General features: G+C 42.1%; 1 protein-coding gene across 3 annotated transcripts; it reads left to right on the top strand.

Annotated features, from left to right (window-relative positions):
* Positions 1-34,416: 34,416 nt before the first annotated feature.
* LOC117408451 (clathrin light chain A-like) lies at positions 34,417-85,233 on the top strand. Of its 3 annotated transcripts, XM_034013443.3 has the most exons (7): positions 34,417-34,792; positions 51,866-51,903; positions 52,606-52,723; positions 53,087-53,198; positions 56,073-56,126; positions 83,191-83,226; positions 84,706-85,233. In XM_034013443.3, exons 1-7 carry the CDS (start codon positions 34,588-34,590, stop codon positions 84,875-84,877), a joined length of 735 nt encoding a protein of 244 aa, XP_033869334.3. In that variant the 5' UTR covers positions 34,417-34,587; the 3' UTR covers positions 84,878-85,233. The 3 variants fall into 3 exon arrangements, with proteins under 3 accessions (XP_033869334.3, XP_033869335.3, XP_033869336.3); XM_034013444.3 differs by lacking the exon at positions 83,191-83,226 and having other exon boundaries at positions 34,419-34,792; XM_034013445.3 differs by lacking the exons at positions 56,073-56,126; positions 83,191-83,226 and having other exon boundaries at positions 34,425-34,792.
* The last annotated feature ends 58,946 nt before the right edge of the window (positions 85,234-144,179 follow it).

The raw sequence follows: 144,179 nt of genomic DNA, 5'->3' as shown, positions 1-144,179 counted from the left end.
ATGTTATCTACTTTTGTATGTATTTTAGTATGTACGATTGTAGGCTATTGTGGCAAAGTGGTGAGTGAATACAGGTGAGTGCAGTGCAGAGCGGATACAGAACAGACAGACAATGATTTCCAGGTGCAAGGGTGTTTATTAATTTAATTAACAATGTCCAGAGCCTTATGGCGAACACCTGTAAATAATAATGATGGAGTGATACAGCGGCGTGTATCACTCGGTATTTGTAATTCCCCGGGTTTGACCTGTAACCAAAAGTCCAGTTTTATACACCAACACTAAACACAAAACACAAACACAGTTCTTAGTGATAGTGAATACGTGTAATTGATGTAATACAGTTCTCCGTGAAATGCAGGGGTGAAAGTGATGTCCGGGTTTATGCTGGCTTTCGCTACAGCTCCGGATTGTGCAACTGGTAGTCTATTAAAAAACAGACGACAGTTAACAAACACTAACAAACACAAGACAAAACTCACGGTTCACGAAACAGCACACAGACTCCTTGTAGGTTTTCAACATTAACCATTTACCAAGGAACAGATCACGTACGCTATGTCCCCTATTTATATCCTCGCTCATGACCCCTAGGTTAACGAGCGCATCCGCTCTTCCAATCCTCAGATTCCACACCGTTTACTGTCTGGGTCATTAAGTTTGGATATCGTAGCTACACCCCTTTCCTAAATGACCAACTTCCACCTACCCTACGGGATAAATTGTTGTGCCATTTAGTTAAGGGTACTCTGTTCCTGTTACACAGTGCCCTCACAGGTCGAGAGAGAGATCTAACACCAAGCACCATTCGATCTCTGTCACAGCTATAAACAAATACGTTTGAAGTGCCATTTGTTTTTGTAGTTATTAGTTATTATACATGTACACTTCATTATATATTTATTAAGCTTTTAAAATTACGATAGAACTAACCAATACAATACACACTTTGTTTATAATTATATATTCTGTGAATTCCTCTAATCATGCATTTTTTCTGGCACTTTTTGCTCACCTCTGCTATAAATACACTCTACATCAGGGGTGCCCAATCCTGGTCCTGGAGGGCCAATGCCCTCCTGGTTTTTGTTCCAACTATACACTAAATTGCTTAATTGGACCAATTAAGCTTCTAATAAGTGCTTGATTGGTACAATTAAGTAATTTAGGGGACAGTTGGAACAAAAGCCAGGAGGACACCGGCCCTCCAGGACCAGGATTGGGCACCCCTGCTCTACATGATCAGAAGTAGCCACCACTTACAGTCTTATAAGAACATTTTATATGCATTCAAACGTGTGAAGGTCAAAGTGTACAAATACGTTTAGGCAAAATCCTTGTCAATGATCTTGATCCCATTTCTAGTGGATCTGTGTGTCCTTGACACCCGTTTTCTTCATTCTTGCATGGGTTAGACCAGGGGTGTCAAACTCAGTTCCTGGAGGGCCGCAGTGTCTTCTGGCTTTCGTTCCACCCAAGCTCTCAATTACTTAATTGGTCTAATTATTAGATTAACTGGGCACATTTAACACATCTCTTCAGGCCTCAAAATGTTTCATAGGTAGTGTACCTTGAATCAAGTACATTTTTAAAACCATCAACTGAAAAAGACCTTGAAAAATATTAAATATGTCAAATTCAACAAATAATTAGATCAATTATGTTAATTGAGAGCTTAAGTTGGAATGAAAACCAGAAGACCCTGTGGCCCTCGAGGACCGGAGTTTGACACCCCTGGGTTAGACACAGGTGTTAAAAGCCAAGGATGAATTGCAAATCCGCAATCACCTAAAACTTCATTGTAATATCTAGTATGCCGTTTTCTGTACCAAGATTTAATTATTTACTCTTAGGTTTTTATTTGTATAATTCAAATAAAATCTACAGTAGAGGTCAGCTGTCATATAACGTACATATCAAGCTACAGTTACATTGATAATTTCTTGGCAGTAACATCCTCCCGTATCTCTACCTGTCTCTCGGCCATCTCCTCCTGGATGCACTTGCGTCACCTTAAACTCAACCTTTCTAAATTAGACCACCTTTTCTTCCCCCCTCTTCCTCCCCCATTGCTAATCTCTATTCCTCTTGAATCCACCACCCTCTTTCCCTCCTCATCCACCACGAACCTCTGTGTCACCCTCGACCCTTCCCTCTCCTACTCTCATCTCTACTCTGGCATGCTCCTGTCGCTTCTTCCTCAGTAACATATGCAGAATTTGTCCCTTCCTCACCAACTACTCAGAGCAGCTCCTAGTTCAAGCCCTGGTACTGTCCTGCCTTGACTACTGCAACTCCTTCCTGACCGGCTTCCCTGCTTCTGCTATCCATCCGCTCCAGCACATCCAAAACTTGATTCAAAACTCTTGTACTCGCCTATCACTGCCTTGACCTTTCTGCTCCCTCCTACCTTCAGACTATTATTTCTTCCTACACCCCCTCTCGCCCCCTCCACCTCCACCACCGGCAGATAAGCTGTACCCCCCCCTCCGCTTCCAGATCCCTCTCCTCCTCCACCCTTGCCCCTCAGTGGTGGAAGGACCTACCCACGGATATCAGGACTGCTCAGTCCCTGACCATCTTCCGGCGGCTCCTCAAGAAACCTCAACTCTCAACTACAATGACTATATGTCACCCAACTGTACCAGTACTTGCATCATCTCGTACTTGCACTGAACTGCTCCATATTTTGCCATATTCTACTACTGCTCTTAATTAGAACTATTTTCTTTACTTGATTTTACTCTTAAAGGTATCTGTATTCATGTTTTTTGTAATTGCTTTTATTTGAAATCATTCTTATCCATTGATAGTACTTATTACGTGCTCTAAATGGAATTTACTCTTATAATAATAATAATAATAATAATAATAATAATAATAGTAATACACTGGGTGCAAATAACAGTATATCATTTTAGGTTACAAATGGTTAAAACAAGTGAATGAATCTCATTCATAACCAGTATAGAAAAGGTTAAAATATTTTCTACAAATATTGAATTATCTAGGTAGTCTGTAAGAACACACACACTCTCCCTCTCTCTCTGTATCATCGGCGTCACAGCCGCAGTGTGCTAACTTTCTGTTTCAAGGAATCATATACTCTTTTGTTAATTAAAACCCTCTTCAAAATGCAAATTAACTCCTGATAAATTATGACAACACAGATTTCTTTTTAAATTCCCACACAAACAAAATAGTCACAAGAAGCACTGCTTGTTAAGATATTATCATTATTTCGTAAATCATACATGTCAACCCTGTTCATACCCGTGAGACCCCTGCTGAAAAACCTTGGGATTGATGAAAAACCTTAACCTAGACCACTAGATTTTTTTTTTTTTTTTGGGGGGGGGGGGGGTTGTTGGTGACAGATCAAGATTTTTGCACATGGCTGACAGCTATGCCACTGACCTAGACTTAAGGCTTACATAAAAAAAACACAACTGTAGCTTGTCATGAAAAGAAAATACTGTTTGCTTTTGCACCTTTTTTGGAGGCGAAAGTAAAATAAATAAAACAAAGCAATACTCTGGATACACCACACACTAAAAAAAATAACATTGAATGTTTATATATGATCTGGTTTAACATGTAAATCATTAAAAAGAATACATCTACACATATTAATTTGTAAATACTGAGAAAATTAGTTTAATATACTTTTTTTTATTGATTTTCAGTTTTTATTGATTTTCCCCACACAACTGCCCCCTCCAAGAAGAGGAGTGGTGCAACAGCTGCCAGGAGGTCTATATGGATTGGGAGGAGCCGGAGCGTCCACAGCCCAGACAGGTGGAGCCTGAGCGTCCAGCGCCTGTGGGAGGAGCCGGAGCGTCCACATCCCAAGAGGGGGAGGCTGAGCATCCACAGCCCATGAGGGGAAGGCCGAGCATCCACAGCCCATGAGGGGGAGGCCGAGCATCCACAGCCCATGAGGGGGAAGTCAAGCATCCACAGCCCAAGAGGGGGAGGTCGAGCATCCACAGCCCAAGAGGGGGAGGCCGAGCATCTACAGCCCATGAGGGGGAAGTCGAGCATCCACAGCCCATGAGGGGGAGGTCGAGCATCCACAGCCCAAGAGGGGGAAGCCCACAGCTCCAGCGCAAGTATCCACCAGCAGAGGGAGATTTCCTGCTTTTCTCGCCGCCACCAGCAGGGGAAGATTACCTTCTGTGTCCGCCTCCATCGCAAGAGGGAGAAGCCACGCCGCTGTCTCCGGGGCAAGAAGGAGTACTGCCTGCCACTCCCAACTCCACCGCCATGGGAGGACTGCCTGCCACTCCCAACTCCACCGCCATGGGAGGACTGCCTGCCACTCCCAACTCCACCGCTAGAGGGAGACTGTTATGTATTAGGTGTGTATGTGGCTTGCCGTACTTGACAAGCTCAGGTTATTATGGTATTGCAGAGGCATCTGGTTGGTTGCCGTTATGTTCCATTTAATCAAAATAAAGAGATGCTGTCTGATCGTACCTCTGCCTCTGCCTGCTAATTAACATACTACAGTTAAATACAACAAATTGGCGACGAGGACCTACACCTGCACGGACAGTCAGAGAAAGAAGAAAAATAGCCATTAATGATAGCAGAGAGTCCACAAAAAGGAACCAGGAGGTAGGAGAAACAATCTCCCAGTTCATAGCAGTTCTTAAAAAGCTTGCTGAACACTGTGAATTCAATGGTGTGAGGCATTTCAGAAGCGCTTATTGACGGAGTCTAAGCTCACTCAGCAAAAGGCCATAGAAATCGCAGTTTCCATGGAACTGGCAGCGAAGGAAGCTCAACAGCTAAGCACATCAACCAGAGTATACAGGGTAGCAGCAGAGTTCAGAAACAAGACTGCAGGGGGTCGAGAATGTCACCGCCGTGGGAAGACTGGTCACCATGCATCACAATGCTGCTGTAAAGACCTGGTGTGTCGGCAGTGTGGCAAAAAGGGTCATATTGAGCAGGCCTGTAAAAGTAACAAAGAAGCAGCAAATAAAACTGGTAAACAAGAGAAAAAGAAGCATTTTGGAACAGCAAAAGAAGAAATCTGTACAGCAGGAGCAGGATGTACAGAGCAACACCCACTCTGAACAAGAGGCACCACTGCATATCATGGGGGCATCACATGGCTACTCGGTAACACTATTGTTGTAAGGAGAGCCACTGCGCATGGAACTAGATACCAGAGCAGCAGTATCAATGATGACAGATACTGTGTACCAGGAGCAACTTCTGCATCTTCTCCTACAGACAACAAAAACTGTGCTGAAAACATATACGGGAGAAGCAGTACCAATGATGGGCACCACCAAAGTTAAAGTAGAGCTTAATGGTCAGACTGCTAAATTACTGCAATTTGTGGTGAAATCCAGGTTTACTTGGCCGCTCATGGCTGTAGAAGATCCGACTGAACTGGCCAGGAGTGCACATGATGGCAAAAGCAGAAACAAGTCTGACAGCTGTATTAAAGAAACAGGTTGCTGTTTTGGAAGGTGCATTGGGAAGTATGAAATGAATCACTGTGAAACTGAACATCAAGCCTGACAGTAAACCAAAATATCTGAAGGCAAGACCTGCACCATACGCAATCAGACCGAAAGTTGAAGCTGACCTGGAGCGTCTGGTTAAAAAGTTCTAGTACCTGTTACCCATAGTGATTGGGCAACACCTATCGTCCCAGTACTAAAGAAAGATGGCTCCATTAGGATTTGTGGGGATTTTAAGGTCACCATTAACCCGGTGTTGTGTGCAGAACAGTACCCACTTCCCAAAGCTCCACCTTACATGGCAACGCAGGTGGTCTTTCTAGACTTCCCTTACCAGTCAACCATGCAAACATCGTTCCGAGGGACATTTTCTACTTTGGAGAAGCAGAGAATACAACTATACGTCTACCCAAATAAGGAACACATGTACACGTGTGGATCCACTACTGTCCCAAATGTTGGACTTAGTGATGCATGGGAAGTCTCCAAGAACCTCCCAATTTTCACCAGACCTAATCCCATATGTCTCAAGGAGGATGGAGTTATTTGTCCAATCAGGATGCTTGATGTGGGGCTTGAGAGTCATTATACCACCATCACTGAGACAAAAGATGTTGGAACAGCTACACTCCCTCTGGTCACTGTGGAATGGTTCGTATGAAGGAAATTGCACAATGGCTTGGACAATGATATTGAAGAGAAGGCAAGGGCTTGTTCTGCATGTCAGAGCGTAAGAAATATGCCTCAGTTGGCGCTTGCATCCTTGGGATTGGCCTGAGCATCCAAGGCAGTGCATCCACGTCGATTTCGCTCCTTACCATCCACCAATGGATTAGCCGAGAGGTTTGTCCAGACCATGAAACAGGCTTTAAGATCTACACTGGGACATTCATCTATTCAAAAGTGTCTAACTAACTTCTTGTTGTCCTACAGAATTATACCCCACACTACTACCAAAATGTCTCCAGCTTTTCTAATGATGGGACGGCAGCTGCGTACTTGCTTTGATCTTTTGAAACCACCTAAAATATGACGTGGTGTAACGTCAACAACAAGCACAAGTAAACAGATGAGAGAGCAGGGTGAAACAGAGAGCCTTTCAGTCTGGACAGTCAGTACTATTAATGTTGCTAGACAGAAATGGGTTCCAGCTGCAGTGATTGCACAGACAGGACCTGTTTCATACACTGTTAAGACTACAAAAGATCTCACCTAGTGGAGACATGCTGATCAGTTGTTGGCTGGAGCTACAGCAGCCCAGGATACACCACCTGTTGAAATTTCTGATTCGTCCATGGCAGGGAAGTTAGTTCCGAATGAAGAGTCACACACTCCAGACTCAGCTTAGTCTAGTTCCACAGAGGATACCTCTCCCTTACCTGTTCCAGTTGTGTGTCTAGAGCATGTTGAAAGATCGCCTAGACCTGCACCTACAGCAACTGCTGGTGAAAGTTCCAGTGATAGAACACCAGCAGTCCAATGTTACCCTACCAGAGAGAGACGACCTCTGCAATGTCTGAGTTTATAGTAGTGACAAACCCACATTACTGGGCAGAATATTCCCCAGGGTTCAGCCGGGAACTGAGGCAATCTACCCTCATTCCCTAGTTTAGAATATGTTATATTTAAAATGAACACTCCCAATAAGGAGGGAGGAATATGTTATGTATTAGGTGTGTTCTAAGTGGCTTGCCGTACTTGGCAAGCTCAGGTTATTATGGGATTGCAGAGGCATCTGGTTGGTTGCCGTTATGTTCTAGTTAATCAAAATAAAGAGATGCTGTCTGATCGTACCTCTGCCTGCTAATTAACATACTATAGTTAAATACAACAGACTACCTGTTGCTCCTGTCTCCAGGGCAAAAGCCAGGCATCCAGCGACCGGCACGGGTGAAGCTGGAGCTGCCATCGCCTCCTGAGGGTCCGCTACTGCCATCGCCTCCCAAGGGTCCGCTGCTGCTGTCGCCTTGGGAGGGACCACTCCTGCCCTGTACTGTACCACCTAGGGCTACAAAGCCTGTATCGCCTAAGGATGCAAAGCCTGTACCACCTAGGGCTGCCAAGCCGGCACCACCTGGGGCTGCACGTCCTGCACCGCCTGTGGCTGTACCTCCTGCATCGCCTGGGGATGCCTGTTCGCCATTGCCTGAGGATGCCGAAGCCGAATCGCCTGGGTAATGCTGGAGCTGCTCCGTCCAGGGATGCTGCCACATCCGCCGCTCTGCTCAGGGATGCCGCGCCCACTCCGCTCAGGGATGCCACACCCAGTCCGCTCAGGGGCGCCTAACCTGCATCACCTGCGTGGCTGCCTATCCTGCTTCGCCTGGGGTGGCTGCCTGTCCTGCTTCGCCAGGGGTTGCTACCTGTCCTGCTCCACCTGGGGTCGCCAGCTCTGCCTCGCCTGGGGTTGCCAGCTCTGCCTCGCTTGGGGTCGCCAACTCTGCTTCACCTGGGGTTGCTGTCTGTCCTACTTCACCTAAGATTGCTGCCTGTCCGACTTCACTAGGGGTTGCTGCCTGTCCTGCTTCACCTGGGGTCTCCAGCTCTGCCTCGCCTGGGGTTGCCAGCTCTGCCTCGCTTGGGGTCGCCAGCTCTGCTTCATCTGGGGTTGCTGCCTGTCCTACTTCACCTGGGGTTGCTGCCTGTCCTGCTTCACCTGGTGTTGCTGCCTGTCCTGCTTCACCTGGGGTTGCTGCCTGTCCTGCTTCACCTGGGGTCGCCAGCTCTGCTTCACCTGGGGTTGCTGCCTATCCTGCTTTGCCTGGGGTCGCCATTTCACCGTTGCCTGGACACATCTGTTTGCCGTCGCCTGGACACGTCTGCGTGCCACCGCCGGGGGATGCCGCCTCCCTACCGCTGGCATGGGTTGTTAGAGACATAATTTGTTTATGGTTTTGCTATTGTGTGTTTTGGATCGGCAGGGAGGGGGCTTTAAGATCTACATGGGGACATTCATCTATTCAAAAGTGTCTAACTAACTTCTTGTTGTCCTACAGAATTACACCCCACACTACTACCAAAATGTCTCCAGCTTATCTAATGATGGGACGGCAGCTGCGTACTTGCTTTGATCTGTTGAAATCACCTAAAATATGACATAAAGGTTGTCATGCTTTCATATATTTTTACTTTCAAATTAAAAAATATATTGATCCGGACAATTGCTTTGTTGCAGGACTTCTTGTCTGTTTAGTTTGTCTCATCTGTCTTTTATGCTACATGTAGGGGAGTGAGTGAATGAGTGGGGAGAATGCGTGTTGCTGTTTTCAGGGGTTGCACAGCATGGATGTGACTGGTTGATGAGCCGGACAGCCGCGGGAAACGACGGGAGGTTATATAATAAGGGGGTACAGGAGCCTGGGGACTGGAGACAGTCCAGCTCTGAACTTGAATGAGAAACTGTGGGTGCGACTGAGCGAGCGTGTGAGCTGTGACCGGAGAGAATACGCAGTGAAAGTGCCAAGACTAAAATGTAGGGTTATTATTTTGGTGCTGTCAATTCCGGCCCCTGATATGAATTCTTTGTAGTTTAAAATAAAACAAACATTTTGAGAATTCAACACCATCTCCCTGAGTACTACTTCCTAAACATGAAAATGTAACAATATACTAAATGAACGGATCAAGCTTATTATGATAGTTTGAAAAATCAGATGAAAGCTTTCAATACAATCTGGATAATACATAATCATTATTTACAAAATCTTGTTTATCTCGTTACTTGTTAAATACTACTTGCAAATGTTGTGAAATGGAAGTACAAACTTTGTGGCGTGAAAGCGAGGGTACCTGCATTGAAAGCATGTCTTGGGTTCGATTCCCACACAGGGTTTATATTGCAAACTTAAAAAAAAAAATGTAATGTATTTTATTTATGTGTAACAAACATATTTTTAATGTGAAAAAAATGTAGTTGAAATGAATGACATTTTCATTGAACATACATACTTTTGCACACATAACATTAAAAATGCTGGGAAACTGGCTCTTTGAGCTTATATATATATATATATATATATATACAGCGCCTTGCAAAAGTATTCAGACCCCTGACCAATTCTCTCATATTACTGAATTACAAATGGTACTTTGAAATTTCGTTCTGTTTGATATTTTATTTTAAAACACTGAAACTCAAAATCAATTATTGTAAGGTGACATTGGTTTTATGTTGGGAAATATTTTTAAGAAAAATAAAAACCGGAAATATCTTGCTTGCATAAGTATTCAATCCCTGTGCTGTGGAAGCTCCCAGTTTACACTGATGAAAGAAATTGCCCTAACGAGGACACAATTACCTTACCATTGGCCTCCACCTGTGAACCATTAAAGTTGCTGTCACATTTTCTGGATAAAAACCCCACTGTTGAAGGATCATTGGTCAGGCGGTGAATCTGAAGGAAAATGAAGTTAGAAATAAAGTAATACAAATGCATAGATTAGGGAAAGGGTACAAAATAATATCCAAGTGTTTGGATATCCCAGTGAGCACAGTTGGATCAATAATCAGGAAGTGGAAGCTGCATCACACTACCCAGGCACTGCCAAGAAAAGGCCGTCCCTCAAAACTCAGCGCTCAAACAAGAAGGAGACTTGTGAGAGAAGCCACAGAGAGGCCAACAATCACTTTGAAGGAGCTACTGAGTTCAGTGGTTGGGAGTGGAGTAATGGTGCACCAGTCAACCATATCAAGAGCTCTGCATAACACTGGCCTGTATGGGAGGGTGGCAAGAAAGAAGCCGTTACTCAAAAAGTACCATCTGAAAGTACGTCTGGAGTTTGCCAGAAAGCATGAGAGTGACCCAGCTGCGATGTGGGAAAAGGTTTTGTGGTCAGATGAGACCAAGATAGAGCTTTTTGGACAAAACTCAAAGTGCTATGTGTGGCGCAAACCTAACACTGTCCATGCCTCAAGACACACCATCCCTACAGTGAAATATGGTGGTGGCAGCATCATGCTGTGGGGATGCTTCTCATCAGCAGGGACTGGGCATCTTGTTAAAATTGAAGGAAGAATGGATGGAGCAAAATACAGGGAAATACTGCAAGAGAACCTGCTTCAGTCAGCTAAAAAACTGAAGCTTGGGAGGAAATTCACCTTTCAGCAGGACAATGATCCCAAGCACAAGGCCAAAGCAACATTGGAGTGGCTCAAGAACAAAAAGGTGAATGTCCTACAGTGGCCCAGTCAAATTCCTGATCTCAATCCCATTGAGAATCTGTGGCACTATTTGAAAATTGCGGTCCACAAGCGTCGTCCAACCAACCTGAACAACCTGGAGCAAATCTGCCAAGAAGAATGGGCCAAAATCACTCCGACACTGTGTGCAAAGCTGGTACATACTTACCCCAAAAGACTTAAAGATGTCTGCAAAAAAACGTGCTCCCATCTTTGCATTCTCATCTCCATCATCAGTGGGGAAACCCCACAGAAATTAAGCTAGTTCTATCGAAGGGCCATACATCTCTGCCACGTACATTTTTCACTCAAAAAGGTGTGAGCACCTTGCACAAGGGAGGAAAGGTTTTAGGGTCACTCGTGACAAAGGGGACTCTAACAGAATTGGTTCTCATTTTGGGTGGACACAAAATCAATGACCATTTCAGAAACAAAGTATATGCTTATTGAACTAAATCCCAGCCTGAAAGCAGAATGGAGATGCGATTTTGATAAAAACATATTGAGCAAAATGTCAGACCTACCTGTCAGTCTGGTTTTCCACACTGTGGTGGCCTGCAGATGATCTATATTCACAGTAGGGGGCAGCATAGCTACCAAAAAGTACATCTCTACCATCTACAAGTTTGATGAGGAAAAGGACAGCTGGGTGACTGTTGGCATATATATTAGCTTGGCTCGCGAGTGGCGCATCCAGTAAAGGCGCTCTATAGCCTAGATGTGGTCAGTTCGAGTCCAGGCTATTCCACAGCCGACCGTGGACAGTAGCGGTGAGCTGAGCCTAAAAAATAATTGCCCATTCTAAATTGGGAAAAAAATAATAATAAAAAAATAATAAATGGCAATGACTATCGAAACGTTGGGCAGCTGGCTCTTTGAAGTAAAATATATATATATATGACAACAACATGACAACTACTTGTTATTGTTTGTATTCAAATCCATGATTTATTTTTACATGATGTAATGGTGTTCTATATATCGTGACATAATTTTTACTTCTATCTTTAAATCTTTATTACTTATAATTAACATTATTTTATATAAACTTATATTTATATTATCATGCAGTGCTGGCTCTGAGGATCAGTCTTGATTTGGCCTCCCCAGCGCATCAGCATGCACTACTTTTGAATGAATTTTGTTTATTTATTTATTTAAATGTTATATATTTATTGGCATAATCGCATTCAGTCTGTTTATCCATTTACTTAATTTTATTCTTTTATATGTCGCATTGTCTAATTTTAGCTGTTCTTTTTAGCTTTGTGATTGCCCTTTTAGTGTATCGGATGTGCAGAGGACATGTGCAAATACTGGTGCATGTCAGTAGGTTCACAGAAGAGGTCAGTCTCAATTGAACCTTCTTCAAGTTTTACTATGGTATCTAAAAATTATATTTCTTTTCTTGTCCATTGAAGGTCCACCTTAATATTACTGTGTATTTAATTTGCCATTTTATGAAAAGAGATTCTTCTTCATGTGTCCAAACCCCAAAAATATAATCTACAAAACTGAATATATTCTAAAGGTTCTCTTTCTGATTTTATAAGTAATTGTTCTTCCCATTTCCCCACCCACGTCACCACCCACACGCCACACAAAGCCATCTGTGACATATGGTGTCTTCATGGGATACAGCGCCTTCAGAGGAGTCAGGTCAGGAGCAGTAGTACAGTATTTATTTTTTTTTTTTTGTAGTTTGCAGAGTTTGGTGGAAAAAAACGTATATAATGGGATGGAAGGAAGAGCAAGAGGTAAAGGACAGGGAGGAGGAGTGTTGCCTGATGGCCAGACATCCAGGGCGATACAGCCAGCCATCGCAGGTGTGCCCCCTCTGTGACCAAAAACATACATTTGCCAACTGTCCCTTCCGCCATTATGAAGAGGAGGAAATAGCGCCTGAGTGGGAGGAGCCCGAGTGTCCAGCGCCCAGACGGGGGGACCGCGAGCGTCCAGCGCCCAGACGGGGGGACCGTGGGAGTCCAAAGCCCGAGAGGAAGATGTTCCCAGTTCCACCAGCAGAGGAGGAATGCCTGCTGTCCCCATGTCAATCAGCAGAAGAGGAATGCCTGCTGTCCCCATCTCCACCAGCAGAGGTGCCTGCTGGTTGCGCCTTCAAGAGCTGCACCCGTCCCCGGCAAGAGAGGCAGAGCCGCACCCATCCCCTGCAAGAGAAGCAGAGCCACACCCGTCCCCTGCAAGAGAGGCAGAGCTGCACCAGTCCTCTGCAAGAGAGGCAGAGCTGCACCAGTCCCCTGCAACAGCAGGAGACTACACGCTGCTCCCACCTCCGCCGCCAGGAGACTACACGTTACTCCCACCTCCACCATCTCCACCAGGAGCAGAGCAGCAAGAGCTGCCTCTGCCTCCACCACCTCAACCTCTTCCACCACTTGGAGGAGAGCAGCAGGAGCTGCCTCTGCCTCCACCACTTCCACCAGGAGCAGAGCAGCAGGAGCTGCCTCTGCCTCCACCACCGCCAGGAGCAGAGCAGCAGGAGCTGCCTCTGCCTCCACCACCTTCACCGCCAGGAGCAGAGCAGCTGGAGCTGCCTCTGCCTCCACCACCTCCACTGCTTCCGCCACTAGGAGCAGAGCAGCAGGAGCTTGTTGTGGGCCAAAGGAAGCCTCCCCTCCCACCCCAGAATATGGACTGGGACTTTTGGGACTTTAAGGGGGGAGTTGGCCGTTGAGGCCATGTGTGCTGTGCACAAAGGGGGGGATATGTGACACAGTACACCCTGCCCCTGTATTATTATTTGTATATATATGTTTGTATTCTTCTTCTTCTTCTTCTTCTTCTTCTTCTTCTTCTTCTTCTTCTTCTTCTTCTTCTTATTGTTATTGTTATTGTATTTGTAGGCGTGCGGACGAAGCCGTCCGTCCTAATCATTATTGTGTTTATGTGCGGGCGGTTGAGCACCATCCGTCTTTTATTATTTACTGTTTGAGACCGGCGAGAGAGCCGGTCTTGTAATGTGTAGTAGGTGGGTATGGGTTTAAAACCCCTTCCCTATAACTCTCATGGGAATGTGGCTGGAGCCTCAATAAGGTAATTTATTAATAGGTAATTAAGGCTCCAGCCACGAATATAAAAGACCCACACTCGGCTCAGAGGGGTTATTGGATGTTCAGAGGTGGAACGAGAGCGGGAGCGAGCGCGAGAGAATTAAAATAAACGAAACATACAAAACATACGGACCAGTAAAGGCATTTGCCCAGCCTGACTTGAACTGGCTGATCGATTTTTGTGTTCCTGATTTTGTTTTGTTTAAATATTTATTTTGCTCTGTGAGCAGTGTTTTTGTGTTTAAACTTTTTATTTTATTTTTGTATTTAATTAAACAGTGCGCTGCGTCTTTTTGCCCTGCACCACACAAAGCCATCTGTGACATATACACATATGAATTTCATTTTTAAATTATTCTGTTTTTTTGGACAATATTTCAGGTGCTGTAAGATGAAACTCTTTAACATCAAAAGCATCAGAAGGAGAAATGGTTCCAACTGGCAGCAGACCGAGGGAGGACATAGAGCTCGAACTAAGCAAATCTAGAGGAGTGGGGGGGTGGGGGGTTGTCAGGTTGCTTGTGTTTTTTTATTTATTTATTTTTATTTACAAAAATACTGAATTTTATATATATATAGGGCGAGGGCGAGGTGTGGAGCTACCTCCACACCTCGCCCTCTCTCAATAGGAGTCCCCCAAGGGTTAGTCTTGGGTCCAATCCTGTTCTCTCTCTATACCCGCTCCCTGGGCCCCCTCATCGCATCCTATGGTTTCTCATACCATTTCTATGCTGATGATGCTCAATTTTCCTCTCCTTCCCCAGCTCCGACTCCACCATCCCCTCCCGTATCTCTACCTGTCTGTCTGCTATCTCCTCCTGGATGCACTCGCATCACCTCAAACTCAACCTCTCTAAATCTGACCTCCTTTTCTTTCCCTCCTCCTCCCCCTCTTCTGCTCTCTCTATCTCCATTCCTCTGGAATCTACCACACTCTCTCCCTCCTCCTCAGCTAAGAACCTCGGAGTCACCCTGGACCCCTGTCTCTTTTATTCCCAGCACATCTCCACTCTGGCACGCACTTGCCGATTCTTCCTGAGCAACATACGAAGAATCCGAACCTTCCTCACCAACTACGCAACCCAGCTCCTGGTCTAGGCCCTGGTACTCTCCCGCCTAGACTACTGCAACTCCCTCCTGGCTGGCCTCCCTGCGTCCGCCACCCGTCCACTCCAGCTCATCCAGAACTCCGCTGCCCGCCTGGTGTTCTCTCTGCCTCGCTTCTCCCACGCAACTCCACTGCTCCACTCACTCCACTGGCTCCTGATCACTGCTTGCATCCAGTTCAAGACTCTTGTACTAGCCTACAGATGCCTTGACCAGACTGCACCCAGCTACCTTCAGACCCTCATCTCTCCCTTCACCCCCACTTGACCTCTCTGCTCCTCCTGCACAAGAAGACTGGCTCTACATCCTCTACGCTCCCCTGCCTCCAGAGCCCGCTCCTTCTCCACCCTCGCACCGCAGTTGTGGAATGACCTTCCTACAGATGTCAGGACTGCCCAGTCCCTGACCACCTTCCGCGCCTCCTCAAGACTCACCTCTTCAGACAGCACCTGTAGAACTCCTCTTTTTTCCCTCTGGACACTTATCACTCTTTCTTAAATGCGCTTTACTTGCTCTTATCTTCCCCCTATTTTACTGCATTTAATCCTGTACGTTACAGTACTGTAATCTGTCAAGTGTTATTTAATCTGTAGTACTTTGTATTTAATTATATCCTGATGTAACTATCACTGACACTGTTATCTGCTCCGTTATTGAATCGTATTTTGTCATACTTGTACTTGCTAGAACCAAAGTCATTGTATTTATCTTGCTCTTAATTGTATTATTACTTGTACTGTGATTCTTGAAATGTATTTTTGTTTACGACTGTAAGTTGCCCTGGATAAGGGCGTCTGCTAAGAAATAAATAATAATAATAATAATAAATATATATCTATATATCTATATATATATATATATATATATATATATATATATATATATATATATAGTAACGTTCTCGGTTCCCACAGGAAGGGGTTTCTCAAGGGCAGAGGTGGGACGCGAACCCGGGATCTTCCGCTCTGAAGCACAGCGCTGATACTGCTGTATAATGATATAATGATATCAGCGATATCGGCGCTATAAGTTTGTAGAGTTTCAAAACAAATACTTTTTTAAATGTCCAATTGTACATTGAGATAAGTTTCACCAAACCCCTTGGTCACCATGACCTGGGCTATTTGGCAAGTATTTACATTTACTGCTTGTAGCAGTAGTCTTAAATTATACAAAACATACCGTAAAACTAATATTTGCCAGCAGACCTGGTAGATCTACCATTGATAGTAATAATAATAATAATAATAATAATAATAATACAAACTTCTAACATGTTCTTTTTTTTAATGAACAATAAAAGCAATAAGTATCATTATCAAAAATAATGTATTGTTTAATCTCAAGCTTACATTGTTAATACAACAAAACACGTTAAAATACACCAAGAGGTTTGTATCTGACCTACTTTCACCACGCTTAAAATTATCAAAACTTTTAATAACGTAATAACTGCATTAAACAGATATGCATTTCATGTAGGCTTACCTTAAATGAAGTTTTCTATTACTATTATTTATTAATCATGAGAATCACTTTCGTCGCTGTCATTTAGCAGTTCATTAAGCTCAAGTTCCTCATTTAGGATTCAGCTTCATGGCAATGACAGATAGTCCATGGGCCAGACCAGATATCGGTACCACCTGAGGTGGCAAAATCTCATTGTGATTTTTTTAAAGGTCTATGTCTATGGATTATATTTGGATATGATAACCATGGCAGAGTGGCAGCTTAGTGGTAGTTTACAGCATCTGAACATATCCACCCTCAGAGTGACTTTTTGTGTGAGTGACTGGATAGGTAATATGATGTATGAAAATGTATGAAATGATCAGTCTGGACTTTTCTGAATATCACTGCACATATGCTAGACCAAGGAAACACATGTGTTGACATGATCAAACTATGAAATGTCATAAAAATAGTCTTAGAACTGAGATGTGGTCATTTAAATATGAAATCGCACCCTGTTTTTTGACATTTTTCCAACACTGTTGGATTTATTTTGTTATAAATCAACCATATACATGGCTATCACACGTGTATCTCATTCCCCTGTTATTCAAGTCAATGTGGTGCAAAAATTGTACAGAAATTGAAAATTGAAGCTGTTATGGGCAATTCTAGTGTAACTCACGTGGCATTCAGAGAAAATGTTACAAACAAATGAGGATACAATGATCCCTTTAACAGTTTGAGAATGATACATGAAACAGTCTCCAAACATAAAGCTCACTAAATCAATCTTTTATTGTTATAAACTATAAACATGAACTTATTAATGTGTTTAGAATAATGTAACTGCTACCAACATGTTTTAATCTTAATAAATACAGCAGTAAAATAATAAAATATGTAAAATAATAAATTCAACTCACTTAGTGTTTTTGAATGTACCTCGCCGCCACAGCTACATCGAAGTCCTTTGTGTTTGTTGTTGCAGTTGCAATACGTAGACATGCATCAACACGACAGTTCTCAAGGCGATTCCTTGTGGATGTTTTAATTGAGTTCATGTGGCTGAAGCCTTGTTTGCAGCAACAGGTGTCAGGGCTCAGTGTCAGTAAAAGAAGTGACAGCCTTGCCAGTTCACTGTATTCATCCTCACTACTTGACATGAACAAAATACACCATCATTTGTTAACGTCACTGCCACAGCGGTCTGAGTTGAAAAGTGTATTCACAGCCTCATCCTCTCAGTACAATGTATATTGCATTTCAACTTTGCTGGAGTCAATGTGCTTTATAAATCTTGCAGCAAGTTTTTGAATTTCTGAGACTGGTGGCTTTTGGTTGCAGGGGTCCAAATAAAGCATGCATTTCACCAGCTCTTTTTCAGGAAACCTGGCCTTGAATGCCTGTTCAAGTTTTTTTGCATAATCAATGAACACTGCTTTTACCTTAGCAATCTCCGTTTCTGGCAAGTAGTGCTGCTCCTCACACTCCATCAGTATCTCTGTGACCTTGGCACTAGGGATAGACAGGTCGCTTGGAGTTACGAAAGATTCCAGTGTAGAATCCTCACTTGAAGGCTGTTTAAACGGCTTAAAAAGTACCTTGCAGCATTTCTCCAGAGAACAGTATGCGTTGTATAGATTAGAGTTCTCTTTCTGCAGCGCTAAATTCATTGATGCGAGAAGTGGCAAAACCCAATTCAAGAAACTTAGATATAGAATGAATTTAGGAGATTGTAGCATGTCATGGATATTCTGGAAACTTGTTCTATAACTCGGTGACCCATTCCCAAATGCCTCTCTCTCAAAGTATTGCACTAGAGAATCCTGCAGTAGCTCAAACCTCTCAACACAGGCAGCCAAACTTAACCAGCGAATTTTTTTGTAGTTAACCAGGTTTGAGTATTCCTCTTCATTCAGCTCACAGATCTGTCTAAACTCCTTTTTTCTTGCAGCCCCACTGAAATGTCTAAGTGTCGCTTTGATCGTGTGTTCCACAAAGTCAGGTATGACTGATTCATCGTCTTTAGCCATTAAGGTTTGGCGATGGGTCATACAGTGCTGGACGAATAAATCGCCATAGTGATCTTTCAGTCACCTTGAAACACTTTCCCGTTGGGCTAGCATTACAGATGCCCCGTCTGATGTAAATCCCACAATTTTCTCTACAGGGTACTTGTTTCGGTCATTTTCCAAACAACCAACGATGGTTTCACTCAGATTTTGTGCATTATGGTTATTTCAATTAAGCTAAAAAACTCAGAGCGAATTTCATCTGCGTCAACAGTCTCAAAACGATGGTAAATTATTATGATTTGCCTCTTGTCACTGTGGTCAGTGCTCTCGTCGCACATTAAGTTTACAAACGGATCATCTACTGCTGCTTGAACAGTTTAACTGTAAAGATAACCACCTAAATCCTCAGTGTTTCTTGACACAGTTTTTGCACTGCAGTGCAGTCTTTGACAAGGAGCAGAGTTTGGGTCAATTTTTTCAGCCATTTCTTTGAAGACGACGTCTGCTGTAATGGCAGTTTGGCTTTTGCTAAACTGTAGGCAAGGCAAAGATAATTCTGTGCATCTTTGAGATTGCGGTTAACAAAGTCGGTCATTGACTTTACCTGGCTTCCTCTGTTGGCTTTGGCCTCCTTGATGAATCTATCCTTCTCTACACTCGACATGTTTGAAGTCTTAGACATTTTTTTGCACCATTTTTCAGCATGGTCGCGAGCTACTGTTGACTTGAGCTGTTTCATTACTTGGCCTCATTTTGCATACGCCATAAAATAATCTGTGGGTCTTTCAAAAATGAAATATTCTCTTTCCCAATCTGGGTTGAACAATCTTTTTTTTATTTTGACGCCATGTTTTATTCACTGTTAAGAAAAAGAAAACTGTGCACAAAGTGAACGTAACTAACGCTTTGTCTGATTGGATAACAAGGTTTCAGTAGGCGGTTCAGTGTCATCAAGATTCTGCAGTAACCATAGTTACGGTAGAATTCATTGTCAGTTTACGGGGAGAAGCAGAGGCCAAATCTAGCCTGTTCGCATCGCAATTGCAATATGCACGTAGATAAATCATGTCTTTTTTCAACAGAGCTTGTAAATCGTACTTTTTTATAGTCAATTACCATGGACCTCAAACTTTTTACCACGGACACTGGTCCCAAGGGTTTTCAGCAGGAGTCTCACTGGTGTGAACACTTATGGGTTGACATGTATATTTTACAGTATAGTATATTGTGTTTTACGAACTCAAATAATTAATCACTTTGCACAATTGTTGGTTTGTGGAGTTTACTTTTAGACTGCATGTATTCGTGTGTGCCGGTGTCAGTTTTAACAGCTTTCATGGAATCAAATGTGGGTCTTCATGCCCTAACTGAGGGACAGGAATCATGCCAGATCTGGGTCGCCAGAATTGGGCTGGGTCTGGCCGCTGGGTCTAGCCCGTTTCCCTCGGCCCGATTAAGGGCCGTTCAACAAGTTTGACATCGGGTAGATTCTGGCAGCCGTCATTGCGCCAGAATCACAGCCGTAATCGGGCCAGTACTGGTCCAGGATCAGTGTGCTATCTGGGTATATATATATATTGTAGCGTTTTTGTCAGGTTTATGAAGAGGGACTCACGGAGACAGTGTGGAATTCTCTGTCTCGAATTTTTATTTGAATAAACAGAGAATTCCTGTCAGGGGCCGGAATTCACGCCACTAAAACAACAAACCCTTATTTATCCTCTATTGCTATCTCTCTCGCTTTCTCTCAAGTCGCTGTCGCTCTCTCTCACTCTCAGTCTCAGCCTTCCCTCTGTCACTCATCCACCACCTTATATAACCTCTCCTCATCTCCCGCTGCTGTCCGGCTCAACCAATTGACCCATGGTCTGCAGTCCCCCTTTTCTCGCTGCTAACTAACGGCGTGACCCGTTCCCCTTACAATACACATAACATAAAAGATAGACAAGACAAACGGGACAGACAACACGTCCTGTAACAATACAATTGTCCTGGTCATTACACAGCCCCCCCCCCCCCCTTAGTCCCTCGTCCTCGAGGGAGGGTAAAGTCTCGAAAACGGCCCGGAAGCCGACGATGTCGTTGCGGCCGAGGTCTCCTCACAGGCGTCGATCCCCCGTCAGCCACAGCAGATGGATTGACAGAGTCCAAGGGTGTGGAGCTCCCAGGCAAGAGGCTGTCAGGAACTGGGGTAGAAGGTGAGGGACTCGCAGGACAGGGTGAATCAGCAGGAGGCAAGAGGGGACTGTCAGGGGTCGCTGTGTCAGTCTGTGCTGGGTTCCGTCCCAAGTAGGGGGCCAGCCGGTCCCGGTGCAGGACCACTTTGCGCCCTCTAGGTGGAAGCTGCACCCGGTACACTACCTCCCTCATCCGCTCCAGGACCTGGCAGGTCCCGAGCCAGTGGCTGTCCAGCTTGGGGCAGCGGCCTCGCTTCCTCTTGGGGCTGAAGATCCAAACAAGCTCCCCGGCGATGAAGTGGCGGCCCCAAGCCCTGAGGTCGTAGTTCCGCTTCTGCCTGACACCAGCAGCCTGCAATTGGTCTCGGGCAAAGTGGTGGGCTACCTCCAGCCGGTCCTGCAGCCTCCGTACATACTTCAGACCTGGGGGCACACTGGGGGTGTCTGAGGGGTGGCCAAAGATCATCTCCGCTGGCGTGCGGAGCTCAAAACCCAGTATGAGCAGAGCTGGAGTGCAGGCACAGCTGAACGACAGGCCATCAACACAAGAGGCAGGTGGGTGTCCCAGTCTTTTTGGTGGCTTGCGGTGGTCACAGCTAGCTGTATGGCCAGCGTGCGGTTGAAACACTCAACCAATCCATCACTCTGCGGGTGAAAGGGGGTGGTCCGGGTCTTCCGGATCCCCAGGCGCCGACATATCTCCGCAAAGACCCGGGACTCGAACTTGCGCCCCTGGTCTGAATGGAGCTCCTGGGGGATCCCGAACCGGCTGAAGAATCCCTCCAACAGTGCTTCAGTGATTGTCTCTGCCTCCTGGTCTGGCAGAGCGTTCGCCTCCGGCCACTTCGTGAAGTAGTCAAGGGCCACCAGGACGAACCGGTTTCCCTTCTCTGAGCGTGGAAAGGGGCCTAAGACATCCACAGCGACCCTCTCCATGGGTCCACTGACCTGGTACTGCTGGAGGGGGGCGTGCGAACGGCCCAGGGGTCCTTTTCGAGCAGTGCAGGTGTCACAGCACCGGCAGTGGTCCTCAACGTCCCGTCTGCACTGCCCCCAGTAGAAGGACTGTCGCAGCGGCCGTAGCGTCTTCGTGACCCCGAAGTGGCCGGTGCCTGGGGTCCCATGGTGGGCCTTGAGCACCTCCAGGCGCAATGCTCGGGGGACGACCACCTGCCATCTCACCTCCCCTGTTACTGGCTCCTTCCACTGCTGTTGGAGGATGCCATCCTTCAAACCAAGCCCTGTCCACTGCGACCAGAGCCCCCGGGTGGCAGTAGAGTATCTTGCTACCTCTTCCCAGGGTGGTCTCCACTGGTCCTCCAGCCACTGCAGCACAGGACAGAGGTCTGGGTCAGCCTCCTGGTGCCTCCTCCACTCCGTCCTCTCCACTGGCACCAGCGTACAGCACTGCTCCATACTTCCGGAGGACAGCTCGGCCTCCTTCTATTCCCTCCGGTCGCAGTGTGCACAGCCCTCCTGGGCACAGGGTCGGCGGGACAGGGCGTTCCTCATTAGCGTGCTTCTCCCCTGCCCGATGCTGGATGGAATAGTTAAACGCTTGGAGTTGTTCTATCTAGCGGGCAACCTGTCCCTCCGGCTCCCTGAAGGTCAGGAGCCACTGCAGGGCTGCGTGGTCCATCCGCACTGTGAAGGGGAGCCCACAGAGGTAGTGGCGGAAGTGGTGGAGCTTGGTGGTCGGGCCCCAGCTGTGTGTGGTGCAGGTGGACGGTGGTAAGTATGGGAGACAGGATGGGGGGCCCACGTTGTCCCACTTACGCGGGCCCTTTGGTGTTTCCCGACGATGAGCGGGTGGGTGGGGCTGCAGTAGAGGGGCATCGCGGCTGTAGGTGCCCAGGTGTGCCACAGTTCCAGCATAGGCGCGTGTGGGGGGCCTGTGTGGATACGGTTTGGATCAGGGCGGCCAGGTCAGAGATCCAGGGAGGAGCAGCGTGGCTGTCTGCAGTCTCCTCCTCTTCTGCTTGGGCTTGCCATGCAGTGGGCCTGGGGCGGTCGGTCCATTCTCTCCCCTCTCGCTGGTTTCCCCCAGGGGCCCAGTAACGCTCACCCTCCTCGAGCACAGCCTCGACACGTTCTGCGTGGGCCAAGGCGAGCTCTAAGGAGGTTGGGGCAGCGAGCCGGACCTGCAGGCGCAGGGCATTAGGGGTCAGGCCACGGACAAAGGCCTCCATGGCCAAGTCCCCTTGCGTGGCTGGCGGGTAGTCGGGGTACCCCCGCTGGGCCAAGTACAGGACATCTGCTGCAAGCACACCCAACTTCTCTCCTGGGCCTCTGATCTGTGTGGCCAGGCGATGGCGCAGGCCGACAGCAGGCTCTACTCTCCCAAAGCGGCGGTCCAGGGCCGTGGCGATAACATCATAGCTGTCCAGCTCGTCTGGGCCCAGGTCTAGCAGCACCTGCAGCGCTTTCTCGTCCAGGGCTGCCGCTAGGTGGCCAGCTTTCTCTGTCGGGCTCCAGGCATTGTTGAGCGCAGCCATCTTGAATTTGGCCTGGTACGCCTCCCATGGCGATGTCCCGTCATAGCGGCCTGCTTTTACCATACTTCGGCCCGCCCCCTGCATCCTGTCACTCATACTTGCTCTACTTCCACTCCTGTGGTCGGCACGGGGCCCATCTTGGGGCCTAGCTACCTGGATCCCCACAAAACAGTCACTTAATTATTATTATTATTATTTATTTCTTAGCAGACGCCCTTATCCAGGGTGACTTACAATTGTTACAAGATATCACATTATACATTATTTCACATTATACAGATATCGCATTATTTTTACATACAATTACCCATTTATACAGTTGGGTTTTTACTGGAGCAATCTAGGTAAAGTTCCTTGCTCAAGGGTACAACAGCAGTGTCCCCCACTGGGGATTGAACCCACAACCCTCCGGTCAAGAGTCCAGAGCCCTAACCACTACTCCACACTGCTGCCAACACACTTTCGTAGCTGTCACCGTGACCTACATCAATAAACTGGAGGTATGGTAAGGCATCACCGGTCAGGCTGGTGATAATACCTACAGTTTTTTCCTTATCAGTCCATCCTTCTAATTTCACCATTAATTCAAACTGTATTAAGAACATGCGCCAGTCAGCCTTACCATCATAGGTGGGTTTGTTGATGCAGGCCCCTTTGTTTTGATCCAGCAGCTCTGATGTTGCTCCTGCGCACCGTGATGACGTCACTTCTTCCTGGGAAATTTTTTCTCCATGGACGCTCAATGCCCTGTGCTCTGCCCCACTTCCGCCCCACTGTGATGTTGCCTCCTGTTTGACGCGTCGTGATGCTTCAGCCGCAGCTCCATCTTCGCTATCGACACTGATGACACACTGATCCCCTGCGCGTGTGGCAGATCTCCCGATCGCAGCCTCCGCCATCTTGGCTCTTCGTTCTGTTTCGCCCCGCAGGCTCCCGCCTTGTATTCGTTACCCGCTGTTCTTGGTCCTACTGGCGCTTGTCTTTTGCACCCCTCTGACACTCAGCTCTGCTACAAGGTCCTCCAGCCTGCAACGCAGCTCGTCTCCTCCCAGTGGCGGTGAAACTGCCATCTCCGCCTGTTCCTGCTTCATTTTCCGAGGCAAATGCGCCATAATCCCGCTTCTGTACACCAGCGTAGTGTTTTTGTCAGGTTTATGAAGCAGGACTCACGGAGACAGTGTGGAATTCTCTGTCTCGAATTTTTATTTGAATAAACAGAGAATTCCTGTCAGAGGCCGGAATTCACGCCACTAAAACAACAAACCCTTATTTATCCTCTATTGCTATCTCTCTCGCTTTCTCTCAAGTCGCTGTCGCTCTCTCTCACTCTCAGTCTCAGTCTCCAATATGAAGTGTTGCCAGGTCCTCTCCTTAATTTCCCCCCAAACTGATCCTAAAAATCCCCCAAGTCACACATTTTCCCCCCAAATTTTAAAAATGAATAAGCACATTATAAAAAACTGAAACCTGGTTTTATACTGTTAATAGAATATATAGCCCTACCGATATTTGCCACTGGTCTATACCCCCCACCCTTTGTGAAATGACGTGTGCAAGCAGTTTTTAAAGCAACAGTACAACTTAAACTAAAGCCTACCTTAAAATCAGCATGCCAGTGCGTCAGCGATGATACCAAACTGCTCTTCATTTCCATCCTGGGTGCTGCTGCTTACATAGATCTTAGATGTAAAACGTCTTAACATTTCTCTGGTGGGCTTGAACAGTACACAAGTTATGTTCATTCGTCTCAAGCTGTATCTGATTCTCATTATGGCTTCTGCAGTTTCGACGTGCATTTTGTTTCTTAGTTTTGTTTTAATGCAGTTGTGGTTTGAGAATGCTCGTTCTACTGTTGCGCTGGATACAGGCAGAGTAAGTAGGACAACTGCCAGAGTGCTAATGTGCTCAAATCTTTTATTGCCACCAGAGTCGCAATCTCCTGAAACTTCTGCCCAGAATTCTTCACTTCCAGATGTGTGCAACTACAGTTTATTTGGGATAATTTGCCATTCTTTTACTGTAGCATCAGTGTCAAGACACACTGCTTTAAATGCCACTGCAAGCTCGGTGATGCTTGGCCGCACATGAGAGGCGACAACATTTGGATGCAACATTGTTATTTTTTCAAGTGTCGAAATATTGTCTGGCAGTCGTTTTTGAATCTCAGTAGAGACTTACAAGGAATTCCTTGCAACATTCCTTTACTTTAGTTAGAAGGATATTATTTTCAGCTTTCCCACATTCCAAGGTGAATTCGTATCCAAACTTGATGACTGCTGTTTTCACGGTCTGAAGCTGAGCCGGCACAACAATCTTGGTCAATAAAGACATGTAAAGGTCAGTAACATCTTCAAGTAATTTAATTTGCTCAACATTATCACTTTGGAAGAATGTATTTACCCTGGTATCTTTTAGTATTCCCTTCAGAAACACCAGGTACACCTTACAAGTTCGGTCATTGTACATTGCTGATCAGCTGTGCAGCATCTTTCCTTGTCTTTGGCCAGCATGAAGTGAAGCCTAAGGGTATCCCACTGATCTAAAATTACAGCTATTGACTAATGTCTTGATAGCCACCTAGTGTTAGCCAGTTGAACCAGTTTGATGCATCTTTCATTTCCTAGGACATCGAACAGTTACCTGTATTCATGTTGCCTCTTGCTGCTATGAGCAAACCAGTTGTAAGATTCCCGAACTAGAAACTCCAGGTTTCTTGGAAGCGCACTGCAAGCTATTTCTGCTGCTAGATGGAGAGAATGACAAACGCACCTCACTACAACTAAATGACTGCACATCTCTTTAAGCATCGATGACACTGAACAATGTTGTCCTACCATCACATTTGCACCATCCACACCAATGCCAATTAAATTGTCGATTTTTAATCCATCAGCATGCAGTGTTTTAATTATAAGGTTTGTCAAAGAGTCTGCATTTGCCACTTCAGTCTCAATAAGTTTGTAAAATGTAGTTACAAGTTTATGCTGCGACTCGCTGTAGTAGCGAATCATCACACAAAGCAGCTTAACTGTTGAGATGTCTGTACTTTCATCACTAACTAATGAGTAGTAGCTCTTTCCAATGTCTGCCAGCAGTTTCTCTGTAAATGCAGGAGCAATTACCCGTTTTATTAATGCCGTACATTTGGTCCTGTGTATTTTGATCTGTTTCAGTAGATCTGATTTAGGGTCAAGAGATGGCAGCATTTCTGTCAGGTGATCAACAGAGGCAATAGAGCCATGTTCTGCAAGGAAAACCGCTATTTTTAATTCAGCTTCTTTACGACTGTCTGTTATTGCTGGTGCCACAAAATGTGACATAGACGATTTTTTTGCTTCTCTGTTTAACTTAACACACTTCTGGTGTTTAGCTGAGTTAGCATGGGCCAACAAATCTTTTTTGTGTGTTTTCAGAATCGCCTGACAGTACTTACAGCGAGCTGAAAAATCGTCTCCAAGAACCGGAGATATCCATTCTGTAAATAAATAAATAAATACATAAATAAATAAATAATATAGAGCTGCACTTCTCTCATAAGAAGATTCACAAAACAAATCTAATAATGGTGCTGAGGAATCATTAACCGTCAATACAAACATACTGTAAACATATTAGATAAGTTGATGTGTTCAAACCACTGCACACAAACAGTGCAAACAAATAAATATAAACCATTTGATTTTATACTAAATATAAACCACAGGTGACGTGAAACCTTATTTACTGTATATGGTTTCCATTTTATAAAATATGTGAAATTACCTGACAACAATAGCAAACAAAAATATTAAAGTTTAAAATAAAATATGACAAAATATAACATAGGATTATGATACATACATTATGCTGATTATTTTCAAAGATCTGGCCACGACTGAAATTCATAATTAAACTAAAAACTGTAATGAATGTTTGTTTTTAGGCCTATACAAAATATACTACTATAAAATAAATTGCAGCAGCTTAATTTCGCACCTTTTCTTTTAATGTACGGCGCATGTATTTTATGAATAATACATTTTTTAACGGCACATTCATTTTATCAAAAAAAATGTCTTGCTCGTAAAATGTTCTTGTTTTAATTTTACAGTATACTATTTTTTCATTAACTTTTTTTCATTACAGTAACGCTTATACTGTTTTTCACTATTGATCACTCTATTCTACTATCATCTCTTGCTGACCTGGGGATCTCTGGCACTGCTCTGGCCTGGTTCTCCTCCTACCTCTCCAACCGCACTTACCAGGTAACCTGGCGTGGAGCAACCTCCACACCTCACCCTCTCTTAACTGGAGTCCCCCAAGGGTCAGTCTTGGGTCCTCTCCTGTTCTCTCTCTACACCCGCTCCCTGGGCCCCCTCATCGCATCCTATGGTTTCTCATACCATTTCTATGTTGATGATGCTCAGATTTTCCTCTCCTTCCCCACCTCTGACTCCACCATCTCCTCCCGTATCTCTACCTGTCTGTCTGCTATTTCCTCCTGGATGCACTCGCATCACCTCAAACTCAACCTCTCTAAATCTGACCTCCTTTTCTTTCCCTCCTCCTCCCCCTCCTCTGATCTCTCTATCTCTGTTCCTCTGGAATCTACCACACTCTCTCCCTCTTCCTCCGCTAAGAACCTTAGAGTCACCCTGGACCCCTGCCTCTCTTATTCCCAGCACATCTCCACTCTGGCACGCACTTGCCGATTCTTCCTGAGCAACATCCGAAGAATCCGACCCTTCCTCACCAACTATGCTACCCAGCTCCTGGTCCAGGCCCTGGTACTCTCCCGCCTAGACTACTGCAACTCCCTCCTGGCTGGCCTCCCTGCGTCCGCCACCCGTCCGCTCCAGCTCATCCAGAACTCTGCTGCCCGCCTGGTGTTCTCTCTGCCTCGCTTTGCCCACGCTACTCCACTACTCCGCTCGCTCCACTGGCTCCCGATCACCGCTCGCATCCAGTTCAAGACTCTTGTACTAGCCTACAGATGCCTTGACCAGACTGCACCCAGCTACCTCCGCTCCACCTGCACTAGAAGACTCGCTCTACCTCCGCTACGCTCCACTGCCTCCAGAGCCCGCTCCTTCTCCACCCTTGCTCCGCAGTGGTGGAATGACCTTCCTACAGATGTCAGGACTGCCCAGTCCCTGACCACATTCCGGCGCCTCCTTAAGACTCACCTCTTCCAACAGCACCTGTAGAACTCCTCTGTTTGTATCCTGGGACACTATCACCCTTCATTTAAATGTGCTTTATTTTGCTCTTATCTGCCCCCTGTTTTACTGCATTTAATCCTGTACTTCAGAATACTGTAATCTGCCAAGTGTTTAACCTGTAGTATTTTGTATTTAATCATATCCTGATGTAACTATCAATATTTAATCATATCCTGATGTAACTATCACTATTATCTGCTGTATTATTGAATTGTGGTTTGTCACACTTGAACAAAAGTTATTGTATTTCTTGCTCTTATTGTATTACTTGTATTGTAACACTTGAAATGTATTTGCTTACGATTGTAAGTCGCCCTGGATAAGGGCGTCTGCTAAGAAATAAATAATAATAATAATAATAATAATAATAATAATAATAATATGGCCCTCAACTCATCTTTCAGTAAAGGTTCACTTTCCCAAAGTTTTGTATATTTATGTTTGTATTTTTCTTCCTTTGGCATATTGATTTACGTTTTTTGTTATTTTGTATTTATGAGGTGTGTGGCTGATTTAATGTAATATCTAGCCTACTGTCTTCAGTGGCAACGAGCAAGATGTATTTCTTGTGCACTGAGCGGTGTGAACGCTGACGCTTTTACATTACAATGAATGAGGTATACGTTTGTACGTACAGAATGTGCGGTAGACTGACACTCCCCGCCACCACATAAACCAATCTAGAGAGAGTATGTTGTCGTATTAGACACAAGACCCTCCCATAAAATTTCCATCAAACAATCCGGGGGGGACAGTAAGTGTTTTCAGCCCCCGACAGAGCATTGTAAATCACCAGTGAAAAAATTGCAAATCACCTAAACCCCCCCCCCCCCCCCCCCAGGTTAAAAAAATAATCCCCCAAGATTCCCCCCATACAAATGTTGTCCCCAGATTTCCCCCTGGGCATTTAAAAATCCGCCAAATTTGGGGGAAAATCCCCCAATCTGGCAACACTGCCCCTCTGTCACTCATCAACCACCTTATATAACTTCTCCTCAATCTCCCACCGCTGTCCGGCTCAACCAGTCGACCCATGGTCTGCAGTCCCCCTTTTCCCGCAGCTAACTAACGGCGTGACCCGTTCCCTTTACAATGCATTAGTAAGACCTCACCTAGAGTATTGTGTTCAGTTCTCGTCACCTCGTTACAAAAAGGATATTGCTGCTCTAGAAAGAGTGCAAAGAAGAGCAACCAGAATTATCCCGGGTTTAAAAGGCATGTCGTATGCAGACAGGCTAAAAGAATTGAATCTATTCAGTCTTGAACAAAGAAGACTACGCGGCGATCTGATTCAAACATTCAAAATCCCAAAAGGTATAGACAATGTCAACCCAGGGGACACACACAAACACACACACATTATACATCATTATACATCACTCTGGCCCTCTCGAGATCAAATCCAGTCCAGGTTTTTATTCCCAAGTTTTTGTTACTTTCACCTCTCATAGGTGCAGTATCGGGAACATTTCGACTGAGGACACTGAACAATGCAACAACAAATATATTTTATTACCTAATGAATTAATATTATAATAATTAAATTCATTAAGCTACAAAATAGCGATTCATATTTTTACACGTTTATTTATTTTACGTTACGTTTCATTGATTTAAATTAAAACCACCAAAATGCCAAAACGCCGTGTGCGGCCATTAACTGCAATGCATTATGAAGAAAGGTTTTCTTTTGTTAGATGTCCCTCAGATGATGGTGTAGCTACACACAGGTAGTGTTTGTACTTTGCCTTGGGGATGGAGAGTTTTAAAATGTCTTTATGTTATCTCCAAGTACGTCAGTCCTATTATGTAAATTAGGGTTACCATATTTGAACTTACAAAAAAGAGGACACTTTGGAGAGGGGGGGTTGGTGTATCTACCAACTCAAGTTGTATTAATATGTGTTATATATATACTGTGTACTACACGTCTACACATCTACAAGTGTTATAGCCTCAAAAATCAATGTCATTCAAATTTAAATGTACCTTTTTACATGTGGTGAGTCATTTTCTTCTGTGCTTCCTCCTGATGTGCTCATCAAGTAGCCATAAAAGAAAGTCTTTGCCTGAAATGTGATCCCTTTCAGCGTCTATTTATTTAAAAAAAAGTGTAATGGCCTAATAAAAAAAAACAAAAAAACAATTTAAATGTCTTTTTACATCCACCAGTCCTTTTTCAGTCCTCCTCCTCCTGATGTGCCCATGCATACTTCTCTGTAGATCTCATCTTTCTCAGCAGTGGTTGATTGCTCATCAAGTAGGCATGAAAGTCTTTGCAAGACGTTTGTCTGAAATTGTACTGTACAAGTAGAATCCCTTTCAGCGACTCAACAGTCAAGTGGTTCCTTTCCTTTGGCCACTGGCTTTGCATCAGTGAGAAAACTCGCTCTACATTTGCATTGTGAGAGGGGACAGCAAAGATGAACTGTACAATCTTTAACAGTTCTGAGTGACACTCAATATTTTTGGACTTCTCAAAATATTTGGTCCACTTTTGGTGTGCTAGCAAATTACTGAACTCTTCATCACTGTTGAAACTTTCCGTGAATTTCTTCAGATTGCTGAACTGATCAAAACACTTCACGTCATCAATTGACACCCCCTTCTCTGCCAGGTATAAGACACAAGATTCCACATCATTCCAATTAGGTGTCTCACTCAGGGCAAGCCACATGAAACAAGAGAATTCTTCCAGGGGTGTCATCCACCTCTCCAAATATTCTAAGCATGTGCTGTACAGACATTGTACTTCAGCACAGAATTTGTCACACTCTCCATCAAGTCCCTCCTTGCGCTTTTGTGCCAGTAGTCCCTTAACTTTCAGGGACATGAAGTTGTGGGTCTTACGTTCAAGAAGGATGGTGTGAACTGAGTTCAAGCTTTTCAGCACTTCCACGACAGAGTTGTTTTCCCTTTCAATTTCTTGAATGTGTGATTGGAATACAGTCATGAGTGAGTGCATGTGCCAGAGGTAAATCTCACTGAACTGATGTTCGAAAAATGTCTTAATCACCGTGGGTAGTTTGTCCTGTGACAGAAAGAACGACTTCAAGGCTGGAAACATCTGTAGTAGCCTTGTAATGCCTGGGAATAAGGACAGCCATCGTGTCTTGCTGTGAGAAAGCAGCTTTCTGTATTCGATATCAACAAACTCACAGTACTCTTTCAGATGCTCAGTTCGGACAGTATAGATATGAAAGTATTGGTAAATTTTAAAAATAATGTTCTCAATGTCAACATCCAGTGTGTCTGCCCCATGATGGACACCGATTAAAGTCCTCTTCTGCAATAACTTCTTTAAGTTTGCAAACACGTTCTTTCCTTCTTAATCACGCCGGAGTCCTCCGAAGTTTGTATTGCAGTTGTCCCCCGTAAACGCGATACACTTCTCAAACAAACAAACAAAACTTCTTTTTCAGAGTTTCCTTGACGTATTGTGCAATCGTATCGGCAGTCTCATTAGGTGTGTTCTGGACCTCGATTAATTTTGACTGCAAACCGCCGTTCTTCCAGTCAAAATATTGAATTATTACTGGGAATATTTTCACTGAACCGTGATTGCTTCCATCTGTAGCAATTCCACAGTAAGCTATGTCATTTTCTTCAAGCGCTTTTAGAGCAGTGTCAACAGAATGCGGTGCAAGCAAAGAGTTAACAATCGCTTTTGTCTTGGTTCGAGCACTTGAACATTTTCGGGCTATCTCAGAATCAGGGAATGTCTTCTTCAACAAGACAGAAGTGCAATCCATTGACTTGAAACTATTGTGATGCTTAACAGTGTGAAATGCTAGAGCACCCTCAGCTGCAGTAACAGCATCCTCTGATTTGCTGCCTGGTTTTACAAAATAATCTGTTAATTTTGCTGATGAGCTCTCTCCTCGAACTGCCTTCTTATGCTTTTCAGAATCCACATGAGATTGTAAATCAATAGCACCTTTATTTGCCACAGAGACGTAAGTACCAGCTCTACATACCAAGCACTCGGCTTCCCATTCTACTCGACCACTTCGAAAACACGGAAATTTTGTTTTTAATTCTGCAGTCAATTTACACTTTCGTTTTGGCATTGTGTTCGGTGGTAGGTGTCTTCATTTAAATAAAAGTGTTCAACAATTTCAAATCAAATTCTAGACTATTTCGCGCCTGCTGCCACTTACCCCGCTTCTAGCTCTGCAGTGTCAGTTGGCTACGCTCGTGCCAGTACTATGGAAGCGTATTGCTGCCACACATTTAAAAAAAAAAAAAAGACGTAATTTACTTGATGACGATCACGTAATTACGTGATAGGGAACTAACACCTCGTGGAAGCTCACAGGAGCTGCTGACAATCCTTAACAGCAAGTTCCAAAGAGTAGATATTATTAAAGTAAATAATACGATCGAGGCTGTATGCTAGTTCAGTTTGTTCTTATTACGTGATAACTCCATATCACTTAATTACGTGATATATATTTTTTTTTTAATGTGTGGCAGCAATACACTTCCGTACTGCACAGACGTTAAAGGCCTCTTCTAAACACGCACGGCACACACCGTTCGTTATAGGGTATACGCACACTGGGAATTGTAGTTCAATGGAAAGAGCAGGGCAAAATCCCGGACATTTTTAGAAATTTAAAAAACCCGGCCGGACGGAGATTAAAGGACCAAAAAAGAGGACATGTCCGGGAAAAAACGGACGTATGGTAACCCTATGTAAATGTATATTTCAGTTTTTGTTTTTTTTAACGCTGACCTTTAACCCTAACCCTACGTAATCTATGAAATATTTATGTCCCGTCGGTAAAGTATAGTAAGCAAACTTGTTAAATTATTCTGGTATAGTAAGCAAACTTGTTAAATTTGCAGACGACACATAAATATAATGAGTGGCAAACACTGTTGCAGCAGCAAAGGTCATTCAAAGTGATATAGACAGCATTCAGAACTGGACAGACACATGGCAATAAAAATGTGCATTATAAATATCATATGGGAGATACCGAAATTGAACAAGGAATCTGTGAAAAAGACCTAGGAGTTTATTTTGACTCAGAAATGTCTTCATCTAGACAATTTGGGGAAGCTATAAAAAAGGCCAACAAGATGCGATATATTGTGAGGTGTTGAATTTAAATCAAGGGAATTCATGTTAAAACTTTGCAATGTATTAGTAATACCTCACCTAGATGCTGCCCTAGAAAGAGTGCAAAGAAGAGCAAGCAGAATTATCCCAGGTTTAAAGGCATGTCGTATGCAGACAGGCTAAAAGAATTGAATCTATTCAGTCTTGAACAAAGACGACTACGCGGTGATCTGATTCAAGCATTCAGAAACCTAAAAAGTATAGACAATGTCGACCCAGGGGACTTTTTTGACCTGATAAAAGAAACAAGGACCAGGGGTCACAAATGGAGATTAGATAAAGGGGCATTCAGAACAGAAAATAGGAGACACTTTTTTACACAGAATTGTGAGGGTCTGGAACCAACTCCCCAGTAATGTTGTTGAAGCTGACACCCTGGGATCCTTCAAGATGCTGGTTGATGAGATTCTGGGATCAATAAGCTACTAACAACCAAACGAGCAAGATGGGCTGAATGGCCTCCTCTCGTTTGTAAACTTTCTTATGTTCTTATGTTTTTAAACTGCGCTACACGCGGGGTGCACCACAGTGTGTATTTTGTACAACAGTTTTATTCTAGGTTTATGAATTTAATTATTATTATTATTATATTAATTAAGTAATCAAATATATTTGTTGTTGCTTCATTAGTCACTTGTGTTTCCTCAGTCGACATTTTCCCGCTACTGCACTGCTACTGTACCACAGTAAAACAGCTGTGAAAACTGTCAAATTAGGTACTGTCCACATTGTATTTCTGCGCATGCGCCATATACATTAGCGTTCTCAAAAAATAATTTTCTTAATAATGAAGTTCAGTCATCATTTGCCGATTATGCCGTTTCATTACAGACATATTTGGCTACAGCGAAATGAACTTCAAAAGTTTGAGAAATCTGAATAACGTATCGTAAATGTACAAAACATAGCGAAATTTGACGCAGCTCCACGAAACATTTTTGCCAGAGCACTCTCTAAATCCCATAATTCTCTGCGCGGCGGGTGACGGGAATATAGGCGGAGTTGGCAATCTTGGTTTAATTCATCTCATTGTATCAGATTAACGCCCCAGCTCGCAGAGTTCATACCTGGTTGGTTGATTCTGCGATCCGTCAGCGCTGTCTGCCTTTCATTGGCTCCTTCTAAATTTCCGCTTTGTGTGTATACTACTCTCTCCCATTGTTAGTTCTCAGTTTTCAGTTTGTCTGTCAGATCTAACCTCCTTTTCGTTTTCTCCACTGTCTGGTTTTGTTAGTTATTTTTCTTTATACGGAACATTAAGTCGTTTAGGATAAACATGGACGATTTCGATGTATTAAACGCTCCGCAGGCCGCCGCTGGGAACGGCTTCGGCGAGGAGGACCCCGCTGCTGCTTTTTTGGCTCAGCAGGAGAGCGAGATCGCGGGGATCGAGAACGACGAGGGTTTCAGCATCCTGGATAGCGGAGAGATCCCGTCCTCGCTCGGCAACCTGACAGGTGACCTGAACCAGGACTTAAACGGTGGGTGTGCAGAACTTGTTTATTCACAGTACATTCTTTACAACATGCATTTACTTTCTTGTTTTTTAACCACTCACCTTTGGCCGATTTTCACTGTCACGTTCACGATACACACACCCCTCGATTGATTATAATACATACAGTACCAGCAGTATTGGTTTTTACGATTTAGGACAAAGGTCCGATTTGATTTCTGTGTGATGCTAAATTGTAACATAAACCGTACCTCTGCTCGAGTTGTATAATGTAATTGATACAACGGTAATTCATCCCGAAGCCTTTTGGTTGCAGTTAAACTAGGTCGCCTACAACGATACATACAAACAAATAAATACTAGGCTGACTACCGGACGCGGTTTAAAACTAATATTTAGAAATGTATTACATGGAAATGACTCAAGAGCGAAGAGGCTTTGCGTTTTACAAGGGGGGAGGGTCTCTTGACCTGAGCAGTGTCTCTTGACCTGAGCAGTGTCACCTGCTCTTTCTTGATGTGTGCTTGTTATGCTTTTTTTATTTATAGTTTTACTTTGCTCAGATAATCGATTTTATTTGCATTCTGCAGTTACGTGCAGCATGCTGCAGCTGAATTCTGCCTACACTACACATACAAATAAACAGGGGTGCTGCAGTCTTATTTTAAACATTATAGTGCATTATTGTGGTGGAAAATAAAAGCCTGGAGTACAAGTTCACCCATGAATTGGGACTGATAAAATATATGGGAGGCGCATTCTGTATTTAGTCTTTAACGAGTTAGGTTTCGGGCTACTGTCCCAAATGACCTAACTGTAATGCAGTGGTCTGTAATACAGGTGCATTCAGTTTACCGTGGACTGCAGGGGATAACTTTCACTAAAATGGTTTACTTTACACCAGGCCATAATTATTGTACTGCTCACAGTAGCCTAACAGATTTACAGAAAATCAAGCCCCACAATTCCATGATATGCTATCCCGTTTTTGTATGTAGAAGTGGTAGGTTAAGTACTGCAAAGCAGTTACATTAATACACTGCTATTGTGTTTTTTACAGTATGCTAATGATAAACATTTGAAATGCAGGTACAGTAGTTGCTTACTTACATTTACAGTACCAGGCTAAATTATTTGCTTTTATGATGGTACACAAATCAAATCAATTGAATATAGTAAAGCAGAGTCTTCCATTTGACTTGGCCGTTTTAAGTCAGGATCAATAATCACTTATTATATTGTATTATAAATATTTTTTCGGTAGATTGTTTAGCAGGTTCAAATTACAAGGTTGGTATTGTTTGTTTATGGCTGTATAAGGGGCTATGCACACCAGACGCGAATGAAGCGAGCAAGCGAATACAAAACAGTTAAACCTATTGATTTAAATGGAGCAATGCACACCGCAGCCGTAGCGAACGAAGCGAGCGAATTTAGAAATAAATAGTGGTTAATGTTTTAACAGTATCCCTTCTAGATGTTTAAACAGCATTTGAACTTTGTACTAGCGTCGAACAAGAAGTAGCCACAAGGTTGCTAAAAGGCTATTAGATAAGGAAGTACCTTATTTAGACTTGGGCTTGATGAAGAAAGAACAGCAATTAAGATACAGACTAGGGTGTATATATATATATATATATATATATATATATATATATATATATATATATATAGGGCTATAAATGTACGCTGGTCATGTGGCAATTGGTGTTGGTGCCCTTATATCAATTGCCTTAATGCCCCTCAAAATGTGTGTGTGTGTGTGTCTTAACAACCATGGCATTATGGCCACAGTGCCCTTCAGCTACAGCAACTATAGAGACGCCTGGATTAGAAAGTGTTTGGGTCAAAACAATAACATGATTACCCGATTTGGGTGTTTACGTCGCTCCAATTCCATACACAACACTTGTGTCAATATTTAGGAATGCAATATTTAGGAATTTAAACTGAAGCGTGAGAGGGAGGATAACATACCTGATCGAACACGAATGCCTGGCAGTTAAGAGGTGCTGTATTAACAGCAGCAGTATATGGTAAGCCAGGTTCATTGTGATGGTGATCAAACGTGTATGGATACTGTTGTGTAAAAAATGCATACAATTAAACGTTGATTTAAAGAAATTTAGAACAGTGAAAAAGTAAAATAAAAATACCCCTAAGGCTTGTGTGTTGCACATGTGGCATTGACAAAATGCCCTGCTAAGTTAATAAAGAAAATCATTATAATTATGGCTGAAACACAGCAAAAGATAAATAATTTAAAAAAAAACAAACAAAAAACAACATATATAAAAAACCAGCATTGAAAAGGTTACTGTATAAACCTGAAAAGTTCTCTTTGTGAATTTGAATAATGAAACCAATTTTGTCTTTCGCCATTCAAATTGTCGGGTGCCTAAATAAAGTTTTGAGTTAACACTAACAGGTTTATTGTTTGTTGCATCTTCTTTAGCAGCCACATCTATCCCAGATATAAGACATTACCGTATTGCAAAACAGTAAATGTAGCTTGTGTTTTGTACTAAAGCAGGGCAAGCTGCTGCAGGGAAAACTGAGTATTTCTCAAACTGAACATTAAGAACGGTGACAGGAGAACACATATAAATACTTTAGACTGTAATTAGGAAGGGGAAAAAAAACTAAACATTTAGGTAATTAAAAATGAAATGTACTGCAGCTTACTTGATTGCAGTAGAACAACTGTGATTCACTAAACTTAGCTTTCGGATTGTGGTAATGAAAAATAATGGTTTGGAAATTTCTAAAATAGATGATATTGTGTTAACTGTGGTGTATTTAATATTACATTGTAAATTTATAGAACGAAATCACTGAAACTTAAACTTATTTTTTACTGAATCAATAAATGGTTACATGTACATAGGGTTAGACTCCACAAAATGGTGAGTGGGCTCAATGGGGTTTCCCAATCTGGTGCAATGATGTGCGTTTTCCGAAGTGCAAGGGATTTTGGTACCCATCATTTACAGTGTCAGTGGTCAATTTTACACCAAAAAGATTAAGAAATGAATCTGTAGATATTAATTGGGGCGCCTGGGTCCATGAAAAATCATACTGTTAGCTGGATCGGAAAATGTTTATTTTTTGCATGTAAATAATTATATTATGAGTAGGGCCCTACATAATTCGCAACATTGCGAAAATTGCAGATCCCGCAATATTAGGCTTCTACTGCAATGCCTAGCAGTGTACCGGGGCAGCGCTGCACAACACAGAACCTCTGCAAACGGTTCCTCTACATGTTCCAAAATCCCAGGACTTGATCTTTGCTTCCTGGCATGCACAATCAGCTGCTGGAATTTGCAACATATAGTACTTGTGTTAGATGTTTACAATCACATATTCTTCATATATAAAGTAGTGCGTGCAGAGAAATTAATTAAAGACAACTGCAGGACAAATTAAAAATAATAAAAAAACAACTGTATACGTGTTTTGCATTTAAATGGTTTAAAAAACCAACAAATTAAAAGGCATTCAGAGGCACTCCAGAAAGACGACATTGATGAAAAAACGAACCCCAACACGAACATTGGTTTGACCCAGGGTTTGCACTATTATCAGCGATGTGTATGCAACAGAAGCCGCTAGTAAATTACAAAAACGATTAATTAAACTTAGGCTAGGTAGTTGTTAACTTAGTATGTTTTTGTTCTCTATTAATTAAATTATATTCATTGAAAAAGGCAAGAGAGAAACAGATAGTTATTAATGTTATTGTTTTGGTTTAATATAATATAGCAGGCTAATGTTCCTATTGAAGTAGGCTACAATACATTTTTTTTCATTAAAGTTGCCGTTGTTCTTTGTTGAAAGTAATGTTCAGCTTTCTATTTTATTGTATATTACTCATTTAATCAAACCAGGTAGTGTAAGAAGTTGCTTGTATCATTCATGACGTTTTTCAAATCAAGTAAGCTTATTTGTGTATAAAAAACGACAATAGAGTTGCAGCCAGTGTCAATTAACTTAAACATGGCAGCGGATTGTCTCTCTTTAGCGCGCATGCAAGAACTTGCAGACTTAATGCAACTGTGTTGAGATTTTAAAAAGAAAGCATTTTATGAGATTTTTAACTAGAGGTACCGCCGCTATGACTCTGCACACCCAGAGGTTCCGGGGTTGTGCCTCGGCACAAATTAAGCACTGCATGCACGCCCCTTACCTACCTACGCTATAGTGACGTTGCATGTTGACTTTGAAGCCACACCCACTATAGCGCTTCAGTGGTGGTATAGCTTTTCACACAGACAATTATGACGGTTCAGTGCCGTCTCTGAACCACCTCGTGAGATCACTTCAGAGAAAAAGGTAGGGACAAGACTGAGCCGAGATCAGTCATTTTTTCTAATGCTTAATGTGTGTGTGAGAGAGTATGTGTGCAGTTCTATAAAAGCCTCCATATCCACGAGGTTATTTTAAGTAAACAAACAATATTACAGCAGAACAAGCTGATCAGCTCCTATTATACTAAAATGTCCGCTGTTTTGGGGAAGAGATGCTCTGTGAATAACCATGCGATCTTCAGCCTTACAATTGTATTTAATAGAGCAAGCGATTCTGAACAGTTATGTCTATACTTTTCATTAAAATAATTAGTTCAATGAAAGATACGCTCCCAAAATACAGCCCCCCCGTACCTCCCATGCGTCTTTTGAATGGGTTACACGCACGGCTTTGTTGCAACAGATTCAGTCAGGATTTGGGACTGTTTGACCACAGTTCAGTAGTTAAAATAATTATATGGTGATTTTTAAGCAAACTGTATTTGTGTGACTTGTAAAGCTCGTGTATTAACCCTTTGCGGTCCTATGTTGGACATGGTCCGACATTACAATTATTCCTATCCGGTCCAATGTCGGACCCTGTCCGACATCATCAAAAAAACGCAAAAAACAGGTTTCTAGTCGTTTTTTCTCCGGAAAAAGCTGAGAGAACCATTCAATGGCCGAGTGGGAGCGACAGGAGACGAGACAAGCCAAAAAATAAAAAATAAAAAGGGCGTATCTCATGCATAGTCATACTTGCCCCTGGTATCAGATGGGGGCGGCCATAAGGAAACAAGCTGGCTGATACTGCATTAGTGCTCAGAGAATATCGCAGACATTTGCAAAGCTTTTTTCAGATGTTATAGTAATAAAATAATGACTTGGATCACATTATTGAGGCGTTTGGTGATAAAATGAGTGATTAGGAGATGATTGATCGGTATGTATGACTATTATTATTATTATTATTATTATTATTATTATTATTATTATTATTATTATTTCTTAGCATTTATGAAAGCTATAGAGAACGAAAGGGTTGGGCGGGGCTGGAGATGCCTAGTGAGTGCTTTGTTGATATGCAGGGCCTTTTAAACCCGTTTGACTGGGAAAAAAAATACTTTTAAACAGCGTGTCTAAAATTAACTGCGTGTGAAAATAAATTGGACCTGACACGCACTTAATAAATGGACTGCAAAGGGTTAAACATTTTATTGTTTTGATTGTGTTCTGGTTTAAAAAGAAAAGTGCATTTTTTTTGGCTTCTGTTCAGTTACAACAGCGTTTCTAAAAAAAATAAAAATAAAATAAAAAATCATGTCCACAAGGTTATTTTAAGTAAACAATCAACATTAGGGCAGAGATCGGTCATTTTTCTAATACTCTGTGTATGTGTGTGTGTGGTGCATTATTTTCCCCCGCGTGGATGCAGCTGCAACAGTTCTTCAAAAAAAAGTTTTCTTAGTTTACAGTATATGTCTTTTGTATACTGTACTGTGTGTAAAATATCAGGCTTTCCAGTGTAATTACTGTGGTTTAAGTTACACCAGTTAGTGAAACTGATCTGCTAGACACCGGGGAAAAATGGCTGCTTCAAAAAATATTTTTCAAGACTGTACTCACGTTTCCATGGCAACAGCTGTCCCAAGTGGAGGGAATGTATCATTTCAGGGTGAAATATGGGCAAAACTGGCATGTCACTCATAATTATTGGCTCATGGCAGCCATGTTTGTTCATGTAGGAACTTTTCCTGAATAACTTTTTTAGAGGACACTACAAAGATAATGTATACCCAAGATTCACGTCAATCGGCCAAAGGGTTCATGAGGAGATGTCGTTTAAGCAGAATCCAACATAGCTTCCACACCATGTGACCGATCCATTTTTCCTTAAGTAGAATCAATCGTGGACATGAGCGCACTATGTACACCATTTTTCACAGCTGTACTATTTACCGTTCATGAGAAGTCATGATTCCTAAATCCTATGATACTTTCTCAATATTTGGGTAAAATAAAAATATCGAAGTATCGCGGTTTTTCGATAGTGTGTGTGTGTTTTTTTTTTTTTTTTTAAGCTTTTAAAACAAAACTCTAATTTGTGCTTTAAAAACAATATGAACTAAGCTTACTCATTTCCACTTAGCGGAAGTGACCGACTATCCTGCGTGTTCTAGGAAAATAATTAAATTACTGTAGCAGTCATGGCGAATGCTGGAGAGAAGCTTGATGTGGAACTATTTTGGATTTCAGCCAGATGACAATAGCAATCTGGTTGAAGGCAGACAGTCAAAATGTCAAGTGTTTTAAAGAAGTGAAAAACAAAGGAGGAAATGCCCCCAGTTTATGGAAACATCTTTCAGATCGCCACCCCGATCCATTTGCCGACGTTTACTTTCTGTATTTTCTTCTGTTCTTTTAGTTTAAGAAAGTGAATGTCAATGCATATTACTTATAAAAAAAGTCACGGCAAAGATAACACATAAAACAGGAATGTGCTAGAAGCTGATTCATTGATGCTTGTTTATTTCATCATTACAGTGCATTTGCTAGATAGAAGCTGCAAAAATATAATTTGCCGACGTGTCATTAAAACTCTACATGTCAAATGTTAGTGATCTGTATTTTATGTGCATGTAACGTGACAGCTGTGAAAACCCTGTGTTTTGAATTGCATGCATGAGTGGTGGAAAGACCAGGATGAATACAGACTTCTCTGCCAGCATATCAGTTTCCCTACAGGATCAATGTAACGCTTCACCTGCAGAGGAAAGCACAGGACCTATAAAGCTTAAGAGTCACACTGCAAAAGTCAGTGCAGACGGCTACAGGTTCAGCATGAAAGAATAAAAAGTACTTGCAGTTTATTGTAGTAGCCAGAGTGGTTGTCTTTTGTCTAATTGACTTTCTGTGCAAGATTTTTAACAACCAAACGAGCATGATGGGCCGAATGGCCTCCTCTCGCTAGTAAAATGTATTTTGTTCTTCTTTAAGGTGCACTGGGGTGTTTTGACAGAGACATTTGGCTTGACTACGTGTAAACAGAATTTTTATCCACTGAACTAATTTTATTAAATTATTTGGAAGTGGTGATTTTCAAAATATCAAACACTATAAAAATGTAAAATGAACGCATATTGTTTAATATGAAGCAATATAGCGTTTGTGTGTATTCCCTAATGTAACACTATTAGTGTGTTTTATTAAAAAAAAAATAATAATAATAATAATTTACAGTGTACATGAATCAGTCAGGCTAGCCTAGTTTAGCATTATACTGTGTTTACTTACTTTACTTTCTAAAATATTTGAACAGTGTAGGATTCATGGAGGTTGTGGAATGGTGTGGGAACACAAGGCAGACAAAAAGCTCAAATATGAAACGCCGGCACACTTGACAGTTGGCAGGTGCTTCTGTGACAGTTCGGTGGCACTCTACCAGCAATGGTCTTGTGCGCCGTCTTCATAAATCACACACGCAGGTGTGTAAACCAAAAACGAGTAAGTAAAAGGCGAAAGGAAAACAAAAAACTTTTAAGGAAAAACTACAAAATAAAGTGTGCAGGTTTTTAACCGCGACTCGTTGCTCCCTGTAGCGGTAGAAGTCCCGAGAAACAGGCACTGCTCAATATCCTCTCTTGCACACTGTGGGATGGCTCAGTCCCGCTAAGCTAACTATCAAAGATAGTGACAAGTAAATAACCGGTGCGTGGCTTGCTTGTACCACCGGGTCTGTGTGTCTTACGCATAAATACATTTATATATATATATATATATATATATATATAATATAAAGAAATAAATTTTATATATATATATAAATTATATAATTTGGTGGCGGACCCAAAATTGACTACAATCCACAAAATGGCCGCTCGTAGGGACTACATTACCCAGAAGCCTTAGCAGGGTGTGGTCAACGCAGCTGTTAGGAGCACATGGGTTGTAATTCACCTATTTAAAAGAGGCTGACTCAGCTCGGGTTGGTGAGTGTGGAATTGGTGTGGAGTGAGGTAGGAGAGCCATGTAAATATATTGAGAGAACTATTGATTTGCCGTGTATGACCCTGGACTGTTTCGAGAACACTATTGCCTGTGTTCACCCACCTTTTGTATGAGAACCTGAACTGTGTACCAGACTTTTGTTCCCAACGACCCTGTGTATTGAACATAGGGAAATAAACATACAGGTACTGTCCTGTTTTCCCTCCATTACTGTCTGAACAAGTGTCTTGTCTACTAAACCAATTTGTGTACAAGTTTTACTCAGACGGGTACTACTTTGTCACATGTGGTGGAAAATGTGGGCACATTGTTAGACAGACCATTGTTAGACAGAAAACCGAGAAGACAATGGAAGCGGTTGTACAGGCACTGTTACAAGCAGTAACAGCTCAATGGGAGGTGACCAGGGCATAGCATGACAGCCCACCAAGATGCTTTGCGAAACAAACCAAATGTTCAGAGAAGAGCAAGGAAAGGCAACTCAGGAGTTAAGACAGCATCCAAGAGATGGCAACAAGGCTGGGATCAACCACCGATCAACCCACAAAAAAGCGCAAACCATTATCCGCAGAAGATGACCAAGCAGAATGATGTGGAAGCATACCTGACTATATTTGAGAGAACGGCAGAGAGACAGAAATGGCCAAAAGAACAGTGGGCGGGGTCCTTTGCACCTTACCTTGCAGGAGATGCTCAGAAAGCTTACTTCGATCTGGAGCTGAAAGATGCACATGATAAACTGAAAGGAGAAATTCTGACCAGGCTCGGAGTGACCAGCATGGTGAGGGCTTATTGGTTCCACCAGTGGACTTATCAAGCAGCACAACCACCCCAAACACAGATGTTTGACCTTATTCATCTGGCGAGGAAATGGCTAAAGTCGGTCTCTAGTCGTTTTTTCTCCGGAAAAAGCCGAGAAAACCATTCAATGACCGAGTGAGACCGATAGGAGCCGAGAGAAGCCGGAAAAAAAAAGGCGTATCTCATGAATACTGATAGACCCGACACCACATCGATAACACGGACATAAACAAACAAGATAGCTGCTTCTGCATCAGAGCTCAAAGAATATCACAGACATTTGCAGAGCTTTTTTTAGATGTTATAGTAATAAAATATCGCATTATTGAGGAGTTTGGTGATAAAACGAGTGATCAAGAGATGATTTATCGGTATGTACTATTATTACGAGTTATTTGAAAAATATAGCGAACGAGGGATGGGGCAGTGCTGGAGATGCAGTACTGAGTGTCCTGTTGATATGCAGTGCCTTTTAAACCTGTTTTACTGTGAAAAAAAATACTTTTAAACAGCACGTCTAAAATAAACTGCGCGTGTGAAAATAAATCAGACCTGATGCGTCTAACACGTGCTGAATAAATGGACCTCACAGGGTTAATGGGGTACTGGTAAATGATGAGGTGGTTATCCCTCTATAAAGATCAAGAATGATTAACTGTACCGGGTGGATAAGATTGAGGTTGAGGTGGTTGAACAGTTAGTGGTACCCACTAACTACTGGAGAACAGTCCTTAACCCTTTGCGGTCCATTGTCGGACTGGGTCCGACATTGCAATTATTCCTCACAGGTCCTTTGTCGGACTGGGTCCGACATCATTATAGCAACGCAATAAACGGGTGTTTAGTCGTTTTTTCTCCAGAAAATGCCGAGAGAACCATTCAATTGCCGAGTGGGAGCGACAGGAGCCGAGACGAAAAAAAAGTCGAAGTCGAAAAAAAAAAAAAAAAAAAAAAGGCGTATCTCATGAATAGTCATACATGGTATCAGGTATCAGATAACGGGGCGTTCATAGTAAACAAGCTGTCTGAGTGCGTCAGCGCACAGAGACTATCATGGACATTTGCAGAGCTTTTTTCAGATGTTATAGTAATAAAATAATGACTTGAATCGCATTATTGAGGAGTTTGGTGATAAAACGAGTGATCCGGAGATGATCGATCGGTATGTACGACTATTATTATTATTATTATTATTATTATTATTATTTATTTATTTATTTCTTACATAGGTGAACGCTATAGCAAACGAAAGGGTGGGGCGGGGCTGGAGATGCCTAGTGAGTGCTTTGTTGATATGCTGGGCCATTTAAACCCGTTTGACTGTGAAAAAAAATACTTTTAAACTTATAAAATTAACTGCGCGTGTGAAAATTAATTAGACCTGGCGTGCCTGACGCGCAGTTAATAAATGGACTGCAAAGGGTTAATCTAGCCCACGGTCATATACTAGGGGGACATTTGGGAATCGACAAAACCAGGGAGTGAATATTCAGGATTTTTATTTGGCCAGGGGTGTATGCAGAGGTTACCTAGTACTGTAACTCGTGTCCTGAGTGTCAACAGACCGTCCCAAACCGGCTTTCAGAAGCCCATTGGTTCCCCTTTCTATCATTGAAACTCAATTTGAGCGCATCGCCATGGATCTGGTAGGACCACTACCAAAATCCACTAGGGGGCACAAGTATATTTTGGTGATGGTAGATTATGCTACTCATTACCTGGAAGCAATTCCTTTGCGCACAATGGCCTCCAAAGGTATTGTGAAATAACTAATGTTGTTGTTTACCAGAATAGGAATACCGAAGGAGATCTTAACAGATCAAGGTACCCCTTTTATGTCTAGAGTGATGACTGACTTGTGCAAGCTCTTACAAATTAAACAATTGAGAACCTCTGCATACCATCCCCAAACTGATGGATTGGTGAAGAAGTTTAACAGAACATTGAAGTCTATGCTTCGGAAGGTAATAGATAAAGATGGGAGAAATAGGGATTTCCTGTTGACATATTTGATATTTGCCATATGAATTGCTATATGGTAGGCACCCACAGGGAATTCTGGGCATTGCACGGGAGACTTGGGAACACGAGGCCACACCTTTTCATAGCGTCATTGAGCACATCAACAATATGCATGACAGGATAGCTACTGTGACACCGATAGTGAGGGAGCACTTAAGAAAGGCACAAGAAAACCAGTCTTTCACTTATAACCATCAGGCCACTCTACAGGAATTGCAGGCAGGAGACAGGGTGTTAGTGCTAGTTCCCACAGTCAAGTGTAAGCTACTTGCTACATGGAAGGGGCCATATGAGGTGGTCAAGAAAGTAGGGGAAATAAATTTATAAGGTCTGACAGCCAAGCCAGCAGCCACCAGAACAAATATACCATATTAACCTTCTGAAAGCCTGGAAGGAAAGGGAAGCCCTAGTGACAATAATGGCATACCCCACTGTACCCATGAAAACACCTGACGTTAATATAGCACCTACATTGTCACCAGAACAGCTGCACAAGGTGAAGGGGTTCCTAGGGAAAAACGGGGAGATTTTTTCAGTGATGCCAGGTAAAACACAGGTGATGGCTCATGATATTGTTACAACCCCAGGAAAAAAAAAAAAATATGAGGCCGTATAGGGTACCAGATGCTCGTAGAGAGGCAATTGGGAAAGGGGTGCAAAGAATGTTGGAGGCAGGCGTCATCGAGGAATCCACTAGTGAATGGTCTAGTCCAGGGGTGCCCAGACTTTAGTTACATAGGATCTACTTTTTCCACCCTCTTCCTAACGCGGTCTACCTAACCCCCCCATTCAAACATGTTGCACACTACATTATTACCAGACCACAAATAAAATAGGCCCTATTTTTAAAACAATTGTACAATAATAAGAAATAATAACTTTTTACCTTATTGATTTGATGATTTGCACTGCATGGTGTCAGCAAGCTTTGCATAGTCTGGGTTGTAGCTGCTGATTGCTAGCCTCAAGCAGGTGTCCAGGTGATCATCTGTTAGAGTGGACCGGTATTTTGACTTGATGATCTTCATGTCTGAAAATGCTGACTCGCAAAGGTAGGTAGATCCAAAAAATGCTGTCAAGTACATGGCAATTTTTCTCATATTTGGATATTTTTCCTCCACGATAAGGTTCCAAAAGTGTTCCCCTGATGCCCTCGATTTGATTTGGAGGTCGCTTTGAAGAGTCAAAATTTCACTCTCGACGGCAGATGTCTCCATGTGAAACAATGATGCTATTTTTGTTGCAATTTCGTCAACATCAACTTCCACACCAAACGGAAAGCACATAAATGTTGCCACAGGTTCCAGGATTGCAAAGTCTTGAAAGCGTCGGTCAAAGTCTGCGATAATGTTGTACACCTGTTCAACGTATCGACCACTGTCGCAATGTGCAGGTGCTTTTCCCTGACTTTCGAGCTCTGACATCATATTTTTGAAATTCCTCAGTTCGTGTCGCTGCAATTGTGAGGACAGCAATTTTAATTTTTGTTTAAAAGCTGTCACAGAGCTAATCATTTCAACAATATTTTTGCCTTTTCCTTGCAGCTCTAAATTGAGCTCATTCAACCGAACAGTTACGTCGGTCAAAAAAGCTAAATCTAACAACCACACTTCGTCTTCCAACTGTTTATATTCCGCATCTTTTGAAGCCAGAAACTCCTTGATTTCAAATAACAGATCCCTAAATCGCTGCAGGAATTTACCTCTACTAAGCCACCTTACATCCGTGTGTAGAATGAGGTCTGTGTGTTCAGCTTCACTTTCTTCCAGTTGAGACCTGAAGAGGCGCCTCTGCAGACTTCTGCCCCGAATCGAATACACGATTTTGAGCGCGATATCCATGACATCTTTCATATTCAGCATTTTACCACACAAAGCCTGCTGATGGATTATGCAGTGATAATTGAGGAAGTCTGGAAAGTCATCATCACTTTTGCAAAGGGCAATAAACCCATTGATGCGGCCAGTCATGGCTGGTGCTCCATCCGTAGTTATGGACACAAGTTTGTAAATGGGTAACTGAGTGCTATTAATAAAGTCCTTGAATGCCCAAAAAATGTCCTCCCCTCGAGTTTTTCCTTTCAATGATATGATTTTGAGCAGTTCCTCTTTGGCAGTCATATCTTCAAACACCATTCTAATGAAAATGCACAACTGAGATGTGTCGATCACGTCTGTCGACTCGTCAAATTGAAGTGAAAAGAACACACAGTCATTTACGTCTTTTTTTAAGATGCTCCCCCAAATCCTCATCCATCATTTCACAGCGCCGTATAACGGTATTTCTGGATAGCTGAACATCCTTAATAGCAGAAATGATTTCTGATTTATTTTTGAAATCATCAAACAATGATTCTGCTGCCTCTAAAAAGGCCTCTTTTACCATTTCTCCATCCTGGAACGGTTTCTTGTGCTTTGCTAGTATGCGACTCACCCGGAATGATGCAATCGTGGCTGCCTTTGATTTTGAGCTGGGCCTTGTAAAGATCGATTGTTGGGCAGCTAGTTGAGACTTCAATTCTTTCACTTTTCTCTTTCGTAGTTCACTTTTAGCTGGAAAGTCGCTTTCATATTTCTTGTGAACAGTTTTGAAATGCCTCTCGACATTTCCCTTCTTAGCAAGAGCTACACTTGAATGGCAGATCAGACACACACATTTTGAATTTGTTGCGGTGAAAAAATAATCTTCCTCCCACTCACTGTAAAAGTGGTAGGTTTTCGGTTTCTTGCTGCTTGGTCCAGCACTCATATTAAAAACTTAACTGCAATTTTATAGAAAAAAAAAACTTAGTAAAAAAACAACAACCAAGAAGAAAAAATATTCTGTTACAGGTCTCCTGCTTCGCAAGCGTGGAACGTAAACGTATGAACAGCAGACGGTTGCTATGGTAGCGACAGTTTGGAAAAAAAACAATGTAGCAACTACAGTGCCATGGGTTGGTCAAATTTTATGTCAATCAAGCTGTTTTTTTTATATTTTGGCTGTGCAGTAATATTCGAGCAAGAAGCAATCATTAGTGTAAGCAAAGCATACGGTGCTTCAGAACTTTAGACCTCATTATTTTTAAGGAGACTTGATGGTCAATCTGTGAATTGCCAAAATATATATTTTTAGTGCATAAGTTTTGAAAACTTTTATGCGGTCTACTAGAAACAAGTTTGGGATCGACCGGTCGACCGCGATCGACGTCCTGGGCACCAATGGTCTAGTCCCATAGTTATGGTGCCCAAACCAGATGGAAGCTGGAGGTTTTGTAATGGTTTTAGAAAACTGAACAAAATTTCTAAATTTGACACCTACCCAATGCCCTGTGTAGATCTTGGAGAAAATAGGGAAGGCCTGGTATATAACCACCTCAGACCTTACCAAGGGTTATTGACAGGTACCCTTGACACAGAGAGCCAAGGAGAAAACCGCCTTCACAACCCCAGACGGGTTGTTCCAGTATACGGTAATGCCATTTGGGTACACAGAGCCCCGGCCACGTTTCAGCGATTTAATGGACTGGATATTGAGGCCACATAAAGAGTATACAGCTGTGTACTTTAGATGACATGGTAATTCACAAACACATTTGCCCAGAGTACAGGCAGTACTGGACGCTATAAAGACAGCTGGGTTAACAGCCAACCCAGCTAAATGTCACATGGGTCTGGAGGAAGCGAAATATCTAGGATATGTGGTAGGGAGAGGAACAGTAAAACTCCAGTTGTCAAAGGTAGAAGCCATAAAACAGTGGCCAAAACCTGTGAATAAGAAGCAGGTAAGGGCATTTCTTGGGTTAACTGGCTATTATTGACGATTCATCTCCAGCTATGCCACAATAGCCACCCCATTAACCGAAATAACTAGAGCTAGAGGATCAAACATGGTAAAATGGGCCAAGAAGGCAAACCGGGTATTCACCAAGCTGCAAGACGCACTATGTAGCAGCCCAGTATTAATAGTGCCAGATTTCAACAAAGAGCTAATTGTACAGATGGATGCATCTGAGGTAGGGTTAGGAGCGGTTTTATCCAAAGAGGTGGATGGGGTAGAGCACTCGATCCTCTTTAAGTAAGAAATTGGAACCGAGGGAGAAAAACTGCAGTAATCGATAAGGAGTGCCTAGATGCATGGGAGGCTGTGTGGTCCAGTGCTTAAAGAAAAGGGCTTGTAACCAGGAGTTCCCCGGATTTGTGGCAGACCCAAGGGTAGGGTGATTGATGGGAAGTATAGGAGGGCGGATATTTTAAGGCGATTGTGTCCAGCCACAAAATGGCTCATCCAAAATTGACTGCAATCCACAAAATGGCAGCTCGTAGGGACTGCACTACCCAGAAGCCGTAGCAGGATGGCAGTGTGTGGTCAGCGCACCTGTTGGGAGCACATGGGTGTGATTCACCTATTTAAAAAGAGGCTGACTCTCAGCTCAAGTTGGTGAGTGTGGAATTGGCATGGAGCGAGGTAGGAGAGCCATGTAAATATATTGAGAAAACTATTGATTTGCCATGTATGACCCTGGACTGTTTCGAGAACACTATTGCCTGTATTGACCCACCTTTGTATGAGAACCTGAACTGTGTACCGGACTTTTGCTTTGTCTCAACGACCCTGTGTATTGAACATAGGGGAATAAACATACAGGTACTTTCTGTCTCCAAACAAGTGTCTTGTCTGCTAAACCGATTTGTGTACAAGTTTTACTCAGATGGGTACTACTTTGTTACAAACCATATAGTCCCTCCAGGATTCCGTGATCGCGGAAATCACAGAATTTGCTCTCTCTCTCTCTCTCTCTCGTAGAATGTTACTTTTTTTGCAGTAAAACACAGAAAACTCAAACATTTGCTCCCTACTACTGTACATGTCACTAGAGCGCATACACTCTATTTGTATAGTGAGAAGTGTGGCAGGGTTTCAGTGCGACCTTTAGTTCAGCCATGGAGAGATTCCTAGGCCATCTGTGAGTTCTGGAAACAAATCTAAATTAGCACCAAATATAATGGCAAAAGATAGGGCACAAATGCAAAATGGAAGTCCAGTATTTCCAATAACTCACCGTCATAGCTTCTGTTAATACAGCAGAAGACCGTGACAATGACCATAGATAGACAGTGGCTACTGAAGAACAAAATAAGGTGGTGGTGGTGGTTATTGTAAAGATTTTTTTTAAATTTTTTTTTGTATTATCGTTTTTCATCCCAAAACATTAAACTGCTCCTGTTCACACGCGGTGTAACCAATCAACATGAAACTTGGGAGGTATCATCCTGCGTAGATTAGTTCAGATGCAAAAAACATTGTGCTCCTGCGTCAACCAAGATGGCGGCCTGATGTATGTTTTGGAAACAAAGTGACTAGGTCCTCTGGTCCTAGTGTTTTTTTGTTGTGTTTAAAGTGCTGGTTAGGGTAACACTTAAGATTTTAAAGACTTCACTCAAGTCGTGTGGTCCTCCCCCAAAATTCTTTGTTCTAGACTAAATTGATTAAGTTCTTTCAACCAGTCTATCATCATAGCACATTTCTTTACGCCCTGGAATTTGAACTGAAAAGAAATGGAAGAAATGGTCTTCCATACAATGTAATGTGTTTCAGCTGTCAGTTAACACACTACACGTAAAAGGGCCATTAAAAAAGTTGGTGAAAGTATATCAAAATGTAAAACACAAGCAAGTACGATAAAGTACTGAGAGGTATGAAAAAGCATATTAAACACCATGGTAAAAATATGGTAAATGCGTAGTATAACAGTGGGATTATTTTTAAATAACTGTTTATTTCTGTCACCGAATACATTTCAAGCAGTGTTTGTTTCCACCTCACGCCTCCCAAAGTGAATTGATTGTCAAGTGAATCAGGAAGGATGGTTATAAAAGTTCCAAGCTGTGCTGGTATTGTGACATATGCATAGGTTGCAACACTTGTTGGTCAATAAGCCAATGCTACCTCTTTTCTTGCTATTTTTATAATTAATTGTCTCTTTATTTATTTTCTAGATGTCATTGATGGAGCAGTGAATGGAGATCTACATGAGGTAAGGTGAAATCTATCTGCTTTCAAAGTCTTCAACCTCTGTTTTATAAACCTATGTCTCAAAAGTATATTTCATTTGCATGTACTTTCCTAATCTGTGTTGCACATTTTCTACATTCGGAGCCTACTGTGGCAACACAAATGGCAGTAAGAATTCTTCCAGGTGAATTTATCAAGGGGCTCTTGAATACTGTGTTCTTAATAGGATTATGACACTTCCCCTCCAAGTTTGTTAACACAGTATATCACAGACTGAGACTGACTGACCCACCTCTTCCCAGCTGGGTGCAGGGTATCGGATTAGTTAGCGGGGCTGTCATTGCATGATCATAGGAATCTGACTCGATTTTAAGTTATAATTTATAAAATCCCAGTGAAGAAAACAGATGGCTTAGTTGCTAGTTTGGTTGCTTATGGTGACCTTCAATCGCTGTCCTGAAGAGTATAGTGAGCCCATGTGCAATGGAATGGTGTTTCCTTGGTGTCATATTGTGTAGATATCGGTCCACAATTGAAACACCAGAAGGGGTCACAAGGAACTGACCACCTATACATCTAGCATTTGAAAAAAGCTGTTTAAAGTTTGGACTCGTCATCATTGGAAGCCATGATTCCTAAACTAACTGCAACAAACAAGGTATCACATGATCAGCCACTAGATCAAATCTGAAGTCTAAATGAGGGAAATCTTTCTTTTGTCTAGGAGAGCAACGGCCCATCTGACACCTACGCAGCGATTTCACAGGTTGATCGGCTACAGTCTGAGCCAGAGAGCCTTCGAAAGTGGAGAGAGGAACAGCTGGAGCGTCTGGCGCTCTTGGGTAAGCAAGAGAAGGACCAGTCAAAGATTCATTTATTGTAATGTGTAGAGGTGATTTTTGTTGGCAGATTCAGAGATCCAGAAGTGGTTCAATGGCATGAAATCGGTGTGTTTCATTGTGGCAAATCTCCGATCCATGGACTTGCAGCAAAACCAAAACAAGTGTACAACACAAATATAATTATAATAATTGAACAGTATTGCTTGATGTGTTTTATATTAAATAAAATATTATTTTATCGAATCACATCTAGGATTAACTGAACTTCTTGGCGTTGTGTCCTTACAACATATTTGATATACTTTCATGATCCCTGTGAAAATGCTTGTTGCTTATAATTCAATATTTGTCTTCCTTCTGCAGATGCTAACTCCCGCAAACAGGAAGCAGAATGGAAAGAGAAGGCTAAAGTAGATCTGGAAGAATGGTATTGCAGGCAAGATGAGCAGCTAGAGAAAACAAAAGTCAACAACAGGTAAAGTAGTGCACTTACCAAACATGAGGGCTGAACAGCACATGAGAGGGTTTCAGTTTACCTTGGGTCAGTTTACCTTGGGTCAGGTATACATTTAGGTATTGCAGCATTTTTGTGGGTCAGATGTTGCATAAACTTACAAGATTAATGAAGACCACAGTGTGCAGCTTTTTTAATAATTAAGATCCAGTTAATCTTGTGTGGTCTGTAAATTTCCAATTCAGTGGGTAAGAGCAGTAAGAGTTTTGTTCTTTTATTTGTTACAGTATCTGTCTTTAGTCAAGGCATTATTTTAAAGAGTTAGTATCATCATGTAATCACTGCAATGTTGTCCAGCTGTTATTTTATTATTATTATTATTATGCACACCTTTACTACAAGAGTTTTATTGCTGTGTTTTATTATTCTAATCAATTGTTGTCATACCTGTAAGACCCAAATACTTTAGCTTGTGTCTCAGAAATGTCAAATACAATCTGGATCTACTGCCCCTTACTGTATCTGGGTAGATTAATCTTTTCTCCAGTGACAATTGGTGCAATAGTACTCTTTCTGAACTGGAGTTCCAACAACAGAATTCATTTTATTGCATATACAGTTGACTTGGCCACTTGACACTTGGGCACAGTGGTACACTGATGAAAGCATTAGACAGAAACATTGGTTTAATTGACACCAAGGGTGGCATAAGGATTTATATATACACACATACACATACACACACACAGTGGTTTGCAGAAGTATTCACCCCCAACCAATAATGTCACATTTTGTTGAATTACAAATAATGTATGCAAACGTTTTTATTCAAAGCTGTAGTGGTTAAACTGAACACTGTTATATGAGAAGGAGGTTAAATGTCAGCAAAACCTGCAAAGAAAATGAAATGTACTGGTTGTGTAAGTATTCAGCCCCTTAAGTCAGTACCTGTTAGAAGCACCTTCTGTAGCAATTGCTGCTATGAGTCTTTTTGGGTAGGTCTCTACTAGCTTTGCACAGTACGATGGTGAAATTTTTGCCCATTATGGGAAAATTGCTCCAGGTCTGATACATTTGTTGGGAATCGTTGATGGACTTCAGTCTTCAAGTCTCGCCATAAATTTTCGATTGGATTAAAGTCAGGACTTTGACTGGGCCACTCAAGAACATTAATTCTCTTCTTGTTCAACCACTCCAGTGTGGCTTTTGGCTTTGTGCTTCGGGTCATTGTCCTGCTGAAATGTGAATTTTCCTCCCCAGTTTGAGTCTTGGCTGACTCAAACAGGTTTTATTATTATTATTATTATTATTATTATTATTATTATTTGTTTATTTAGCAGACGCCTTTATCCAAGACGACTTACAGAGACTAGGGTGTGTGAACTATGCATCAGCTGCAAAGTCACTTACAATTACATCTCACCCGAAAGATGGAGCACAAGGAGGTTAAGTGACTTGCTCAGGGTCACACAATGAGTCAGTGGCCGAGGTGGGATTTGAACCAGGGACCTCCGGGTTACAAGCCCCTGTCTTTAACCACTGGACCACACAGCCTCCTAGGATTCACCTGTACTTTGCACCATCCATTCTCCCCTCTATCCTGACAAGCTTGCCAGTCCCTGCTGAAGAGAAGCATCCCCATAACATGATGCTGCCACCACCATGCTTGACAGTTGGGATGGTGTTGACTGGGTGATGTGCAGTGTTGGGCTTGTGCCAGACCGAAAAGTTCAATTTTTGTCTTGTCTGACCACAAAACCTTTTTCCACATGTCTGCAGTATCATCTACATGCTTTTTCGCAAACTCCATACATGCTTTAAGATGAGGCTTTTTGAGTAATGGCTTTTTTCTTGCCACCCATCCATACAGGCCAGCTTTGTGTAGGGACCAGCTTAATGTTGATGTGTGAACACTGACTCCCATCTCAGACACAGAACCTTGAAGCCGACAATGACCTTGAGAGATTTGCAGAGTGACATCCCGAACCAGTTTCCTGCTTGCCCGGCTGCTCAGTTTGGGAGGGCAACCTGATCTGGGTAGTGTCTGGGTGGTATGATGCATCTTCCACTTCTTATTGATGGACTTCACTGTGCTGAGAGGGATAATCAGCGCCTTTTGAAATTTTCTTGTACCCTTCTCCTGCTCTGTGCCTCTCTACCACTTTATCCCTGACTTGTTTTGAAAGCTCCATGGTGTTCATGGTTGCTGTGTTCAGATCACTATGTGAGTTGCAGCTTGAAAGTCTTTATATACCTGAGGAAATTATCTACAAGTTAAACCACTTTGAGTACACACAGGCTGAAACCATTTCATGAATTTTGTGACCTTTCAAACAAATCATTTGCACCTGAGCCGATTTTAGGGCTGCAGTAGCAAAGGGGTTGAATACTTATGCAACTGAGATTAATCTGTTTTTCTCTGTAAATCTTACTTATTTATATTCTATATGCATTTTTTAACTTTATCAATGTGGAGTAGTTTGTGTAGATTCTACATGTAAAGTCTAATTTGAAAGTGTCGTGGAGTACGCTCAGGTGCCAATAAAATGTGAAAACTTTGCAGAGGGAGAATACTTCTGCAAACCACTGTGGTATGTATGTATGTATGTATGTATGTATATATAATACATTGTGTTCCTCAAATTTCATAAGATCTCCATTGACAGATATGAATTTAAAGGCACACCTCTGGCTTTACAGTAGGAAACACTATACTGAAATCTGATCCTGTCATCCTAATTTTTTGAATAAACCTATATGCTTAAGCAATATAAGCCCAAAAGCAATAACAATACTTTCCAGAGTATGTTATCACCTGTATCTTTATTCTTCATTTTACCTCATTCTCTCTTTTCTCCTGCTTGCTGCTTTCCTATTGGACCTCTTACTGTCTAGGGTGCAAGATGAAGCTTTCTACAAACAACCCTTCGCTGACCTGATTGGTTACGTGTATGTTGCTAAAACTAATGTTTTATCCTTTCTTCTGTTGTCACTTACATATTTGTGCTCTGCGTCACATTTTACTTTTCTTTCTTTTCTTTTCGTTTTGATTTTGTTTTCTCAATCTGTTGTGAGGTGTCTAGATGGACCAGTGGTGAGTGTTATCAAAACTGAGCGCTAAAGATTATTGCCTAGGCATCATACTAGGGAAAGCTACATCAGGTGATAATCATTCGGTGTTAGATCTGGGTTGTTTTAAGATTGAATCTTCTTTCTAGGTATCCGGTACCTTTTTTAACATTTCAAAACCCTGTTATTTGTATTGATAACAATAACCGTCTGCAACCGTGCCTTCCCCTGTTCTAAGAGAAGAGAATCATTACCCAGCACCAAGTAACTTCACAGAAAGACAACCTCAGGATAAGTAATAAACCTGTTTCAGTGTCTAATACTTGCCACTAAGTAAAAATGAATGTAGATGTACATATTCTTATATTTGTGGAGTTCTTTCCTAAACCAGAATACAGGTCTTCAGTGCTGAGGGTTGAGGATAGTGGGGGGGGGGGGACAAAGTCATGTACTTTTCCAGAAAACACAAACTGAAGTAAGATTAAGTTATAATTTCATTTGGTTGTTGATGCTTACATGGCTGAATTTGGATTATTTATTCTCTTTATATTTTTTTTACATAAAATAATTTTAAAATATTGGATTTACAGGTGTGATAGTCCAAACTTTTTTTTGCAGTCAAAAGTGTAATCTATTTCATGTATTTGTATTGTTCCAGGGTGAATGTCTTGTCTGTCACCTCTACAATTAGGCCTATTTTATTTTATTACCCTGTCCAAGTATTTTCCGCACTGTTTTAATGTGAAACGTTTTGTTCAAATGGTGATAATGCATTTGTACAGCAATTTTAAGATGCACTGGTAATTTGAATGCACATTTACGTTTCTTCTAGTTAAGACAACCAGTTATTTAAAAACATTCTTGTATTGACTTTTTGTTTGATAATATTGATATAAAACCAGAAGAATGAATACCTAGTTTAAAGCAACTGTGTACCCTGCATTTCAAACCATTACATGGTTTATTTTGTTATAATTTATTTATGTATTTCATTTTATATTTAATTATAACTTGTGAACACTTTCAAGTATAAAAATACACTACCAAATCATGTTGAACTGTAGAATTTTAAATTCCCTTGGCCTCTTCAAGCTACAGTAAATCTCATGCAAAAAAATATTTTTAACCAAATTGAAAGATGCCATCCATCAAGAAATGCTGCTGTTTTTAAAATTATTTTGGTGGTGAAGGCTGTGCTTGTGACAAATTGCGGACATTTTAGGAAGATAATACATTCACACTTGGCTGCAATTTTTTATTTCCCCATAACAGCTGGACAAAGTGGCCAACTGACTTTAGAACCACTGTTGATGTAAATTGTATGTAAACTACATTTAATCTGGTGAGGATATACAGTTGCTTCAAACAAAATGTTAGTAATTGTTATCTGAAGGAAATGTTCTGTCTGCTGTAGGGTAGGAATTTGCAATGCAGTGTCTAGGTAACTGCTAATTCCCTTTCAAGTACGAAATGTAACCATTACTTCATGGAATGTGTCTCTCATTTACCTGAGCACTTATTCAAAGCTACTCCCTTGAAGGGCCCCTTTTGTGTAAGGCACCCCAGGAGATATCCGTGACCGTCGCAAGGAGATCAGCGCCATTTTTCTTTCACCCTGCCTCAGGACGGAGTGAGGTTTGACTTTTTAGTCAAAATTATGGAAATAAATTGATATTCACTTTTTCTCTCATTTTAAATTTTTAAAATTTCGCTGGAATTTGAATCGTATAATTCTTTCTTATCCTAGGTTCTGATTAAGCATGTGAACTACATTTACCTGAGAGTTGCTATTATTACTTGCTAGCGCCTTTAGATGGATATAAAAATGATTTCCATTACATGAGAAGATGTTAAAACTTGTTGATTTGAACTTGGCTCTCACCAAGATAAGCACCAACTAAGACATAGCTTTACGGTAAACTAATGTGATCCATCTGCATCTCCATCCTTTCCATTTGGTGATGTAGCTATCCTTCTGCCTGGTGTTGATGGCTTAAATGTAATGCTGGCTCCAGGGATCAGCTTATTTTGCCTCCTCAGAGCATCAGCACACACAATGGCTGCGATGCTGGCTCCGGGGATCAACCACAGTGCGGTCCAGCGCATCAGTATGACAACCGTCTTGATTGAGCGAAGTAGGGTACATCTCTGGGGTCTTCAAGTGGGCACCTTCCTTCCTCTGTTTCGTCGACTAGCCCACAACACCTCAAGAGGGCTCGACAGCGATTCTGGCTTCCCAGCATCACCCCCCTCCGTCCCCCACTCAATTCAGCCCGTACATCAGCGTTTCTATTTTGCTTGAGATCCCCATCCAGAATCTTTCCGTCTCAACCACAGCCAGTTGCTGCTCCTCTCTGCTGCTTCAGATAAGTTCTTCACTGTGCAACGCAACTCTTGGCCACTGAACCCGACATCTCTGAGAAACCGGGTTGTGGAGTGTACAACCCACCTCCACTGGGTAAACCCGGACTCTTCATCCTCGCTGTTCCGCTTCAGCAGCTAGTTGAGCATACCGAAGTTTCTTCCTCTTACATGCTTCATCCACAGCATCCTCCCGTGACACTGTTAACTCTACCAGATGAACAAGGTGTGCTGATCCAAACTACAAAACGATGTCTGGTCAAAGGTTAGTGGTGGCAATCTCAGGTGGAAAAATAAGCCGTTGACCAACATCTGCCAGCATTTTCCAGTCTCTAGCAGCTTCCAGTTGTCCTGGGTGAGGATTGGTTTTAACACCTTTTCTTGGTGGTTGCTCTCCTGGGCGGAGGAATGTTGTCTTTTTTGTGTAATGTTTTGATGGAACAGGTGGCAACATATTGGTCATGTTACGCTTGTCTTCCAATGCTAAGGCCAAACATCGCAGCACCTGGTCATGGCGTCAAGTAAACCGTCCTTGGCTAAGACCCACCTTGCATCCTGTCAAAATGTGCCTTAACCCTTTGCAGTCCATTTATTAAGTGCGTGTCAGGCGCGTCGGGTTCAATTTATTTTCACACGCGCAGCTAATTTTAGACGCGCTGTTTAAAAGTATTTATTATTATTATTATTATTATTATTATTATTATTATTATTATTATTATTTATTTCTTAGCAGACGCCCTTATCCAGGGCGACTTACAATCGTAAGCAAATAAATTTCAGGTATCACAGTACAAGTAATAATACAATTAAGAGCAAGATAAATACAATGCCTTTGGTTCAAGCAAGTACAAGTGTGACAAAATACAATTCAATGATACAGCAGATAAGTGTCAGTGATAATTACATCAGGATATGATTAAATAAAAAATACTACAGATTAAACACTTGGCAGATTACAGTACTCTGACATACAGGATTAAATGTAGTAAAATAGGGGGCAGATAAGAGCAAGTAAAGCACATTTAAGGAAGGGTGATAAGTGTCCCAGGCGAAGAACAGGGAGTTCTACAGGTGCTTTCTGAAGAGGTGAGTCTTGAGGAGGCACCGGAATGTGGTCAGGGACTGGGCAGTCCTGACATCTGTAGGAAGGTCATTCCACCACTGCGGGGCGAGGGTGGAGAAGGAGCGGGCTCTGGAGGCAGGGGAGCATAGAGGCGGTAGAGCCAGTCTTCTAGTGCAGGCGGAGCGGAGAGGTCGAGTGGGGGTGTAGGGAGAGATGAGGGTCTGGAGGTAGCTGGGTGCAGTCTGGTCAAGGCATCTGTAGGCTAGTACAAGAGTCTTGAACTGGATGCGAGTGGTGATCGGGAGCCAGTGGTGAGCGGAGCAGTGGAGTTGCGTGGGAGAAGCGAGGCAGAGAGAACACCAGGCGGGCAGCGGAGTTCTGGATGAGCTGGAGTGGACGGGTGGCGGACGCAGGGAGGCCAGCCAGGAGGGAGTTGCAGTAGTCTAGGCGGGAGAGTACCATGGTCTGGACCAGGAGGTCTTTATTACGCCGGCCAGAGACTCGCGCTTACAACTGTGTTGTCATATTTTCTACATTTTCTTTAAATTCTTCAATTAATAAACCGAAACCCAGATAGTGAAGACAGACCCAGTTAGCATCGGGTAATTCACGGCTAATTTTCGGCTACGCATGCCGACCTCCTTTATTTATATATATATATATGTGTGTGTGTGTATATAATATGTGTGTGTGTGTGTGTGTGTAGTAAATATGGACTTGAGAGGGCTATAGTGGAAAATGATTGACCCGAAGGAAGACTAGGGGGGTTTGTACTGGTGACGGATCATTTTTTTCCATGGCTGACAGCTATACCACTGAGCTATAGACTTAAGGGCTATGCACACCGGGAGTACATAAAAAAACAACTGTAGGCTCCCGAGTGGCGCATCCAGTAAAAGCACTCGCTAGAGTGCAGGGATGCGCTCTATAGCCTGGACGTCGCCGGTTCGAGTCCAGGCTATTCCACAGCCGACCGTGGACGGGAGCTCCCAGGGGGCGGCACTCAATTGGCCGAGCGTCGCCCAGGGGGAGGAAGGGTTAGGTCGGCCAGGGTGTCCTCGGCTCACCGCGCACCAGCGACCCCTGTAGTCTGGCCGGGCGCCTGCGGGCTTGCCTGTAAGCTGCCCAGAGCTGCGTTGTCCTCCGACGCTGTAGCTCTGATGCGGCTGCACGGTGAGTCTGCAGAGTGTAAAGAAGCGGGCGGCTGACGGCACACGCTTCGGAGGACAGCGTGTGTTCATCTTCGCCCCTCCCGAGTCAGCGCAGGGGTGGTAACGGTGAGCTGAGCCTAAAAATAATTGGGCATTTCAAACTGGGGAGAAAATAATAAAAACTAATTGGCAACGACTAAATTTAAAAGAAAAAAAATAAAATAGCATCAAATAGTTTAAAAAAAAAAAAAAACACAACTGTAGCTAGTCATGAAAAGAAAATACTGTCTACTTTTTGCTCCTTTTGTGGAGACGAAATAAAATAAATAAAAACAAATAAATAGTCTAGGTACACAACACACACAAATAAAGACGTTTAACAGTGAATGTTTATCATTCAAAAAGAATACATCTACACATTTCTTTGTAAATACTGAGAATTAGTTGTAATATACTTTTTTTTATTGATTTTCAGTTTTAATAAAATCTTCAGTTAGTGTGTGAATTTATTTATTTATTTATTTATTTATTTATTATTATTATTATTGGTCAACATTATTAAAACAAAGAAGCGCCATTTTACAGAAATACAAAACCAGTGTGTGGTGCTCCCTGTCACTTTGACCAAAATTAAGGTGAAATAAAGAGAGATAGACATACCATCAATTTCTAATTTTTCTGTTATTTCTTAATATGTGGTGTCTTTCTTTGTATTGTCTTTATAACCACTGACACTGGCATCATAAAGAACGTTATATTTTTCAACTTAAATTCCCATTTCTCTTATTTCTGTGGTAATTTCTGCGTGAACGAGACAGTAAGTCTGACAGCCTCTCCTTCGACTCTCTCCGAGTAATGACGTGGTGTGTACAGAAACATAGAAGCCTTGCGCAGACAAACCGTCAGTTTGAGACGAGGCAATTCTATCTTTGCAGTAAAGGGGGGGGGGGTGGAGTTTGCGTAGCAGGTACGGGAATATAGAATGGTAATGTACACCTCTTCATGGTGACCTCCTCCCCCTCCCAAATGAAATAATCTGCTTGGACAGTTGTATTGGATTTACCGCTGTATCATGTATAAATGGTTTCACAGCCTCACAAACAATAACAAACTTATGCACAAACGTGAGAATCCATTGCATGGCCATGAGACTCTCAAAATTGTGAAAAACCGTGAGTTTCACGGGTAAACCTTGAGACTTGACATGCATGGAACTTTGATGTTGCTCGTGTTTTTTTGTTTTTGTTTTTTTGTTTAATATATCAATCATGTCTGTCAGGACCAGTGGTGTAGTCGAGCCGGAATATATGCAGAACCTTGACTTAAGAGTTATCTTAAGAATCAACTTAAAGACGTTGTCGGTTTGAGTCCAGGTTATTCCTTTGCCAACCGAGGACGGGAACTCCCAGGGGGCGGCGCACAATTGGCCGAGCGCTGCCTGGGGGGGGGGGGGGGGGGGAGGGTTAGGTTGGCCAGGGTGTTCTCGGCTCACCGCGCACCAGCAACCCCTGTAGTCTGGTCGGGCGCCTGTGGGCTTTCCTGTAAGCTGCCCTGAGCGTGTGCTCGTCTTTGCCACTCCCGAGTCATTGCGGGAGTGGTAGCGGTGAGCTGAGCTAAACAAAAATAATTGGACATTAATAAATTAGGGAGAAAACAACAAAACAAAACTAATAGGCGACTACTAAATTTAAAAAAATCAACTTGAGAATAATTTTGATGCATGCACACCGATGAAGCAATCTCTTTTCCATTTGGAAATCGAAATAGTCTTTCTGTACCATGCCACTGAATAGGCATTCGGAACCAGATTCCCTACATGCCACTACTGATGGTACACAAATCGGAGTCTCCTTCTCTGATAACCGGCACATATTTTAAATGTTTGCAGAGTCAAGTCACACACATCTTCTGATTCCTGCACAATTGTACGATTCAGTCAGTCGTCTTTGTGATTCAATGAAGAGAACATTAGACATCCGTGGCAGCTTGTTTATGTCCATCAGAAACAGAAGCACAAAAAAGATGTACATCACCTTCCTGCCATTTCAAACCAAACACTTTCCCGTTTGTAGATGGCTTACCTGTAAAGTAGCTGCATGCTCTTTTATTTGTACAGTCACAAAGGTAAGTGATTAGCTTTTCAGGAACAAAAGCCAAAAAGCACTCCAATGGAGAACGCAAACTCTCAAGTTCCACGGCGGGGTGCACATCTGTGTAAAGAGGTGGAAAATCAGATGATGGAGGACTGGCATCATGGTAGGGATCGGTAATAAACACCCAGTGCCCTGCTGTTCTTGACTCCTCCACATCCTCTTCATCATCATCGCTGAGTGATAAGTCAGTATCACTGTCGCTGGTATCGAAATCCTCCGAACCAACTTTGAAATCTTCATCACTCACATTGTCGCTCTCAAAGTACGTTGCCATGTTTAGCTTTTGCTAAAAACGATATAAACTACAACTAAACAAGTAAAACTAATAATAAAACAAAAAATATAAAACACTATACATACATACATACATACAGTGCCTTGCGAAAGTATTCGGCCCCCTTGAACTTTGCGACCTTTTGCCACATTTCAGGCTTCAAACATAAAGATATGAAACTGTAATTTTTTGTGAAGAATCAACAACAAGTGGGACACAATCATGAAGTGGAACGAAATTTATTGGATATTTCAAACTTTTTTAACAAATAAAAAACTGAAAAATTGGGCGTGCAAAATTATTCAGCCCCTTTACTTTCAGTGCAGCAAACTCTCTCCAGAAGTTCAGTGAGGATCTCTGAATGATCCAATGTTGACCTAAATGACTAATGATGATAAATAGAATCCACCTGTGTGTAATCAAGTCTCCGTATAAATGCACCTGCACTGTGATAGTCTCAGAGGTCCGTTTAAAGCGCAGAGAGCATCATGAAGAACAAGGAACACACCAGGCAGGTCCGAGATACTGTTGTGGAGAAGTTTAAAGCCGGATTTGGATACAAAAAGATTTCCCAAGCTTTAAACATCCCAAGGAGCACTGTGCAAGCGATAATATTGAAATGGAAGGAGTATCAGACCACTGCAAATCTACCAAGACCTGGCCGTCCCTCTAAACTTTCAGCTCATACAAGGAGAAGACTGATCAGAGATGCAGCCAAGAGGCCCATGATCACTCTGGATGAACTACAGAGATCTACAGCTGAGGTGGGAGACTCTGTCCATAGGACAACAATCAGTCGTATACTGCACAAATCTGGCCTTTATGGAAGAGTGGCAAGAAGAAAGCCATTTCTTAAAGATATCCATAAAAAGTGTCGTTTACAGTTTGCCACAAGCCACCTGGGAGACACACCAAACATGTGGAAGAAGGTGCTCTGGTCAGATGAAACCAAAATCGAACTTTTTGGCAACAATGCAAAACGTTATGTTTGGCGTAAAAGCAACACAGCTCATCACCCTGAACACACCATCCCCACTGTCAAACATGGTGGTGGCAGCATCATGGTTTGGGCCTGCTTTTCTTCAGCAGGGACAGGGAAGATGGTTAAAATTGATGGGAAGATGGATGGAGCCAAATACAGGACCATTCTGGAAGAAAACCTGATGGAGTCTGCAAAAGACCTGAGACTGGGACGGAGATTTGTCTTCCAACAAGACAATGATCCAAAACATAAAGCAAAATCTACAATGGAATGGTTCACAAATAAACATATCCAGGTGTTAGAATGGCCAAGTCAAAGTCCAGACCTGAATCCAATCGAGAATCTGTGGAAAGAACTGAAAACTGCTGTTCACAAATGCTCTCCATCCAACCTCACTGAGCTCGAGCTGTTTTGCAAGGAGGAATGGGCAAAAATTTCAGTCTCTCGATGTGCAAAACTGATAGAGACATACCCCAAGCGACTTACAGCTGTAATCGCAGCAAAAGGTGGCGCTACAAAGTATTAACTTAAGGGGGCTGAATAATTTTGCACGCCCAATTTTTCAGTTTTTTATTTGTTAAAAAAGTTTGAAATATCCAATAAATTTCGTTCCACTTCATGATTGTGTCCCACTTGTTGTTGATTCTTCACAAAAAATTACAGTTTCATATCTTTATGTTTGAAGCCTGAAATGTGGCAAAAGGTCGCAAAGTTCAAGGGGGCCGAATACTTTCGCAAGGCACTGTACATGTAAAAGTTGAATGGCTTCCCGCAATATATCTGTCTTCTAAACGCCTACAGGTAGATTGGAATCTCTACATGACACACAATTGGATACAAATGTCACCTGACCCTCCCCCAACTTTCATTGCACATTCCACAGAACTAGCACTGCCGTAGGGAATGAAACCTGAAACGCTAGACTGAGAAACCACTTATAGAATGGGAAACTTGACGTACGCACATACGGCATGGTACTGTAAGTGGGTTTTCATTTGACGTATGTGGGTACGTCATGGTGTTGACGTGGTAAGCAAAATAGTGTCAAACGACTGGAACAATGCATCGGTGATACTTTTACATAAGAAAGGAGATAAAGAAGACCAAGAACTACAGACCTATTAGCATACTTCCTATAATCTACAACAGTGGCTTTCAGCCTGGTCTGCCTGCTCTCTTCAGGTGGTCCGTGGAAAGGTTACATAATTGCGGAAAGGAAGCTGCAGCATAGTTTATAGATCCCATTGCAAACCCAAAATGTGAGACCTTAAAAACTCAGCTACAGAAGCAGGAAGAAAATGCATTTATGGAGAATATCTCAAAGTTTAAAAAAGAGGTCTAAACTCACTGTCCATATATGGTTTTGAAGTGTCTAAAATGTCTTCTTTACTAGGGAGTTTTCGTGTATTGTGCTCCCATGCACTCAACACAGCAGCTTGTAAAGTAGGGGATAACACACGACAGGGCGTGCGTTGTGTTGCATTAACATACTGCTGTAGTTGGGTTGGAGGCACAAAGCGAAGCTATACAACACATAAGCCCTGGAGTGTTTCCCGCTTCTAAAACAGATACAATAAAAAATAAAAGGTGTTTTTTTTTGTTTTTTTTTAAATGCTAAGTTTTATTCTATATTTTTCTGCTTTGGAGACAAAATAGTCCCTCAAACAGCGTTATATTTGTTGTAAACATTAAACTGGAGGTTTTCAATATTTACAGTTGTTGTAATTAATTCAAATGAATGTCTCCATGCTGGTCTTAATCGCTCCGGAAACAGAGCTGACATAACCCTCAGTTAGCCTTGTTAATGACCAAGCATTTAAAAATACCAATCATATATTTTTGTTGATAATGAAAAGATACAGAAAAGAATGCAAAGACAAAGTTCACTATCCACGCATTACTACCGCTGACCTGGAGAAGCTAATACAAAAATACACTGGCATTTTTAAATGCTGGGACACTAACACGCTATCATTGCGGTTTATGTCCGCACTCTTTACAGAGTGATTGACACCAGCATGAAGGCTAACGTATCAAAATTGAGTGCTCTTGACTAGCCGAATTACTCCCTGAAGAATAACTTATTGTAACAGACCATTTAGATTTTCAAGACAAACTGTTTTTAAGTCGATTACCATTTTTTCGTTTCATCAAATCATTAAAAACACAAGCTGCCGAAGCACTTTTGTTTTCATAGATTTCATTAAGTTGTTCATTTGTTAAATCTTTGTCTCTTGCTTTGTATTTTTTCTTGTAATTCTAGCCACTTGTCCACTGTCATGCCTCCGAAAAAATCAAATCTGACGAAAGGAATATCACTTATTTTTAAAAACTTTAAAAGACCTCTCACAACAACGTGTATATTTATTACAAGTTTAATATGCTGTTAATTTATTAATGGAACCATGCTTCACCAAAAATAAGTTCCGCCGTGCATTATCAGTGCTATGTAACTGCACAGTAAAAAAATCCTCAACAATCAATCTGCATGCAGCATCCAAAATTTCCATTTTATAAATATATAGCTGGAGATTCATAGCTCTGACTGCCCTGGTACCTCATGGATGTAACTTTACAGATTATTGATTCACACAAATCAACTTCTGCTGTAATTATCAATTTAAAAATAAAGTCTGTTTTTTTCCCTCTCGGTAAGTTAGTCCTATGAAAAGTAAACTAGAACAGTTCTTAAAACTCCAAATTTAAAGTAACTTTGCTCACAGAAACAGGCCCACCCATCGCATTAAAACAAATAAAGGGAAGTCTATGGTGGTTATTAGTATTAGTGTTTTTTTGTAGGTGCTTATTTTTCAGTCAGCTATACTGTTTATTGTGTGGTCTGCCGACATAAAAAAAAAAATCTATGTAGGTGGTCCGTGAACAAAAAAAGTTTGAGAACCACTGATCTACAAAATTTATCAAGATACTCACCAACAGACTTAGATGAATTTTGACTCTGCACAATCAAATGAGCAAGCAGGATTCAGGAGTGGATTTAACACAATGGATCATCTTCAAGTTGTATGGCAAGTGATTCAAACCAGCAATGAGTACGAACTACCACTTTGCTTGGGATTCATCGACTATGAAAAAGCCTTTGACTCAGTTTATACAAAATCTGTATTAAGCTCTCTGAAAAAACAAGGAATTGAGACAACGTACAGACTTGATCAGCACCATATACAAGAATTCAACATCTGCATTAAGACTCCATAAAAACCAGCGACTAAATCAAGATAAAAAAAGGAGTTCGTCAAGGAGATACAATTTCCCCAGTTGTTCACGACCACCCTAGAAGACATTTTCAAAACACTGGATTGGGAAAATAAGGTACTGAAGGTCAATGGAGCCTACTTGAATCGCCTACGATTTGCTGACGACATTCTCATGTTTACAATGTGCCCAGAATTATTACAAACATGAATACAACAACTACACAAGGCTAGCATCAAAGTGGGTTTGAAAATGAACCTGAAGAAGACTAGAGTCATGTTCAATAAATATACCACCCCACAGGCAATTGAAGTCAGTGGGATCAAGCTTGAAGAAGTCAATAACTATGTATACTTAGGACAGTTAGTTTTGGCAACGGAGAACCAAATGTGCGAAATCAACAGAAGAGCAAAAATGGGCTGGAGTGCCTTTGGAAGATTAAGCATGGTTCTGAAAGTAAAATTATCCTTATGACTCAAGAGGGAAGTCTACAACCAATCCGTGCTGCCAGTGCTAACTTACAAATGCGAGACCTGGACCCCCAATGCAAAAATGACTCAAATTACAAAGGACTCAACGTAGTATGGAAAGATGCATGCTGGGAATAAAAAGAAGAGACAGGAAAAGGAAGGAATGGATAAGAGCGCAAACAAAAGTATGCAATGTTATTATAAGAACGAAAAAACTGACATGGCAGTGGGCCGGACATGTAGCAAGAACAGACCATCGCTGGACCAAGGAGATACTAGACTGGATCCCAAGACAGATAAAGTGACCAAGAAGACGACGACCTTCAGGAAGATGGCAAGATGAAATTAGGAAACACGCCAGAACAAGTGGATTGAAAAAGACTGAAGATGATGATGTTATCTGTAAATAATACATGAATGAAGGCTATATTTGCATCCTGAGCCATTCGAGCCAGGCTTAATACCGCAGTAGTGACATCAGAATGGCATATATCGCTGCAAGATTATAGTTGAGCTTTGACCCATATTGGACTCCTGTGCACCCCGAGACCACTTTCAGACATAATGTCTCGTTAAATCACTCGACAACACCCACAATTTGTGTTTTTTTTAGGCACTTAACAAATCTGTCTCTGTGAAGGTTTACAATCATCCTCCACCAACGGGAGCACCAAACAAGCGAGCGAGACAAATAATCTTTGACTCTTGCAGCGTAAGAGCATACCCCATTGAAACACCTTTTCCTTTAAAAATACTGCAGTTCATTATCTACACAGTTTAATTCACCGTTCCTGAATTATCAAAAATAAAATTATATTTTAAGATTCTTTTAATATTGACTTCATTTACGTTATTCATTAATTCACTTGCAATTTGAACCTTAACACCTATTTTGTATTTTTTTTTGCGATATACTCTAATGATATTATATTGCGCTTATAAAATGGGTTAACTAAATTGAAAATATATATTTTTTAAGTCATTTTTATTAAATATCCTTCGAGTTAAGAAAAACTAGTTCCATATTCAATAACTTTAAAAAAAAGTGCGATTTATAGATGTTGAAATGAACATTGCCATTAAGTGCAGTTTTTCTTTATTTGATTCGTTATACTTCTTGCAGTTCTTGATTTCTTAATTTAAATTTGAGTACAATATTACTGCCCATTTTCATCATGACACATCACAAATGAGTCTGCCTTTAGTCACGCAGAGCCTTCACAAGATCTGCGACCGTATCAGATGGCAGTGCTTTTTTTTTTTTTAAATTGTCTTTTGTTTTCCACGGAAGTGACAGGAGGTATCCATACCAGATTAGCACTACTGTTTCACAGTAGCAAGAAAGTTATTTGCATTATGAATACCTGGTCACTTACCAAACTGATTTTGTGGTTTATGGCTGGACAACGTGGGAACTACTGGGCCTGTGTTAAACAATTAAAAAAAAAAAAAAAATTATATACACACACACACACATACACACACGGCACGTATAAGAGCTTGATGCCATCGTACCGGGACAAATTTATGTGAAGAGAATGGTATGGCAGGAATTGCCGAGATGCTTTGGGGCAGCAGTGTGGAGTAGTGGTTAGGGCTCTGGACTCTTGACCGGAGGGTTGTGGGTTCAATCCCTGGTGGGGTGACACTGCTGCTGTACCCTTGAGCAAGGTACTTTACCTAGATTGCTCCAGTAAAAACCTAACTGTATAAATGGGTAATTGTATGTAAAAATAATGTGTAAAAAAGAATGTAATTGTATGTAAAAATAATCCGATATCTTGTAACAATTGTAAGTCGCCCTGGATAAGGGCGTCTGCTAAGAAATAAATAATAATAATAATAATAGCTTTTTATAAATACTCTGCATCACAGATCATAGGGAAGTGCTGTAGTTCCCTTTTCAAGTAGGGAATATTAACCAGTACAAAATGGGTGTTTCCCCTTTAAGACACCTTTATACCAAACGACACTCGTCAGAGCAGTGTGACACAGCTGCTGCTCCGCCGCTGAGAGCAATATGTCAGCTACGCACACCTATGCCATTTTCCTTTTCAGCTGAACCTGAATACATCAGAGAGTGTTGATAAAAATGTTATCTTTCTAATTACCTTTAACGCAATTTTAGCTTTGCTTTGAAATGCTAAATTAATATATTGAATCGCTTAAGCAAAAATTGTTTATTTCTAGCTTTTCTTGTATTACAGCCGAGTGCTGGTTAAGTCCCAGTGCAGCCTATTGCTCTGCTGGAAGCCTGCGGCTCAAGTGCCATCCTTCCCGGGACCTTAGCAAGTCGGTTTGTGCTCTCTGTTTTTCTACTCCATGGAGTTTAAAAAAAAAAAAAAAAAAAACATTTCAACCGTGTTCGCTTTGCGTTCTCCAGTTGTGTGTAATTATTGTAGATTTATTGTAATATTAATATTGTTTCTTTTTTCTCACAGAAGTAAGGATTGAAACGAAACCGAACAGCTACTGTAGGCTGCTTCCAGTTTCGTGTCTGTACTGACTGGAAGGTTAGCCAGTGGCTGTTTTTACAGTTGTTCTGCCAGTTCTGTTGTCAATTCAACACTTGTCTTCTTTCTATTCCTTAAGGATATTATCTTCAAGTATTGCTCATCCTTGTTAGGCAGATTTTGGGGTATTCCAGTCCTGGGTTTGTCAATTTACAGATGATTTTTCTCTGTACTTGTTGATTATGCTTTGGATACCACATCTTGAAAATCGATGTTTTTCTTTCTTTATGCAAGTCAAGGTTGTTATAATAGTAGAAAACATAAGTGAAGTAGTGCTTTGAGTAAATTCTTGATGCTCATAATGGTTCAGAGTAGAAAAATGCAACATGTCTAAGACTTTTGCACAGCAGTGTGCGTATATATAAAATTATACACCGTATTCCTTTAAATTTAAGATGCAGCCCAAATTTACCACCCTCAATTTGAGGAAAAAATACATACTTAGATGGTGTCTCCGTCTCACACATACCACCACTCACTGACGGTATCACACATGCTGGCAATAGCAAGCACGACACAACACTCCACGGCATCGGGCAACATGTAACCCAACAGCATTGAACTGTGGTATTGCTTGGCATGTCTAAACAAAGCTCTGCAAATGTCTGATATTCTTTGAGCGCTGGATGCAGAAGCAGCTATCTTGTTTGTTTATGTCCGTGTTATCTATGTGGTGTTGTGGCTATGTGTATTCATGAGATACGCCCCTTTTTTTTCGGTTCCTATCGGTCTCACTCGGCCATTGAATGGTTTTCTCGGCTTTTTCCGGAGAAAAAACGACTAGAGACCTGTTTTTTACGTCTTTTTGATGATGTTGGACAGAGTCCGACATTGGACTGGAAAGGGAAAATTGCAATGTCGAATCAGGTCCGACATAGGACCGCAAAGGGTTAACACTGTCTCTATTATCTACTGTGTGTACTAACACTGTTTACTGTTATTACTGTGTGCACTACTACATAGTACAGAGCCCTGCTGTGCCATGTCTGGGTTTCATGCATGTGTTTCTTGGAAGGCCAAGTTGACTTCAGAGGACAGACGTAATAAATGCATTGTCTGTCTGGGTCTTGAGCACGGTCAAGAGGCCCTGGTTGATGTCACTTCATGTGATTTTTGTGCCCCCTTCACCAAGCGTATCCTTGAGAGTCAGGAGGCCCATCATTCCAGAGAACACTTCCTCACGCCCGCTCAGAGCACGGTATCGCCACACTCTGTCAGTGAGACTGGACCCACCTCCCAGGGTTCTGTGTCAAGGCAGGGTAGGCGTCGCTTTCGAAGGAGACCAGTTGAGAAGCCATGCCTCTCGCCTTCTTCCTCATCTTCCTCCCCCAGTTCTCCCTCGCCTTCTCCCCCTGCAAAACGGAGGAGGAAGAAAGCTCACCGTTCATGTTCGGCAGATGGATAAGATCTGGGATGCCGGGTCACGCCAGCAGCTTATTCTTCATGAACTACTGCAAGAGTGCTCAGCACCACCGGTTTCCCCCCCACTCGCCCCACCTGCTGCTGTGGAGGTAATGGCATGTGATCAAGAGGGCGATAAGCTATCTATCATCGCCTCTGAGGAGGCTGATGAGCAGGATATAGCGTTCCCATCAGATGATGCGGACTCTGACAGCGCCCCGGTGACACAGTTCTCCTTATCAGCACAGCTTATGCCCCTGATGCAGTGGGCTACTGCAGTCTTGCAGGTACCCTGGCCTGCGGCAAAGGAGGAGAGGCATATATGATGAGAAGCCTACTATTGCTGCTGCTGCCCCTCCGGTCCACCCGGACTTCTTATTTCAGCTGCAATCCACCTGGTAACACCCAGCTACAGCCGTGGCTGTTTTCCGCTCGGTGGACTCCTTGTACAAGTTGTTTTGAAGCGGAAAACTGGGTCTTACCATATTGCAACACTGGTTCAGCCTACCAACCTGTCCTTGCTGTCCAAGGATGCAGTGCCCAAACAAGCAGTACAGGGTGATGGAGGTCATCCTTGAAAAGGCTTAGCATCCTTGTGGCTTACCAGGCACATCGTCTTGGGGCCATTGCCGAGGCTTACAAGCCCTGTCTCAACAGCTGGACGAGCTGCGCGTGATTTCCAGGAACCTGCTCCGGTTGTCCAAGCTTAGTGGACAGGCGATAGGCAGAAACCTGGCAGCACTGGTGATTGCTCGCAGGCAGCTTTGGCTCTCCCAGGCATGTGTGCTTAACGGGGAGAAGACGGCATTGCTGGATGCTCCGGTCACCCCAGGTCATACGTTTGGCCTGGTGGTGGACGAGATGCTATAGCGATCCCACCACGCACGGGAGTCCACCAAAGAAATGGTGCTTCTCCCTAAGCGCCCGTCTCCCCCACATAAGCCTGCAGCACAGTGGCACCCTAAGCCCCAGTTTCGCAAGAAACCGGTGCAGCAGGTTGTTTCCACTTCTGGTGGACCACCCGAAAACAACCCGCAACCGCTTTTCGCAGAGGCAGGTGTAACGGCTGTTGCAGTCCATCAGACCAAGCAACTGGTTCACCACGTGGACCTAAAAGATTCCTATTTCACATCCCCATAAAACCAGAGCTCTAGAAGTACCTGCTGTTCACCTTTCAGGGAAGCGTATACCAGTTCTGTGCTCTGCCGTTCAGCCTCTCTCTAGCTCCACGTGTCTTTACAAAATGCATGGAGGCTGTACTGGCCCTGTTGAGACTCCGAGGCATCAGAGTTCTCAACTACCTGGACAATCGGCGCAGAGTCTCCAGCACAGGCACACGAACAGACAGAGGTCGTCACCAACCACCTATACCGGTTGGGCCTGAAGGTGAACTATGCAAAAAAAAAAAAAAACAGTTAGCGGCCACCCAGATAGTTCCTATCTAGAGGTGCGCCTGGACTCAGGGGTTTATGTTGGCCACTCTGTCAGACGACAGCATGAGGAAAGTAACCTTCTGCCTAGAGCTGTTTCAGCTCGGCAGGCACTTACAGGTGGTTTTTCAGAGGCTTCTGGGCCTGATGGCAGCAGCATCCAATACCCTTCCAAATGGTCTTCTACATATGCGCCCCCTGCAGGCTTGGTTCAACCACACGGCTTGTCAGCCCATGTTGAATTGCATCCTCCTGTTGACAGTGTCTCAACACTGTCTACAGGCACTCTCTTGGTTGAGACAGCCAGCCCATCTACGCCTTGGTGTAGCGCTGGGCAGCATCATCAGGAGAGAGGTCATGAGCACGGACAGATCCAACTCGGGTTGGGGCGGAGTGTGGAATGGCCAAGATGTACAGGGTGTGTGGCAGCTCCTGTGGAAGGGTCTGCACATCAATGTTTTAGAACTGCAGGCTGTACCTGTCCTTGCAAAATTAAGAACATAAGAAAGTTTACAAACGAGAGGAGGCCATTCAGCCCATCTTGCTTGTTTGGTTGTTAGTAGCTTATTGATCCCAGAATCTCATCAAGCAGCTTCTTGAAGGATCCCAGGGTGTCAGCTTCAACAACATTACTGGGGAGTTGGTTCCAGACCCTCACAATTCTCTGTGTAAAAAAAGTGCCTCCTATTTTCTGTTCTGAATGCCCCTTTATCTAATCTCCATTTATGACCCCTGGTCCTTGTTTCTTTTTTCAAGTCAAAGAAGTCCCCCGGGTTGACATTGTCTATACCTTTTAAGATTTTGAATGTTTGAATCAGATCGCCGCGTAGTCTTCTTTGTTCAAGACTGAATAGATTCAATTCTTTGAGCCTGTCTGCATACGACATGCCTTTTAAACCTGGGATAATTCTGGTTGCTCTTCTTTGCACTCTTTCTAGTGCAGCAATATCCTTTTTGTAACGAGGTGTCCAGAACTGAACACAATATTCTAGGTGAGGTCTTACTAAGGCGTTGTAGAGTTTTAACATTACTTCCCTTGATTTAAATTCAACACTTCTCACAATATATCCGAGCATCTTGTTAGCCTTTTTTATAGCTTCCCCACATTGTCTAGATGAAGACATTTCTGAGTCAACATAAACTCCTAGGTCTTTTTCATAGTTCCCTTCTTCAATTTCACTATCTCCCATATGATATTTATAATGCACATTTTTATTGCCCGCATGCAATACTTTACACTTTTCTCTATTAAATTTCATTTGCCATGTGTCTGCCCTAATACTGATCCCTGTGGTACACCGCTGGTTAGCTCACTCCATTTTGAGGTTTCTCCTCTAATCAGTACTTTCTGTTTTCTACCTGTTAACCACTCCCTAATCCATGTGCATGCATTTCCTTGAATCCCTACTGCGTTCAGTTTGAGAATTAATCTTTTATGTGGGACTTTGTCAAAAGCTTTCTGGAAATCTAAATAGACCATGTTGTATGCTTTGCAGTTATCCATTTTCAATGTTGCATCCTCAAAAATGTCAAGTAGGTTAGTTAGACATGATCTCCCTTTCCTAAAACCATGCTGGCTGTCTCCCAGGATATTGTTACCATATAGGTAATTTTCCATTTTGGATCTTATTATAGTTTCCATAAGTTTACATATAATAGAAGTCAGGCTTATTGGTCTGTAGTTACCTGCTTCGGTTTTGTCTCCCTTTTTGTGGATCGGTATTACGTTTGCTATTTTCCAGTCTGTCGGTACAACCCCTGTGTCAACATGATCTTGTTTAGCGGTTTGTAAATAACTTCTTTCATTTCTTTGAGTACTATTGGGAGGATCTCATCTGGCCCAGGTGATTTGTTTATTTTAAGAGCTCCTAGTCCCTTTAACACTTCTACCTCTGTTCTGCTAAAGTTATTTAAAATTGGATAGTAACAGGTCGACATGTGGGGCATGTTGTCCGTGTCCTCCTTTGTAAAAACCTGTGAAAAGTAATCATTTAATATATTTGCTATTTTTTTTTTCTTCATCTATGATTTTGCCATTTGTGTCTCTTAGACATTTAACCTCCTCTTTGAATGTTCTCTTGCTGTTATAATATTGGAAAAACATTTTGGAATTGGTTTTAGCCCCCTTAGCAATATTGATTTCTATCTCTCTCTTGGCCTTTCTAACTTCCTTTTTGACTTGTGTTTGCAGTTCCAAGTACTCTTTCTGTGTGCTTTGTTTTTGGTCCCTTTTAAACGCTCTGTAAAGTGCCTTTTTGTCGCTGAATATTTTTTTTAATTGATCTATGAAACCATTTTGGCCATTTTGTTTTAGATTTAGATTTGTCTACTTTTGGGATGTAATTGTTTTGTGCCTCTAGTACTACATTTTTAAAAAACAGCCATCCTTTTTCTGTGGATGTTTTCTCTATTTTACTCCAATCTACTTCTGTTAGTCTCTGTTTCATACCTTCGTAGTTTGCTTTTCTAAAATTGTAAACCTGTCTGTTCTGTCTTCATTATTTGAAAAGACTAAGTCAAGGCATGCCTCCCCTCTAGTCGGTGCCTTGACAAATTGCGTTGGGAAGCAGTCATTTGTCATTTCCACCATTTCAATTTCGTCAGTCGTGCCCCCCCATCAGGTTTTCCCATTTTATACAGGGGAAGTTGAAATCCCCCATTAGTATGGCTTCTCCTTTTCTACACGCATTTCGAATGTCATTGTACAACAGATTATTTTGCTTGGTGTCTGAATTTGGTGGTCTATTGCATGCTCCTATTATTATGCCCTTTGAATTTGTGTCCATTATTCTGACCCATATTGATTCTGCATTGTTTTCTTTGTCCTGATTTAACACCTGTGCTTCAAGACTATTTCTAATGTATAGCGCTACCCCTCCGCCTCTTCTGTCCTGCCTGTCTTTCCTATATAGTGTGTACCCACTAATATTATATTCGTCTCCATCACTCTCAGACAACCAAGTTGTCTGAGAGTAGCAGGTTCTGGGGAGACGCATACTCTTCTGTACGGACAACACTACCAGGGTAGTTTGAGGTCACCCAGTCCAAGCTTCTGCTGTGGCACAAGGGAACCTTGCTGGAGGCTTAACATGGTGCTTGATGCACTCATAAAGACTCAATTTCAACAATTCTACTTTTTCATGACAACCCCCCTGCTTTCCAACCACCTCCTGTCTAGTCTGACAGGGAGTGGCAACTCCATACGTTCTAACCTGTGCGGGCACTAACACATTATGGTGACAGGACAGAAAGTTGGAGGCAATCCGAATAGTTTGTCTTTTATGTGGTGAAGTCCCATGGTCAAGCCCTGTCTAGAGCAGAGGCTGTCCAAATGGATAACAGACAGTCAGGACTGCCTACGAGTGAGCCAACTTGCCCCCTCCAGAAAAGCCCACTGCCCATTCCACCAGGGGCATGGCAACATTGTGGGCTTTATTCCAGGGTGCATCTGTCACAGACATTTGCAGTGCAGCAGTGTGGGCTACTCTGCATACCTTTATGAGGTTCTACAGACTGAATGTTGTAGATCCGCAAAACCCTGGAGTATTAAGGGTGGCTTCAGGGTCAACCCTTACAACATAAACATAGAGGTGAGTTTCTCCCTCAATTTTTTAGCCCTAGCTACTGGTTACTGGGTCATAGGCACTGCTTGCAGCAGAACGTTCTGAGGAGTGTCACGAGGAGAGAGGTGGTGACCACAGACACTTCCAACCTTGGTTAGTGCACTTTCTAGAATTGCCAGGGGGTGCAGTGCATGTGGAAACCCCAATGTTTTGGAGCTGCTGACAGTTAATCTGACCCTGCAGCAATTTTCCTGGGAGATACAAGGGAGACACATGTTGGTTTGCATGGACAACACCACAGGAGTGGCTTGTATAAACCACCAGTGTTCTCTGTTCTCCTGGTCTCAATCGTGTTTCCCGTGTTTTTGCTATGGGCTCACGAGCAAGAGCAGTTCACCTGCCAGGAGTGAGGAACTGGGCGGTGGACCATCTCTTTAGAGGCGGCCCCTACAGTTCTGAATGGCAACTTCACCCGGAGGTTGTGAACCTCATCTGGGAGAAGTTCAGGGGCATGGAGATAGATCTTTTTGCGACCCAGGAGTTCACCCATTGTCCCCACTGTTATTCCCTACTGGAGAGCGTTCAACCGCATGGCTTTGATGCACTGGCCCAAGACTGCTCTGTGCTTTTCCACTGTCGCCACTGCTTCCACTGTGCTTGGAGAAGAATCAGGCAAGACCAGGCACGGGTGCTCTTAGTGGCCCAGGAGGACCTGGTTCTGGGCACTGGCACAGCTCCTGTATGGTCAGCTGTGGGAGCTGCCGGCCCGTCGCAACCTGCTGAGCTGTGTGGCATCCAGACCCAAGAGCTCTGCAGCTTTGGGTCTGGCCCTGAGCGGAGACACTTGAGCCATACATACTACTAAAATTCAACATGAACTAGGAGACGTATCCCTCGCTGACGGCTAAATGTAGTGCTGGACGCACTTACAAGACCGCCAACAGTCCAGATAAGATGCGTACCTGCCGTTTTTATTCATTAAAAAATCTGAAATACACACTAAATTTAAATTTAATGTGTAAAAATATGCTTAGCAATTTAGCTGCACAGCTTGTCTGCCTCCCCTAAAACTTCAACTAACAACTACATCTCCCAGAATACAATGTCTTCAGTTACTAGGAAACTACACAAGAAAACCAACCCAACAAACTTCATCCAATCTCTAGCTAGCCCTGTTGTCTTTGCAGCCAATCACAGTAAGAATAAGAAAAATTCGAAGCTACACAGGTTGAAGCGTAAACACCCCAGTCCAGCTACAAATTCAACTGGAACCATCGTCAGGTAACCGCTAAAAAAAGGTGCCTATAATATTAAACAAACTGTTTTATAACTTATTAATGCATTTCTTTATTTTCTTTATCTGTATGGCTTTATATAGACTTTAATATGTTCACTGAGTTTAAGAATGTAACATTAAAATATAAGTAACGTAATTAATTTGCAGACAGTAGCGGTTTTAGGCACATGCCGTCCATGCAATTTGATGGCCCCCCTGTTGTTGTGGCTCAGTTACTATGAAAAAAAAAAAAAATTATATTCATCTCAAGTCTGCACCAGAATTAATGACTTGTTAGCAATTTACTGTTCTTTTATCTATACGCCAAAAGCCACAAGTAGAAAAAACACAACATGTAGGGGTTTAAAGCCGTGGGCAAGTCAGTATGTGCCGCGTAATCATGTAACCCATGATTTAAGATAAAAATGGCAAGACCTATAAAAATGAACTAATTGACACACTACAAAGTTTGCTTGTGCGTGACGTCAGTGCTGCAAACTTGAAGGGAATAGATGTATAGGCATCTCGCACGCGTAGGGCTACGTGTTTGAATGAACCTGGAAACAAATTAAAAATAAATGCATTTCCAGGCATTGTATCCGTCCTCGCCTCCATCTAAGGGAAATTTGTTGGACCTATATCCTAAATGCCTTACATCTGCATTTGACTGTGCCTGTCATGTCAGGGGGAGAGAAGTTTTTCATACTTATTATTATTTATTTATTTATTTATTTCTTAGCTGACGTCCTTATCCAGGGCGACTTACAATTGTTACAAGATATCACATTATTTTTACATACAATTACCCATTTATACAGTTGGGTTTTTACTGGAGCAATCTAGGTAAAGTACCTTGCTCAAGGGTACAGCAGCAGTGTCCCCACCGGGGATTGAACCCACGACCCTCCGGTCAAGAGTCCAGAGCCCTAACCACTACTCCACTGCACAGGGCATTGAAATCTCCTACTTTCAATGCCCTGTGACACGGCACCAATAATACTTGAGAATGAAATTAATAAAAAACTTTATTTTCTACAATGTCGCAGAACAATGTGCACCAGATTTGCCGAAAACTGGATTATTTAGCTGGAATTGCAGTCTTTACTCCTGCGAAAGCACGGAAGGTCCATTTCTAACCGTTTGCGAGTGCGTTTTTTATTTTTTTTTTGCGATTTGCTGTTGTAAAATGCAATGCAAATTAGTCCTTGTTGCCCTGTTTTGAAAGTCATGGTATACCGTAGTACTGGCAAGAATAGGGAATCGAGCTTTGTATGGGCACACTGCGGAACAAATGCCACCACTGTTTGCAGTCAGTGTGATACCTCGAATAAAATGTGCTGAGCCAATAAAGAACCTTGTAGAACACATGCGTAGTTGTACAGTAACACTGCAGTTAAACTGGAAGGCTCTTTTTTTAATGCCTACCCCATTATCATTAAAGATTGTACAGCATTTAACTCTATTACCCATGACTTTAAGGTAATGTTGCATTTTACCCCCTGAAAAAAATCATTTTACTCAGCGTGTTCAAATTAGAGGGTAAGTTACTTCCAGACCCAAAACCTTATCTGGAGCATTGAAGACCGTCATTCTGGAGCCCCTACATTCAGCAGAGCTGAAATTCCTGTCCTTAAAGACAGCTTTCCTGCTTGCTATTACCTTCGCCAAGTGTGTAGGTGCGGAAGCCAGAACTGTGGTTACTCTCCGCACTAATCCTGCTTTCTATATCAACCAGTCAGTCGGAGAAAGCGCCATACTGTAAGTTTAATTTTCTTCTTAATAATAAGTCGGTCTTCTTCATGTAAGTGCAATCAAAAGAGTTTTATTCAGGAACAAAGCAAATCCGAGTACAGTACAGGACACAGTCACAGGATAATACTGTAGGCAAAGTTACAGGTCTCGGCAGATAGAATCTTGAGCAGCAAAGCTGCAGGTAAACCTACAGGTCTCGACAGGTGCTATTGAACCCAGAAACAATATACTGGGTAGGTTGCTGCCCACTGGAAGTGAAACCACTAGAGGGAGTGGAAATCTCCTACTTTCAATGCCCTGTGACACGGCACCAAAAGTACAGCGTCTCACCCTCAGCAGAAGTTTGTGGATTCAAACCAGTTTTAGCTGGGTTGATTTGTGGTTCGCAACTATTGATTTAACCCTTTGCAGTCAATTTATTAAGTGCGCGTCAGGTCCAATTTATGTTCACACGCACAGTTAATTTTAGACGCGCTGTTTAAAAGTATTTTTTTCCACAGTCAAACGGGTTTAAAAGGCCCTGCATATCAACAAAGCACTCACTAGGCATCTCCAGCCCCGCCCCACCCTTTCGTTCGCTATAGCTTTCACATATGCTAAGAAATAAATAATAATAATAGTCGTACATACCGATCAGTCATCTCCTGATCACTCGTTTTTATCACCAAACGCCTCAATAATGCGATCCAAGTCATTATTTTATTACTATAACATCTCCAAAAAGCTCTGCAAATGTCCGTGATAGTCTCTGAGCGCTGATGCAGTACCATCCAGCTTGTTTCCTTATGACCGCCCCTATCTGATGCCAGGGGCAAGTATAACTATTCATGAGATGCGCCCCTTTTGTTTATTTTTTATTGTTTTTTTTTTTCGGCTTGTCTTGGCTCCTGTCACTCCCACTCGGCCATTGAATGGTTTTCTCGGCTTTTTCCAGAGAAAAAACGACTAAAAACCCGTTTTTTGCGTCTTTTTGATGATGTCGACATTGGACCTGATAGGAATAATTGCAATGTCCCACCAGGTCCGACATAGGACCGCAAAGGGTTAAAGTCCGCTTTTTAAGTCAAAACAACTTATACATAAACAAGGGTCATTTGCCTGAGGTCACAACTGTTCTTTGAGCCATAGCTCTCAGACAGAGCCACAAGAACAGGACAACGCGAAGAAGTAGATTTGAAAAGCCTTACATTAATCACAGGAAAATCAGACAGTTTCAATGATTTCTCACCACTTTACCATTTTAAAGGGGCATAAAATTATTACAATTTATATAAAACCTTACAGTATGCTCTATCCAGTTAGGGCACTGGCGTATTATGTTGACCGCATCAATCCAAGCAATTGTTTGTTTGTTTGCTTGCTTGCTTGCTTGCTTGCTAGCTTGCTTCGGGCCTAAGCAGTAACTGTCGAGGTGGATTGTAGACTATCTAGCCAACCTGCCCACACCAGAGAAGGTCAATGGTGACTCCACAAGAGGCCTTGCCACCTCTTTATTCCAGGGCGCATCTGCACAGACATTTACAACACTGCAGTATGGGCCACGGCGCATACTTTTACCAGATTCTGCCGATAATGTCGTAGATCAGCAGAACCCTGGGACCAGTGTGTTTAGGGCAGCCAGTCATTCTGCCTTTTAACACACTGTGGTCCATTTTAAGTCCTGAGGTAGTTAGCCACGCACCTTAATTTGAATTCTGGTGATTAAATGCTGAGGTTACTCAGTGTAAACCTTCCAGCATATACACTGCATGAGGGCCCTTCCTCACTGTACTGGGACCATACATAGGGCTTGAATTTTTCAGGTTTTATTTTTTGTTCAGTTTGGGTGAGGTTATCGGTTTTTATTATTATTTTGGTTATTAAAAATAAACACCACTCAAGCACATACGTTTTCATAGTCTTTAATAAATTGAATGTATGTTTCACTAATACATACACATACAGAATTATCCAAGAAGTAACAGATTTCATTGTACACCCATTACCGCCAGTGTATCTATCATACTACAGACACAGTTCTTTCTTTCTTTTTTCTGCCCAACCCATCGTATGACTTGTATGCTGATATTAATTACTAAAGAACGCAAGTTATTTACACTTTTTCCTACAATTAAAAGTGGTACTCTGATTTTAAGGGTTGATATTTGTGTAGCTATAATAATAATCTTAATCATGACAGTCGTACACAAGAAAACATTAATATGCATTAGTAGAAGCATAACTGTACAGCAGTTTTATATTTACTGTAACTTTCAGTTCATCACTGAATAAAACCATAACGCCAAAAAAACTTGCTGCTGGTTTGTTTTGGATGGGTTCGTGGTCGCTAAGCAAATGACGCATTAACACAAATTACAAAATTGATGATTGGTCAGTTGCAGTGGACACTGCACACCTTTTCTGAACGCTATTTTCTTTATGTAGAAAAACAGTAGTGCATGATTAACACTGTTTAAAAAATGTTGCCAAACCCACATTTATCTGTTTAAAAAAAAATAAAAAAACGAATCTTCTGAATAGATCCTCGGGGGTGTTTTTCGGTTATTATTGGTTAAAACTGAAAACTTCAAGCCCTAACCATATACCATGAACCTTCAATCGATCTTGGGACAGAATGCTGAAGGCAGTTATCTTCCTTTTTAGCACATCTGCCGGTGCTGCAAGTCCTTCACCTGTGACGGCTTGTAGTATTCCATTCGGTAATGGTTACATTTCGTACTTGAAAGGGAACGTTGGGTTATTATCATAATCCCGGTTCCCTGAAATAGAAACCATTAATCAAGGTTGCTTCGTTCACCCTAATGCAGCAGGCCTGTAAGGGAAATGGAGCTGAGCCCCTTGCAACGGTTGCCAATATCTCCTGAGGCTGGAGACCGCACCAGACGCAAGCAGGGCTCTTAAAGGAGCAGCTTTGATATTAGTGCTCTGGTAATTCGGACTATAAGAGATGTATCCCATTTGGTAGTGGTTACATTTCAATTTCAGGGAACCAGGGTTATCATAGTAACATAGCATTTTCTTTTTTACTTGTCTTCCTTAGCTATGCAACCCTCTTATCTGCTCAATCTACTTTTAAAAAGACTTTGTAGATTATTCTGCTAAACGAGTGCTATGTAGACTAGGTAGCACATGTGTACTACACTGCAGTAGTAGTTGATAAGGGTATGCACAATTGCCATAACTGAGTGCTTATCAGAATCGCCAGACCACCTCCAAAGCAGACTGCATCTTTTTGCAAATGCATGCCCAGCTTATGTCATCTGCATAAGGCTCATTTATTTTCATTTCTCTGTCTGACTTATGAACTGTTTTTCCTTGTTTCTTTTTCTATGCACCTTTAAGCACAAACATAAACCATCCTTGCTACCGCCTAGAACAGTTAAGTAAAAAAAAAAAAAAAAATCCAAACAAAACCTACAACCTTTTAAGCACACATTTAAACTGTATTTCCCCTTGTTATAGCAGTGATCGTAGTGAACCTTGTCTTGTATGTATTTGTTGTAGGACCCGTGTCCCTGTGAAAGTGTTAGTGAAACCTCATTAGCTTCTCATTGCCATTTGCTGTTTCTGTACTATATGTATTGTACTAGAGCCAGTGCAGAGATGTTTGGAAGAATCCTATGATAAGGTTCTTTACAGTTTTTAATAGAAATACAAAAGAAGAAAGACTGATAATGTAATTCCTAAGGCTTCACGTTTACCATTTTGTTTTTGCCAGCAGTTTTAAAACAAGGCAAAAATGCATGAGAATGTTTTAATGTCTTGTTTGTTTGTTTGTTTGTTTGTTTGTTTGTTTGTTTGTTTAAGTTAAACATGGCCTTGTGCTTAACTTCTGCTTGGAAACGGAAATACAAATACTTTAGCAGATTAACCTTTTCACTCCTGAATTTTGTCAAGCTGAAGAAATAAGTCCTTTATTGAGTATACATGTGAACAGGACAAAATGTTTTGCATACATTTACACACTACCGTGTGTTAAGGTGGGACCTTGAGGTCTAGCCAGGACTGAAAGGGTTAAGATCTTCACCATTAGCCATGTATTTCACGACATGTTAATGTATTTTGCTACATGTTAATGTATTTTGCTACATGCTATGAAAACAGTGCCAGGGGCTTGGCTTAAAGTTTTTGTGGAAATGCGTACTGGTTTACAAAGGAGTGCTAACCAAGGCTAATCTCTTATTAGCTTTACCAATACTGCCCCTTTTTTATTATGGTGAAGATTTTTTGGTTCTTCTGTCTTTTTTTTTTCTTTATAATTCTGCATAGATATTTCAAATACAATGTGGTTGATTTAAAAAAAAAAAAAATTGGAATACAGGATGGATTAAACTACTGTAATTCTGTATTAAAATCTCAGGTAGTGCCACAGCTGGTTCAAATGTTTTTCGCAACTTGTGTCGGAGCCCTTCTTTACTCAAATTTTATTAAGAAACTGGACCTTTTGTAGGTATCGCATTGTATTTTCTACAACCAACACTACTTTACTTTTTTTTTTTTTTCTTCTAATGGTAGTGAAGTCAGATTTCATATATAAGTGTTTTTTACTTTGGTTAAAGTTGCTTACAGGGAAACTGTCGCATTGTGAACATAGCAATAATCTATTTGAATTGTTGTTAGTTGTCAGTTATAGACATAGATTATATGTAAATTACCGCTATCTTTAGATTATAAATTTAAATCTTTCCCACTCAAATGTTACAGCAACAAAGATTTAGTAGTTTAGTAATGTCTGTGAGTTGATGTGTTTCAGCTGTTGAACTTTGAGCTGTTATGCAGTAGAAGGGGGAAGGGGTTAGCAGATTGTATAGCCTCTAAACCCGGAAGGGTGACTGACACGCTGCTGTTTAATTGCAGGGCAGCAGAGGAGGCCTTGGTGACAGACATCGATGAGAAGAATCCAGGCACTGAGTGGGAGCGTGTGGCCCGTCTCTGTGACTTCAACCCGAAATCCAGCAAGCAGGCAAAGGACGTGTCTCGTATGCGTTCAGTTCTCATCTCTCTTAAGACGTCCCCTCTGGTCCACTAAGGGCATAAAGAAACACTGCTATTACTACTAGCATTGCAACATTTTAACTTTTCAAACTCAGAGAAACTTGTGGTTGCAGTATATTAATCCCCCTTTTAATTATGTTGAAATGACCTTTTTTTGTTTCAGGACCAAACCCTCATTGTGCATTTACCAGTTGAACTGATTAATGTTTGTGATTGGGTGTTGTATGGTCTGTATTTTATTTTTTTTTTCTCCACTGAATGAATTAAGAAATGTTGAAATTAAATAGCATTGTTTCAGACCCAAGCTATATCCCTGTTGTGTTGCTTTTGTCTGGATTTCATTGTATGTCTTGATTTTGAGTAAACTGGTATCATCAAAAGTTTATGAAACTGCAGTTTGGTCTAATTTGTCGTATTACTTATTCACTGAGTTTTTATAATCTATTCAGCAGAATCATTTCACTGTTTCCGTTAACTGGTAAATACCCGCTAGTTGAGGGCAGAGGCTGAAGCCACTCGTCAGTTTGACTGGCAGCAGAAGCTCAGTGATGGGCAGCTGAAGCATTGACTGTCACTAACAAGAGCGAATGAGTGTGCCTCTAGTGCAGGGATAGCCAAAGTTGGCCTTTCCACTCCTGGTCTTTGTTTCAAACCTGTTTTTTTGGGGGGTTTTTTGTACCGTCACACTCAGGGTGGCACAGTCATTTTTTTTGTTTTTCATCTTGTCTCGGCTCCTGTCGCTCCTACTCGGCCATTGAATGGTTTTCTCTGATTTTAAAAACCCGTTTTGCGTCTTTTTGATGATGTCGGACAGGGTCCGACATTGGACCGGTTAGGAATGATTGCAATGCCGGACCAGGTTCGACATAGGACCACAAAGGGTTAATTCACGCTGATATTATACCTGTAGTTTTCAGTTATGCTTAGAACGATTGTGTAAAATACTGAAATTTTGAAATTGTTAAATATTTCAACAGCTGTTGAAAACAAATTCTTATAAACTTTCTTTTCTGCTTAACCACCCAGCTGCTTATCCTGCGATTTCCACGTGGAGCGCATGCAAGTCCAAATTTGTCACTTCCGTGAGAATAGCATGCAAGAGCTTATATGTGCATCTGCAAAGTTTAACATGTCTTAACGTGCTTCAATGAAAAAATAAGAACACTGTATTGTAAAAGTGTATGTAGTTTTCTTTTTTACTGGCAGATGGCAGCCGTCCCTAAGAAATGTGCTTGACAGACCGGGTCATCTGTATTCACACAGCTGAGAGTGAAACATGGATGCCTGTGTATCTACAGAGGATAAAACAAGGAGATTTATTTATTTGTTGGTGTTGCAGGTTGTAAAAAAAGCTTTGTCAAGTTTGGGACTCATCAAAATGACCCATTTATTTTTTTGTACCTACACTTCACAGATAATAACTAATATAACAGCGCTATACACCCGTGCCTGAAACTGGGGAAGATCATCCGTGTTACGCAGCTTTTTGGGTCTTCCAGTCCTGGGTTTGTCAATTACAGATGATGTTTCTCTGTACTTGTTGATTATGCTTTGGATACCACACCTTGAAAATCGAGTGATGCAAGCTATTTCACTCAGTGTTTTTCTTTCTTTATGCAAGTTAGGGAGGACAGTTTCAATGTCCTCCCTAAGGAGATACTACTGGCCTTATTCCTATAACTAAAGAAGTCAGCAAGAGTGACAGACAGCAAAGCAGGGACGTCAGAGGTGTCAGTTTCACAAACCACCGGTGTATTGTTGTGAACAATAATGTCAACAAATGGTGGACAAAACAGGTAGGTATAAAGATGGTACAGGTAAGTTGGTAAATGGAAAACAGAAAAAAAGGAGAAATGGGTGTAGTGTCCAGTGGGCCTCAAATACGCTCCCCTGCCTCCTTCTCCACCCTCGCCCCCCAGTGGTGGAATGACCTTCCTATACATGTCAGGACTGCCCAGTCCCTGACCATCTTCCGGCACCTCCTCAAGACTCACCTGTTCAGACAGCACCTGTAGAACTCCTTCCCTCTGGACGCTTATAACTCTTCCTTAAATGCGCTTTACTTGTACTTGTTCCCTATTTTACTGCATTTAATCCTGTACTTTAGAGTACTGTAATCTGTCAAGTGTCATTTAATCTGTAGTATTTTGTATTTAATTATATCCTGATGTAACTATCACAGACACTGCTATCTGCTCTGTTATTGAATCATATTTTGTCATATACTTGTACTTGCTAGAACCAAAGTCATTGTATTTTATCTTGCTCTTAATTGTATTAATATATGTACTGTGATCCTTGAAATGTATTTTTGTTTATGACTGTAAGTCGCCCTAGATAAGGGTGTCTGCTAAGAAATAAATAATAAAATAAACCCACACAAAATCAAAGCACAGACAGACAGAGAAAGATAAAGGTGAATGACATGATAACAGATGATAACAATAACTATATATATATATATATATATATATATATATATATATATATATATTGTAAAGGATTGCACCCACTCGGGTTCGTTGCCCCTTTAAAAATAGACCCAACACGACAAAAATGGATTTAATAAACACAAAAACACATGTTTAATAAACACAAAAATAAACAAAATACCAAAACAAACGCCTAGCTCTGTACGAGCATTAACTAACAGACAGGAACACCCTGACTAACACGGGACAGCTACGCTGTTTCCCCGTCCTTACAAAACACACTGGTTTTCTACAGCACTTACTTTTCCACTCCCGACTGCCAGGAAGCAGAGCACCCCTTTCTGCCTCCTTCTCCTCAGCAGCCCCGAGCAGACTGCTTGCTCTCCTTTTAAACTCCCCAAATCACGCTCAGGTGCGGACAATCATTAATAAAACAATTAACAACCAGTGCATTCTCACATGTTTCCTCGCTCTCGCAGGGAGGTTTTAACCCCCTCCCTGCTGTCTCACCCAACCCGCTATCTTACACATCCCCCCCCTTGTCTTTACAAGACACAGGCCACGAAACGGCCACCTCCTCCCCTAAAACACAACCACCCACCCTCGAGTCCACAAATGTCCATTTTCGCCCTCTTCCACGGGCGAACTCGAGGGTGGATCGGTCCACGTCCCGGCTCAGCCAAGTAGGGACCGCGCACCAGCGACGAAGAACCCCAACGGTTTGACAGGGGCGACCAAAACGGCAACCGGGGCACTGGAGGCTGCAGCAGCGGGCAGAGGTCTGCAGCTGGGACCCAGTGCAGCGACGTCCGGTCAGCAAGGGGGAGCGAAGCAGGGGAGCGTAAGCGACGTCTGGGAGCAGCGCAGCGACGTCTTAGTGTCCGGGAGGAGCGGAGCAGGGGACCAGACTCCTGGGCTCCAGCGGAGCAGGGGACCGACTCCTGGGCTCCAGGTCTAGTGACGGGAGGTCCAGGCTAACCGACGGTGTCCAGGAGCAAGGGGTGAGGGACCGGACGCAGCGACGCCGGACTGGACTGTAGGGGTGGTGGTCGGGGCTGTGGTGGAGGTATGCTTTTAACCTCCTCCCTGGGCCCCGGAAGCGGCGGCTCCTCCCCTCTGGGCTCCGGCAACGGCGGCTCTTCCCCTCTAGGCTCTGGCAGCGGCAGCTCCTCCCCTCTGGGCTCTGGCAGCGGCAGCTCCTCCCCTCTGGGCTTGGGAGATGGCGGAGTTACCCATACCTGCTCCCACTTCTGGAGCAGCAGGTCTAGCTCTGTGGGCTCCGGATCAGGTAGCCCCCAGTCCTGTCTCCACTTCTTTATCTGCTCTTTCTGAGCAGCGGTGTTCCGATTGACCATTTCAATCAACTCTTTCAAATCCATTATCTTTTGGGTCGTAAGGGCGCCCACACACGCTGCCACCAAATGTAAAGGATTGCACCCACTCAGGTTCGTTGCCCCTTTAAAAATAGACCCAACACGACAAAAATTGATTTTTTTTAAGCGCTGGTGCGCCATGTTTAATAAACACAAAAATAAACAAAATACCAAAACAAACGCCTAGCTCTGTACGAGCATTAACTAACACACAGGAACACCCTGACTAACACGGGACAGCTACGCTGTTTCCCCGTCCTTACAAAACACACTGGTTTTCCACTCCCGACTGCCAGGAAGCAGAGCACCCCTTTCTGCCTCCTTCTCCTCAGCAGCCCCGAGCAGACTGCTTGCTCTCCTTTTAAACTCCCCAAATCACGCTCAGGTGCGGACAATCATTAATAAAACAATTAACAACCAGTGCATTCTCACATGTTTCCTCGCTCTCGCAGGGAGGTTTTAACCCCCTCCCTGCTGTCTCACCCAACCCACTATCTTACAATATATATATATATATATATATATATATATATATATATATATACAGACGTGCTCAAATTTGTTGGTACCCCTCCACAAAAAACGAAGAATGCACAATTTTCTCTGAAATAACTTGAAACTGACAAAGTAATTGGCATCCACCATTGTTTATTCCATATTTAATAGAAATCAGACTTTGTTTTGATTTTTTATTCAACATAATATTGTAAATAATAAAACAAATGAAAATGGCATGGACAAAAATGATGGGACCGCTAACCTAATATTTTGTTGCACAACCTTTAGAGGCAATCACTGCAATCAAACGTTTTCTGTAGCTCTCAATGAGACTTCTGCACCTGTTAACAGGTAGTTTGGCCCACTCTTCCTGAGCAAACTGCTCCAGCTGTCTCAGGTTTGATGGGTGCCTTCTCCAGACTGCAAGTTTCAGCTCTTTCCATAGATGTTCGATAGGATTCAGATCAGGACTCATATAAGGCCACTTCAGAATAGTCCAATGTTTTGTTCTTATCCATTCTTGGGTGCTTTTAGTTGTAAGAACATAAGAACATAAGAAAGTTTACAAACGAGAGGAGGCCATTCAGCCCATCTTGCTCGTTTGGTTGTTAGTAGCTTATTGATCCCAGAATCTCATCAAGCAGCTTCTTGAAGGATCCCAGGGTGTCAGCTTCAACAACATTACTGGGGAGTTGGTTCCAGACCCTCACAATTCTCTGTAAAAAAGTGCCTCCTATTTTCTGTTTTCTGTCCTTTATCTAATCTCCATTTATGACCCCTGGTCCTTTTTTCAAGTCAAAGAAGTCCCCTGGGTTGACATTGTCTATACCTTTTAGGATTTTGAATGTTTGAATCAGATCGCCGTGTAGTCTTCTTTGTTCAAGACTGAATAGATTCAATTCTTTTAGCCTGTCTGCATACGACATGCCTTTTAAACCTGGGATAATTCTGGTTGCTCTTCTTTGCACTCTTTCTAGAGCAGCAATATCCTTTTTGTAACGAGGTGACCAGAACTGAACACAATATTCTAGGAGAGGTCTTACTAATGCATTGTAGAGTTTTAACATTACTTCCCTTGATTTAAATTCAACACTTCTCAGAATATATCCAAACATCTTGTTAGCCTTTTTATAGCTTCCCCACATTGTCTAGATGAAGACATTTCTGAGTCAACATAAACTCCTAGGTCTTTTTCATAGTTCCCTTCTTCAATTTCACTATCTCCCATATGATATTTATAATGCACATTTTTACTGCCCGCATGCAATACTTTACACTTTTTTCTATTAAATTTCATTTGCCATGTGTCTGCCCAATTCTGAATGCTGTCTAGATCATTTTGAATGACCTTTGCTGCTTCAACAGTGTCTGCCACTCCTCCTATTTTTGTGTCGTCTGCAAATTTAACGAGTTTGCTTACTATATCAGAGTCTAAATCATTAATGTAGATTAGGAATAGCAGAGGACCTAATACTGATCCCTGTGGTACACCACTGGTTACCTCACTCCATTTTGAGGTTTCTCCTCTAATCAGTACTTTCTGTTTTCTACCTGTTAACCACTCCCTAATCCATGTGCATGCATTTCCTTGAATCCCTACTGCGTTCAGTTTGAGAATTAATCTTTTATGCGGGACTTTGTCAAAAGCTTTCTGGAAATCTAAATAAACCATGTCGTATGCTTTGCAGTTATCCATTTTCAATGTTGCATCCTCAAAAAAGTCAAGCAGGTTAGTTAGACATGATCTCCCTTTCCTAAAACCATGCTGGCTGTCTCCCAGGATATTGTTACCATATAAGTAATTTTCCATTTTGGATCTTATTATAGTTTCCATAAGTTTACATATAATAGAAGTCAGGCTTATTGGTCTGTAGTTACCTGGTTCGGTTTTGTCTCCCTTTTTGTGGATTGGTATTACATTTGCTATTTTCCAGTCTGTTGGTACAACCCCTGTGTCAAGAGACTGTTGCATGATCTTGGTTAGCGGTTTGTAAATAACTTCTTTCATTTCTTTGAGTACTATTGGGAGGATCTCATCCGGCCCAGGGGATTTGTTTATTTTAAGAACTCCTAGTCCCTTCAACACTTCTGCCTCTGTTATGCTAAAGTTATTTAAAACTGGATAGGAACAGGTCGACGTGGGGCATGTTGTCCGTGTCCTCCTTTGTAAAAACCTGTGAAAAGTAATCATTTAATATATTTGCTATTTTTTTTTCTTCATCTATGATTTTGCCATTTGTGTCTCTTAGACATTTAACCTCCTCTTTGAATGTTCTCTTGCTGTTATAATATTGGAAAAACATTTTGGAATTGGTTTTAGCCCCCTTAGCAATATTGATTTCTATCTCTCTCTTGGCCTTTCTAACTTCCTTTTTGACTTGTGTTTGCAGTTCCAAGTACTCTTTCTGTGTGCTTTGTTTTTGGTCCCTTTTAAACGCTCTGTAAGTGCCTTTTTTCGCTGAATATTTTTTTTTAATTGATCTATGAAACCATTTTGGCCATTTTGTTTCAGATTTAGATTTGTCTACTTTTGGGATGTAATTGTTTTGTGCCTCTAGTACTACATTTTTAAAAAACAGCCACCCTTTTTCTGTGGATGTTTTCTCTATTTTACTCCAATCTACTTCTGTTAGTCTCTGTTTAATACCTTTGTAGTTTGCTTTTCTAAAATTGTAAACCTTAGCTTTAGTCATTACTTTTGGGGTTTTAAAAAATATTTCAAATGAGACCATGTTGTGGTCTGAGTTTGCCAATGGCTCTCTGACCTCTGTTTTAGTTATTCTGTCTTCATTATTTGAAAAGACTAAGTCAAGGCATGCCTCCCCTCTAGTCGGTGCCTTGAAATTGCTTTGGGTCATTATCCTGTTGGAGGACCCATGACCTGCGACTGAGACAGAGCTTTCTGACACTGGGCAGTACGTTTCGCTCCAGAATGCCTTGATAGTCTTGAGATTTCATTGTGCCCTGCACAGATTCAAGGCACCCTGTGCCAGGCGCAGCAAAGCAGCCCCAAAACATAACCGAGCCTCCTCCATGTTTCACTGTAGGTATGGTGTTCTTTTCTTTGAAAGCTTCATTTTCTCGCCTGTGAACATAGAGCTGATGCGACTTGCCAAAAAGCTCCAGTTCTGACTCATCTGTCCAAAGGACATTCTCCCAGGAGGATTGTGGCTTGTCAATATGCATTTTAGCAAATTCCAGTCTGGCTTTTTTATGTTTTTCTTTCAAAAGTGGAGTCCTTCTGGGTCTTCTTCCATGGAGCCCACTTTCAATCAAAAAGCGACGAATGGTGCGATCAGAAACTGACGTACCTTCACCTTGGAGTTCAGCTTGTAACTTCTTAATAATATTTGCAACTGTTGTCACAGGAACATCAAGCTGCTTGGAGATGGTCTTGTAGCCTTTACCTTTACCATGCTTGTCTATTATTTTCTTTCTGATCTCCTCAGACAACTCTCTCCTTTGCTTTCTCTGGTCCATGTTCAGTGTGGTGCACACAATGATACCAAACAGCACAGTGACTACTTTTCTCCATTTAAATAGGCTGAATGACTGATTACAAGATTGGAGACATGTGTGATACTAATTAAAGAAACGAATTAGTTTGAAATATCACTATAATCCAATTATTTGCTATCTTTTCTAAGGGGTACCAACAAATGTGTCCAGGCCATTTTAGAATATCTTTGTAGAATAAACAATAATTCATCTCTTTTCACAGCTTCTTTGCTTTATTCTATGACATACCAAAGGCATGCAAGTATACATGATAAAATAGCTTTTAATTTCATCACTTTTCAGGAGGAATGAAGCATTATTTCAATGAGCTGTAAGGGTACCAACAAATTTGAGCACGTCTGTATATATATATATATATATATATATATATATATATATACACATACACATACATATACACACACACACACTTGCAAAAGTATTCAGACCCCTGACCAATTCTCTCATATTACTGAATTACAAATGGTACATTGAAATTTCGTTCTGTTTGATATTTTATTTTAAAACACTGAAACTCTTAGGGGGCTTCCAAGTGGCGCATCCAGTAAAAGCTCTCGCTAGAGTGCAGGATGCGCTGTATAGCCTGGACGTCGCCGGTTCGAGTCCAGGCTATTCCACAGCCGACCGTGGACGGGAGCTCCCAGGGGGCGGCGCTCAATTGGCCGAGCGTCGCCCGGGGGGAGGGAGGGTTAGGTCGGCCAGGGTGTCCTCGGCTCACCACGTAGGTGAGCTAAGCCTATAAAAATATTGGGGCATTTCAAATTGGGGAGAAAATAATAAAATCTAATTGGCAACGACTAAATTATTTTTAAAAAAAAAACACTGAAACTCAAAATCAATTATTGTAAGGTGACATTGGTTTTATGTTGGGAAATATTTTTAAGAAAAATAAAAACCGGAAATATCTTGCTTGCATAAGTATTCAACCCCTGTGCTGTGGAAGCTCCCAGTTTACACCGATGAAAGAAATTGCCCTAACGAGGACACAATTACCTTACCATTGGCCTCCACCTGTGAACCATTAAAGTTGCTGTCACATTTTCTGGATAAAAACCCCACTGTTGAAGGATCATTGGTCAGGCGGTGAATCTGAAGGAAAATGAAGACCAAAGAGCATTCTACAGAAGTTAGAGATAAAGTAATACAAATGCATAGATTAGGGAAAGGGTACAAAATAATATCCAAGTGTTTGGATATCCCAGTGAGCACAGTTGGATCAATAATCAGGAAGTGGAAGCTGCATCACACCACTCAGGCACTGCCAAGAAAAGGCTGTCCCCCAAAACTCATCTTTTTTGGTTCCTGGGTAGTAAGTGTTATTTCCTAATTGCTTATGCCTCAAAAGTATAGAAAATGGCTATTATTCCCCACAAACTTTGCTTTTGTGACCAGGACAGTGATATTTTGAAATTTACCTATTTTCCAGAACATTCCAGATAGATTCAGTGCTGAGTAAACTTCTAGAACTTTCTAGAACTTTCCAGTAATATAAATAGTAGTATAAATACAGGGGCCTTAAGCCCACCAGTTCAGTTTAGTTCCAGCTGCCTAAGTGGATACATATCTGCATTTTTCTGAGATGGCATCAAGAGGCTGCAAGCATCCGGCAGACGCATTTTGCTATGTCTGCGGCCAATTTATCAAGACGAGCGAAAAAGTACTCCGTGGAAGCATCTGCTAAGATGTGTGAGGCCTACAAGGCATATTTCGGCATGCCTGTCGGGGATCAAGACAAACCCTGGGCACCTCATTTCACCTGCAAGCACTGCAAAAAAACTCTGGAAGTTAAGATGGACAATTGTTGCTCGGAATTTTATATTATAAAATTTGTTACAATTTTTAAAATTGTAAAAGTTTTTAATTTTAAAATGTTTTACAATTTTCAATGTTATTGAAAAAATATATCATACATGAAAAATGTTGCGAGAATCTTTTACACATTAGTCGGGTGAAATAAATGTATTTTTGTAGGATGGTACAGAGGGGAAAAGAGAGCCATGAAGTTCGCTATCCCAAGAATTTGGCGGGAACCCACTGACCACTCAAGCAACTGCTACTTCTGCATGGTGGACCCTTCCAAGCGGACCGAGTTCTCTGTGGGGAGGAACAACGTCAAGTGGGAACCACTGGTGGACCCCCGGAAGGTGCTGATGCCACCACTGCACATCAAATTGGGCCTTATGAAACCATTTGTCAGAGCTCTAGATAAGGAGTCGGCAGCCTTCAAGTACCTTCAAGACTTCTTCCCTAAGCTGTCTGAGGCAAAGGTCAAAGCCGGTGTCTTCGTCGGACCACAGATAAAGACGATCCTGGAGTGCAATGAATTCCCCAAGAAGCTCACTAGTAAGGAGAAAGCGGCTTGGAACAGCTTTGTCGCAGTGGTTCGGGGTTTCCTGGGCAATCACAAGGCCGAAAACTATGTGGAGCTGGTTGAGACTCTGGTGAAGAACTACGGCACAATGGGCTGTAGGATGTCACTCAAAGTCCATATCCTTGATGCTCATCTTGATAAATTCAAGGAGAACATGGGAGCCTACTCGGAGGAGCAAGGCGAGCGCTTCCGCCAGGATATACTGGACTTTGAACGCCGCTACCAAGGACAGTGTAATGATGGGAGACTACATTTGGGGGCAGATTCGTGAAAGTGATTTACAGTATAATCGTAAATCTCGAAAAACTACTCACTTCTAAATCTTTTGTAGTCATTTTTGTATTACTTTAGTATAAATACATGTTAATTTGGATTCATATGTTGTTTTTTTGTGACTTTATGTGAACGAAAAGACACAAATTCGCCCGTTTTCTCATTGGAAATAAGTAAATTTCAAAATATCACTGTCCTAGTCACAAAAGCAAAGTTTGTGGGGAATAATAGCCATTTTCTATACTTTTGAGGCATAAGCAATTAGGAAATAACACTTACTACCCAGGAACAAAAATTGTGTTACATAGTGTAGTTTGTCTTTCAATTTAATATTGATGATGTTTAAAATGTACCGTGATAATGATAATGACTGCCATTGGCCGTTGTAGGTATGAGTATAACCGCGACAGTTCTAGTGTTAAAGTAGTCCATGAATGTACAGTGTGTGTGTGTGTTTTGTACGGCCTTCCTGCTGGAGATTATGTGAGAATAAGTCAGAAGAATGGGATCTTGACTGCTGAAACCTCGTGAGCCACAAGCACGATTCCTGCTCCGGTTTACATGGGTTTTTACAGCTATTTTTATCATGAGAAAGCGATTGACCCTGCCCTTAAAGACGAGCTGCCAAAAGGAAGTCCTTTTGCTGTTTCAGGATGTATTCGCGTGACAACATCACACAGTCATGACTGTAGAGTCGATTTTCAGAAAGTGTTTAATGTATGTGCTTAAATATGGAATATATAACATGCATACATATAATAGTATGCATTTGTATTTTATTCTATTTGGCAAAACATTATCTTCTCACTTTTTTTTTTAGAGCCTATACAAGATCATAACCATTTACAGTATTGCATTTTGAAGTATTGACAGATTTCTTTCTTTTTTCATATCCAGCAGGCAGTATGTATTTATTTTATGTGAATCAATGTGTTCCTCGACGAACAAGAGTTTTGTTCAAGCCGGGCCATGTAAAGCTGTCAGTCAGATCATTAGTTTAACAAAGCAAATTACAACTTTGATAGAAACAAATAATCACAAACCCTGAAAAGTTTGAAATAGAAAGAACGTTTTTTTTTCCGCTCTGAAATGTGTGTGTGTGTGTGTGTGTTTTGTACGTTCATTCTATTCAAGCAGCAGCAACGTACAGACTTTAATTTTAAATTAAATTATCGCTGGAGCCCCGCCATCCCTGTCATTACAAATTAATGACTGTGGAACAACTATACAACCCAGCATACAGGGTAATACTGTAAAGTGCCACTGCATTCTCTGTTTCCCTTTATTTGTTCGTTTCTCAGACTGCTGACGCTGTGGGTGTGTGTGTGGAATTGAACACTGACAGTTTCGATGAACTCCCGACCGAAGAAAAGCGTATTTACTAACTGAACAAATTATTAGTTTCCCCAGTACTTAAGGCACAAACACTAATTATTATCACTGATGACCAGTTTTATCCAGACAGAAACACAGATCTGTATGGAGGATAATTTGTGCTAAAATTAAAAAATAAATAAATACAAATATAAATAAATAAATAAATAAACGAAATAAATAAATACAAATATAAATAAATAAATATAAAACGAAATAAATACATAAATAAGTAGAAACTGAAATATATTTAATAATCTATCTATTTATTTCGTTATTTATTTACGTATGAATTTCGTTTTTTATTTATTTACTTATATATTTATTTATTTATTTATTTATTTATTTATTTATTTCGTTTTTTATTTCGTTTTTTATTTCGTCTTCATTTTCGCACAATCTTCTCGAGCTACCGTCAATCATGCTCGATGGGCGGGACAATAAGTGAATCGGTGATCTCCTATCTTTGCCTGGTAGTAGTGCGGAGAGGTGTGTAGTCAGGGCTACAACGCCGTTGTTGTATAGTTTCAATGCTGTGAATATTCCATACGTTACAAAGGTGTGCAAAATGACTTATAGGAGTCTTATCCTAGTAAAGATTAGGGAGCTTTTAATTCAAGTTGAATGTGGGTCGGTAAATGGCGACTTTATTTTGGTCGAGTAGAATGGCTGTTGGAAAGAATAGGGCAGATATTGGCATGTACTGATGAACATATTGATGAAGGTGCCAGAACTAACTTGCAGATAATTCGCCATCAAATTCTACGCAGTACCAGTGACGACAGTATAGCAGAAAAGTCCGCAGCGGTAGGTCAAACTGGGACGGGAAAATCTGGACGTCCCAATATATGTTTACAAAGCGAGTCCTCTCCGCACTAGTGATGTGCAGTTCGCGAACAAATCGTTCTTATTGAATGACTCACTAAGGTGAACGATGGGAATCGGATCAGAGTCCCCATTGATTCGGTTCTTTTGATTCACCCCATGAACAAGCTGCGAGGCGCACAGGAGTCGAGTTACCAGTCTATCAAAACTCATGAAGTGATTTTTTACCTCTCGAGTCTGGCTGATTTGTTCGTTGTAACAATGAAACCGGGTTGTCTCTCAACTCGTTGAGTGTTATGAAACTGAAGACCGTATGTGCCATGTTGGATCCAAATTCCCGCTTACTTAGTGCATGGAATACTGTGTGAGCCAAAATGGCGTGAGTTACATCCTCCAGACCACAGCTATATATCTATGATCCAGACGGTGTGTACTTTCTAGAGTGCTGCTTCATCCTGTCAGAAACTCAGATTACAAGTTTGTGCACCATAATTTCTTACAGTTCTTCTTAGTTTACTATGTACGTAACCTTGTGTAAGTCTGCCAAACAAATAAATAATAAAATGAATCACTACTAGTTGTAGCCTATGTGTGTTTGTTATTTTTTATACACATACAAAATTAATCATATCTATAGTTAACTATTTTACACAAATTATGATTAATACTTCTACGTCATCCTGAGTAAAGTCAGCCAAATTACTTAATAATAATAATAATAATAATAATAATAATAATTGAGATATACACCTAATTTCCAAAATAAATAAATACAAACAACTACTGGTATTGTAACGTTATTGTACCCAAGGCTTAATTATATAACTTGTGATTACATATTGTGATTACAAAGATTACATGACGATTTACAACTACTGTTAAATATTTTATAATTTAATAATGACGGCGATTCACCTTAGTCCACAAGGTGACACGTAGTATCAGCTACGATACAACAACCTTCTAGGAGGATATTGCACATTCTAGGATGACGTTCTTAAACGTCTATTATATTTTACATTATTAAATATACATTTTCTAAATGTTATTTTACTGGGTAAATACTAAATATATACACATTTAAACTTTGTTTATATAAAATGTAGCCTACAGGTTGCGGTTATGGGTGTGCTTCAACGGACGATTGATCACATGACTAATCTCTAAAGGTTTACATACTGGATAGAAGAGGAATTGGGCAAACAGCGTTTTGCTATGTGCTGAATAAATACCACGGATTAGTTCCACAAATACCACTCGTTCGAGCCTCTCTTTTTTGCTGTTGTAAAAAACAATGGGTGACTCCAAATGTATATAAAAAAAACACGTAAGAAATGCACTGACTTTTTTTTTAAAAGATTAAATTAAATTAGATTGATACTGATGGCTAAACAATGCTAATGGTTCAAACTGTTATGTTATCTCCAGTATTGTAAATATACATTTTTATTTTTAATTACTTTTTGAATATTTCTATAATTGTTCTTTCATGTTGAAAGTGTAGATGATGTTGTGTAGATCTGTGTAGATCAGTGAAACAATCTCCTACTTTAATGCATTTTCAATTGTATTTTTTAGGCAGCAGAATGTGAAAAATGTTCAAGGGTGTGAAGACTTTTTCAAGGCACTGTGTATATATATATATATATATATATATATATATATATATATATATATATATATATAGTCAAACTATATTTAATGTTTATGAACCCAGTCAACCAAATATAGATTCTCCCTAGCTTTTGTGATGTGCAGTTCGTGAACGACTCGTTCTTTCTGGTTCAAATAAACGAGGTATGACACAGGCCCGGTTTTTGGGATGGAACCGCATAACAGTCTCGCGTTTTGATTGGTCCATGTCTGTCACATGAATACGTCGTCACACGAGTGGAAAAGAGTGCAGGCATTTTTAACATTGTGATCAGATAGAGAGAGTGAACTGCTTTCCACAACCTTACCATTATAATATAATGTGGTATTACACTGTACTGATATTACAAACTATGAGGAATTACTTTATATAAATTATCATGTTATGCACGAATGTAAGAATTGGCTTTCTGTGGTGGTGTACTTTTTTCTTTCAAGTAGCATATATCTATAATCGTTTTTGCGATATATTTTAATATAAAACATATACGCTATTGCAGTTTTGTTACAGGATACATTAGTTTATCTCTAATGTAATCACAGTTTTACATATAGACTGCCCCTGTTTTCATTTACGTCCCAAATTCTGGGCCGCTTTGCTTTTCAGATAATGTCCCAAATTCTGGGCCGCTTTGGTTTGCAGATAAGGTCCCAAATTCTGGGCCGCCTTGGTTTTCAGATAACGTCCCAAATTCTGGGCCGCTTTGGTTTTTAGATAACGTCCCAAATTGTGGGCCGCTTTGGTTTTTAGATAACGTCCCAAATTCTGGGCAGCTTTGGTTTTTAGATAACATCCCAAATTCTGGGCCGCTTTGCATTTCCGAATTCAGCCCAGTTTTGGGGAATCAGCTGACAGCCGAGTTTCTAAGTCATGCATGCACAGTTTACCATAAACTGGATCGTGAATTCATTTGAGAGTAACCCTTAGTACATTAATCAAAGTTCATGTATTTTTTACTCTCCCCAGAATTTTTTTTTTTTTTTTAATGAAAAAAACAAAAATGTAAATGTTAAAAAACGTATTTCTTATTACATGAAGAAACTACATTGCACTGAAATAGATACATGAAAATTAATTGAAGCAGTCGTTTTCCTTTATTAAAGGCTAATATTAAAACACATTTTTGGGAAGGAACATGGTATTCCGAAAAAAGGACATCTCGTTTTCTTATGTAACGTCCATCAATATATTGTAGTGTTTCAGGTTCTTTTTGGACAGAAATGAACCTGCAACTGTGAGTAGATGAAGGCCGTTTATTTTGACAATAATTAAATAATCACAAAATAAAATCATAAAGTGAGGGAAAGGAGACTGGGAGTTGAAAGTGAAAATAAATGATTGTAGTAATTTTTCTTTTACCCTACCCTTCCCAGTCTTTTTCCCGCCCCTCTTGTGCACAAAACCTGAACTCCAATTCACCTCCACACACGTGTACCACCATTCATGTCTATGGCAGTGTTATAAAACACATTTTCAGGCATATCTCTCGAACCCGAGCACGTAGAACCACCATTCAAAGTGATATAGACTCAGGGGAGCACCCCAAACCACCCCCTAAAAAGGTGTGGTGGTTCACCCAAAAACTCATGTCATGACGAAAAAATTCACTTTGCCAAGCTGTCCTGGCATTTGAACCATGAAAATGGTGACTCCTTGTGCGGGGCCCCATGGGGCCCCAACGCAAAAAAAAATCAAGTTCCTAACCCCCACAGAACCCGAGATACGCCCTGTCAAAAATGTCCAAAAACTACCCTTTTCTGGGTCATATCTCCATGACCCCGGGGCCTAGAAACCGGGTTGAACTTCCTAGGGTCATGTCTGGGGGCCCTCTTTCACAGGGAGCCACCCGTTTTCAAATGCTAAATTTTCAACAAATTTTCACATTTTCAGCATGATGGCATGTCAAGGTTGCATTTCCAATAGCTTTTGAGCTCCAGGTTGGCAAAAAAAGTCTAAACTGGTGTCCTTTCTAGCTGCGGACACGTCACTTGGAGGGATCGACAGGGGCCCCGAGGTGGACCTCCATACCGATTTTCAAGTCTTGGGGACCCCCGGAAACCGAGATACAGCACCCTGAAAAATGTCTATGGGAAATCCCATTATAAAACCCCTTTGGGGCAATGCCCACCATCTGTCTTTAGCTAAGACTCTTGTGCATGCAAAGAATGTCCTTCTGAGTTTGTTGGCCCGGGGTCGTGGAGATACGGGTACGATAAGAGACCACCCCCTTCCCTATGGCAAATCCCATTATAAAAACACCATCGGGGTAAGGCTCAGCTAATGGCGGTCGTGCGTCTTACGAACTCGAAGGAACCCATTTTCTTTAGCTAAGATTGTTGTGCATCTAAAAAGAGTACAGAAGCACCAATTTAAGTCCATTCCAAGTGTTTTGTGATCACAGTATTAGCCTGAGTGTATCGGAGCACAGTTTTGCACCAAAAGCGAGGGGAGGCGAAAAAAAGCACTATATACCCTATTCTTTAAGATATCACTTTGCAGTGCAAATTTGAGGAATGCAACCACTTAGCAACTTGCAAATTGGTACTGCAATTTAAAGGCCTGTAGTGTCAGACTGGTAGTGCCTAACTGATTCAAGTGTTTTTGGAATGATTCTTGCAAAGACTGATTTATAAGAAAAAAGAGAGATTGACAAACAGCATTTTGCTTTATATGCAGAAACGGGCAACTACAAGAGGGTGTCAAACAAGCTGTGAATGTCCCAGGAGGCTACAGAGTACCTCTGAGTATGAATCCAGATGCTCGCAGTACCTGTTCTTAGATGTACGAAACCACTGTATCGCTGTATAACTGTATACCCTATAAATATCACTTTTTATTGTGTATTTGAGGAACACAACCAATTACAAACTTCATTTGAATTGCTATGCTATCAGAATATCAGTGTATAACTTTGCTGGGTATTGCAGTGTATGCTGGGTATCAAAAGGCCTTCAAACTTTTACAAAAGGCTGTCAAAGTTACAAAAAATAGGTGTGCTCCTAACCCAGTACTTGTCTTTTTAATTCTGTGCATCCAAATACTTGTAGTTAAAAGTTTTAAGAATTAAGCTTACTGTTTGTTGTTCTGTCCTAAACCAGCAGTTTGTCACCCAGATTTATTAATTAAACGGGGGGGGGGTCAGGGGTGGGGGTCATCAGATTATTCTCAATTTTATTGTAACTGAGGTACCGTTCAGTTGAGCGAAAATTGTAAAGGGGTACTCGAGCTGAAACCTCCAGATAGAAGGGGTACAGTTTCAAAAAAAGGTTGAAAACCCCTGACCTACAGTATAAATGATCAGGAATAGATAAGGGAAATGCTGACTAATACAATACAATAGGATTTATTTGGAGTTGTTGAAGGGCACTGGTCTCTTAAACCCAGAAGTTCTGATAAACCCCTATGCCTCACTATATATTGATGGACATTACATAAGCAAATGAGATGACCTTTTTTTTTTTTTTGGTATACCATGTTCCTAAATGTTTTCTGAGGAGAGTAAAAAATACATTAACTTTGATTCATGTATTCTTAAATGAATTAACGGTCCAGTTTATGGTAAACTGTGCATGCATGACTTAGAAACTCGGCTGTCAGCTAAGCAGAATATCTCAAAAACTGGCCTGAATTCGAAAATGCAGAATTCGGAACGTTATCTGAAAACCAGAGCAGCCCAGAAATTGGGATGTTATCAAAGCGGCCCAGAATTTGGGACGTTATCTAAAAACCAAAGCGGCCCAGAATTTGGGACGTTATCTAAAAACCAAAGCGGCCCAGAATTTGGGATGTTATCTGAAAAGTAAAGCGGCCCAGAATTTGCGACGTAAATGAAAACAGGGGCAGTCTATATGTAAAACTGTGATTACATTAGAGATAAACTAATGTATCCTGTAACAAAACTGCAATAGCGTATATGTTTTATATTAAAATATATCGCAAAAACGATTATAGATATATGCTACTGGAAAGAAAAAAGTACACCACCACAGAAAGCCAATTCTTACATTCGTGCATAACATGATAATTCATATAAAGTAATTCCTCATAGTTTGTAATATCAGTACAGTGTAATACCACATTATATTTTAATGGTAAGGTTGTGGATAGCAGTTCACTCTCTCTATCTGATCACAATGTTAAAAATGCCTGCACGCTTTTCCACTCGTGTGACGACGTATTCATGTGACAGACATGGACCAATCAAAACGCGAGACTGTTATGCGGTTCCATCCCAAAAACCGGGCCTGTGTGATACCTCAAATAAACCTACGTAAACAATCTTAATTGATTGTTTGACATAATTGACTTAACGAATCGAACTGGCCATCACTGCTCCACACTACTACCAGGCAAAGTTAGTAGATCACCGATTCACTTATTGTCCCGCCCATCGAGCATGATTGACGGTAGCTCGAAAAGATTGTGCCAAAATTAAGACAAAATAAAAAACGAAATAAAAAACGAAATAAAAAACGAAATAAATACAGATATAAAAAACGAAATAAAAAGCGAAATAAATATATAAGTAAATAAATAAATAAAAAACGAAATAAATACGTAAGTAAATAACGAAATAAATAAATAAATAGATACATTATTAAATATATTTCAGTTTCTACTTATTTATGTATTTATTTCGTTTTATATTTATTTATGTATTTATATTTGTATGTATTTATTTCGTTTATTTAATTATTTATTTCGAATTTTATTTATTTATTTATTTATTTATTTATTTATTTATTTATTTATTTATTTATTTATTAATTTTGGCACAAATTATCCTCCATAGATCTGACCCGTGTGTGCTGAACTATAGGCTATTCAATGTCTCTCTATTCAGTGAAATGGAATGGTCAAGCTGCCAAGCACTGACGTCAGACAGAAGTGATGTCAGACCGTTATCTTTATGGTTCCATTTCGGTAAAACCAGGACCCCCCCCGAAAATATAAATACCCCGTTGCACATCTACACTCCCAGGACTATGTGTATGCCAAGTGTGGTTCCTTAATTAGCAATACTGTTTGAGATACAGGTGTATATAAAAGTGTCTTGATTTTTCAATTTTTATTTTTTAAAACAGCTGTTTTTATCGCCACCATGTATCTCAAAAAGTATTTCACCAAATGCTACCCCGTTCACAGGATTTGTTGAGTCTGTCAATCGGACCACACACACCAATTTTTTCATGCATATCGATGGGGATTTACCCGCCTTTTGAGCTGGTTGTAAAATCGTCTTTAAACAGAACCTTCGTTCAAACCTGGCCTGTTCACACTGGAGCTTTTTTTTCGTACTGTTCGGTTCGTTTGGAGAGCAGTGTGACATCAGAGTTTGACTGGCAAACGAACCAAACCGAACTGAGACCACTAGGAGAGGTGGTCTCAGAACGATTGGCAAAATAACTGAGTTCGGTTCGCTTAAAAAACGTGAATGTGAACACTGGACGGTCTCGGTTCTTTTACAAACAGGAAACGAACCCGGTAGATTTGGCTGTACAGTAACATACAGTTACTGCATACACAAACAGGTGGTAAAAATGTACAGATGAGTGATATGGACAACGGGGAAAACAAGGGTATTGTTAGAAATTTGATCAGAAAAAAATAAAAATCAGACTGACAAAACCCATCGTATTCGCAGTAATATCAACATACTGGAATTTATTAAAATTACAGTGGCTCCGGTTGACTGGTGTGATTGCTATAACCTCTTTAAAAAAAAAAAAAAGAAAAAAATGTTCAAGTTCGTGTTGAATGATGTGAACTGCCTCGAATAGTTTATGATTCATCACTGGGGGAAATCACATTCGCAGAAAATACAGCTGCATGAGGATTACTGTAGGTATAAGATGTTGTGCGAGGGAGCCTGTGAGTACCAACTTTATTATACTATATCGTACAGTATTTAAGTTAAACATCACGTTTTTGGTTCATTGTCCAGTTTTTAACAAACGTGTGACAAGATGGCACATGGGATGAGGCCCAGAGACAGACTGCAGTTCAAACAAAATAAGTTTATTAAATAGAAAACACAAAATAATCAGGCACAAGGGCCAAACAAAAGGTTTTTAAAACACAAGCAATAAACATAAATCAAAACCAGCAGGTATTCTTCCTCTGCTGGCGGATACCTGGGCCGTGGACGTTCGGCCTTCCCCCTCTTGGGCTGTGGACGCACCGACTCACCCCTCTTGGGCTGTGGACGCACCGACTCCTCCCTCTTGGGCTGTGGATGCACCGACTCCCCCCTCTTGGGCTGTGGACGCACCGACTCCCCCCTCTTGGCCTGTGGATGCACCGACTCCCCCCTCTTGGGCTGTGGACGCACCGACTCCCCCCTCTTGGGCTGTGGACGCACCGACTCCCCTCTCTTGGGCTGTAGACGTTCGGGCTCCTCCCACTCAGGCGCAGGACGCTCTGGCTCCTCCCTCTCAGGCGCAGGACGTTCGGGCTCCTCCCACTCAGGCGCAGGAGGTTCGGGCTCCTCCCACTCCAGGTCTGTGTCCTGTAAGATCCCCAGGCAGTGGTGCTCCTCATGCCCTTACTGCATGCAGTGGGTGCACCACTCCTCTTAGCTCCCATGTCTTCTCTCCTCTCTTATTATTATTATTATTATTATTATTCATTTCTTAGCAGACGCCCTTATCCAGGGCGACTTACAATTGTTACAAGATATCACATTATACATTATTTCACATTATACAGTTATCACATTATTTTTACATACAATTGCCCATTTATACAGTTGGGTTTTTACTGGAGCAATCTAGGTAAAGTACCTTGCTCAAGGGTACAACAGCAGTGTCCCCCACTGGGGATTGAACCCACAACCCTCCGGTCAAGAGTCCAGTGCCCTAACCACTACTCCACTCTCTGCCTCCTTCTCCTCCCCTCTGTTTGGGTGGGGCAGATGGCCACTGTGTGTCCAAATGCCCCACAACCAGGACACCACTCATCTACTATGTAGATTGGGCCGATGTCTGCCGGTGGCAGCTGTTGCTGCTGCCTCTTGCAGCTCTTCCTCCTTTTTTGTCCCATCCTCTTTTCTCTTTTTTAAAAAAAAAAAACGCTCACAAAAAAATTCTATATTCACAAAAAAAAAAAAGAAATCCTACAGTACTGCTCTGAACCTCCCGGAGGCGCTATATCCCACTGCTGACACCACATGTGACAAGATGGCGCATGGGATGAGGCCCAGAGACAGACTGCAGTTCAAACAAAATACGTTTATTAAATAGAAAACACAAAATAAACAGGCACGAGGGCCAAACAAAAGGTTTTTAAAACACAAACAATAAACATAAAGCAAAACTTACAGAAATAAATCTTCCAGGCTGAGCTTTGCAGTCACTGGACTGTAACAATTAAAAAAAAAAAAAAACAGCACACAAAGAAAAACCCAGCAAGCAACAAAAATACCTGCTTACTACCTCAGCTACCTCTCTCTACTGAGGAGCTGAGGCCTCCTTTTATGTCAGGTGGCTGGGTGCTAATTTATTACTGATTCCCACCTGACACAATAAACCTGGGCAGGGAGGAGAATTTAACCCCATCCCTGCCAATATTTACAAGGGCAGAGCCCTGCTCTGCCACAGTCTGTTTGTCCAAAGTTATTCATGTTCTACAGTATGCTTGGTGTGTACATAAATATGTTTACCAATGCTGCTGCTGCTGCTGCTGCAAAAAAAAAGAAATATAAAACATTGTATTTAAAAAAAAAGGACCAGATTTTTTTTTTCTAAATTATTATATGCTTCTGATTTTGTTGTCATTATTATAATGCGGTAGTTCTTTTTTTCAATATACAAGGATTTTATACAAATGAAAAAAAGCAAAACATTAAACAATATATACAGTAGACTACTGTACTACTATTGTATTTGAATATTTACATAGTGTGAAGAAGCAATGCCAGAAAATGTAAACATCCAATGGTCTTTTATTAATAAAAAACAAGTTCACGATTATTTCAATATGAACACAAGTCAGCTGAGTCCTGGGAAAACACGGAAGTGAACCACGAAAACGAGCCCCATTTAATTTCCAAACAAACTCAGTACGTTTGTACACAAGGCAAGTGTGAACAGCTAGCACAGTGATACGTTGTTTCAAAGCAAACAACCGAACTGAGGATGTTTGAAATTAACCCAGTGTGAATAACCCCTAAGTCTGCACGATCTCGCAGACATAATATATATCGTGCCAAAACGTTTCTTGACTTTAGGTTTATAGCTTGTTTTTTTGCAAGGATTTTATTAAACAAATTTGCATTTTTTTAATAGACTGTTTTTTGGGGGTTTTTTTTGTTTGTTTTTTTTAATTGAAATGAATGGGTAGGAACTTTGAACTTAAAACGTAAAAACAAATCAAGTGCAGAGACATCATCATTTTCGTTCAGTAATTTAAATAATTGTGTTTCTTATTTGCTACATGTCTGCAAACCTGTTTTTATCATCAGAGCATTAAACAATCTGACATCACTGGAGTGGTGAAGAAGGGCGCGAGGACCAGAAACACGCTCGTTCCGGTTTACCACCTCTAGCGAGCGAACTTGTCATGCGAGTAAAAAATAAAACCACCTCTAACGAGCGAGCTTGTCATGCGAGTAAAAACTTCTTAAAAGTCAACTTAAGCCGTTTCCATAGCGTTTGTCGCATGTATTTTCTTATTTTACTGAGCTTAAAGTTGGATGGAAAAAGGCCTTATGTGCATCAGTGATTAAATCACTCATTAACAGTGACTTATAATAGACTGTATATTTAATAGGGCCATACAAATAGTAGAATTAGAGTTCTCTATTTTACTAGTTTCTTTAAGATAAGTTATCTCTAAGAAGTGTGTGAAAGTTGGAAAAATTACATTAGTCGGTGCATATACAGGTAGGAGCCTCAGGTGTCGCACCAAAGGTGGTGCTGGTAGTTTGAGTATAGTTTTGAAAGTTGGACGTTAGTAAAGTTGGGGTTGGGCAATTACTAGCAATTATTAATTGTTTTATAATAACTGTATTGAATTTGACAATGTAGCTAGTCCAAAAACAAACCTGATTGCAGAAAATGAAATAGCATTATTATTTGTTTATTTAACAGACGCCTTTATCTAAGGCAACTTACAAAGACTAGGGTGTGTGAACTATGCCTCAGCTGCAGAATCACTTACAACTATGTCTCACCCGAAAGACGGAGCACAAAGAGGTTAAGTGACTTGCTCAGGGTCACACAATGAGTGAGTGGTTGAGGTGGGATTTGAACCGGGGACCTCCTGGTTACAAGCCTGTTTCTTTAACCTCTGGACCATGTCTGTTTATGTAGTTTAAACTAGGCATTGAAATGTACTGTATAGCTATGGCCAAAAGTTTAGCATCACCCTAGAATTATAGAATTTTGTTTCATAAAGTAAAATGAAACCTGCTGAATGTTACGTTAACATATTCAATTACATACCGCTTTGTGGTTTTCCATATACTCCATAAACTGACAAGTTGAAAAATGTGGCATTTTGAAATATAACATAAAACACTGGAAAGACATCAGAAATCTTGACGTGTTACTCAATTAGAAGGAGTAGATTTAAGCTATATAAGCATGGTTTTTACATAGGATACTGTGGAAGGGTGGTGGGTAATTCACTGACGCAGAGACAGACAGGTGTATTTGGCGTCACCACACAGGTGCCCAGTTTTATTTTTGTTTGGAGCAGGGAGTTGATTTCTTTAGCCCGCAGATGGCGCTGTGGGTCCGTGGTCTGCGTACCACCGATGGTAAACAGAGCCACGGAGAATACCAGGAGTCTGGTAAACCAGGGATCGGACAGTAGCACTCGCAGGTGCCTCAAACAAAACAATGAAAACCAAAGAAAAAGAGAAAATAAAACACAGTAATAAACCTTCAAAGAAAAAGGTGCTGCCCTTGGCAACGATATCCCGGTCGCCGCTACCCGCACGACCCGGATCTCCGTCCTACTCTCCCGGCTCGCTATGCTTGCCTTTTCACTACTGGGGTTCTGCCCAAAGGTACCCCGCTCTCCCTAATTCTCTCTATCCGGAGGCTCCTTTCTCTCCGCTGATCCTTGCTCCCGGTCAGCACTTTCCGCACCTCCAGCGCGTCTAAAACGGCAGACCTGAGGAAACAGCAGAGCATTATCTTATAGGGCCAACAATCTCCCCAAGACCCGCCTCGCAGCCATTCAGAGAGAGAGGGAGAGTCCACACCCACTCTCCCACCTCCCCGTGTCACGGCTATGACTGACAGGCGGTTGTTGGATGACTGCCGCCCCCCTCCTGCAGCACTGTGAACACGCCAGCAGAGTCAGCACAGATCTCTCCCCTGTTACAGATACCGAATAGGATATATCTGTTATAGGCTGAATTACCTGAGCACTTATCTCAAAGCTGCTCTTTTAAGAGCCCTGTATGAGTCAGATGTCATCTCCACCCCCAGGAGATGAACATGACTGTTGCATAGGGATCAGCGTGTTGGGAAATAAAGTATTTTATGTTATGCTGAGATATGGGTTATGGCCTAACCACTAAAGCTAGCTGAAACCAGTTAAGATAAGATAAGAATAATAAAAGTAGAACTGACAGTCATCAAGATGAGAGCAACAGCTGTCATACCCAATTATAAGAGAACACGGTTTGGGGCCAGGTTAGACAGCCAGTCAATTTAGAACAAATACATTGGGTTTATGCTAGTGCAATTGTTTTCTATGTATAAAAAGAGTTATTGAAAATGCATTAAAGTAGGAGTTTGTTTCATTGATCTACACAGCATCATCTACACTTTCAACGTGAAAGAACAATTATAGAAATATTCAAAAAGTAATTAAAAATAAAAAACCAAAAACGGGCGCCTGTGATACAGTTTAGAGACAGGACACATTTGATTTTTGTTAAAGTGTACTGTGTGGAATTTGGCAAACAAAACACTCAGTCAACCGGACAGAATTTATAAATGTTTATTTGGGTTTGTGTACTGTGTGGAACTGGCCAAATAAAATACACAGACAACGGGGCAAAGTTTTTGGATCTTTGTTTAATGTTTAAACACACACCAGTTTTATTACTGTTGTTACCACTGTTCCACGATAGCAGGAGCTATCGTATTGTTTCAACGCACTATTGTACTGTTTCCGTGCTCCAGCAGAGGGAGCCAGTTCCAGTATACTTACCTGTGTGCTCGCCGTGCTCCAGCAGAGGGAGCCAGTTCCAGCATACTTACCTGTGGGCATACCGAGCGCCAGCAGAGGGAGCCGTTGCCCACAATCTCACTTACCTGTACCAGGTACTCCATTAGGAGGAGCACCGCTTCACCAAGGGACAGCAGACAGGAAACCATACTAAGACTGTTCCAGCACGACGAAGTATCTTCCTGGGGTAGGCCTAGACAGGGAAACAAAGTGAGACAGTTAGAGGCCCGTACAGGGCATGTTCATTGGGTGGTGGGAAACAAAGCTTGTTTTGTATTTTAATAAAGTTACTCACCGGTGTAATTACACGACTCCATCCAGTTCCTGCCAGAAATACGGCGCCTTCGGGAGGGCATCTTTCACAACTATTGTGAGGAATTGGTTAAAAAAAAAAAAAAACAGAATGTGGAAACCACATAAACTAACTGTATGGTGAACAAACAAATTAGATAATATGGAATGGTTGGTATTAAAATAAAGCTAGATTAATAATTACACTTTGTAAAAGTTACAAACTAGGTGTTAATTACTTTGTTTCCCATATTTGAGTCTGGGTTAATAGAAATACATGTTGGTGTGCAAAGACCATGCATGGGGCATTAGGACCCAGTAGAGGTTATTAGAGTCAGGACTAACTCCAGGTGAAGTCAATTACATGGGGTATTTGACAATGGTTAAAAGGGTGTGCGTGTGTGTGTTACACTGAGTGTGATGGTAGGAGTTGGGTTGGAGAGTGGGAGAGTGGGAGAGTGAACGAGGAAAAATATTATTATTATTATTGTGAGAACTGGTCAACGACGTATTGGAAAAAGTATTTGGATTACAATTTGGTTTTGGAGACGAGGTAACAGGCTTAGCCTGCCCCGTCATTAATTAGGGAACCATTTGTTTAGTTAGGACCCGAGACCGGGTTAGGTTTTGTTTTCTTTATTTTCTTTTCAGTGTTTAAAAATAATAAACACACGCTACTGCGTTTTCTTGCATCTGGTTGTCAAGTGGCTGTTTGAGGAAAAACCTGTGACAAGAAGGCAAATCATCACAATATATATATAACCGTATATAATGCTAAGTCTCAATATTTAACTTATATTCCAAAATATAACATTTTTAACACCCATGAAAACAGAAGATACTGGCAAGCTGTGAAAATGTGAGCCAGCACGGACCTCAGAGCATGACTAGAACTGCAGAGCACAGCACAACCGAGCACCACTGTACTGCAACCGGATTACTGTACTGTTATTATTTTGTGAAACCTTTTAGTTTGGGTTTTACTCCTATATCAGCAATGGTATGGGGGTAAAATGGACGGTTTTCAGTCCCAAACAAAAAGGTTTCACAAAATAATAACACAGTACAGTGATTATTATTAATTAAAAACTGACTATTTTGGTAATTATAAGACTGTTTGGACACTGACTTTGTCACCCACACCACTCACCTCCTGACAGGCATGTATATAAAGAGATCAGATTGAAAACAATAAACATAGACTAGACAGCAAACCTTGATGTATGCAGGTACAACAACAACATGAAAAAAGAAACAAGGACCAGGGGTCACAAATGGAGATTAGATAAAGGGGCATTCAGAACAGAAAATAGGAGGCACTTTTTTACACAGAGAATTCTGAGGGTCTGGCACCAACTCCCCAGTAATGTTGTTGAAGCTGACACCCTGGGATCCTTCAAGAAGCTGCTTGATGAGATTCTGGGATCAATAAGCTACTAACAACCAAACAAGCAAGATGGGCTGAATGGCCTCCTCTCGTTTGTAAACTTTCTTATTTTTTATGTTCTTATGGTACTGCAAGTGCTCTTTCATTCATTTGATGTACACGTGTACACAGTGGAGCTGAAGTGATTAACCTGAGGGTGGGGGGTGTGTGTGTGTGTGTGTGTGTGTGTGTGTGTGTGAGACGCCATAAAGATAACAAAGCTATGTTCAAAACTGGAATCAGAACTGGTTTAGATATTATCAATATTATGTATTTTAAAAGGCTAGTATAGGGTAATAAAAATAGTTTAGAATAATCTGGGATGTTGACGGTGTGTGATTGGCTGTATGTTAATAAATTAATGCTTTGCTTCCAGTATAATTAGAAACTGTATAGCAGAAATCCTTTGTGAGTCTCAGTTTTTCAGAGACTCTGGATTTTTTCGGTCAAATCTAGGAAAAAAATACGTGATTTACATTAAATCTGGGGAAAAATAAAACACCTATTAAAATATTAATGCCTTTTTTTACATTTGTTGCCCCATACATGAAAGCTGCCATTTCGGCTCTGTTCACTGCAGCTTCACTCACACACTCGTCACTTCAAACATCATTTCTCTGGTTCTACAAGTCCTAGAGTGATTGTCAACAGCTCATTTGAAAGGTGAGAACTTGGATATTTATGTATTTATTTAAAAACATTTTTTTTTTTTTTTTTTACAGAACTGCCCCTTTAGTCATAGTCGCGCCCCCCTTACTGACTCTCCGCGCCCCCCTTACCGTCTCTCCGCGCCCCCCTTACCGACTCTCTGCGCGCCCCTTACCGACTCTCCACGCGCCCCTTACTGACTCTCCGCGTGCCCCTTACTGACTCTCCGTACCCCCCTTACTGACTCTCCGTACCCCCCTTACCGACTCTCCGCGCGCCCCTTACCGACTCTCCACGCGCCCCTTACTGACTCTCCGCGCGCCCCTTACTGACTCTCCGTACCCCCCTTACTGACTCTCCATACCCCCCTTACCAACTCTCCGCGCGCCCCTTACCGACTCTCCGCGTGCCCCTTACTGACTCTCCGCGTGCCCCTTACTGACTCTCCGTACCCCCCTTACTGACTCTCTGTACCCCCCTTACTGACTCTCACATACAATTTTAGTACTTGTTCAATGTATAATGATCATTTTTGTAATTTTAGTTCCAGTTTTTAAAAGATTCTGATTTGCATGATAGAACTGGTAATATAATTAAAATGGGGATAAATCAGACAGAATCTAGTAAATGCACCCTATTGACCACTAAGACTGTGCGCATTTTCCAAGTTATTCATTATTATGGTAAGACGTGGTGCTTTATCGCCATGGCTACTAAATATAGGGTACAACGGGGTAATGATAAGAAATCAACCTATGTGCATACAGATTACAGGGACAGTCAATTTTTCTGATGGAAATACATTTTCTCTCCTTTACAGCAAATTGTAATATTTGGCAAACATTTTGAGGTAGATCTGTCAGGGATACAGACATTACACAGTAATCATGCAGACCAAAAGATTTGGGTAACGGTGAAAAAAGCAGCCGAAAACAAAATTATGCAATTGTTAAAGGCACATAGGGCCTCATTTACGAAAGGGCACTAAAGTTTATGGTGCACGATAATTGCAATTACTGTGCAGCTTAATGATTTCTGCATTTACTATTGCAATTTTATTCATTATCGCTCAAAATAGTGGGCATATTATGGTGCACACTCATTTTATTGTGCCATGCTATGGTAATCAGAATGAATATGTGATTTGTATGGTAATGCTTGATAATGTATTTAAATGAGGCACCCCGCTCTGAATAATGAGATGAGCTTCATTCACACCGTATTTACTAAAGGGTGATAATTGTAATGTGAGCGATTATTAGTTTGTTTGGACACCAGACTTTAACCACTGATAGGCACGCTATTTAAGCCTCTTTTTCTGGCCTGAAAACTAGTGATGTGCAGTTTGATTATTTTTACTGACTCGATTAGTTTGATTCATTCAGTTTAGTGAATCAATTCAACAGATGTGTTTGTTTGATTCACTAATTCACTAATGTGAAATAAATACATCTTGCTGAATTACTTGGTCATGAAAAATTGTTTGAACGGAAAGTATGTTGTGTAAATCAAATGGTAAAAATCCCAATTAAATACATTTCAATTCCAGGTTGTAACACTACAAAATGTGGAAAAGTCCAAGGGGGGTGAATACTTATGCAAGGCGCTATATATATATATATATATATATATATATATATATATATATATATATATATATATATATATATATATATAGTAGATGCCGCTTATTAAACACACTTGGTATACAGACTTACATTTAATACAGAAGCATCATTTTAAAAGAAGTAGTTGTCCAATGTTTTTTTTTTTTTTTTATGATTCACCTCCAGCTGTAAATCACTCTCAATTTTGCGTGCAGCTTCGTAGCCAATTTCAAAATGCGTGCTACAACAGATTTTGAGAAACTTTTCTGCTACCCGGACTTGTTTAGCCTCCAGAATCCAAACTTTATCGGCTACAGAACGGTCTGCATGTTTTGAAGCCAGATGACAATCAGACTCAATAAATGTACAGCTGCGTTATGAAAGCTGATACATAAATAGATGCTGCGATGTGTGCACGCGATGGATTCTTGTGCGTGGCGTAGCCATAGAAATTGTAAAAAAGAGGCAGATAGTTGCTAATATCCGAAATCCATTAACATTAAAGTCTATGGGATGGGATTGGTTCCCGTGAAAATGTTGTTAATAACCGAAAGTTGACTTTATCAGGGTTGCTAATAACTGGCATCTACTATATATATATATATATATATATATATATATATATATATATATATATATATATATATATATATATTGTGTCAAGGGGTCAGGTTTTAATACAGAAAGAAGATACCAGAAACATGGGAATGCTGGTATCCTGCCCTTGTATTTTAAAAGGAAAACCAAGACCTTTGCCACTGTGCATAAAGCACTGGAAACAAAGAACTCCAAGTCCCAGAATCCCGGGAGGGGCTGGAAGATAAAAGAAGTGAGGGCAGTCTGAACAGGGGGCTGAGTGTGGGAAGCTACGAGCTGCAGACAGAAGGACGTAAAAGTGAGTGGAAAGCTGAAGGTAAGTGAAAGAAGGGGATAAAAGCCCAATCCAGTGAAGGCCATCAGCCCAGCCTGGAGAGTGTCTAGGGTTAGGGTTAGGGTTAGGAAACAAGGAACCATAGCGTTAACTATACAGGATTGGAATCCAAACAAAGCAAATAACGGACAACAATAACCAGGTGCTGGAGACAAACGGAACGACCTGGATTTCCCTTGGTGCAGTCAGAGCATGGACCCGGTGTTTAAAAAGGAACAACAGACCATCTCAGGAAGACGCCCAAAGTTCAAGAAATAGAACTGTGAGTAGAATCTTTTCTAAATGAAAGTGCTGGGAAAAGTGTGTAATAGTGTGTAAAAGGAAGCACTATTTTACAGCTGATTGTGGGTTCAGTAAAAACAGATTAAAGTGAGATTCGTCTGTTGTAAATTCTTACCGGTATAATTTACGAATGCGCACCAAGCTAATACTATTAATAGCAGGAACCACACATGCTGCTTTAAAGCTTATCTTGCATCCACTCTGAAGAGTAGCAGACAGCTTAAAACTGATAATACCACGCTGTGTTTGTTTGGGCCATTGTTTGGGCCTGCCATTATGCACTTGTTTCCAATAACCTGTTTAGAACAAGGACTGTTTCAAATAAAAGGAACTGTGTAATAAAGTAAAGAATGAGAGAAAACGGAGCCCAGTTTTAATAGTATCCCAAAGGACTGTGGACTTATTTTAAAAAAGGGATACTGCAGCAAAAATTTAAAAATACAACATAGGTGGTTTTTGAGTTCCTTTATTATGAGCGGTGTTTTTCTTTTGGAAGCGGATATTAGGCCAGCAGGCTGCACTGGGGAATTGGCTGCATTTCAGTTCATGCCACAAGCAGATGGCGCTCTTGTAACCTGGAACATAGAGATCAGTAAAACACTACAAACAGTAAGCTTGGACACATGCAGTTCAAGCAATCTATGGCACTTACCTGATCCTGCAGGAACACAATCTTCACACCACAAAGGAAGTATACGACCAACCGGTGGACTTACCTTTCAAACTGCAAAGGAGTACAAATACAGTTACTAAACCTGTTCCTAAAGGATTACAAATACAGTTACGAAACCTGTTCCTAAAGGATTACAAATACAGTTACTAAATCTGTTCCTAAAGGATTACAAATTGACTTCATTACTGATACTCACCAGGAGGACACTCTGACCAGCAAACCCTCTTCTGGGTCAACTGCAGCCAGTAACCACTACCAGCCAATACTGGGCTTTTCTTTACTGTGGTAAATTTACCACACATTACCACGGTGACGGTGTTGAAGACAAACGGCCTGTTTTTACCTGCTCGGAGGATAGCTCCCGCAGGGCTAGTTAGGGGAAAGAAGAAAAGTTTAGACAGAGCCCAGAGGGAGGTTTTCTTCTTTTCATTTTCTATTTAAAAACTGTATTCTTTGTTATATCAATAAAACTTACCAATTTATTGTACTGATGTCGTCCTGTGCGCTCTCTCAAGTTGCCAACTTGGCTACCACACCAGACAATTGAACACAAAATAGTTCACAATATATATAAGACTGGGGAACCATCAATTGTGTTACAGGCTGTCCTGTGCCTGTGGCAGGGTTCACCCTATATAACAATTTCCCCTTGATAATGAAGTGTGGCTATACTAGCGCCCCAGCGCCTTAATCATACTTACCTTCAATAGACCGGACCTGTCCCCAAGCGTGCACCAGTGTGGGGTTGTTGTGTTGGTCCCACACTAGGTCCACGCTTCAGTCCCATATGTATATTGAGAGGGGCTGGAGTAACATCTGCCCTGGATGGTCCAGCCGTCGCCTCCATGGTAGGGAGGTTAGGCTGCCCATTGGGGTTGGTGGTCTGGGAGGTCTGGATCCCAGTATGAGCAGGGGTTGTTATGGAGGCGGAGCAAGTTCCATGCTGCTTGGTGGCGAGGGAGAGGTCTGGAGGCCTGTTTTGTAGGAAATCAGTGAGTCCTCAAAGTCCTCTGCTAGTTTGACCGCGGCTTCCAGGGTGTCCGGATTATGGCGTCGTATCCAAGCCTGGGTCTCGGAGCCGACCACATGGCAGAATTGTTCCATGGCTATGGCTTCACCCATTTGTACCCCCGTTTTCCTGAGGGTGCTAAGCCAGTGCACCATGTGGTCGCACAATCTCTGGGCAACCACCCTGGGGTGGGTCTCCTGTGTCCTCTGGTACTCCCTGAAGCAAAACCGATGAGTTTCCCCCGTGATGTTGAGTCGACGGATGGCCTGCTTGACCAGGTCATATTGGCTGGCCTCTTCGTCAGTCATGATTAAACAGGGGCCCAGCTGGCTAGCCCAGTATTCCCGAGGCCATAACGAGGTGGTATCCAACCGCTCGAAGGCAACCAGTCATTTTCTGCACCCTCGCTTTAGGGGGCGCCATCACAGGTCCTGCTGGTACACGGGGTGTGTTCCTGATGCCGACCTTCTCAATCAGAGCCGTATACCTCTCCTCTCTCTTTCTCCGCTGTCTCCCATTTAAAATCCAGCACTTGCAACAGCGCGGATAGTGCAGTGACGTCCATAATCCCGTTTTTCTGACACCACGTGTGGCAAAGTGGTTTGTAGTGCGCAGCTGTAGAGGCGATGCAGTGCTCAGCAATGATTGACACAACACAGTTCATGGTCCAACAGCTCTTAATTTTGGCTGTGTTGCTTGTTTACATCAATAAATAATAACTGGCAGTACACAACAATGGTATTGCACATTTAAAACCCACAGGGTTCAGTCCCGAAATAATACTAATAATAACACTCACTTTAAACACATACACGATCACAATTCCCAGTGAGTGCTCCTAGTGCAAGTGGTGATTTATACTTATAATGGTGAAACAGTAGTGCTGTGTGGTCCGGGGTTGGTGCTGGCTTTTAAAGACAGCTCCTGGATGGTTTAGCTGTCTAACAATGACAAATACAATTATTAATAGACAAACAGAAACAACAAAAAAACACTCATGGTTAGTTTACAGTTCTGCTTTACAGGTCCTTTCGTAACCATAACAAAGGAACAGATTGCTTCGCCACATCCCCTGATATACCCTCAGTCACGCCCCCTTCGGTCGCGAGTGCAATCCTTTTTCCTCCAATCCGCGATTGTCGCATCACCTACCGCATTAAGATTGCTCCAGTAAAAACCCAACTTTATAAATGGGTAATTGTATGTAAAAATAATGTGTAAAAAATAATGTAATTGTATGTAAAAATAATGTGATAACTTGTATCAATTGTAAGTCGCCCTGGATAAGGGCGTCTGTTAAGAAATAAATAATAATAATAATAATAATAATAATAATAATAATAATAATAATAATAATAATAAAATCAAATATTTTAATACATGTGGAAAATATTTTGCTGGATAACCAATCAAGAAAATAACTTGGTAAGTTTTCAGTGTCTGTGTGTGAAGAGCATAGAAGACAGCTTGTCAGATTGAGTGCCGCGGGACACTTACAAACAAACCCCCACAAACACGTCTAGGGCTGCACTGTCTTTCTCTCCCTGATTACTTTTTACAAATGAAAATGCTACCACAGAACAGCAGAAACAGTTCAGAAAAAGTTGGTGAAAATGCTGAAAATTATTTTCGCTGATGAAAATAAGATCGTCCTGGCAGTGCTGTCTGTTTATGTCTTGAATGGCAAAAAAACTGCTGTTCTTCTATTTGCTGACCAAGATAGTGAGCCTGAAAGTTGTGATCCTCAGGACAGTTTAGCCAGCGAGACAGGAAGAGATGAGGGAGGAGCGAAGAAAAAAAAAAACAGCAGCAGAAAAAAAAAAAAAACTAACAAAAAACAGTTTTTGTATATAATAATATTTCACGGGGCAGCTGCCGGGACTAGTGTATTATGGAGAAGGCAGAAAGGAGGTGTTTTTGCGACAGTAACAGACGAAGGAACCCGACTTTAGAGAAGTGGACTGCGGCCCGAACTTCTGAACAGACTGCTGTCTGGATAGAAAAGAGATCCCCCACCAGAGAGCCGTCCTCTGTGGAGGAGAGGGCTTGGTCTTGAAGGCTGCGGCCCCGGGGATCTGAAAACGTGAGAAACTCTGCTGCGACAGAGCCGCCTTGCGGGGCGAGAATAGGACTCGCGGAGATCTGAAAGGAAGTAACAGTAAAAGGGGTTCCCTGACCGATGTGGTGCTGCCCTCGGACGAGGTGAGACTGCGGTCTCCGAAGCCGGGAGCAGAGGAGCGTCCCGCAGGGAACCTGTAAAGAACAGAATAGGTAGGTTAGTTGGGACTCGAGCACTGAGAGATTAAAGCGGGCCACGTCCCGAAATGTAAAATATAGGAAACAGCCTCACTGCGATGAGGTAAGAAAAGTGCATGAGCTGCGAAAGGATAGTGTGGCCGGGGGTCCCCTTTGAGTCACGCGGTGAGAACCTCCCTTAAATAAGGTTGAGGAAGCGCAGCTTGCCAAAGGTTGGGGAAGTGAGGCTCACTTACCCCCCAAAGAATGGACCCCCGGCTCCCCGCAGAACCTCACCGTGAGACATACAGCAGAGCATGTGCCAATGCATAACATAAATTTGAGGATGAAAAGACATACAAGACAAGCAGAAAGGGGTTAGAAGGGTTAGTGTGTAATGGTTTATGTGTTCACCTGCCGCTCAGTGGAGAGGAAAAACCTCTGGTAGCCCCGGCGGTCAGGTGGCCCCTACTCCGGGCATGCTAACAATTTCTGATGAGCCATGGCAATGTCGGTGGGAGATGGCGATGTATGTATCGACTGCTGATGAAGTACAGCGCCCCATACTCTTGATTAGGTGGACATTGATGTTAGCGCAGGCTGCTGAGGTTGCTGCTCCTATCTACGATGATGAGCTGATCTGAAAAGGGAGCCAAGATCTGCTGTAGTGGGAAGCAATTAGCAGTAGAGGACAGGATCTGCAGAACGTTGCAGTGATCTGAGGAAGTAAGCGATGGAGTGCTGTCAGAGTGTGCAGTGGCCTGCTGTAGAGAGCCGCCAGCTTCGAATATGTATAACTTGTGGTGTTATACTGTCGTCTAGAGGTTGCAATTGGAATTAAAACCATTGGCTTCAGTGAAGCAGGGTAGAATATATTTAGGTATTGTGATTAAAATCCTTGTTTACGTATAAAACATTTGCGTATTATTTTTAGATTTGAATAATAAATACATTAGATGCATTTTGGAACAGTTAGTCATGTATATAAAAGGAGTTAACGTAGGTCTGCAAGACGAACCAGCAGTATTTAGATGTCCCAATTCGGTGAGTTGGACTCGCTCTAGCTGGGTGTGAAAGCTCAGCAGCAAGAAGCCAGAAGATTGCAGTACTGAGGCTCAGGCTCGCAGTGCCTGTTGAAGCTGCCTGGTCGCCATGGTAACTTACTTCTCCCAGTAGTCACTCGATGAGGCATTGCTGTGGTTACTATGGTGTGTGAGGCGCCGTTGGAAGAGAGTTGTAGTACGGCAGTGTCGTTGGAGCATGTTAAATGACCAGTCGCAATCACGAGCTACCACTTGTCGAAATAGAGTTTGTAATGGGCTGGATAAGTCTTTAAAACGTTTGACATATCTGATGGAGGTCCAACGGTAAATTGTGCTGGCTCTGTGGGAGCGGTGCTGAGCGGGGGAGGGGCGTCTGGTTGCAGACGAGGAGTGAAGACGAATTCAGCGGGCAGTCTGTTTTTACACCTGTTCCTTTCTAATACAGCTGTACTGCTGCTGAACACGGGACACAGCTTTGTGGTAGATATGAATAGAGCGAAGGTCAAGCAATCGCAGACAACGGGGATGTCAATGTCTTGTCAACGGAGCTTTTAAAAGTTTTAACGGAGGTCCAGTCTGTTTAATGGAGATGCAGATAAATTTAATAGAGCTACGCTTTGAACGGCGCTGTTGCTGGGCTGGATACTGGACAGAGCAGGAAAGACTAACGTTGGAGCTCCTGCAGCAAAATAGAGAAACTGAATGATAAGCATCGCCTGAGTAGGTAGGAAAATAGTTGATAATATCTTGGCAGCGCTGTGCAAAGAAGTGACCTACAGAGAAAGGCGCGAAAGTTAAGCTGAAGCATGAATGACGGGGTCTGGGCGTTTGCTACAAAACAAAAAACGCTAGACAGGGAAGGTGTGTGTTATTAGGGTTTAAATAGGAGATTGGTAATGATAGGCAGCAATTAAGGGTCCCGGCACGCCCCCCCCCCCATCCCCCCAAATGAAAACATAAACAAACTAGGGGTTTCTTGTATTGTTGCATTATATCTGTATGGCTTCTTTACATATCTTTTTAGGTACTATATTCTTATTATTGTATGTATTGAATGTATTGTATATAGTTAATTAATTAAATTATACATGTAAACATTATTATTTTTTTACTTTTAAACATGCATCTATATATCTATCTATATATATATATATATATATATATATATATATATATATATATATATATATATATATATATATATATATATATATATAAAAACATAGTATAGTATATAACATTGTTTTCAAACACTATCCTCTCCTGAAGACATACAGTGTATAAAGTACTGTATAAAATAATTTATTAGGAAATTATTTCACATTTACCTATATTGTCTGGATTTTTACCCACTTTTCCAATCTAATAATAAAATGCATACCTTTACAACCAACCATTTCATAGCCTGCAAAGTAGGGAACATATTATCCTTTTGTACTTTTGTTGTATCATTTTTTTATTTTTATTTTTTTTAGATATTCAAGGATATATAAAACCACTTACTAAATCATGCAGCATATTGGTGAAAGATAACATTCTACGGGAAAACAATATGGCATTCAAAGTGTAATGGGAATGTCACTCATGCAACGCAGACTGCACATGTTGAATACGCGTGTTATATTAAAGAGGCGTGTTGTTTTAAAGAATTCCAACAGATACGGTAGTCAGTACATCAATGTAATTTAATAAACTAATGGATGGGCCGCCAAATATTGCCCCATGGGCCGTATGTTTGACACCCCTGCTTTAGAGTATTAACTATTTATTTTAAACTATGTCATTCAGCTTTAACTGCAACCTATTTAATAAACTGCAATTTACACAAAAAAAGCCCTGCAGCCCTTACATTTCCCACACAGAGGACAGGTTTGCTCTGCAGGGTGGCAATGCCGACAAGGAAGAAAATTTAGGCTACGTCTCAATATCAATCAATATTTCTCGAGTAAGCAGAACAAAAATTAAAATATGCCATTGCACAACATGACTTTTATTGTATCTGCATTAAAGGAGAAAGGAAAAGAGCTTTTTGTTTTGTTTTACATCACACAAGGAATCCATGTTAAAATTCAAAGGTAAGCAGTGCCGTTTCCCTTGACGTTGCCTCTGCCTGTCCCCTGCTGAGTGCTGTCTCTGTTGATCGCTCATTTTCGGTTAATGTAAGGCACCTTCACAATAAGCTATTGATTAATAGATACACTTGGAGTGCGAGGCTTTTGATATCACGGTGGTCACGGGTAAGTCTCTGACATTATCGTGCACATTGAATCTTCGCTCACAATACATGTAGTGTGCACAGTATGGCATGTAAATTAGCCAAATACTGTGCACATAAATTAATGCATTCTTTGTTCGTAAATAGGGCAGTACATTTAGATTTATCGCTCACGTTAGGCTCACTACTTTACATGTGCACTAATCCAAATTTAGCCCTTTTGTAAATGAGGCCCATAGTGCTACAGAAGAAAAGTTGTTTTATACAGGGACAAAATGTGAGGTGTCATTCAAAATTATGATTTTAATTCAATTGTCTGTTGTAATCATTGTTTAATGTTTAATGTTGCAATTATGTTGTTTGGTGGCCAGTCACCGCAAGCAACTCACCCACCTGATGAGGTGCCAGTTGGCTCAGGCATTATTATAAGGCTAACATGTTGATGGATGGTAGGCACTAATGTAGGTGTGCTATTGAGGATATACATATTAATTTACAGGGGGTATGCCAACGAGTACGGACACAAGGTATGTTAAGAAGTAAAGGGAAGAAGGAGATGGCAACACTATAAAGGTCAGCTTGACTTGCAATGAATTTGATGACGTTGCCCAGTAGAATGTAGGTCCATGATGGATAGGTAAGAACTGGGTATGCACCTGGTCAACCTAAGATAGTCAAAAGACGCTACCGGAAAATCTCTCCTAAGTGTCCTCAGGTATTCGTCAGGCCTGGTACAAGTGAGGAATGTATATGAAATTGGTCTTTATATATTTAAGTTTTAACTCATAGTTGAAATTAGTATGTACAAGTCACTCAACAGTAGCCTGAACCTGAGGGGTGTGTGTGTTGTGTGTGTGACGCCATAAAGATAACAAGAATTTTCAAAACTGGAATCAGAACTGGTTTAAAAAGATATTATCTATGTTTTAAGTTGCTCAAAACTGGAATCAGTTAGAACTGGTTTAAAAGGCTAGTTTAGGGTTGTGGCAGCACGAGGTCTGTGCTGGGGGGGGGGGGCTGTAAAATCCACTGGCTAATCATGACAATGACACAGAGAGGTTGGGGGAGGGTGTGTCATCTCTCTCTTTCTTTCAGTGGTCGAGAGGCGGGTCTTGAGGGGGGGGGGGGGGGGTGTCACTCGACCAGTAAAATTGATGCTTTCCTGTTCCCTTGGTCTTGCCCTTTCTAGGAGAAACAACAGCAGGAGCTCTGTTTGGAGGCCAAATCATAACATCAGTGTCTGGAGAAAGAGAGAGGGGCAAGCAAGCCCGGTGGAAGAAGACAGCCGCTGCACAGAATCAGTGTCTTTGTTACTACGTACCCCTAGTGGGACGTTATTAGTTTAGCTGGGAAAAGTCTGGGCAACCCCGTGAGTGTTAGTGAGGGACCAGAAAAGTGTCTCTTGAACCCGAGCCGTACCTGCAATGTTATAATTATTTATTTTATTTATTTATTTCTTAACAGACGCCCTTATCCAGGGCGACTTACAATCGTAAACAAAAATACATTTCAAGAATCACAGTACACGTATTAATACAATTAAGAGCAAGATAAAATACAATGACTTCGGTTCTAGCAAGTACAAGTATATGACAAAATATGATTCAATAACGGAGCAGTGATAGTAATTAAATACAAAATACTACAGATTAAATAACACTTGTGACAGATTACAGTACTCTGTAAAAGTACAGGATTAAATGCAGTAAAATAGGGAGAAGATAAGAGCAAGTAAAGCGCTTTAAGGAAGAGTGATAAAGTGTCCAGAGGGAAAAGAGTTCTACAGGTGATGTCTGAAGAGTTGAGTCTTGAGGAGGCGCCGGAAGGTCAGGAACTGGGCAGTCCTGACATCTGTAGGAAGGTCATTCCACCACTGCGGGAGCGTAGAGAAGGTACAGCCAGTCTTCTAGTGTAGGAGGAGTGGAGAGGTCGAGTGGGGGTGTAGGGTGAGATGAGGGTCTGGAGGTAGCTGGGTGCAGTCTGGTCAAGGCATCTATAGGTGAGTCAAGAGTCTTGAACTGGATGCGAGCGGTGATCGGGAGCCAGTGGAGTGAGCGGAGCAGTGGAGTTGTGTGGGAAAAGCGAGGCAGAGAGAACACCAGGCGAGCAGCGGAGTTCTGGATGAGCTGGAGCGGACGGGTGGTGGACGCAGGGAGGCCAGCCAGGAGGGAGTTGCAGTAGTCTAGGCGGGAGAGTACCAGGGCCTGGACCAGGAGTTGGGTTGCGTAGTTGGTGAGGAAGGGTTGGATTCTTCGTATGTTGCTCAGGAAGAATTGGCAAGTGCGTGCCAGAGAGGAGATGTGCTAGGAATAAGAGAGGCAGGGGTCCAGGGCGACTCCGAGGTTCTTAGCTGAGGAGGAGGGAAAGAGTGTGGTAGATTCCAGAGGAATGGAGATAGAGAGATCGGAGGGGGAGGGAAAGAAAAGGAAGTCAGATTTAGAGAGGTTGAGTTTGAGGTGATGCGAGTGCATCCAGGAGCAGATAGCAGACAGACAGGTAGAGATACAGGAGGGGATGTGCAGTGCAACCCATGCAGTTGAAAGATTATAACTAGGGCTTCTGTGTTTTTTTTTTATTAATTTCATTTTTTTTGGTGCTTATTTTTAACTATTTTCGAGTTATATGTAAATCAGGTTTTTCGGGGCTTTCGCTTTTTATATACTGTAAAAAATGATTGCTTTCGGTTACTTTAGTTTTTTTTTTCTGTCACAATATGTATAGTAAGTCGACAGTTCTTGCACACTTCAATTGTACCTTTTTTTTCTTTGCTGTCTTCCACAACAAAATCCTTATGGTCACGGGCATATTCTTTTGGATTTTTTTGTGTGTTTTTTTGTGTGTTTTTTGTCTGTGTTTTTTATATTTCGCCACAATTTGCAATTCTGTTTTAAATTCCATGAGCGTGTAAATACTACCTATAGTACTGTAATATAGCTTTAAATCTTGCAGGCAAGAACATCTTGCTGCTACCCCCACGCTGACTCGGGAGAGATGAAGATGGACACATGCATTCTCCAAAACGGCTTCTGATTTTCGGTTTTAACAGTTAAAAATCGATAAAACACCCCCAATACAAAAAATGAAATCATTGTATAGCCAATAAACACCAGAAAAACACTGGAAATGGTTACTCAATTCACGCTGACTTGGCCCCTTTCCCTGTGAAAAAATTTAATAAAATACCTACAAAAAAAATACCAATGCAGTTGGGCAATGTCCCTCCTTCCTAACTTGTATCTCACATTGATTTGTTCTGAATACTTTAAAACCCACCCCAACTACTGAGTGGCAGCAAATTCCTACATTTCTATTGGAGGATTGTAAAACACTTGTGAGATTTAAAACAAGATGTTCTTGCCAGGGGGCTCCGAGTGGCGCATCCGGTAATGGCACTCCGCGTGGAGTGCAGGATGCGCCCTATAGCCTGGAGACCACTGGTTCGAGTCCAGGCTATTCCACTGCCGATCGTAGATGGAAGTTCTTAGGGGGTGGCGCACAATTGGCCGAGCGCTGCCTGGTTGGGGAGGGCTTAGGTCGGCCAGGGTGTTCTCAGCTCACTGCGCACCAGCGAACCCTGTAGACTGGCCAGGTGCCTGCGGGCCTACCTGCAAGTTGCACAGATCTGCGTGGTCCTCTGACGCTGTAGTTCTGAGGTGGCTGTATGAAAGAAGCGGACGGCTGACGGCACACATTTTGGAGAATGCATGTGTCCATCTTCATCTCCTGAAATGCCTAAAAACACAAAAAAATCCAAAAGAATATGCCCGTGACCATAAGGATTTTGTTGTGGAAGACAGCAAAGAAAAAAAAGGTACAATTGAAGTGTGCAAGTAATGTCGAGTTACTATACATATTGTGACAGAAAAAAAACTAAAGTAACCGAAAGCAATCATTTTTTATAGTATATAAAAAGCGAAAGCCCTGAAAAACCCAATTTACATATAACTCGAAAATAGCTAAAAATGAGCACCAAAAAAAATGAAATTTTTAAAAACATATTGCCTTGCTGTCAAATTCAGAGAAAGAACTTTAGCAATCTTCTGTGTTCCGCCTCCACCTTTCACTTCTGTGATATTTCCAACTAGTTTTTAAATTTTACACAAAGTAAAATACTGTAAATAGTTTAAACAAGCCTTTGCTTCACTATCCTAATCAAAATGATGTGTGCTGCGCTGTTACACGTGTACATGAGGAAACGGATCATGTGTGCCATTTGATTGGCTATTTTACTACCTCTGTGAGCTGTGACTGGCTTAATGGGAATGTCACTCATACAATGCACACTGCACATGTTGAATACACACGTTCTATTAAAGAGGCGGGTTGTTTTAAAGAAGAATTCCAAAATGATACAGTACGTCAATGCAATTTTAGAAACTAATGGGGGGCTGCCAAAAATTCCCCAATGGGCCAGATTTCATCATGGAAGGACAGGACAATAGGGAACTTAACACTAGAACCGCCATGGCAGTCATTTTGAGGTTTTCAAATTGAAATTCCTCTGTGTGTCTGAATGTAATGTGGTTGTCCGTTTATGACTTTTCCTAAATACATATTAAAATATCCTGATGCCGTTTGTAAGGCAGGATCACGAAAATAAGGAAGTTATAATCCCGCCCACCTAGAACCGCCAAAGTACTCATTTTGACTGCCTCTTACAATACACGTTTTTAATTGAATATAACCTACAACATTCTATTTTTTGTATATACAAGCCTGTTGTTATCTCTATTGGACCTGGCAGCCATCAATTCCTTCGTTTTGTACAAGAAATGCACCTGGGAAACTATCAGCCAGAGAGATTTCATCTTGAAGCTAGCCACAGCACTTCAGCAGAAACATCTCGATCAGAAAACTACAAAGCAGCAGAGTGCAGCAGCTCAACCTGTATTCAGTGCTGCACTGAGTGACACACGCGAGAGAAAACATGTTACTTTCATTTTAAATTTAAAAATAAATTCGTTTTTACAGTTTTGTATGTACAGATTCCTGTTTACACACTAGTTTTTTTAAATGTTTATTTTATTATAGTTTGTCATTTTTTGAAGTAGTGCTTTATATTTCCATTTAAGCTTTGCATAGACATTGATAAAGTAACTAGAAATTAGATGAACTCATGTCTTTACATGAACAGTTTTAAGTAATCTTGTTATTTCATAGACAAGTATATTTAGACTGTGATGTTCATTATAATTCCTCGATCTTATCAAACTTCTTCAATTGGAATTAATCAAATGCAACTTTGCATAAATTTATAATTAATTGGTGCCCCATCACGAGGATATTAGATTGATTCAGTGCATTACCCACTGGGTCAATAAACAATACAGACAACTCAGGTTTGTTAAATTGCTAGGAAATCCCGTTTTCCTGGTAATGGGGTAGGCATTAAAAAAGAGCCTTCCATTTTAACGGCAGTGTTACTTTGAACTACTGTACAACTACGCGTGTGTTCTACAAGGTTCTTTATCAGCTCAGCACGTTTTTTTTTAGGTATCACACTTATATTTTAAACTCAGTGAACATGTTCAAACTTCAATATAAAGCCATACAGATGAATAAAATAAGGAAATGCATTAATAAGTTATAAAACAGTTTGTTTAATATTATAGGCACCTTATTTTAGTGGTTGTCTCTGACGATGGTTCCAGTTGGATTTGTAGCTGGACTGGGGTGTTTACGTTTCAACCTGTGTAGCTTTAAATTTTTCTTATTGTTACTGTGATTGGCTGAAAAGACAACAGGGCTAGCCAGCAACTGGGTAATGTTTGTTGGTTTTTTTTTCTTGTGTACAGTTTCCTAGTAACTGAAGACATTGTATTCTGGGCTATGTAGTTGTTATTGGAAGTTTTAGGGGGAGGGGAACAAGCTGTGCAGCAAAATTGTTATACATATTTTATTTGTATGTGTAACAGGGGAGATCTGTGCTGACTGTCTGTTGTATGTATGGTGCTGCAGGAAGAGGGCAGTAGCCTTCTAAGATCCGCCTGTCAGTCATGGCGATGACACAGAGAGGTGGGGAAGAGGGTGTGTTGGATTTCCCTCTCTCTGAGTGGCTGAGAGGCGGGCCTTGGAGGATTGCTGAACCTTTAAATAACGCTCTGTTGTTCTCTCAGATCTGCCCCTCTAAGACGAAATACAAGCCAGCAGAAGCGTTGTGGCTGGACCAAGCACAGCCAGAGAGAAGACCAAAATAAAAACTTGGGCAGAACCCCGGAGAGTATCCGCTTAAGTACTGAGGGATCCAGTGAGCGTAGGACAGAGACCCGGGCCGTGTGGGTAGCGACGGTCGGGGTGAAGCGGCACCTTTATTTTGTAGTTTTATTACTGTGTTTTATTTTCCTTTTTTCTTTCGCCTTTTGTCATTTATTATTATTTTCAAAGCACCTGTGAGTGCAACCGCACTTGTGAACTGTCTGCTATTTCCTCCTGGATGCACTCGCATAACCTCAAACTCAACCTCTCTAAATCTGACCTCCTTTTCTTTCCCTCCTCCTCCCCCTCCTCTGATCTCTCTATCTCTGTTCCTCTGGAATCTACCACACTCTCTCCCTCTTCCTCCGTTAAGAACCTTGGAGTCACCCTGGACCCCTGCCTCTCTTATTCCCAGCACATCTCCACTCTGGTACGCACCTGCCTATTCTTCCTGAGCAACATCCGAAGAATCCGACACTTCCTCACCAACTATGCTACCCAGCTCCTGGTCCAGGCCCTGGTACTCTCCCACCTAGACTACTGCAACTCCCTCCTGGCTGGCCTCCCTGCGTCCGCCACCCGTCCGCTCCAGCTCATCCAGAACTCTGCTGCCCGCCTGGTGTTCTCTCTGCCTAGCTTCGCCCACGCTACTCCACTACTCCGCTCACTCCACTGGCTCCCGATCACCGCTCGCATCCAGTTCAAGACTCTTGTACTATCCTACAGATGCCTTGACCAGACTGCACCCAGCTACCTCCAGACCCTCATCTCTCCCTACACCCCCACTCGACCTCTCCGCTCCGCCTGCACTAGAAGACTGGCTCTACCTCCGCTACGCTCCCCTGCCTCCCGAGCCCGCTCCTTCTCCACCCTTGCTCCGCAGTGGTGGAACGACCTTCCTACAGATGTCAGGACTGCCCAGTCCCTGACCACATTCCGGCGCCTCCTTAAGACTCACCTCTTCAAACAGCACCTGTAGAACTCCTCTGTTGTATCCTGGGACACTATCACCCTTCATTTAAATGTGCTTTATTTTGCTCTTATCTGCCCCCTATTTTACTGCATTTAATCCTGTACTTCAGAATATTGTAATCTGCCAAGTGTTTAACCTGTAGTATTTTGTACTTAATCATATCCTGATGTAACTATCACTATTTAATCATATCCTGATGTAACTATCACTATTATCTGCTGTATTATTGAATTGTGGTTTGTCACACTTGAACAAAAATTATTGTATTTCTTGCTCTTATTGTATTACTTGTATTGTAACACTTGAATGTATTTGCTTGCGATTGTAAGTCGCCCTGGATAAGGGCGTCTGCTAAGAAATAAATAATAATAATAATAATAATAATAATAATAATAATAATAATAACTGTTTACCTGTGTTGGTATTCGCGTGGACCTGATTACTGTTGTTGGTATTCAGGCCATGGACAACAGCGCCCTCTGCGGGCTAAAGTAAAACGGTGTGCCTGAGCGGCGTTACAAATAAAATTCTGTCTCCTGTGTGCCAGTGAATTGTCCACCACCCTTCCACAGTATGCATTACATTTTGAAGTTTCTTCTAATATTTCTAAATCTACCACAATTAAGTGTTTAATAGGTATGGATGATTAACCAAAACATAGCTTACCCATAATCATGAATCAACTACAATCTCCAGGTCGAAGTTCTTTGAATCAGCCTTCATCTCGAACATGATGGAAGCGAGCTTGGAGTAATCAGCAGTGCCATGCTCTTGAACCCCAACAGTTCTCGGGCAGTGAGCTGAAAGTGGATTCTAGGGCTGCAAGACATTTATAAGACGACACTCAGTTCGGATCAGATGGGAAAATGAGTCAAGTCATTGAATCAAGTAAATAAGTTTTATTATAATTCTCCTACATGCATTTTTTAAAAGCAATCGTAGCAAAGCATTTAGCATTAAGCAATAATAACAATCATCAACAACAGAGAGTGAGAGTTAGATTTCAACACTCACAGATATGTATTGGATCAAGTAAATACTATTAACGACTTGTATACAAAACTGATTACATCTGCTTTTTGTTGAGTAGTTAGTGGGTTAATTAGATGTTTTTCTTATTTAACTGCTTTTAAATCAAGCAGCTGTTCACAATGATGTGAAACTGTTTTGAAAGTTTAGCACCAGAAAGCCTACTGGTGCTGAATTATCATACCCCGACCCCACCCTCCCCACTGCTCTTCAATTCATTCAACACAATCATGTGCTGTATATTTAGATGTATAATCGCTTAAGACCAAAATTGCAATATTAAGAAACCGAAGACGGCAGACCAGAGTAGCCCAAACGTTTGACATATTAATGAAACAAGAGCCCATGAATTCAGCTACACTCGATAGTTAGAAGGAAAGCTGTGCACATTGTTGATGAATTTTATTGATGGATTAGATTTACAATTCGCTGCAACAACTGATTTGGTTTTAACATAGATCTGTGATTATATGCATCTATTCAAACCATTAAGATTTTTTAATCAACAAAATATGTTTAACTTTTGTGGTAAAATGAAAAGGCATGCAAACACAAAACATTTTTTTTACAATATTTGAAAACCATAAAATGCATTTATTGTTACCTGTAAAGTCTATTGTTGCCCACATACCTTTTTCATTTATTTATTTCATTGAAAAATGCGCTTTGAAGACATGTTTGCTACCAGTTTCTGCAGTTAAACTTCCCACATGACACAAACTGTCTCTCCTGTGTATGATGATGAGTGTGGGTGGGCCATGTGAGTAGTCCACACCCAATGAGAAACTATCATCATCTATGGTAGTTAAGGAATAATAAAATAATAAAAAAAAAGTCTACTGGTGCCAGTTGCTGGTGCTATATGAGATACCCCGGCGCTAGAAACTAGCGCCATAGCACCAAATTTTACATCATCATAAACCGGTGGTGGCCAATACACCAAACCAGGCCCGGATTAACCAACGTGCAGTAGGTGCACTTGCACAGAGCCCCCTACTCAAATGGGGCCCCTGTCACTGATAATGGAAAAAAAAAAAAACAATAAAAACGCAATACGCATTCAAGCACCTTTCCGTTTATTCATCTGGGGTTGCCGTAGTTTAATAAGAACACGAAAAGAAGGCACTTATCAGTACTACTAACTACTGTAATTTATTCTACAATGTCTGTTCAAAAGTACGTAAGTGGAAAATCCGGCTCTGTTTTGTCTCACGTTCTCACCTCGTGCTGTAGCCCTAGAAAGCTGATCTGATTGGCCAGCTGTAGAAAAGATTGATCTTCTGTTGATTACAAGTAGCTGGACTCGAACTTGATGCAAACAATGAGAACATGTAGCCTATTTATTTATTTTTTAATAGCAACAGCACCTGAATCCAGAAATGGCTGCAAAAAGTCCCCTGACAAGAGGAAGGGCATAGAGAAATATTAAACTTCTTTACGTCCTGAAGGTAATCTGGTAATAAGTTGTATGAACCTGAAATAAAACTGTAAAAAAAAAAAAAAAAAAAAAGTGCAACTCGATAATGTAGCTGAGACTAGAACAAAATCGTGTTGTATTATTAATAATTTCTGTGATACGTTGTGCTCAAAATATATCCTATTATTGTTTTTTTTTTTTTTAAACGCATTTCAGGATAGATTCCCTGGCAAGAATATCTGTTTTGGCATATCATTGATATTTGACCTTTTACCATTTTTATCTATTTTGAACGTATGTTTTGTAATATGGCTTTATCAAGGATGAAATTACGACAGTTTATTATTATAATTATTCAAAGTAAAATATATAACATTAATGTAAGTCTTCAGTGATTAGAGTGCAATTGTTAGATTAGGATAAAAAATTGCTATATAATTTACTAAATAATTAATAAAATCAGTATAGGCCTATATCAGAAGTAAACAGAAAATGTATGCTTTGTTAATTAAATTTGTCTGAAAATAGTTTGTGTGGTGGATGGAATCACAGGGGCTTTTAATGTAACTGGAAGAATGTAGTGAACGGGTCATGTTACAAGGCTAGATCCACCACTGACCTACAGTATTATGACACTTGTATGTGTCCTAAAGTACTACAGTTTAAGGGTTAATGTTGTGTAAAATGAAGTAACATTTTTATACTATTTTGAATCAGCTTTTGGCAATTTTTGGTTGAGTTTTTGGCTACAAACGTCATATTTATATGGTAGTGCACAGGGCCTCACAATAGTGATAACAACACTGTGATCCATTTTGGTGGATCTCAAGGGCTCTGCGATCCACCAGTAAGCTATAACCAACAATTATTAGCAGGATTTAATATAATAGTGTCCAATATGTAAGATAGCAATAATAAAATAAAACAACCACAACAAAAAAAATGTAACAGGCGCAATCAAAGCATTTTTAATATTAAGCATAGGTAGTTATAAAACAGAAACTTACCAGTCTTGAAACCTGGTGTAGGCAGGGCTCTATGCTAACTTTGTTTTAGGTACATGTGTACCTAAGCTAAAAAATGTAGGCACGCACTGAAAAATTTAGGGGCACACAGAAAAAAAAAAATTACAATTATCCTCAAATTTATTGTTGAATATCTACAAATCTTTTTTTCCCCTTCCTTTCTAACATAACACTTGTGCCAGTCAATACTTTTGCATCAACAAAATTATAATTGACAACTTTTGTTTCCAGATTAAATGATTTTTAACTGCCTGTAGCATGTTCCTCAGAATGTGCTGCTGCCTGGTTATGGTAGCGGGATGGTCTGCCTCTCCGCACATTGCGTACCGTTTTGAAGCACTATGTTTAATATATTTTCATGATTGAACTTCTGGCTCTCTGTTAAAAATGCAGTCTTGCCTGCCATCAGTTCCTGACAAAACGTGCAAACCATGGATTTTTTTAAAACATTGTCAAACGTAAGCCAGGGAAAATCTTTTAGCCACTATTGGTTGAACTTGTATGTTCTTTTGCTACTTACAACTGTGAAAACGCTGTAACTAACATAACCCTTCTCGACATTGCTGTAACTAGGCATTTTAGCGCCTGGGCCAGGCAATCATATTTGTTCTCCTCCTCCCTTTGATATAAAATGCTCAGCAAATACCTGAAGAGCAGGCATATCCCAAAAGTATTCAATTTGGCGGTCATCTTCTCTTTCAGGGAAACGTTTTAATTAACTTATTGTTATTTCCTTATCGCTCCTTTAACATGTTTGAAGGGAACAAGACATTACTTAAAACGGAAAGGAACTTGTTAACACATGTTAACTGAAAGGTTATATCTCCTGCTTTTACGATTATTCAATCCATGCATTTTCAGTACCAACCAATGATAATGAATTTATTTTACATATGGTCATTTTTTGTTAATCAGGGCTGTAGGTTTTTTGAGATTTTTGACTCCTCAATAAAAGCTAAGGCAGAGATCAAGCTATAATAAGGATGATTAAATTGTTTTCTTTTTTCTGATCAAATTAAAACTTGATCAGTAAGTGCACGCATTTGTGTAATTTTAGCTGTGTCGCTGTAAACAATAAAAACTACTGTAAGTTCATGTGGCGTTTTCTCATTGGTACGTAGAAAAGCATAGATTGAAAATAATCGTAACACAAATGCATTTCCATCTATATAGTTAGCAAATAAGAAGGTAATTAAAAATAACTAGATTTTGTTTTTCTTTATACGTGCATATTTTAATGCATTCTAATAGCTACGTAATCATCAATTCACGAGGCGTGAGCTGGGGAGTGTAAGGATAAGGCAGAAGAGGCAGAAAGGAGCAGTTGGTAGGATAGAAAGTGGTCACTGACTGAGGGCGACGATGCCGACACATCCCAGGGGCAGAGGACCCAGCAACCGAAAGAGGATAGAAAAGATGGTCGCTGACTGAGGGCGATGATACCGACACATCCCAGGGACAGAGGACCCAGCAACCAAAAACACATATGAGGGTTATGGCTCGGGGAGCCGCCCCTCGAGAGGAGACGAGAGAGAGAGGTACCCAGCATCTGAGACTTCTGTAAGGGGCGCTCATTAAACCCCTGACTGGCCGAGAAAATAAGGACAAAAGCATAGAGGTTAGTATAGGATTCAGCACGAGTGGCCACGTCCCAAAAGAGAGGCAGAATAGAACAGAGCCAGGGGTTCGCTCTGACTCACATGGTGAGAACCCCCCTGAAGGTAAGGGAGGCGGATGCCTAGCCCTGAGGTCGGGGAAGTGAGACTCACTTGTCCCCCAAAGGATGGACCCCCGGCACCTCACGAAATCTCACACACCGTGAGACAAACAAAAGACAGCACATGTCAACGCATAACATAAACAAAAGACCAGAAGGACAAACGGGACAAACAAAGGGAGATTAGTAATTTGTTAGTAGGATGTGACTATGTGTATACCTGCCGCTCAGTGGAGAGGAAAAAAACCCTTGAGGCCGATTAGGGGAAAAACTCTGGTGGCCCCGGCGGACAGGAAGCCCCCACTCCAGGCATACTAGCAATTTTTAAAAATGGGCAGCAACTATATGAGAGGAGGATGAATGAATGAAAGAATCCACTGCAGAAGAGGGCCAGCTTCCCACATTCATGATCTGGCTGTGATTGATGTTGGCCCTCGCAACAGAGGGGGCTGTGCCTACAGAATGATGGGGGGGGGAGGTTGAGAACCAGTGACGAGTGATCCTAGGAGTGAGAGAAATCAATGAGCAGGGGGGTAGAGTAGAGGAGGGAGGTTTGCTCTGGAGGGTGGAGAGGTGGGTTGAGAACCAGTGACGAGTGATTATAGGAGCGAGAGGAATCAATGAACTGGGGGTCCTGGGGGGGGGCGGCGGCAAGGTTTCTTGCTGGGGAGATACCTTGATGTTGAAAAGGGGCAGATAGGGGACTCTGCTTGACAGCTGAATGAACTGACTGCGCTGAAATGGATCCGTCTTGGAGGTGCACAACTGAATGATGAAGTAAATTAGAAGTAGAAGAAACTGTGGATTCTGAGCTCCTGAGGTGACCGAAGAAGTCTCAGATGCAGATGATCTCCATAGGTAGATCCTTGTATGGGGAGAAGTGGCGTTCCCGAAGAGTAGAATGAGAAAACGGAGAATGTTCATTGATGTAGACAGGCGGGAAGGTGAGGCAGAAGGGAAAGCTCTTAAGAATCCCACGGAGGGTCAGGCAAACTGCTAGTATGGAGAGAATGGAGGAGAGAGAGAGAATCCCTACCGTGGATGATGAAAGCCAGGATCTGGTTTGATTGAAGGAATAGGATGAATCTGATTCTGGGCAGTAGACGGGACCGGCTGACAGAACTTGGATACCGAAAGTAGAGGCAGAAGGGGAGCTGGAACTGAGGGTTGAGGTAGCAGCTGGAACTGAACGAACATGTGTAAATCGACTGCTGGGGAAGCTCAGCACCCTTTGTGCTCCATTTTCTGGAAACGAGGGAAGAGATGAGATGTCGACCATCCTATGTGTTAGTTAATACAGGATCGATCAGCGGTCTACTATCCTGTCTGCTTGAAATGGAAAAGGTGAACTCACATTCAGAGATTGGGTTTCACAACTCCAGTCATTCTCCTAGTAGTGGAACTCCTTAACTCTGAAATAATCAAGACAATTTCCAGTCTCATACCATGTCTCTCACCATGTATTAATGCTGTAAATACTTTAGAGGATGTGTGGGCATATGAATATATTGCTGAGAAAATCAAGCACCTCGTATTTTGATGGGGATTAGCATTAGCCTCGATTGTGGAATGCTGCCACGATCTGCATATTGGAGGAAAGCGGGACCGGTGGAAGCTCTGGAGAAGTGCAGTTACAGATTTAAACTGTAAACTAAAGCAACTTTGCATGCTGTAATAGTGAGTAGATCTGAAGAGGGAGCAGAGATCTGCTGTAGTGAGGAGCAATTAACAGTAGAGGATGGGATCTGCTGAACACTGCAGAGATCTGAAGAAGTAACAATGAAGTGCTGTCAATAATGAGCAGTGGTCTGCTGCAGAGAGCAGAGATCGTGAAGCAGTGATCTGTAATAGTGAACGGTGGACTGCTGTAGAGCACAGAGATCTGTGAAAGCAGTGGATATTGGTCTTTGAGTGATAAAGTGATTTAGATGAAGCCAGAGTTGAAATTGAAGAATGTCAGTTGATATAGGTAGACAAAAGGTTGAGGCAGAAGGGGAACTCCCGAGAATCCATCAGAGTGAGAACTGCGGGAATAGATAGAAAAGCTGTAGTGTCCGAGCTTCGCAGCGATACCGAAGCGGTTTAATATATATAAAGAGAATATAGAGATTATACTGCAGTCCATAGGTTATGATTGGAATTAAACCATTGACTTGAGTGAAGCAGGGTTGAATCTATGAAGTTCCCTTTCAAGTCGAAAATAACCATCAAGTATGGAATATTGCCGTCAGGCAGTAGGGATTGGCTGAGCTTTATAGCAAAGCTGCCGATAGGCCTCTGCGCAAGCTGCCACGTAAGCCCGCCCCCCTGGGAGCTTACTATACACAGCGTGCAGAGACTCTCTTCCTCTTTTGTCTTCAGCATCGGTAGCAGTAGGTAATAGAACTGGTAACTGATTGTACTCGCTAAGCTTAGGCTTGAGAAGCTGGTTATTGCCCCTTCTCTGAGTTTATTTCAGTTATACTCTTCAGAGTGATTATTATTTAAATTGTTTTACACTTATATATTTCCTTCACGCTTTGCTTCGGCATCGCGATTGTTTCGTGGTCTCCGTCTTTCCTGTGTTAATAATTATTTTATAATTATTAGTGTTGTGTTTTGAGGTTTTTTGTAAATAAAATTGTATATATTGTGTATATATATATTTTGTGAAGGACGCGCGTTGCGTGCGTATCTGCAGCCCCGGTCTTGCCTTGGCTAGCCCACGTGTATGGAGCCTGCACTGCAGTCTCCCACATACTACTTCTGCGGTGTGTTCCACCAACCGCGTGGTAGCTGTACTGTGCCCACATATCATTGTGCCCCAGTCACATATCACTAGCATATAGTGCTGCTGCAGCGTACCAAAAAAAAAAAAATTCCCATTCACTGCACAGAGGAAGACAACCATAAAGCGCAATTCCCCAGCACCAACAGGTAAGTAGTGCACAGCATCCAAGACACTGTACCAGCACTTAGCGTCTCCGCTCTGCGGGTCAGATGACGGTTAGGCATCTGTGCTAGCGTTCTACGCTCAGTACTCACGCTCCGGTGTGCTGCGCTTTGGCGCTTTGGTGTCAGCACTTTGCCGCTTGGTGCAGCGCTTCAGCGCTTTGTTCAGCGCTTCAGTGCTTGGGGACTCAGTGCTCGACACTTCGGCGCTCTCTACTCGACGCTCGACGCGCTTCCCTCGACGCTCGATGCTCGACGCTCGGCGCTTGGTGCTCGACGCTTGACGCTCGGTGCTCGACTCTCGACGCTTGGTGCTCGGTGCTCGTCAAGTCTGCGCTCGGTGCTTGACTCACGCACTTCGGTGCTCGGCGCTCAGCGCTCGGCGCTCGACGCACGCTCTTCAGTGCTCGACGCTCGACGCACGCACTTTGGCGCTCAGTGCTTGACGCGTTGGCGCTCGATGCACGCACTTCAGGTGCTCGACGCTCGGTGCCCGACGCTCGGTGTTCGACGCGTCGGCACTCAATGCACGCACTTCGGCGCTCGATGCACATACCGTCGGTGCTTGACGCTTCGGCGTTCGACGCACGCACATCGGTGCTCGACGCTTCGCTCCGCTGCTCGTCAGTGCTTGCAAATTTCAAGGCGCTATGTCGGGCTTTCACCGATGCGTGACCTGCCAGGCCAAGTTGCCTGCCAGCGATCTGCACGATGACTGCGTAGTGTGTTTGGGGCCGGAGCACGCCGCATCTGCCTTGGCGGATAAGGCATACTGCCATCTATGTGCGGGGGTTCCAGACACGTACCATTCGCCAGAGAGCAAGGAGGGCGGTTGGGGGTCATTCCCCATCCCCGGGGTCGTCCCATACTATCTCGGCCCTGCCGTTGTCTGTTATGACGCCGCCGGTGACGTTGCAGCTCTCCAGGAGCCCATCCTCCCAGCTTACAGCTGGTCAGAGGTCCCCAGCCAGGCGTGCTCGGGAACGTTCCCGCAGCCCCTCCTCTCGCGGGTCATGTCCCTGTCGGGAGTCCAGGTCAAGATCTCGATCGCCTAGCCGTAGAAGGCACTCTCGCTCCCCTTGACGGGGCAGGCGACATCAGGATAGATTTGGAGTGGCTGAGCTCACCTCCAAAATGTCACAGTTTATGGAGGTCATGATGGGACAGCAATCCCTCCTCATGACCCTAGCGAACGTGGCGCCTCGGGTTCCAGAACAAACAACCGGGCCCATCGCTAATCAGCTGGTGGCCCTTATTGGAGGAGGAGAGCACAGAGGCAGAGGTGGCATCCCAGCACTCTGGGCAGGACGACCCTGAAGTGCTGGACACTAATGACCCTATGTGGTCAGTGGTGGAGAGGGCAACCCGTCACTTGGGCGTGGACTGGCCCATGTTAGAGCCAACACAACACTCCCTATTTGAGTCGCCATCAGCCCAGCCCCTCCAGTCCAGGATGCTACTGGCATTTCCGGATTTTATTAAGGAGGTGCAGTTCACCTGGGGGGCCCCAGCCACCGCCCCTGCAACTTCTCGCAAGGCTTCGGCCTTCACCATGCAAGGCACGAGCGAAGCTGGGTCAGCGTCCTTCCCACCGGTGGGCACTGCGTTCGCTGCGTTGGTGAAGGCGCCAACATTATCGGGGCTGACTAAGGACCCTTCGTGCCCTAACAGGCAATGTAAGATTATGGAGGCCCACCTGAAAAAGGGGTACGCCGCGGCTACAGAGGCAGTCAGGCTGTCTAACGTGGCCAGTCTCCTGACGGTCTACCAGGCGGCGCTCATCCGGGATTTGCCTGAGTGCCCCTCCGTTGCCCTTAGGACTGAGTTGGGCACAACTGCTCAGCTGTTAGTGAAGCTGGCTCAATTGAATGCGCGAGCGCAGGGCAGGAGCATCGCTTTTCTTGTGGTGACAAGAAGGCAGCTTTGGCTCTCGCAGGTGAGGGTCAGGAGCCTGATAAGGTCCCATTGCTGGATGCTCCAATATCACCGGGGCACACGTTTGGCCCAGCGGTAGAGGAGATGCTGTAACGCTCCGTCAAGGCGCGTGAGGCGTCGCAGCAGTTGGCAAAGATGTGGCCAAACAAACCTTTCCAGCCAAGGCGGCCACAGGAGCGCCAGTGGCGCAGGGCACCTCCACAGCAGCAGGCGCAACCACGGGGCAAGAAAATCGCCCCTTCTGGTGCATCAGCACGCAGCCAACCTGCGTTTGCAAGACCGCACCGCGAAGGGTGGCGCTGTAGAGGAGGTGGCAGACCACGTCCTCGTGGCTCTGGACAGACCCCTCGCGAACGAGCGCAGCCGAAACAGCACTGAAAATTCCAGGCAGCTGTCAACCCAACCCTACACTGTCCCACAGCTCCAGTTCTGGCAACATTGCACCGACGACATCTGGGTGCACAAAACTATGTTCACTGGGTACACCCTTCAATTCCGGTTAAACCCCCCCCCTTCCGGGGAGTGGTGGTAACTGCAGTTACAGTTCAGTCCTCAGCTCTGAATGTGGAAATACAGGCATTGCTCAGGAAGCGTGCCATCCAACAAGTAGACCCTGCTATAGGGGTTCTATTCCAAATACTTCCTGGTGCCCAAGAAGGACGGCGGGCTCCGTCCTATTTTAGATCTGCAGCTACTGAACAAATACCTGCGGGTGTTATCGTTCAGGATGCTTACACACAGGCACATCATCCAGTCTGTCCAACAAGGCGACTGGTTCACCACCATGGACCTGACAGATGCGTACTTTCACGTTCCCATCTGCCGGGTCACAGGGAGTATCTGCGGTTCGCATTTCAGAGCAGGGTATACGGGTTTTGTGTCCTTCCATTTGGCCTGTCACTAGCTCCTCGAACCTTTCCGAATTTATGGATGCTATCCTAGCCCCTTTGCAGGCCCTAGGTATCCGACTGCTGAATTATCTGGACGACTGGCTTGTCTGCGCGCAGTCGAGGGAGGAGGCGGCACAGCACACAGTGATGGTTACGGATCATCTTCAGCGGCTAGGTCTGAAGGTCAATTCAGAAAAGAGACGCCTCGTGCCAAGCCAACAGAATTCTTGGGTCTACATCTGGACTCAGTGTCCATGGAAGCGACCCTGTCGACACAAAGAGTTGCCTCGATAAAGCGATGTCTCTCCCTATTCAGGTTGAGAGAAAAACAGTCAGCATGGAGCTGTGTCAGCGCATGCTGGGGTTGATGGCTGCCGCCTCGCAAGCCCTTCCTTTGGGCTTACTACACCAGAGGCCTGGTTCAGTGCCTTCGCGCTGCATCCGCGGAGAGACAAACACCGCAGGTTGAGGGTATCCCGAACCTGCTGGGAAGCACTGCGCTGGTGGAAGGTTCAGTCGAACATCCGCCAGGGCGTACGCTTGGGTCCCATCTTCCGAAGGGAGGTTATCACGACCGACGCTTCCAACCAAGGTTGGGTATATGAATCTGCAGGCCTTCCACCACCAGGGCAGTTGAAGGCACATTCCACTAGGGGTATGGCGACAACATGGGCCCTCTTTAGAGGGGTGCCGGTGTCTGACATTTGCGCTGCAGCCAATTGGGCTACACCGCATACTTTTATGAGGTTCTACCGTTTAAATGTACTGGAATCCTCTGCTCAGTCATTCGGAGCATCCGTGTTACACTCTATGACGCCCTAGTTGGCAGTCATATTGAGTATTGTCACGATATGGTGTTGATTATTCCACCTTAGGACAGGTGTCATTGCGAGCATAGACGCTGAGGCGCGGTTCCGCATACGCGTAGATGTGTTGCCTTCGCAATTGCGTTATGACGTAAGTCTGTCCTACTGCTGAGAATCCTCCCTCGTGACGGCTTGGGTACACTGTTCCCATACTTGATGGTAATTTTCGACTTGAAGAGAAACAATAGGTTGCGGATGCAACCCCGGTTCCCTGAAAGAGAAAATAACCATCAAGCCCGCGATGTCGCTCCGGAAGCCTTCACGGCCTGAAGAGCAAAAGAGGAAGAGAGTCTCTGCGCGCTGTGTATAGTAAGTTCCCAGGGGGGCGGGCTTACGTGGCAGCTCACGCAGAGGCCTATCAGCAGCTTTGCTATAAAGCTCAGCCAATCCCTACTGCCTGACAGCAATATCCCATACTTGATGGTTATTTTCTCTTTTAGGGAACTGGGGTTGCATCCGCAACCTATCGTTATTACGATTAAAATCATTGTCTATGTAGAACAACATTCGCGTATTCCTTTAGATTTGAATAATAAATATTCTAGACATGTTTTAGGACAGTTAGTCATGTATATAAATCAGTTAACGCAGTATTTAGATGTCATGATTCGGCGCGTTGAATTCGTCTCCGCCAGTTGTGAAAGCGCAGCAACAGGAAACCAGAAGATTGCAGTACTGAGGCACAGAACACGCAGAGCCTGATGAAGCTGCCATGGTAACCATGGTCTGTGTGGCGCAGGTGTAAAAGTTACAGTACAATAGTATCGTTGGAGCATGTTGAGAACAGTCAAGTCACGAGCCGCCACTGGTTAAAATGGAGTTTGTAATGGGCTGGATACGTCTTTAAAAAGGTTGAACGTAGCTGATGGAGGTCCAGGGCAGGATCTTCTGATGGAATGGTAATTGTGCTGGCTCTGTGGGAGCGGGGGTGCTGGCTCTGTGGGAGCGGGAGAGGGGCGTCTGATTGCAGGCGAGGAGTAAAGAAATATTCCGCAGACAAAGCTTTGTGGTAGATTTAAATAGAGCTAAAGTAAGGCAATCGCAGACAACAGGAATGTCGATGTCTTGTCAAAGGAGCTTGAAAGTTTAGCTGAGGACCAGACATTCTGATAAAGTTACAGACAAGTTGAGTAATGAACCTGCGCTCTGGACGGCTCTGATGCTGAGGTGGAGACTGGATGGAACAGGAAAGACTAACGTTGGAGCTCTTGAAGCCGAAAAGAGAAGCTGAATGAAAAAAAAAGATCACCTGAGCAGGTAGGAAAATTATTGATAATATCTTGGCAGCGATGTGCAGAGAAATGACCTGCAGTGAGCGAGACAACAAAGGTTAGATATTAGCGGTGGAGCATTAGCGGTGGAGCAAAGGTGCAGGTGATCAGGGCTTAAATAGAAAATAGATACTAATTAACAGGAAATTAGAAAATTAGAAGATTAGAAGCCCCCCAGCTCCACGCCCCCTGAACCACGTAGGCTAACATATAAACTTGTTTTTATAATGGTGCTTCTAAAAATAGCAAATGGGGGGGGGGGGGGGGGGGGGGGGTCATTTGTTCTGAATTTTTTTCCCATAAATAAATACTGGTACCATGTTTAACATCTTGTAGTCAGGATGGTGAATTTTAAGGGCCATTTATCTATTTGCATTTTCTTATAAATTAATTTCTTACTTGTTGTCTATCCTATCGTAATGTTTTTGGTTTACCTTTATTACGTAGGTGCTTAATACATGTTATGAAACGTGCCTTTTCATTTCATTACATTTCTAGTAGTGCTGGTCCTGAAGGCTGCAGGAGCAAATAAATAAATAAGCAATGCACACCACAGGGGAAGTGAACGACACAGATATGCCATAAAATAATAATGAACTGGCGACACTATGGTGTTGATTTGTGTAGAACCGGGTTCGTGGTCGTTAAGACCATTGTTAAGGAAGTGACGCATTCCTCTTTCTAGTGCAGAGGCGCATGCGATCTTCAGACTATGCTAGGGGGACACTGACAGCTGACAAGTGAAAACATTGAGAACCACAGAACAAAATTATTACTTAGTGGCAATGCATTTTAGTCATTTTTCCACACCCCACGGCTTTGCACCCTGGGCGGCTGCCCCGCTCGCCCACGCCCAGCTCTGCTTCTTGAAGTTCCCTGTTCGCGTTCATCTTCTGACATACCTTCATTGCTCATTTCTTGTAAAGACGCCGACATATCTGAATTTATTTGAGTGTATAAAACTTCAATAAATTGTTATATTGTGAAAGTTTGTGAATACTTTTGTTTGTATTCAAGAGAAAGTTAAGTTTGTATGTGAGAGAGAGACAGAACATTTTTGGTTTACTTTTGTATCAAGCGTGATTGTTCTGTCTGTTTGTGGCAGGCAAAGATACCGACTATCCCTTTAAACAAAGTCAAAACTATGCTGCACTTTTTTGTATAAAAGAATGCAGGGTGCGTTTACCAGTCGGTCAACATGCCGCTTAGAATAGTGGGGAC

The sequence above is a fragment of the Acipenser ruthenus genome, chromosome 2 (assembly GCF_902713425.1).
Source record: "Acipenser ruthenus chromosome 2, fAciRut3.2 maternal haplotype, whole genome shotgun sequence".
NCBI classification, from domain to species: domain Eukaryota; kingdom Metazoa; phylum Chordata; class Actinopteri; order Acipenseriformes; family Acipenseridae; genus Acipenser; species Acipenser ruthenus.
Note: the sequence above shows the minus strand (reverse complement) of the source record. Positions and strands in the feature narration are given on the sequence as shown.

Excerpts from the sequence above, each read along its gene's own strand:
- LOC117408451 (XM_034013443.3), top strand. The coding sequence starts at position 34,588 with ATGGACGATTTCGATGTATTAAACGCTCCGCAGGCCGCCGCTGGGAAC. Across the intron at positions 52,724-53,086 it reads GGAGCGTCTGGCGCTCTTGG|ATGCTAACTCCCGCAAACAG; the intron begins GTAAGCAAGAGA and ends TTCCTTCTGCAG. Across the intron at positions 56,127-83,190 it reads GCTGACCTGATTGGTTACGT|CACAAACATAAACCATCCTT; the intron begins GTATGTTGCTAA and ends TGCACCTTTAAG.